Here is a 127,910-nt window from a genome sequence, read left to right as displayed (position 1 = left end):
CAGCCTGGGAGCACGCATGGTGTGAGAGGGCCCTGGCTTGGAGTCTAGCCCATCATCGGCCACCAGGATACTATGGCATCTAGGCCAAGGCACTGGTCTTCTCTGGTCTGGTTTCCTTGTCTGTGAAGTCAAGCGCCTGCAGAAGAGGGGATCTCACCTGGGAACCTTCCAATCAGTAGTAGAGATTTGCATTCCGGATAGACCATGTGTGCAGGGACCGAAAGAGGAGGGGAGGAGGCACACAGCAGTGAGACTGGTCAGGATGTGGGGGATGCTGTCGTGGGGGGAGGAAGAGCTGCATCTGGGAACGGTTGAGATGGTCTTCAGGGGCTGCCAGGACATGACAAGAGGAACTGAGAAGGATTCCTGCTTGGGCACCGGGTTGGAGGGGCGGGACAGGCTGGATCACGGCTCCTGGGCCTGCAAGGCAGGAGATTCATGCAGGGGGGCGAGCAGAGCAGACCATCACCTCCCTTCTCACCTGAGCCCCTGGTGGGTCCCCAGCTTGGTGGGACCGTCGCTCTCTAGCCGAGGTGAGTAGGTGGGCTCTGAAGAGCCTTGTTGGGATGGGTTCTCATGCTGATCTTGATCTTGGGGGGGGTCCCCTCTTTTTCAGGACCTGTTCAGCAGGCAGAAGGGCTATCTGGAGGAGGAGCTGGACTACAGGAAGGAAGCCCTCGACCAGGCTTACCTGGTAGGACCGGAAGTGGGTTGGTCGCTTTGGCTTATTAGACTCAGCCTCAGAGGCTGTGTTTTCTTCGGGGTTGACACCACGTCTAGGGGCCCCACCAGTGCACGTGGGTGCCATCAAAATGCCCTGTGTTCTGACCGGAATGACTGTACAGAGCAATTGTCCCTTTTTTCCAAATCAGTCATGATTTTCCAAAATACTCACTTAGCCAGATGGTTTCTTTAGGTGTGCGTATTCCATTCTAGCAGTCGTTTGAGATGAGTGGGAAGAAACTGTCTTTCTTATGTGTTTGTTACACTTGAATATTTATTTATGCGTAAAACCCCAAAGCAAGTTTTCCTGCGAACAGGGACGGGGCGGGGGGGGGGCAGTCACCAAGGAGCACAGAGGCAGAGCAAAGAGAGCACAGGCCGGTGATCATCAGCACAAAAATCACTTGGTGCCCTATTGTGTTTGGGTCACAGATTTTGTCCCGGGCTTCCTGCTGATTAGCTTAAAATGGGATCCCGTCCAGGTTCACATGGCATGTGGTTTTGAGGACGTGCCCAGCAGCGAGTGAGACAGGGAGATAATACGGGCCCCACCAGGTGTCCCCACAGCACAGAGAAGGGGGAGTTCAGTGTCCCTTCTTGCAGGAAGAAACAGTGGGGTACCCAGAGTCTCGGGTAAGTCTTTGCCCCAGTCATTTGTAGTTAAGATCATTTTACGACATGGTGTATTCCCAAGAAATGCAGAGTCCACAACTGAAAAATGACTTTCAAGCCCTCATTTCCATGAGCATGTCCAGGAAGACGGAGAGCCAGTAGCCCAGGCTTGAGGGCTGGCCCACCTCCCTGAGACCCTTGCCCCTGGTGTCGGGGCTCTGAGGCCTGAATGCCGAGGANNGCTGGAGAGGTCGTAGTCCAGGGATTGAGCCTCCCTGGGATGGGGCATTTCCCTCCTAGAGCTTACTTTTGGGCACACGATATTATCACGGTGTGGAGGACAGTTGAAAATAGAAATATCTCCTCCTTCTCAGGGAGGGATGCTCACACTCAACCGTTCCCTTGCTGGTTTTGCCTCAACTCTGCCCCCTGCCTTGGTCCTTTTGAGAGCGGCTTTCCCACACCACACACCATCTGTCGCGTGGCACTGCCTCCCTAGCATTTCCTAGAAAGCTCCAAGGAACAGGATTTCAGGAGATTGATAGCCACTGAAGCCAATGGAACAAGTTTGGAAAACTCTGATGGGCTTCTTGGGCCCTTAATGTGTTGAAAGTGGAAGGGTGGGCCGGGGCTCTGAGAGGAACATAATAAGCAAGCACTTGGCCAAGCTCACTGGATCACGGGCCGACTTTTCAAGGGTCCTGCAGCAAGACTAGTGATTTCCAACACAATTAGGAAAAGCTCGGTGTCCAGGCTTTGCTGTCTAAGTACTGTCCGCAGGAAGGCCCCCAGGGGTCCCTCTGAGTCCTGGTTCTGCAGAGGAGGCCCCTGGACGTGCTGATCCTGCCACCCTGTAGAAACTACGGTCTTTCCCAAAGACCGTTCCAGAACCTCTGGGGGGATTTCAGGCCCATGACGGGGTTGCATTCTGAGGCCGCGCTGGATGGAGGGACTTCAACAGTCAGGAGCAGTGCCTCGTGCCTGGGCAGGAGTGAGGATGGCAGGTGCCACATATGGGCCTGCGTTCCTTTGTCATTGTGCGGAGTGAGATGGGGGCAGGTCTACAGTGGAGCTTCCGGAATTGGGTGGTGGGGTCCTGGCTGGAAGCTGGGGACCTGCGGTCTTCTAGAAGCTCAGCGGCTGCATGGGGAGAGGGTGAACCAGCAGGCACAGGCAAGCTCTGGCTCCATGTGTAGCCCACATTAGGGCCCCTGGGCTGTGCCAGTGGACAGCCTTCCACCTTCGGATTTCCCATGGGGGACCTTTGGGGTCGGGAGAGGGGAAGGTGATGACGCCTGTTGGTTAAGATTGGCTCTGGCCTGATGGGTCCGGCATCCCCCCAGGGAGTCAGCACAGCCATGCGAACACTGACGAGAGCAGCTGGGAGAGCGGGGGGCCAGACGGCTGCAGAGGCTTGTCCGTGGAACCCCCCCCCCGCCCAGTCACCTCTCGCCTCTTGTTGGCAGTTTCCATCCAAACTGAAGATCAGTCTGGTGGGTCTTAGGAAGACAAGGAGCAGTTCCTTAGTTCCTTCGATCCCTTGGCTGGAACCTCTGTGGTGGGGAAGTTGCTGGTGTAGGACAGGCTGTGGAGGGTGGAGACCAAGAATGTGCAATGACAGTGACCAGAGCGATGGTCAGCCTGGCCCAGGATGGGGTTTGCGCTCGAGGATGATGTGGCTGGGGATTTAGGGAAGCAGAAAAGGAGCTAATTCTCTCTTTTGTCCCTAGATATTCCCATGAGGTAACTATATTTAAGTGTCTTGGGGTGAAGTGCAAAAGAAATAACTTCCTCTAATGATGAAAACTCTTGCCTTTCACAAGGAGCCTTCGATTGGCCACTAATCTCTCATCCGCTTTGCTAACAAATGGCATCCCGCGTTTTTAGCCGGGAAGGCCCGGTTAGAACACCGTCACTGTTTGCTTTAGGTTAAAATCACATTCCCAACTAGCTGGCTGAAAACCACGTGTGTGCAATTTGAGACATATTTTCCCACCGCCACCCAGGCTCAAAGGGGAGATTTGCTCCCAAGCTGAAGGGAATCCACGGGCCGCCAAGAATGAAATAGAAACTGGTCAAACCAAGCCTCCCTTTGAGTCACACATTTGTCCTCTCCTGTACACAGGAGGGCTGCTCTTGATTGACTAGAATAAGACGTGTTCTCAAAAAGGTGTGCCCGGGGCTGCAAGGGGCTCCCTCCCCCCACCCCCGCCCATGCCTGCTGGCTGCTCTGCGAGGCCCCCCGCACGCCTCCCCTCCCCGCCTGAGACCCCAGCTCTGCCTCCCTCGGCCGCAGTGCCCCGGCCCTTACTGTGCACCTCTTTGTGATCGTCCACTGTCTGTGTGATTTGGGCCACTCAGAAAATCCAGGAGCTGGAGGCCACGCTCTACAACGCGCTGCAGCCGGAGCCGGGGCGGAGGGCCAGCGAGGCGCTGAGCGAGGGCCAGCGGGAGGACCTGCAGGCCGCCGTGGAGAAGGTGCGCCGGCAGATCCTGAGGCAGAGCCGGGAGTTCGACAGCCAGGTCCTGCGGGAGCGCATGGAGCTGCTGCAGCAGGCCCAGCAGGTGAGGGGCAGGTGGCGGGCGCCAGGTGCCTCTCGCCCTCCTCCCGGCCTCTGAGCCCTCCGACGGGCACCTGGTGTTCCAGGCATGTCTGATGGACGGCTGGCAGCCAAGCGGGTTTCCCCGTGAAGCAAGGCAGGTCTTCTCACGGCACAGCAGGTGCACGGCCCGCAAAGGGGAGTGGTGTGCGGAGACGCCTTCCAACCACACGGCCCAGCCCCTGCTGAGTCCTCCTGCAAACCAGAGCCAGCTGTCCCCTGGGCCTCTCTCCCCGGCAGGTGTCTTCTATTTGAAAGTCAGGTTCTTAAAACCAGGAGGCATTGCGGAACGGTTTGCCTTTTTTTGCTGTCTTTTGTGATGACGGCCGGCTAATTTGAGGACTGGACCTGGCGGCCGTATTCGTTGTTAACTCTGGAAACCTCAGAGTATTCCAAGGTTTGGAGTCCTGGGTGAGCGTCACGTGCTGCCGCGCACACAGGGAGCCAGGCCTCGAGGACTGTAGGGTGATGACGGGGGCGAAGGGGCCGCAGCAGCACCCTCCGCTCGCTGGCGGAGACCCTCGATGGCAGCCCCGCGACAGGGTGGGGACGATGATGTCCATTCTCCTGATGAGAACCCTGGGGCTCAAGAAGGTTAAGTCATGTGCTGAAGGTCACATAGCTGGTAAGGGAGTCCCATCAGTGAGGAAGGACCTGAGTGACCGGGGGAGGCGACATCGCAGAAGGCAAGCAAGCACGCCGTCAGGAAGCGGCAGGGGAGGGTCGTGTCTGAAGACAGCACAGGGTTCCGGTGGATTTGAGGAGGGGGCATAGGGGGCACAGCCAGATGCCATGCAGGGCAAGAGCGAAAGAAGGTGGTGAGGGGGAAGGGGGAACTGGCAGGCTGGGAGGGCTGTTCATTCAAGACTTGGTTTGGTTGAGAGGACACGCAGGCAGCCCCAGTGACCCCAGCCTGGCTGTCGCCTCCGTCCCCATGCTGCCCGCTCTGTGCTGATGGCACCTGGTCCTCTGCTCCCAGCGCGCGGGCTCTGATGTGTGTGCAGAGCCGGAGGGCACAGGCGTGCATGCACACACCCTGTGCAGAGGGAGGGAGAGCTTTCATTGCCAGGGAGGTTCCTGACCAGGCTGGCACAGCGAGCGGCAAAGCGGAGGGAGAGGCTGGAGATGGGGGGAGGAGAAGGGAAAGGCATCCATCCACTGACTGAGAAGGTCTGATGTGTGCAAGGGGTGAGGGGGGCCCAGGGTGCGGAGCAGCAGGTGAGGCTCAGGCTTCTGAGCAGAGGGGGAGGGGCAGGGGTGGGGAAGGAGGGGACAGTGGTGAAACTGCCGCTTTGTGTCCACACACCGGGCTACCTCGCGTCCTGAGGGAAGAAGAAAGGCAGGCCACGTTGTTCACGTGAGGACACACAGCAGAAGCTGGGGAGGGGTGGAAGGGGGCCCAGGGTGCGGAGCAGCAGGTGAGGCTCAGGCTTCTGAGCAGAGGGGGAGGGGCAGGGGTGGGGAAGGAGGGGACAGTGGTGAAACTGCCGCTTTGTGTCCACACACCGGGCTACCTCGCGTCCTGAGGGAAGAAGAAAGGCAGGCCACGTTGTTCACGTGAGGACACACAGCAGAAGCGGGGGAGGGGTGGAAGGGGGAAGGGAGGACTTGGAATTCCCGGCCCAGGTGGGTGGGGAAGTTGCTGGTGCAGGGGGGGGGACACTGAGGATGGAGACCAAGAATTTGCGGTGACAATGACCAGAGTGATGGTCGGCCTTGCCGGGCGGGGCACTGCAGGATGGACGGTGGAGGGAAAGGGAGGCAAGAGAGGGAGGGGGAGGAGGGGCTTATGGCCAGTACCATCAAGGGGAACTTGGCACAGGGATGTTGGGACGGGCATTTGCATTCAAGGACACTGCCACTGAGCCACCTCTGTTATGGTCACGTGGATAGTGAAAAGTGGCCTGGGGCACCCCCAGCTCAGTGGGAAACCCAAACACAGCACAGATCCTCACCGATTCGCGTGGCTGAGGCTTCTGTGCTGGGATGCGCCTGCCCAGGACATGCGGGGGAGGGACTCCATCCAGGAGGCTGGGGAGGCTCCCAGTGGAGGGCCCAGCTGTGCCAGCTTTTGAAGATAAATAGGAAGATGCCAGGTGGCCACCAAGGGGGAAAGAGCATTTCAGACAGCAGCGCAGCATGGCGTGGGCAGTCTGGGGTGGCAGAGTGGTTGAGAAACACAAACACTGGGACCAGACGGTGTGGCTTTGAACCCTTTTCTCCTAGGTATTAGCTGTGTGGCCTTGGCCAAATGACTTGACCTCTCTGGGCCTCAGTTCCCTTGTGAGGATGGAAATAATGTTTACTCATTGGGATGTTGTAAAGTTGAAACAAACTCTTGTGTGTGAAGTGCTCCCAGCCAGTGTCGGCAGCTATTGTAACTGCCAAGGGTAGACCGTGAGCCTGTGTAGCAGGAGCTGGACCAGGCCTGGGAGCTGGGTGCCGGCCTGTCCGATGTGCAGCGCCGTGCCTCCTTTGTGAGGCTTCCTGACGGAGCGTGCAGCGGGTGGAAAGGTTGTTCAGAAAACCCAGCTTAAAGCAGAATGGCATTTGCCTATTTAAATCAAAAGGTCATTACCTGACTCGAGGGCTCAAATCTCGTGAAGGTGCTCCTCACGGTCTAAGTCTGGATGTATGATGAGCTAGTGAGTGTACCCCAAAGGCTCAGGGCAGTCAGCATTCGGCTGTGACTCCTGGGGAAGCACCGTGGCCCACGTGCTAAGAAAGGAAGGGAGCCAGGTGATTTAAAAAAGAAAAAAAGAAAGGGAGGGAGGGAGGGAAGGGAGAGAGAGAGACAGAGAGGAAGGAAGGAAGGGAGGAAGGGAGGGAGGAGCCAAGCTGCCTGCTTGGGAAGATCAAGGACAAATATCCCTTCAAGAGAGAAAAATCTTTTAAAATGCGAGGGTTTTAGAGTGTCAGTGAAGACCACATGGATAAATCGCTTCCTTTTCCGTTGCTCACCTACCTAAGCATGGAGAAAGTTAACGGCTTGACCCAAAGCCGAAAACTGCTTCTCCTTTATCTCTAGATCATTTCCAAATTAGTTGAAAGTTCCGCTGAAGATAAATGGTAGGGACCCTTCCTCCCCCTGAGGATGAGAACTGCCCTCACTTCTACGAAGATACACCGAGATGCGTGTATCGCCAACACTGACCAAGTCACTGAATGAAATGCCCCTTGGAGGCTTTGGTGAGATAAGACGTGCAAACCGAGTAGCTAGTGCCTGGAGCATGGTGGGCGTTCAGGGAAAGGAGGACTCTCTTCATATAATGACCTCTGTGGGTGTCCACCCCTGCTCTCAGTGTGGGGTCCGTGGGCCAGCAGCTGCAGCGGCACCTGGCAGCTGTTAGAAATGCAGACTCTCGGGCCCCACCCCAGACCTACTGCATAGCGTTCTGTGTTTTACAGGATTCAAAGGTGATTCTGTGCAGATGACGGTTGCTTAGTTTTGGTTAGTCGTAAATAGAGATCTGTGAGTTCCAGAGGGGAGTAAGGGCCCATCTCCATCTGCTCAGACGTCAGAACAAGTGCCACAGGGGAGATTTCGACAACAGACGTCTGTGGCTTGCAGCCCTGGAGGCCGGAAGTCCAGGAGCAAGGCGCTGGCTGATCTGGGTGCCGGTGAGGACTCTTCCTGGCTCCCAGACGGCCTCCTTCTTTCTGGGGGGGATGAAAGGAGAAGGAAGAGGGGGAGGGGGAGAGATTGTTCTCTTCTCATAAGGCCATCAACCCTAGCAGATCAGGGACCCACCCTATGACCTTACTTAACTTAATATCTTCCAAAGGCCCTGTGTCCAAATACACTCACACTGGGGGTTAGGGCTCCAACCTAGGAATTTGGGGGGCGCAGTTCAGTCCATAGCAGGGTCTCATTGCTTTTTTGGTTCTGGAAGGGAGTGAACACTCATTCCTTCTTGTGCTCCTTCCCTCACCCTGTCGCCCTGACTCAGGCCAGGTGAGCCCGTCCTCTGTTGCATTGGGCCATAGAATTCAGAGGACCGAGCCCACCTACTCCCTGCTCTGGGCCCGGTGCCCGAATCAGTGGCAAGGCTTAACAACCGGCCTTCAGTGTCTTCCTCTGTAGTCTGGGCAGTCTGGAGCAGCTCCACCCCAGGCTTTGCCTCGAGAGCCCTGTGTCACCCTGCAGGTGGAAATGCTTGGCCAGACTCTCCTGGTGTGGCTGCTCCTTGCTCCCCGTCCCTGCCGAGCACCACACGTGTGACAGCAGCCGGCATGGGGGCCCCAGCCGGCATCTCGGTGGCTTCATAAAAGGCTCACACTTCAAAGCACATCTGTTCCCTGTAACAGAATTTCCTGGAGTTGGTCGTGCGAGGGTGATGCCCAAGCAGAGGGGAGGATTCTTTCCAGCAGCCCTGAGACAACGGGCACAGCAAAAGTGAGGTTTTGTGGCTTCTGCTTGCCTCCGATGGTTATTTACCGGTCGAGCACCTGTCATGTGCCAGGCTCGGGTCTGGCCACTGGGGCTGGGGCAGTGAGCCAAGGCTCTGCTCGCGTGGAGAACATGCTCTTATAACCCAGTGAGGAAACTCACAACTCAAATAAACACCAAGAATGTCAGAAAGGCTGAGAGGACACGGGAGAGGATGTGAGGCAGTAAATCCCTGGGCTCTGTGCAGAGAGCAGCAGGTCCAAAGGCCCTGAGGTAGGAATGGATTTACTGTGCTTGGCGAAAGGTGTACATTGTCTGTAAGCTGTAATTTGCAAAAGTAGCAGCTGCTGATACAGGATTTTTAAGAACCAGAGGCCACAAGAGCTGGGTAAAAGCCAGCTCCCCGGGGAGCAGTGGCCCTTCGTGACCACCTGAGTTCATGGCCAGTGGAAGGCTATGGGGTGGCATTAGGAGCACAGGCTCTTGGGTCACACAAGTTTGGATTCAAATCCTGCTCCGACTTACAGTGTAACCTGAGTCAGTTTCCTGACCTGTAGAATGGGGACAGTCACAGCAGCATCTCCAGCCGGGGTCAGTGAAGAATTGATATTAAGTGCTGGAAACAGTATCTGCCACATGCTAAGCCCTGGACACGTCTAAGTTCATATCTGCCCCACTTGACCTTCCCCACCCAGCATGACCTTTACTCTACACTCTGTCACGTTGTCACAATAATCCTCGCCAGTCACTCATTCGACACATGCTGACCGGGCAGGTGTCGGGTGCCAGGCCCTGTTCAAGAACAGGGAGAAGGGAGAATGCAGCAAAGTCTCAGCCTTGTGGAGTCACACCTGGCAATGATAAATAGGGAGACGTGACAGTGGGCGGCCGGGGACCCCCCGGTGAGCTGTCCTGGGGAGGGGACCCTGCCCCCAACACCTGAAGAGTGGGAAGGAGCCCTTTCCTACTTGAACCCTGCCACCCCGCCAGTCATCCCCTCATCCTTGGAATAGAATCCAAGGCCATGTATGGTCTGGTTCTCATTACGGTGTCCCCTCCCCGCCGTGACCCACCCTGGCACCTGCTGGGCCCCTGCTTGGGACAGGCTCCTTCTGTCCTCAGGCTTCCATTCAGATGTAGCCTGGGGAGCCACCTGCCCCACAGCCCTGTAGACCTAGCTGCTCTCCCCCCCACCAGAATGTAAGCTCTGTGAGGGCAGCAACCTCTTCCTAGAAGCGCAGAAGTTGTTCCTGGGGGATTTTTGCAAGTTCTTTGAAAGCTATAAAGTGTCACCCTCCCTCCACGTGATACTGTAGTGTACAAGGTCCTCCCTCCCAACCCCTGGGGCCCCCATTTCACCCTCAGGGCATGGGGTCACAGAAGAGGGGTTCAGATGTAAGAAATTATGTGATTCCCCAACACCCACCAGCTGGAAAACTTGGGGCACAAGACCCAGGCCAGGGTCCAGCTGAGTGTTCTTTTTTCTGTTTAAAGATTTTATTTATTTATTTGTCAGAGAATGAGAGAGAGAGAGCACAAGCAGGGGAGGCAGAGAGAGAAGCAGGCAGAGAAATAAGCAGGCTCCCTGCTCAGCAGGGAGCCCAACGTGGGGTTCGATCCCAGGACCCTGGGATCATGACCTGAGCTGAAGGCAGAGCTTCACCGACTGAGCCGCCCATGTGCCCCCCAGCTGAGTTCTGTGCAAATTCCTTAGGGCCCCAGGCATATTGACCTGTATCTGTTGAGCGGATGAATGTGTCATTAGAGGTGGTTCTCAAAGTGGGTCCCCAGACAAGCAGCATCTGCATCACTCAAGAACTTGCTGGAATGTAGCTGCTCACGCTCCACCCCCCAAACTGAGTCAGAAAGTGCTGGGGGGCCCAGTGATTTGCAAGCCCTCCAAGTAACACTGATCTGGATTTGAGAACCACTGTCCTACAGGATACACGGAAGACTTCTCCAGGCCTGGCGAAGGGCCCACGGAGGCCACGTGCCTATTGGGCCTGACCTGGATCGCCTGCCCTGCAGCCCGAGCACTCTCTGCAGGAGTGAACTCCCCATCTGCATTCAGGCCTGGCAGGGCTGCAGCCGGCTGGGCAGTGGTGGTGGTGGGGTACCAGCACTTGAGCGGTGACTCTTGGGCATGTGACTGTCTGGAAAAGGTCGCACTTGCTGGCCCCCCTGGGTGGGATGCCATGTGGAACTGGAAGGAGTGGGCTGGTAAATCCCGGAGGGAGGGTGAGTGCCCCAGGGGCATTCTGCAGATGTAGCCTCAAGCAGGGTGACCAGCCGGTCCCATTTCCTGGGGCTGAGGGGTTTCTGGGGACCCCAGACTTCCAGTGGCAAAACCAGGAATGTCCTGAGCAAACTGGGACAGTTGGACATCCTCGATCCTGTGCTGAGCAGGCTTCTAAGGGGTTGGGGTGCATGTGGCTGTGATGGCCACTGCCAGGCCTCGCTTCCCCTGCCCCGGCGCCCCGGCTGCAGCGAGGTCAGTCTGGCGCAAGTCCAGCATCTGATGCCACTTCCAGTCCATGCTCTTCATTAGCCCGCACCGGGCGCCCCCCCGCACCGGGCTCTTGGTCCAGGCGGGATGCTTCTGTTTTAAAGAGATCCTGTCCTAAGAGTCCATACACCGTGTGATTCTGTTTCCGTGCGCTTCAAGAACAGGCGAAATCGACCCTCTGTGGTGGAGGGTGGGGGGTCTGGGGAGCTTCCTGGTGGGGCCCTCTATCTGGATGCGGGCGGTGGAGATACGGGCCTGCAGGCGCATAAAAGCCAGGCACGCTGCCCACCCGTGTGTGCCTGCTTCTCTGCTTGCGTGCTACACCACGATGAAGAGTAAAGACTAAGTTTTCAACCTGGAAATTTTACCTTTTCTGATGCATGAGGTCGTGTGTTTCAGAGAGTCCGAGAATTGGAGGCTAAGCTGGAGATCCAGAAGAGACATCTGAAGGAGCTGGAGGAAAAGGTAGGTGGGGAGCCCAGGGCCTCCCTGCCTCCGCCCCCCCCCCCCGGGCTTCTTGCTGGGACAGGTCACCATGGGGTCTGGTCCTTCTGCGCGGCCAGCTTTGTAACACCAAGAACAGGCTCTGCCCCTCGCCTCCCTTCTCTGCCCCCGTCCCCCCACAATGGGCACATCCATGAAATAAGTAGCTTCTTCAGTTGCCTTTCTAGGGAAGAAAAGTGCAGTTTGGGACCAACTTTGTATGTGGGTGGAGTGGGGGTGATATGCCCTTCCCCCCCCACAGAAGACCTTTTGGGGTCACTGTGACCCTCTCTGGAGTGATAAGCCAGGCTTGGTTGTGTCCCATGGACCCCTTCAGCTTAGATGACTTCTCTGTGCCAAAACCCAGTTGTGTGTTCTAGGGAGTCTCTCCCCTCCCGGCGGGAAGCGAGGCTGACCTGCCCCATGTTGACACCTGGCCCCATTTGTCTCTCTGCGTGAACATCATTTTATGGGTGGGGGGACGGCCTGAGATCGGTTCAGACACTGGACCCTGATCCCACAGCTGGGAAGGTGTAGCAGGGCTCCTGGCTGCTGCAGCCACCCGCTCAGCCCCTCCAGCACATCCCGTTGGTCTAGGCAGACAGACGAATGCCACTCAGAACCACGTGTGTGGCATCTCTGTGCCCCCTTACCACCTCCCGCGCATCCACCCGGTGGCCATGGAGTCCTTGAGCTCAGGGACCAGCTTGTATGCGTTGCTATATCCAAGACAGTTCTCACCATGGAATAGGGCACCTCCCATGTTTGCCAAACGAGTCGTAGACAAGTAGAGCAGAGCCTCTCATTGCACGTTCTGTGTCACAGGGGTAAGCTCACGTGTGGGAGCCACATGAGGCTCCAGCCCCATCCAGGGGTCATCAGGGATGATGTGCCCGAGGAGGGGCTCCCAGTCTGAACCTCGAAGCCGATATGCAGTCACCCCAGGGAGGAAGAAGGAGAAAGAACATTTGTGGGGTTCAGTGGCCTGAGGCAGGTCTTAGGAGAGAGGAAGCCAGCTCCCCCCAAGGGCAAAGTGGGGCCAAAGTCATGGAAGTCTCCCGAGGGCAGATTTTGGAGCAGATATCTAAAAATGGGAAAACAGCCCCTCCCCGTTCTGGAGGCAATCAAACAATGTGGGCCCAAAGAGACAGGACAGCTCTTCAGATGATGCTAAGCCAGTTTTAGAAGTTTCCTCTCCTTTCTCTCCCAAGAGGATGCAGAAGTCACCTTCCTGCATCTTCCCTTCATCACCAGCCGCTGTGCCTCCGGCCCGCACAACTGGAGGTGTCCTCCAGGGGGCAGCAGAGGGTTGCAGCTGGCGGCTCAGCACAGGGGTTTCAGCGGGTTCTCCCGCTAGAGCCCTGGGAACCCCTGTGGGATTCTGGTTTAAGCGGATGCCTAGTGTCTCCATCTGCCACATGCCCACCCTGCAACCTTCTGGGGTTGTGTTGAGGTCCCGAGGGAATCTCAAGTATAATTCGCCCAAGAATCCCTGGGGATGACCTGACTTTGCAGGCAGGTGTGTTTGGGCTCTGCCCCAGGCCGGCCCTGGAACCCTGGAGGGTTTATCCCTCCACCCTGGCCTGGGGGCCTGCAGCTCTCCCCGTCTTCTGGGGTGGTTGTGAGGATTGCATGAGCTTGGGGTGTGAAGTTCTGAGCCCCAGGTCCAGACGAGGTTGGTGGGCTGCAAACATTGGTTCTGGGTCTCAGCCCCCCATCTGCACTTTAGGACTTGAGTGGGCAAATTGGGTCCACAGAGTAGGAAAGGACAGCAAAGGGACTTCAAACACACCACAGCTGTCTGGCGGATAGAATTTTAAAAGGTGGTCTAGGCCCACGCATAAAATAAGGCAGGGGGCGTTTTTAGTGAGGAGGCCTCCCGGGCAATGTGTGAAGCCCCCTTCTGCCTCTTGCCTCAAAGCAAGTGTGTGTGGGTTGGTCAGTCTCCTTTTGTCACAAAGGACTTGCCGAGGAGGGCAAACAGCAGGCAGACTCCTGGTCGGGCCAGTAGGACGAGAAACACCCAAACATCATTTCCCTGGGGCCACTAGTGGAAAATGGCTGCAGCCACATTATCCGTGGTTCATGTCTGTGGACAGGAGCCCTTTCCTGCCACACCCCACCGGGTGCTCTTGGCAAGTCCTTCCCCTCCCTGGGCCTCAGTTTCCCCACGTAGAAAATGACAGCTGGGAGACTCCACATAAGCCCCGCCCAGCTCCAGCCTTCAGTGATTCTAAAACTTGTGTAAATGGTGGGGGCTCTCTGTTTGGATTTTAATTTTTCAACAAATAATTAAGGGGAGTTATTACCTCATTTTTGGCGGAGGGGAGAATGATTTTCGAAAGCCCCAGGTGATGCTCCAATAGGTTCAGATGGAAGAAAGCGAGTCGTGAATTCAGAAAGAGAAACCTACTTTCAAACTGATCTGTATAATTTTTCCTTCCTTTAAGGCCATTTTTCTTCCTGCTTTTTTTTTTTTCTTCTTAAAGCAGATGAATTGAATGGCACAACAGATTTTAAATAATGGTCTCTTGGGAGAGCAGGTCCTGGTGGGGATGGTGCTGGGGGGAGGGCTTCTGCTCATGGTCAGGTGGGTCTGGGGGGACCCCACCTGGTCCTTAGGTGCAGGCCTGGCCTTTGGTGGGAGCCACCAGCCGTGACCACGGGAGGGTCCTTCCTCTGTTTGTAACATGTCCTGCCATGGTCTGCAGGAAAGCCAGGTCTCCGCACCGAAAGCATCCTGGTCTGTCTGAGTCGGCCGGGTGTTTGGGAAGAGCAGTGGGGGCGTGGAGGAACTCCAGAGGGTGGGTTTTCCGGTGAGGTCAGCTGCTGAGGCCCACTCACTTCCCCGACCTCCTGAACCCGACCCTAGTGTGGTAGTTCTTGTGGAATGTGTCACTGAATCCCATACTACATATCTTACATCTTTTTTCTTTTCTTTTTCTCCCCCCTCGTTTTCTTTTGGTCTTATTTTATAGTTTTTGTTCCTTTTTTTGTTTTTCTCACTAGCATTCATTCTGTGGCCTTGATGACTTCAGTGAGCAAAGAACTCGGGTTGGTATCCTTTCAATTTTGCAGATAAAAATGATGATTTTCTGAAAAGGAGGATTTTTCCCACTTCTGACCATAACATTCCTTGAGCCATGAGGCTCCGTGGAAGGGGGTGGCCTGTGGCAGATTCCTCAGCTCCCTGGCTCCCTGGGTGGAGGGTGGGGCCATCAGGGCTCCATGGCGAGTCCCACCCCCCCGAGGGAGGTTGGGAGAGCTCTTCGTGAGGAAGGGACAGTGGGGGCCTGGTTGCTGCCCTGTTGTGGCACATCTTCAAAAGGGGGGGGGTTCTGGTTTTTCCAAAGTTTCTTCCATATTTTGGCTTTAGTTTCTGGTGCTATTGCCCGTGGACCAGACCATAGCAGGTTTCTGGGGTCAGGGGTCTTCAGGAGCGGGAAGCTGATGGGCAAGTCCATGACCTGCGTATAAAATACCCAGGAAGGCTGTGTGAAGAGCCCCCAGCTGCCTGCCCATCCCCCACCCTTAACCCTACACCTGGTTCTGATGCTCAGGGACCTTGGCAGAAGCCATGGGGCAGCTGGTCCTGCTCTGCCTTGCAGGCCCCCAGGATGCAGCTCTCACCTAAGTTTCTGCTTGGGCACCCACATCCTTCCCCATTCTTTTTGCTGAGTATCCCCCTTGGGGCTGGAGGGGGTGTCTGCCAAGGCCCCTAGGATCTACAGTTCTCACCCCGGAATCTAGCCCAGGCTTAGAGCCCTGTGAGCTCTGGGGATGCCCACAGTGCCCGCTACCTGTCCTGACCCCCAGGCCGAGCTCTGCTGCTGGTCCCTCCCCTGCCTGATGTTCTTATGGGAGCCCTGAGCCTGGCCCCATGACGCAAGGGCTTTGCCTTGTACCTTCTGTGTCCCAAGGCCTAGGTCATTGCTCAGCACATTCATGCTGTGTTTGTGTAGTGAGTAAAGGGATGGTCCCAGGTTTAATCAGATGGGAAGTAGGGGTGGCCATGGGGGGTGGAGGTAGTCCTGGAGGACAGGCCATCGAGTCCCATTTCCTCTTACCCTACATTGTCAGGGAAGGTCACTCAGTGGGCTCAGCTAGAGAGTTTGGGACAGCAGAGGGGCAGGTGGGGGCAGATAAACCAGGGGCTTCCCCAACCATTTTAACCCTTGATTCTTACGGCACTTCAAATTATTTTTTAATCCTACAGGATAGAAAAAGAGCTTATGGAATAAATTGAGTCCCTACAGCAACCCCAACCCCACTCAAACCAAAATTCAACAGCAAAACAAGCTACTTCAAGCCAGAGACTGAAAACAGAATTCACGTGTAGTTGATGAGGAGGCCTTTTGGATCCATGGCTGGGTCCTGGCTGGCCGAGCTGTAGGAGCCCTGAAGACGATGGGGATTTTGTCAAGGTCGGGGCCACATCTGAGTCCCCACTCTGGCACCTTCAAAGCCCGAGGGGCAGAGACCTGAATACAAGGAAACTAAGTGCAATTACTAGAAACTGAGTCACTGGAGGGCTACTGCACTGTCAGGGGTGAGGCCAGAGTCCTTGTCCCTGCACTGCATGCCTCCCCTGGCCACGGGGGTGTGTCCAGATGGACGCAGACCTGTGTACATACGTCTCCGTGAACTGTGCTCCGTGTACCCTGGGATCTGTCAGCCAGAGTGACTTGCAAATGTCCCTGTGATCTGAACCCAAATTCAAACCCTGGTCAGCAAGTCCCTTCAGATCCCTGTGCAGCTGATTCAGTAGGTGGTGACCAGGGAGGGAGGGAGGGAGAGAGAGAGAACGCACAGGACTCTGACGAGGGGCTGGAGGCTCACCCACTGTGGAGGGCGGATCCAAGGGCCTCAGATTTCCAAGAAAGAGGCCACAGGCTCCGTTGCTCTTGGTGTGACACAGCGACAGTCCCTGGGGCCATGTGGAGTGAGGACTGAGAAGGTGGACACAGACTACACCATTCCCAGGCTGTCTTTCATCTTGGTTGTAATCTGCAAGGTGCTGCTGAGGGAAAATGCTGGAAGGTGAAATGTTCTGTGGAGCATCCGTGGAGAAGGAGCCTCCCTCTGACACCAGGGCCGCTCGCTCTCAGTCGTGGAGGAGAGAGCCCTTCCTGACCTCAGGAGACTGGCCCCTGAATGGAACCTTCTAGAAGATGGAGTGGGGTAGCCAAGAAAGGCAGGCAGGACCTGGTGAGGTTTGGCCCTGGAGGGAGCCCCTGAGAAGGGAAGTGACTTGGGGATGTTGCTCTGTTGTCATTCTAGGGTGAGTAGGGTAGGGGGGCGAGTGTCTCCAGGAGAAGCCCCTGCTCATATTACCGTTCTCTCCTAAACTTCTGGAAGAAGAAGTGTGGAATCAGGAGGGATGAAGTGAAACAGAAGGTGGTGGATATGAAAGAGAGGACAACCACCCTGGGAGAACAAGCAGGGGTGGGCTGATCCCAAGGACCGGAAGATTCACTGCTCTGTGTTTGAGAGCAATCCCAGGATTTCTAGTAAAGAGAACCTTTGGAGAAAACCCAGTGACTGAGATTGAGGCCGCTGAGGGTACCCGCTGGAGATGGGAGCCAGCACAGGAGCTGGAAGTTCTCAGAAGGGCAAGCCCAAGGATGGAGAATGCGCCTGCAGTGGGCACAGAAGGGGCGCCCCAGCCAGGTGGGGCAGGATGCCCAAACCAAATCAAAGAATTGGGGGGCAGGGGCTCTAAGCAAACACACAGCAGGACAGCTGAGAAGTGACTGTTCTCTGCTGAAATCTAGTACCAACATTTGGCATCCAAATGTGAATGAACCGATGTCTTTGCTTGAAGACAGGCATCTGAGCATCCGGGGTGGTGATGGGAGTGTGGAACCACGCAGCGAGTGAACACGAATGCCCGTCTGCTTCCCCCGGGGCCCAGGCATCGCACAGAGCCATTGCTTTGCTAACTCGGTGACAGAAGTCCCGGAGGTGCGCAGAGGTGTCTGGGAAGCATTTCCGTGGCACCGAGTGTCTGTCTTCTCCCTGTTGCAGGAGCATCTGGGAGTGCGGTCCTCATGCCCTCCCGTCCCCATTCTGTCTGCTCAGCCCTCCCACTCAGACAACAGGTCAGGAATGCTGTTGGCTTTGAAGTCACCCCCAGCTGGGCCCCTTTCCCCCAGAAGACACTGGCAAAGTATTCGCTGCTGAGTCTTAGCTTCTCCTCCGTGGGATGGCGGCGATGTCCCATGCAACACCTCGCCTCTTGTCTCTGTGGGGCATGACTAGACAGTTGGACCGGCAGGACTCCCGGATCCTGGCAGGAGATGTGGCCGGCAGCATCCACGGCTCCCTCAGGGGGACTTGTCCGCAGAGGAGACCATTCAACCCCTGGGGGACCAGGAGCCATTCTCTGAGACAGCGCAGGTGCGAGGACGTGAGACCCACAGCAGCAGGTATGGGAGCCGCCCTGGCTAGAAACCCAAAGTCCCCAGAAGGAGCCAGTGTTTCTTGTGACTGTCCCGGGCATTGCTTCCAAGGTCCCCGCCAGGGACAGGCCCAGTTCCAAGAGCCATTGTAGTCAGTTGACCCCAGAGCTCTGGTGGCCCAGCAGACGTGTACCTGGACTTCATCACAGCCCTCCACTCCCAGGACGGGTGTGCACGCCTCACGGCTGCCTCCTAGCACAGCCAAAGGCCCCTGTGGGTGTGGTTCCCAGGGCAGGTGAGCTATGAGGTCAGCCGAGCCCCGGGTCACTGTCTCATGCGGGAAGAAGAAGGGTTGGGTCCACCCTTTCCCACCACCCTCCTCACAAATCTGCTGGGGGCTGAAGGGAGAGCCCTGCCAAATTCCCGGCACATGGTGCCGCCCCTCACCCTCATTCCTGGCTCCTCTATGGCCAGCAGCAACCCATGAGGAGCAGGACAGGGAAGTCCAGGGGTCACCGCTGTGTCCCGTCCCTGCTGTTCTGGCAGCGCTCTGGGCCGGGAGACCAGCAGTGCAGCCTGACAAGCCATCCCTGTTTGTCTGGGATGCGGGACTTCCAGTTTGAAAGTGGGGTAAGTCCCAGTCCAGCCGGGATGAGGGGGCCCACCTGCAGCACCAGGACTTGGCTGCTGGCCCTATTCACTTTGGCTCCCGATGCTCACGGATGTGTTTGCCCTCCGTGGCACGGCCTGAGCTGGACTTCTGTGAAAGGCAAAAGGTGGGGCGCGTGTGCTGCATGATGCTTAGCTCATCCGAAAGGCTCAAGATTTACTGACGGCTCGGGCACGGTTTGAGGGCCTGTGGGGGGAGCTAGCTGCGGGGGCACTGGGCACCTTGTCAGGGTGCCCTGGTTACCTTGGAGAGATGAACACTGTGCTTTAGGGAGGGCTCCACACCTGTCTGAGCAAGTGCATCAGCTTTCCTCCCACCGGCCACTCCTTCCCCCTTCTTCCCCATCCTTCCGTCCTACGGGCTGAAAGTCCCCGGGTCTGTGGCTCCAGCTTTTCCCTCACCTTCCATAGCCGGTTTGTGACCCATGGAATCCTGCCCAATGGTTCCAGTACAAGCAATGACATATTTATTTTCGCCTGTTTTCTCACATTGAACCAGAACCTGTTAGAGGCCTGCCAGTGTGGGGTGCTCCTCCCTGAACTTGTCTAAGAGCTCTGGGGGGCTTCTGCAGACCCCAGACTATGCCCCCCCAACTATTTCCAGCAGTTAAGTAATTTTCCCAGGATTCTGAGAATAGAGATGAGATTCAACCCCAGGCAGTCTCGTCCTGGTGCCTGGCTACATCCCCTCTCAGCTGACACCCCACCCCGCCGTCTCTGGCCACTCTGTCTGTCACAAGCCCTGTGGGTCGCCCCAGCACACTGGCTGCTGCTGGAGCAGGATGATTAAAAACAAAATCTCCCAAGCCAGAAGACCTCTCCTTCGAGGTCGGCAAGAAGGGAAGCATGTGTATTCTTGAAGGAGCGTCAAACCACACGTGATGTTCATCCCGGGTGCTCTGCTCAGAGATGTGCAGAGAGAGAGAACTCTCACCTGTTCAGTAGCCAAGCAGATACAGTCCACCCCGCACATGTCCTCAGGGTAATGGTGATCCGTTCTTCAGCAAGAGGACTTGAGGGTACCATCTGTTCCGCATGACCTTAGATTGACCTCGCCATTGGGGTGACCCTCTGTGTTAATTCGTTTTTTTTTTTTGTTCTTGTTAGTTTCAGAGGTAGAATTTAGTAATTCACCAGTCGTGTATTACACCCAGTGCTCATCACACCACATGCCCTCATTAATGCCCGTCACCCAGTTACCCCATCCCCCCCATCGCCCCTCCAGCAGCCCTCAGTATGTTTCCTAGAGTTAACAGTGTCTCTTACGGTTTGCCTTCCTCTCAATTTTCATCTTATTTTATTTTTTTATACAAAGGAGAACGAAACTTTTCTCGTCTTTATGGCAAGGTGGCTTTGGGGCTTGGAGCTAGGCACCCACTGAAGTTGGGCTCCTCGCCTCCCACAGGACCTGGGAGATGGGGTTCTATTTTCCTTGGATATTTACATTCCGAAGAGATGGTCCCCAGGTCCTTTAGAAAGACATGCCTGCGTCAGAAAGCTGGCAAGAGGCTGACCTTCTCACCCCCTGCATGACCCAGAGGGCTCCATCCTCAGAGCAACATTTGACCAGGTCCTCCCTGCCTCTAAACATTCCCAGGAGCTCCCCCCACCCAGTGCTCCCAGAAAGACGCCAAAGACTTTGCCCTGGAGCTCAAGGTCTGCACAGACATAGCCCCAAGCCACCTTCTGTCCTTCCTCATTTCCCCTCCGAAAGCCCGCAGGGCCGGCCACTCCCTTCATCTGTCCTGATGCTGCCACAGGGCCAGGACTCTCAGGCGGCCTCCACCTGGCAGAATCCCATGCCCACCTCTGCCAGCTGGAGTCCACCATCCCTCCAGCCCCTGGCTGCCTCCCACAGGACAGGGTTGCTCCTGTCGGGGTCATGGTGCATTCATTTCTCAGCTCCCGAGTTTGGATTCAGAGCTGGGTTTGAATCCTGACTCTGGGACTTTCCGTATGTGAGGACTGGACAAGCTCCTGCACCTTCTGGAGCCCCTGTCTCACCATCTACAAAATGGGTATGATAATGCCCCCCTCCTAGGGTTACGGCACAGTTGAACCAGCTAGGGTGACGTGACCGAGATCTCGGGCGATATGTGGAGTGCAGCACTAGCTCTAGGTCCCTGATTAACATTTCCTGTCCTCAGGAGGCATAGAGCTTCATTCACTCATAGAGGAGGGTAGAACTTGAGGTGCCCCACCGAAAATTTGTATTTCTGATGGTCCTGCCTGGAAATTTCATTTTGCCTCTCTGTGCGCATCATTAAGCATTTAATTCCAAGGGACTTCTCTGCAATGTTTTCTTGCTTTGGGTGCGTTCCGGCATGCCGGCTTGTAAACCGAGAGGCGTTCGTTCATATTGTATGACGCGTGTGAATGAAACCCAAGGCCCACTCATAAATAATTCACCTGTTCTTGCCCTCCTTAAAGGGTATTCTCCTGCACAATCTGAAGGCCCTGCAGCCATCTCGAAATCTCTAGAAAGTCAGTGTTGCAAATCCACTTAATGTTACTAAGTCTTGACCTGTGACCTTTGTACGGGATGGAGCCCACAGCCACAGGACGGACTGAGAAGAGTTTCAGCTACGTTGTCAGAGCCCCCAGCAGTGATGGGTTTGACGTAATGAACGTTGATGTGAAGATCGACACGTGCTGGGTATTCCAGGACACAGAGGACAGTGGTGAGGAGCGGGGCCGTCCTGCGGACGGAGCAGCTGGAAGCCCAGACGTGGATACGGACATGCTCAGGAAGCAGCTGGAATCCTCCGAGCAGAAGCTGTGGGCAGCTGTGGACAAGTACATGATGTCCGAGTCCGGGCTGAGGAGCAGGTAAATATGGCGTTTGGATCTCCTCTTGGTGTATTTAATGCATCCTGGGCGTCCTAATGGGGTTAGATCCGTGTGTTGATTGTTTCTGCGGCTGGGAACACAGATGCCCGGGGCAGCCCCAGCTCTGGTTTCTCCTCTGTCCCGTCCTCTGCTCGGCATGTCAGGGGCTAAGCCTGCTTCCTTGGGGGTCCGGTTGACGGGAGGCACCGAAGGGAGGAGGAAGGGAGAGGCCGGGGTGCGTTCCCCTCTCCTGCTGTGGGTGACTCAGCCAGGATTTCAGGCTCCTCTCTGGTCCTCTTCTGCCTGGTGGCCAGTTCCTGGACCCAGTATCACTGCCCCCTCCCCACATGTCCCTCCAGCCGCAAGGGCAGGAGGGGCGCCTGGCAGTGGCTCATCTCTGGGTTGCCCATCCTCTCTGGCCTTTAGCTCTTCCGTCATCTTTATAGCAGACTCTCTGCAGTTGTTTCTCACCACTGACATTCCTGGCCTGGGCTGTTTTCCTGTGGAGGCAACAGGGTCCAGAGGTTGAGATGTGAGCCCAGGTCCTCCTCCAAGCCCGTGCTCTTTCCTGACCGTTATCTGATACCGAGGCCAGCAGAGTGAGGTGGGGTCCTGCGTGAGTGTCAGCGGAGAAACCCAGCATGGAAATGAGGGACAGTAATGGCTGGGATCCATCCTGAAAGGTTTACCATGATCCCAGCAGCCAAGCGTCTTGGATTTGCCTGGGACTTCACCGTTTTCTTGTATTTTCCTTCATTTTAATAAAGGCAAGTCACTAAATGTGTATTTACATGTGCTTTTTATCTTTTTTCCTCTTTGTAAGACTTTTTACAGGAAGAAATTTGCATATCAGAATAGTTGTTTTGTTACTTTATGTGATTGTGCATTCATTCATTCTCACTCATTCTCCCGCCTGTGCTGGCCCACCCCAGAGCGACGTGCTGAGTTATGTTAGTTTGCTCAGGCTGCTTTAACAGAGTGCCACAGATTGAAGGGCTTAACAGAACTGTACTGTCTCACAGTCCTGGAGGCTGGAAGTCCACGTTCACGGTGTGGCCACCTGGTTCCTTCAGAGGCCTCTCTCTGTGGTGTGTAGACAGCCACCTTCTCCCTGTGTCCTCATGCGGTGGTCCTTCTGTGCGTGCCTGTGTCTAATCCCTTCTTGTAAGGACCGCCATCAGATTGGATCAGGGCCCACCCAGATGAGCTCATTTTAACTCAACTACCTTTGTAAAGGCCCGGTCTCCAAATACAGTCACATCCTGAGGTTCTGGGGGGCAGGATTTCAACCAACGATTTGAGGGGACACAAATCAGCCCATAACATAAATCCTGGGGGTTGAGACCCAGGGAAGGTCCCAGCCCTGGAGAGAGCTGCAGTGTAACCCCACATGGTTGTGGATTCAAATCTTTCTCTGAAAAGTTTGGCAGTGAAAACCAGAAAGTCATCGGGCCTGGGGAAAATGGTAGGAAACCCTTACTGAAGGAGACCCCTCCATGCAAGGAGAGCCCTGGGGGCACCATAAGCAATGGAGTGGAGGGGGCTTCTGGGGCTGGGGCCCAGGGTGAGGCTGCTCTTGAGGGGGCATCCTGGACCCGCCTGTGGGGAATGTGGGCTGTGTCCTCCATTTTCAGAAGGTGGGCCACACCATCCTGCATGAGGGGAGCTGGGGCGGGGAGGATGGACTGCATTATCTAGGGTAACTAAGAGCGGAAGCCAGAGTTCGAATGCACAATGGGTTAATTCCATCATGGGTGCCGTCTTGCTGGGGTGTGGTAAGGTTGGTAGTGTACATTGGGCTTCACTTTGATGAAAGGGTTAAAGTTCTAAAGTATTTATTGTAGGGGCGCCTGGATGGTGCAATTGGTTAAGCGCCTGACTCTCAGTTTCAGCTCAGGTTGTGATCTCAGGGTCGTGAGATCGAGCCCCATGTGGGGCTCTATGATCAGCGCAGTGTCTGCTTGAGTTTCTCTCTCCCTCTTCCCCCCTCCCCGAAATAAATAAATAAAAATCTTTAAAGAAATATTTATAATAAAAAGAATAAACAGTGTAGTTAGAAATTTGGGAAGGAAAACCCACTCCCATCTTCACTACCCTATCAATCATGCATATTCATTTCCAACCTAAGTGCCACAAAATTATCAGTAGCTATACACTCATTGAGTGTTTACTCGGTTCCAGGCACTGTTCACATGTTTGTTTAAATTTTCACATATTTAATCCTTAAAAAATACCAAAAATCAGGTGATAACCTTACCCTCAATCTATAGATGGGGAAATGAAGGCACAGGGCAGTTAAGTGATCTCTCCACAGTCACCCACATGTCCAGCCACGTCGGCGGGCTGGGACTTGAACCCAGGTGGCTCGTCCAGGGTGGTAATGGTAGCCACCCATTTCTCCTGCTGCCCTGGTGGGGTCTCCCGGCTTCATAGCACTTTGTAGCCCTGCGTATTAATATTTGCTTAACTGGTCGTTAATCCATGAAAAATGGTACTTCATCATCTATTTCCTATTTGTGAGTCTATCAGTTCCCGAGGGCTGTGAAAACAAAATACTATAAACTTGGTGGCTTAAAGCAACAGACCTGCATCATCTTGTAGGGCTGGAGGCCAAGTCCTAAAGTGGCATCCCGGGACAAACGTCAAGTTTGTTGGGGGGCCCATGCTCTCTCCTGAGGTTGTAGCAGAATGTTTTCTCCTCTTTTCCAGCAAGAGGCTGCATCCCTTGGCTTCTGGCCCCTCCCTCCACCTGCAAAACCAGCAGGGTAGCACCTGGCTTCAGGGTTCACTTGGCCTTCACCTTCCTTGTCAAACCTCCCCCTGCCTCCCTATCATAAGGACACCTGTCACGGCAGGCAGGGCCCACCCAGGCCGTCGGGTTCATTCCCCTCCCCCCATCTTCAGGTCTCTAACTAAATGACATCTACAGTCTCTTGCATTTCAAGCAACATTCGTGGGTGTGAGAGATTAGAGCCTGGATATATTTAGGGGCCGATATTCAATCTGCCACAGTGATGAGTCATTTTCTGCTTCCAATATAGGGATAGTATCAGGGTTAAATATTGTTTCCTATATAGTGTTGCAGGTTGATCTCAAAAACTGAAAAGAGAGGCTTTTCTTATCCCTTTCAGAGATCACCAAGTTTTATAAGCAAGCAGGTGCTCAGTTTGCTTGTACACCTGGGGTTTATAACCTGGGGCTACTCCTGGGTTCAGTTTGGAAGGAACTTGATCACAAGAGGCACACTCTCTTCTGCCACTTACACGAGCCTTCCCCAGGCCTCAGAACTAGAGCAGGCGAGGGGACTCTTGGCCTTATTATTGCTTATCATGCAACGTTTCATTCAATCTCCACAATAATGCTCGGAGCTAGGTACAATGACCTCTATTTTACAGATAAGGAGACTATGGGTCAGGGTAGGGAGCGAAGACCTCATGGCTGATCGGCAGCAGAGTCAGGAAGCAAAGCTAGGGCCTCACCCAGGGAGGCACAGCATGTCTTGAAGGAGCAGGCCACCCTGCATGGGCTTGGGCAGAGGAGTGAAGGCGTGCTCACCATTTCCCCAGCATAAGGAGAAAAGACCTCATGTGGTTTAACCGTCCCTAACTATGAGGCTGTTTCCCCGTTCACTCTTCTGTAATACAAAAATTAAGGATTTTAATCACAGAAAATTTTTTTCTGAATTTCGATCATTTCCTTAGAAGAGATTTGGAAGAGTGTAGCTCTGATGGGAGGCAATGAAGTGTAGGGTTAAAAGTATGAGTTCAGGAATCAGACAGTCTGGGCTCTAGAATGCTGTGTGACCTCAGGCAAGTTGCCTGGCCACTCTGAGCTTCAGTTTTCTGGTGTGTGAAGGAGGGGTAAGGGAATTCACCTGCAGGCTGGCAATGTGAGGATTGATTGAAACAACACAGGTAAAGCTCTTCGTCCACGTGTCTCTGGCTCAGTTCTTTGTTGGTATCACCTGAACCTGGGATTACCGGCTTAGGGAGAACAGTCTTAAGATTCCTGATGCATGGTGAATTATTATTCCACAGATACCTCTGAAGTATTCTAAATCATCTTAAATATGTATGAATGTTTCACAAAATGTGATTTTGTCAGAATTTCAAATTGGCCAAATGACCCCCCCAAAAAAGATTGGCCTCAGTGTGGGTGAGAATCCCGGGCCATGTTTACTGCCTCCTGAGTAAGCATCGTCCTGCTTCAATGTTGCAGAATCCAGGAGCTGGAGTTGTCGGAGAGACACCTCCTCCAGACGGTGAAGCAGCTGAGCGCCCGCGTGATGCAGGAAAGGAGCGCTGCTGTCCAAGCCCAGGAGAAGCTGGAAGCCTTGCAGGGGGAGCTGGCCAGCCAGGTACCATGTCCCCTCTTCTTTCCAGAACTTGTTTCTTGACCCAGCAGGGTGGCCCCGTGTGCTTGGAGCTGAGCAAAGACAGTGGTGGGTAGAGCGGGGGGCGGGGGGGGCGGGATGCTGGGAGAGCCCAGCCAGGGGGCTTAGAGGGGTCCTAATTCCAATGGTGCAGCAGGGGCTGCGGGGCCTGGGGCAAGGTCACAGGGCCTCTCTGGTCCTCAGCTGCCCCATCTGTAAACTGGGATCCGCATCCCACCCTGCCTGCCTCACCAGGGTTCTGGCTGGGATCCGCTGGGGGGAGGGGGTTGGTGAGAGCATTGGGTGCCCTGTGCACTCACTGGGAGCTTCAGTCAGACGTTCATTTCTGTGGCCCTTGTGCCTAACCCCAGGGACGCCAGCTCTGGCCTAGGGACAAGCTGATGACTAACGGAGGGGCCCTGCTCTTGGGAGCTGGCATGCAGGTGGGGACATGGATAGGAGACAAGTAAATCCCAAATGGGAGGCCAGGTGCCAGGGGGGAGGCTGAAGGCACAGTGTGTGTGTGTGTGTGTGGAGTCGGGGGGTTAAGGGGAGCTACAGAGAACTGAGCCAGCTGAGTTGGCCTTGCGGGAAAGGCATGTCGGGTGTGAGTCACAGCCTGTGCGTAGGCACAGAAGCGTGGGAGAACACACTGGAGCCAGGGCAGAGGGCGCGGGTGCAGAGAGAGCGTCGGCGAGACAGGAGGCTTCCAGAGTGGCCAGGTTGCCAGGACCATGGTGTGCACCAAATACCGACTGCAGTGAGGAGCAGGCTTTAGGGGACTTGAGCAGGAGGGCTCAGGACAGGCTTTGGGGGAAATTATTCTGATTGCATGGGAGAGAGAGAGGTGGTGGAGGCACAGGGACAAATTGGTGCTTTGGACAAACGGTGGGTGGTTAAGGGGGTAGAGTCCAAAGGCAGACACCTGGTGCCAAACCCTGGCTCTGCCGCTCCCTGGCTGTGTGACCTGGGACAAGTGATTTAACCTCTCTGGGTCTCAGCCTCCTCCTCTGTGAAATGAGAACGGGGTTATTGTATGGGCTAAGTGAGTTAGTACGCGTAAAACACTCACAACTGTAACAGTAAATAACGCCCACTGCTTTGGTAAATATTAGCTTTTATTGCAAGATGCCAGGGCCGATGAGGAAGGCTGGAGGTAGGGCACACTTTGGGAGTACTGCAGAGGCAGAAATAACAGGCTCTAGGACAGCTGCATGTGGCTCTCAGAGCCCCCCCCTCCCCCCGGCCTCCTGGACAGCCCAGCAACGACCGTCAGACTGCAGGTAGACGCCCGCCTGTGGGGTGTGACCAGTTCCGTGTCACAACCAGCATTTTAGAAATAGAATCAACTAGGAAATAAGAGAGGACATTAGTGTACGAGCAGTGCTGTTTCGTGAAACTTCTGTTTCAGCAGCACACGTGTGCACGTCATGGGACATGGGGTGACAATGTGTTTCTCAGAGTGGGGAGCAGTCAGAACAGCTGGAAAAGGCCTGACTCAGGCATGAACGGAGACAGACGTGAAGCGTGGAAACATAAGGAGCACATTTAAATTGAAATTCGTCTTCGAGACACCAGGGAGACATGCAAGTGCATTTTCCCTTCTGCATCGAACTCCGGTGCAGGAAGTACAGTTAATTGTCCCCCTCTGCGCCCCCAGCAGGCCCTCATCAGTGTCCTGCGAGGAACCGCCCCGTGAAATACTGTAGTGGCATTGTGTGGGATCCTACCGCGAAGAATGTAATCTCTCCATGGAAAATACTTCAATAAACATGTCTTGGTCCATGGCCTGTGTCCATGTAGGATTTCCAAGGGGCCTCAGCCACAGGCCCACAGTCACGAGATGTTCCCAGTGTGACGGGGAGACAGAAGCCGAGGGTGCAAGCAGGGACAGTGGGGGCTCAGAGGCACGGCGGGACCAGCTCCTCTGTGGGATACTATGGCCTGTTCCATACGCATGTCTTTATTTGAAAAGGCCTTGAGTCAGATACACAGCGGTTCGAATGCTGGCCGTGGTGACTTGTAGTGCAGTGATACTGCGCTAGCTGCTTCCGAGTGCCCCAAGGGGACAGGGACAGTCCCCAGGGCTCGGGGGTACGCACAGTAAGGAACAGCTGTGTGCGGTGTCTCACGAGCCAGAAGCCAGCGCCGACCTTTGCAGGGCCAGGCATTAGCACTTTAGGGTTAGGGAAATGGAGACATCTGGGAGGTCCTGGGTGGATGTGGGGAATCTCAGGCGTGTCCAGGCGGCAGCCCTTTACAAACTGGTGTGGAGGTATTCAGCATTGGAACCACATCCTCTCTGTGCGCACCGGCTGATGCCTATCCGGCCCAGTGCAGTTTCCTTCCAAGGACCCAGGGAGCTCCAGGTGTGCAGGGCTCCTACAGGGGTGAGGTGAGGGGGGCACTCCTCCCCTGCAAATTCTGTGTGGGCACCAAAAAACTCAGGAATGAAATAAATAATATTTGATGCAAAATCTTAGTGCAAAAATTTATGCACGAAAAAACCCCGATGCACAACATAGGGAAGTTTAAAATAAAGACAGTAGGAGCGACGGTGTGTCCCGGGGCTGGCTTCCTGACGCCCTCATCCACCACCAACTTGTAGGTTCTGGAGCAGGAGCGCGTGGCCCGGCGGCAGCGGTGGCGGCTCCGGCGGCTGCGGGAGCGGCTGCGGCGCAAGGACGAGGCGCTGGGGCGGCAGGCGGCGGCCCTGGAGCGCTGCCGGCGGACCCAGCGACTCCAGCTGGGCCTGGTGCGCGAGCAGGAGCGCGGCCTGCGGGAGCAGGTGCAGCGGCTGGAGCTGGACGTGGGATGCCTCTGTCGCGCCGCTGGCCTCTTGCTGGCCGAGCTGGACGCCCCGGCCCTGGGCAGCCCCCACCCCCTCGGCCCGGCCGGCCCCCAGGGCGACCCCGGGGAGGCCGGGGAGCTGCGCGCCCTGCAGGCGCGGGCCCAGCGTGGCGAGCGCGAGCGGGACGAGGCGGCGCGCCGGCTTCAGGAGCAGCGCGCCACCGAGCGCCGGCTCCGCGGGCAGCTGGAGGACCTGCGCTGCTGCATCTACGCGCTCAAGCTGTCGGAGATCGGCCTGCAGGGACAGGTGGAGGACCTCGCCCAGCAAAACCAGAACCTGCGAGAGGTGCTGGCAGCCCGGGCCCCGGCAGAGGGAGCGCGCAGCACCGCCATTACTGGTCACTGCAGCCCGGTAAGTGGCCGCAACCCAGGGCACGAGTGATTTTCTCTAACTTTATCCTACAGCCACGTATTATCACCAGCTCCTTCATTTCCGTCTTCCTCGTCATCCACTCATCCAACCGCAGCAGCCCCATCTGTCCATCCTGGTTCCGTCACCTACCACATAAATGCACAGCCAGTCCTACACCTTCACCTACCTGCCCTTCAGCACAGCCACCCCGCTGCCCATCTGTCCACCTCCTCATCCACCCACCCACCTGTCTGCCCACAGACCACCCACTTGTTTGCACATCCATCCATCCGCTTGTCTGCCTGCCCTCCACCATCGCATTCACCCTACCCCCTGCCCGTCCATCCCTCCATCCGGCCGTTCTTGCAGAGAGCGAAGCAGCTACCCTTTATCCCTCACCACCTGCTCCCTCTTGTCCATCCATCTACCCAGCAGTTAATGAGGCCCCGCTGTGTGCCAGGCCCTGTGATAGATGAGCCCCTTTGGGTGTGCGGGATTACATAACTGCCATGTGCCCGTGAAGTCTTACTGATCGATCCCCTCCTTCCGAAGACCCGTCTTCCACCTCCCACATAGCTCCAAAGGTGGGGATGCTCCCTGCCAGCAGTGCTGTACGTCATCTTCAGTTCTCCTCCATTAGACTGTGAGCTCCTTGAGGGCAGGGTCCGGGTCTGATGCGTCTTTGTAGCCCCGGTCCAGCGTCAGCACACAGAAGAAGGTTCCAAGGACTAGCAACGGAAAACACACAGGCTTGGGTCCTCCTTTGGTTCTCTTATTTACTAGCTGTGTGATCTTGGGCAAGTTTCTTAAGGTCTGCAAGCAAGGGCAGATTGGACATTTATTTATTCATTTGACTGACGGAAGAGTAAAAACTTATGTTTCATATATTCCTGCCCTGTGCTCAGCCCCCTCCTGGGAGTTTTCAAAGACATTATTTCATTTAATGCTCAAGAAGATTGTGAGGTGGGCACTATTGGTATCCCTACCCCACATATAAGGGCATTGAGGCTCAGAGAGGTAGTGCATTGGTCCGTTGTCACACAGCTAGTAGGGAGCAGAACTGGAACTTGATCCAGATTTGATGGGAGTCCAGAGGGCTCTGATTCTCCTGCCCCAGCCTGCCTTCCTGAAAAGAGAGAGTTAACTCAGCCCCTCCCGAGAGATCAAGATCCTGCTTCTCTCCACCAGGTCAATCTACATTTAAGGAGAAATCAGTGCGCAGCCTTACCCAAAGAAGACTGCTCGTTAAACAAACTAACAACAACAGCAATAACAAATCAAAATTTTCTTTGGATGAAATCTGTATCAAGTTAACTAGAACTTTAAATTCTCCACGGTGTCTTTCTGCTTAGATCATTTTAATAATGAGTTTCCCTGTGGCCATTTAAAAAAAAATTACTACTTTCAGCTCTGGTTGTCTCTCTCCTGTGTGATCTAGTCATTCGTCCTCCGTTCTGTCCATCAGATGAAAGGAATCCAGTGTGCATTTAATATTGGCACCTTACTGTAATTCTGGAAAATAAATCATGTGTAGATGGAAATTGTCATTTATTGGGGCTGCCGTAACAAAGGACCATGAACCGAGTGGTTTGAACAGCAGTTCTAGAACTTGAGGTCCAAAGTCAGGGTGTCAGCAGGGTTGGTTCTCTCTGAGGCTGTGAGGGAGGGTCTGTTCCAGCCCCTGTCCTGGGCTGGTGGATGCCATCTCTTTCTGTGCCTTCCCAGCGTCTTCCTTATCTGCATGTCTGTCTCTGTGCCCAAATGTCCCCTTTTCATAAGTACACTGGTCACACGAGTGGACCTCGTTGTAACTAATTGCACCTGCAAAGACCCCATTTCCAAATCAGGTCATATTCTGAGATTCTGGAGATTAAGGCTTTAACTCGGGAATTCTGGGGGACACCATCCAACCGGTCATGGGAGTCCCTCTGGACGAACAGTTTGGAAGACCTGCGAGGTGGTAAAACTGGGGGTTCCCGTTCCTTGATGGTAGGAACATGTGCTCCTTCGACAGCTCTGCGTGGGTGGATGTCGTCGATCCCTGGCACTCACCAGAGCATCTTTGTTCCAGAGGCTGTCTTCTGTGCTCTGTATCTGCCACTCATTTCGTCCATCCATGATCTTTGGAGGGAGGCACTATTTTATCCCCATTTCACAGATGAGGACGTGGAGGCACAGAGAGGCTCGTGACCTGCCCAGGGTCCCAGAGACATGAGGTGATGGGGCAGGAGTTGTGCCCCCATGGGCTCCGGGGGCTTGTGGATGCCCTGCTCTGTCCCCCGAGCGCATCCTGGTCAGTGGCTTAGTAATGAGCATGTCACGGGTACCCACTTGGTCCCTACGCTCGGCCTGGGCCTTAGCTCAGTACAGGGGCTGGAAAGTGCCTAAGACAGACCCTTGCTTGCACAGGATGACAAAAGTATCTGAGAGAAGGGCGTGGGGCTGTGGAAGGGGCCTGACGGTGGGTCGCTGCTGGGGACCCTGGCATTTAGAATGGGTGCTGGACCCAGGGCCACGGGGTGTGACAGTCTGCCAGGCTCTGTCTTACTCCCAGAGGACAGGGACAGCCTGGACTCGGGACATTTTGGAGTTGAAAAGGGCCATCTTGAGAGCAAGAAGTCCTCCCGAGAGGGCGACCAGGGAGACATAAAGTGTCCGTCAGTTACTAGCTCTCAGGGAGTGTAGCTGAGATTAAATGCTAGAGCCTATTGATAACAAAACTGCTGGAGCCCTTCAGGGTGTTGGTGTAGAATTGAACACCTGTGAAATTGGAGGCAGAGCTCTGAAAACACTGCACGGGTGTGTGATTTCGCCAAGCTGACAGTGCACTTCCAAAGGGACCCAGAGAGGTTAAGAGCTATAGGCAGGTGTTCAGCGCCTTTCTCTGGATAGCTGTGGTGACCCCCAAGTGATCTCCTTTTGTAAACCTCCTGGCAGCTGTCACTCTGGGATCAAGTTCAACCTCCTGCCCATGGCATTCAAGGCCCCTGCTGCTCTAGGCTGGGCTCCTTCTCCAGGCTCACTGCCCACTCCTTCCCCCCACCCTGCCCTGGCCACATTGAGCTTTCCACAGGCCCCTGAATAATGCAGGCTCTTCCGCCTGGCAGCCTTCCCTGTGTTTAGAAGCTTCTACTACTTGCTCCCCTCGGCTGCTCAATAAATCCCTGTTATTCTTTCTCCATTCAGTGGGGATACCGCTTCCTCTAAGACTTTCCCAGTCTCATGCCCGCTCGTTCCCTCCTCGTGCCCCTGTGGTGGCATGACCCGCCTCTGGAGGCCCTGATTCTCACAGTGCAGGGTCTGGCTCCTGTTTGCTCCTCGTTTAAGTCAGCCTTGAACCCCAGGCTTTGGCCATGCCTGCAAGGCTCTTGGTAAGCTAGTGACTCAGTGGGGAAGTGACCTGGGAAGATATTTGCTCCACTGCCAATGGCAAATGGAAACTTCCAGCTAAGGGACCGCCTCACAATGGCAGTGCAGGGAGGGAGGTATAGAAACTGGGAAACCTGGAGCAGTGTCTACCTGGGAAGTGTGCATGAGATAGAAAACCATTACACATCATCAGGGAGCCCCCGCCTCCCCCCAGCAGCCCATTGGTTACGTCTGATGTGCTCTGAGCATCGAGGTGTGAGTTATGGTGATGTTAATCATCATGGAAAGATGTTTTACTTGCTTCACGTTTACAAACACTTTTCAAAACAAGATTTCGTCAGTGCTGAGAGGTAGCCAGGCAGGGGTCTGTGTCCTTGTACCCAACCCCACAGTCCAGAGGAGGCGCAGGACTTGCCTGGGATCTCACACTTGCTAGTTTCCAGAAAAAAATCACTTGGGACCCAGGTTCCTGAAGGAATGGGTCATGGCAAGGTCAGACCCTGGCTGGGGAGGTGTTTGGGGAGGGGGTTTCTGCTCAGGGTGTGGGTGAAAGGCAATTTAAAGAGACTGTGGTTTGCAAGACAAGAAAGGCCTACCTGCAGATGTGCCCGCTTTTTAGCGAGCGTGCCCTGAGTACCTGCCATGTCCCAGGCACTGTGAGGGCATTGGGGCTGGAAAGATGATCCCGCTCTTTGAAAGCTTATAGGGGAGACAGACATAGGGGCAGGCAGTGGAGACTTTGTCTGTAGACTCCTACAGCAGGGGACAGCCCAGGGGCTGTGGCCTGGCCTGGAGGGAGGCTTGTGCAGGGAGATGGAAAATCACGCACTTAAAAACGTCAGTGTCAGGCTGTCACGCCAGAGCAGAGATCCTACTCCTTGTGACATCAGGAATGCTAACGGTCCTCCAGCCTCTCTGCCCCGGCAGTATGGAAAGAGCGACCCCTGGTGGCGATTTTGAGAATCGTTTCCTTGTTCAGCAAGCCCCGGCGGCCCCCTCCTTGCTCACCATTTGCACTTGTGCAGAAGTCCCTATTGCGTATTGGTATTCAAGGGCTTTCAAACACAGGCCGGTAATGTCAAAAAAATAAAATGTAGAAAATCCACGAAGATACAAGGAATGTAAAAGGAAATACTAATGGTTAGTGGTCTTAGGCAAAGATACCAAGTCCCTTAGTTACAAAATAAATACAAATACACAGAACCTCAAGCTCGAGATTCCATTCTATTCTGAATCTTTGTTAGATATTAACAGCACCTCAGCCCCGTTTATAGTGGGTGAATATTGGAAACAACCTAAGTATCTGATAAGAAGGAACTGCCTTGGTAAGTGAAGGCTTTCCTTCTGTAAGAGTGTATTAGGTGGCTATAACTTGTGGGGAGATGATCCTTCGATGTCATCAAATGAGACTTGCACAAAGCAAAAATGGACATTCTGTAGGAACAGACTCCTGGACGAATTTAAATGTCTGCATAGGAGCAAGCCCGGAAGGAGGTATTCTAGCACATGGATCACATTTGCGTCTGGATAGCTCTGTATTCCTCCTATTCTTCTGTTTGCTTATCTTTCAAAGTAAGTGCACATGAAACCTAAATTCCCATGAAATTGGACGTCACTGCTCCCGTGAGTAAAAAGGGAAGGAGGGGTTGACCAGACTGAGCAGAGAGCGGTGGGGAGGGGGAGAGAAAGCCCAGATCCAGTTCAAGGCCTGAGCTCTGGTTCTCTTCTCCCATCCTGTGTGCTGTGTGATCTTGGGCAAGTCACTCTCCCTCTCTGAGCAGTGATATTGTCACTTGTGAAATGAAGTGGTGATAGCATTGTCTTCTAGAATGCCCTCTCCTCTCTGTCAAGTCACCTCCCCGAGGCAGGGGTCTGTGAATTTTATCCACGGTGACGTCCCCAGCTCCAGAACAGGGCCTGTCTCTTAGCCGATACTCAGGAAGAATTTGTGGAACCAAGCTGAAGTCCCCTTGGGTATCGGAAGGAAATCTGAACAGAATGGAACGGTGCAGCAGTGCTGGTCTTCGACGCTGCCCTCCCAGCTCTCCTTGGCCCGTTCCTTTCTCCTCCTTACTGTCGCGCTCCTGCTGGCTCCCACGTGGAGTTCTGTCTCTCCCATTCTCCATCCCTTCCCTCCTCTTCTTCTCGTCCCTTTCTCTCGCTCCCTTTCCCTTCTGCCCTCTCTCTCCTCCACTTGCCCTTCTCCGCCTGTTTCCAGCGGTGCCCGTAAGCTGCTGACAGAAGCGCTTCATTCTGATCACGCGGGAAGCAGGTGGCTCAATGCAAGAGGCCACACCAGGTGCCGCGGGTCAGCAGGTCCGGCGCCCACAGCACGATGCTGGTGCCCAGGCCCCTCTGGCTTCAGCTGCTCTGGGCGGAGGCCCTGCTTTGTGACCGTTAAAAGCTTCTGGGTGGTTCTAAGGTGTGGCCAGGGTTGAGATTCCTGGTCTGTGAGGATGCTGGGTGTGACACAGACAATGGGAAGGTCCCAAACTCAGAGCATTAGGAGAGATTCTTGAGGGAGGGAGCGGACTTAATTTGGGGGAGGACCAGGGAAGGGCCTCATTGAGGATTTGGCCTTTAAGCTGAGCTCAGCAGGGAGCCCGTTGGCTGGGCAGAGGGGCAGAAAGAGAGGGGGGCAACAGGCAATAAGGGTGCAGGGCTCTGAGGCAGGGGGGACCAGGGTCCCTTTAAGGAGCGGAATGAGGGTGGGCGCAGTGCAGCGGGGCAGGGCTTTTCTCTTTCCCCGCAGTGAGAAGCATCGAAGGTTGGAAACAGGAGAAGCACCTGCTCCTGTCTCCGTTTCAGTGGGATTGCTCTGGTGCTGAGTGGGGTGAGGAAGGGAGGGGCAGGGACCGAGGTGCAGGCAGCCCACATCCTTCCTAGGAAGATGTGCCAGCCAGGCAGAAGGAACAGCGTATGCGGAGGTGCAGAGGCAGGCAAGAACCAGGGTGGGGAGAGGCAGGGAGGCCTCCGTGAGCAGAAACTTGAGTGAGGAGCATCAGGGGCACCCCTAACAGCCCATGGATGGCCTGCAGTGCCCCACTGCAGCATTGCACTCATCCCAGATGGGGGGAGCCAAGGGAGGCCTTGTAGGTGGGAGAATGCATGCTGGGGGGCTCCCTGGCACTGCGAGCAGGATGGGGGGAGCAGGAGGCCTAGCTGGGAGTCGATGCAGGGTGCTACCAAGAGCAGGTGAGGACCGGCAGGGGGCAGGTGGGAAGGGGACAGGTGTTACCTGTTCACTTCTGTTTCCCCCTCGCGTAGAAGAGCACATGACACACAGTCGGAGCCTAATAAGTGCTTGCTGAATAAGTGCTGAGCACCTGTCTTTCTGTAGGTTCTGCCTACCCATCTAAGTAGCAAACATCTATTAAGCACCTAATGTGCTTCAGGCTGAGGTGGGGTGCAGACCGGGTGAAGCCAAGTTGACGGCCTGAAGGCTCACGGTCTGGTGGGGGAGGCAGCGGGGAAGCAAATAGCACCCGTTAGAACCTGGCTAGAAGTAGTGGGGGGGGGGGCGTGGGAAGCTGGAGGGGGGCTCGGCCCCAGCACCTCGTGGACGGTGCGTCAGAGCTGAGCTGTCTCTAAATAATGTACGTGGCTTGCCTTTGGGGGGAGGCCGAGGGGAGGGGGTGCCGCCCGGAGACCCCCCTGGCTGCAGCACTGGGGACGTGCTGGTGGTTGAGGGACAGGTTGGCCCCGAGCCCCTGGGCAGGCTCCTGCCTCTGCCGTGTGGGACACACAGGAAGGAGAGGGGCCTGGGAGCCGGGGGTGCCCATCTGGGGAGCCCAGAGGCACCTTGGCTGGAGAGACAAGCCCCTCAGAGAGCCGGCTGCCGCGCCTCATTGTCTGCCCAAGGGAGAGGTGCTAACACGAGGGAGTTTGGCCCTCAGGACCAGGAGCACAGGCCAGGGTCCGGGCCATGTGTCCTCTGCTCATCTCAGCGGGGGCGGGGACTGGCTCCCTCCTGGGGTCGTTGGGGCTGGGCTGGGCTCAGAGAGAAGCCTTCCGCTGTGAGAACACTGATGGCTCTCTTCCTGTTTCTTCCTCAAGGGCGCTCTGAGCCGTATTCAGGACGAACCACTGTCCCCGCCCAGGGAGGACGCACAGGATGCCTGCAGAAGACAAGGCCCGAAAGCCACCCTCGGCTCTGCCGGGGCCCCTGGACCGGAAGGCTCTGCAGGTGTGTGGGGTGCCTGCACAGACACCTGCGGACAGGCTAGCTCACCTAGGACACGATAATGTGCGGGGGAGGGGAGAATGACTGCCCTGCTCTATAGACAGGAAGCTGAGGCTCAGAGAGGTAGTGCGGCTTGCTTGGTGTCACACAGCAAGGTGGGATCCGAGTCTGCGATGCCATGACGAGGTCCTTGACTTGGGCTCAACTAGACATTTAGGCTCACTCCTTCGGCCCTCAGGAGGGTGCCGGCCTGGCGACGCCCCTGCCAGCATGGGGCAGCAGGTGTCTCAGGAGGAGGGGTCTTTGCAGAAGGCCACGGGATGACTACCCGATCCTCACCCCACCCTTGGTAACTCAGGTGTGAGACAGGTGTGAGGTCTGGGAGCTGCTGGGGCTGGGGAGCCCCTTGTCCCTAACTTGTCCCTAGTGGGAACCAATGTCTCACAGTCTCAGGCACGGCTTCCGGATTTCCTGCTGCAAAAGCCACTATACTCGGGGAGCCCCAAAGCCACGATGTCCCACTGGGTGTCTGTGGTTTAATCACAGTCTTCTGAGGCCAAGTGCAGTCACAGATGCAGGGGTCATTTATAGCCAGTGGTGCCGCTGACCCACGCAGCTGCCATCCCCCTCTGTCCTATTTCTGGGGAACTGGCAAGTCAAATGGTCAAATTTGTCCTTGGAGAAGGAGGGGCCGGTCTGGCGGTGAAGCCTTGCACCAGCTCCTTCATCTGCACAACCGCCGTGTGGGCGGGGCCGGAGGCCGGGGAGGAAGACCCTGTGTGACCATGAGGGCGCCCGGGTGGAGGGAGGTGCCATGGGATTTGTCACCTGTGTGAGCTTCGTGGTCAGCAAAGGTGGCTTCCAGACCCAATCCGCTGCGTGTCAGCGGACGGTCATTCCCCAACTCCGAGCCTTGGTCTCCTTTCCTGACCAGGTGTGGTGATCGTCAGGCCACCTCCGGGCCTCGAAGGCCTTGAGTCGTTGAGAAGTGCCAGGTCCTCCCAAGAGCAGGTGGCTCAGTCGCTAGTGGCAGTTGTGACAAAACTCCTAGAAGGGTCTCTAGGAGTTTTGACAGAGTTGTGACAGAGTTGTGACAAAACTCCTGGGGTCCTCTTGCCTCCCAGGACAGTCTTCTGAGAGCCGCTGCTCCTGGTTCTGTGTCAGGGCTGGACAAGGCCCCTCTGTTTTGGTGCCAGGCCTGGAGACCACGGATGAGTCCCTGGAAGATGTCAAAGGATCTGACTGTGGACGGGTAAGGCCAGAGGCTTCCTGTGTGCCCCAGGTGCCAGCTGGGTCCATCAGCCCTACTGCCTGTGGGAGGTGGGAGAAGGGGCTAAAGAAGTGTTTGGAGGAACATTCTGGAAATAATTGAGAAGGAGGTTTGAGGAAACGGAATGGATACATGCATTGAAGTGTAGATTAAAATATAGTTTGAAATATCTATGAAATGTATCTTGTGGGACTGGCAGTGCTCTAGACCCAGGGCCCCAGCCCTCAGAGCAGGTGGTCTACGCGGCCGTCCACTAAAGCCTTCCATGACAATGGAATGTGCTATGCCTGAGCCGTCCAGTAGGGGAGCCATGAACCCCAAGCTTCTGAGCTCTGGGAACGTGGCTGGTGGCCTGTGGCTACTGTGTTGGACATGCAGGGATAAAGGGGGTAGACGACGCACGCATAGATATACAGGAGGGTGGGGGGCGCAGGAAAGGGGAACATACACAGTGTGGTGAAATGGCCAGGGGGCTGCGGGAGGAAGTAACATCTGAGTGGAGAAGTGAATGGATCAAGAGTGAGCCATGAGGGGATGTGGGGAAGGATATTCTGGGCAGAGAGAAGAGCAGGTGCAAAGGCCTTGGGGTGGTATTGGGCTCGGTGCGTTAGGGAGGCCTATATGGCCGGGTGAGGGAGCACTGAGAGCATCGGGAGATGAGTCACAGAGGTGGGGGGGGCTAAACAGATGAAGAGGCTGCTTCATACCTTCTCTTCTTGTCCCTAGCAGACTCCGGCTGAGCCCAGCTTGGATGAACAGGCCCTCCTTCTCATCTGTGGCTGCCCCCCCGGGCAGTGCAGGGACGGCTCACCCCTCCCTGTGGAGCTTGCCTGGATTTCGGAGCGGAGACTAGCAGCTGCTCAGGCCCAGGGGTCCTTTCTCCTGGTGCAGACGTCCACACCCCCTCCCTGGGGGCCAGCCAGGGACCCCTCTTCCCTGCTGCCACTGCTATTGCTCCAGAAGGCTTCTCCACAGGACTCCCAAATGCAACAGGTGCTGGATGCCAGGTCATCGCCTGCTCCCAGAGCCATAGGACAGCCCTGTCGGGATCATCACTGGGCACAGAGCCCCAAAGCCTCCCTCTGCCAGGAGTCCCCACGGACTTCAAGCCACCAGTTTCCCAGGAGAGGGTCCAGAGATCTGAAAGACCCTTGGAAGGAGGGAGGAGGACCCCCAGAGTGGAGAACCGAGGAGCAGGGGGCGAGGAGGGCTTGGGGCAGGAAGGAGGAAGACCTCGGTGACGAGAGCAAGCTAAGTCAGGAGAGCAGAGAGAACCCGAGCTTGCAGGGTGACGTCGGAGCCCTAGAGGGCAGGCAGATCGAGAACAGGGCTTCAGAAACCCAGGCCTCTGTCTCCTGCCCCTGGCCCAGGCCAAAGCTCCCACTGCCTCTTCTGCAGGGGGAGGCCTCAGTGTCTACTGAGGGGCCCAAACCTCTGAGTAGAAGGGGGAGGGAGGGGGGGCTTTCATCAGAGGAGGAGGAAGAGCACCCCACAGCCAGGGCCCGGGGCGCCCAGAGGCCGTCTCCGGCAGGAGCTCAGCTCCTTGCAGGGCAGGGCAAGGAGGAAACTCTTGTGTGGTCTGCAAAGGCTCTGCATCTGCAAGAGGAAAGCCCTGGGGACGAAGGGCAAGAAGAGAAGGAGGAGGAGGCATCGCTTCTAGAAGGGTCCAGTCTGGGCCATGGGGATGTCCCAGAGGAGCCTGGCCCCTCGGAATGTGTGGGCCAGGATATGCTCTTCTCAGTGGCAGAGGAAGGTCTGATGCTGTGTCCCAGGTTGGCCTTTCCACCCAAGGGGACCGAACCTAGCAGCGACCCGTGGGCTCTGAGCAAAGGACCTGGCAGTTCTGAGCTCAGACTAGACGAATTTGAAAAGGAGATGGAAGCTTGTTTCCAGCAACTCTCCATCCTGGAGCTTGGGTGTGGGGGGCGGTGGCCGCAAGCGTCCACACTGGTGGGAGAGAGCAGGAGCTTGGCTTGGAAATGGCCCAGCTGCCAGGGGAAGGCTTATTCTCGGCAGGCTTTGGGAAACGAGGGCTTAGATATTTGTTCAGCCAGGGAAGTCAAACCCAGGGAGACCAGTGAAGAGGTTAAACCAGGAGAGATGGAGGCCTTGGGAACCAGTGCGGTTCTTCCTGGGACGGTGCCTGATCTGGATGATGTGAGTCTGGGCCCAGAGTGGCCCGCTGAGCTGGGTCAGAATCAGCCACTGAGAGCCCTTGAAAGACAGAGGAGAAGGTTCCACCAGCTCATTTCTGGACTGAAAAAAGAGAGAAGCCAGGTTTTACACGACAACGCTGAGCTTCGGGGTGACCGAGAGAAATATCTTAGAAAACTGCACATCCTCGAAAAAGAGAGGGGCAGAAACGGGACAAAGATCGCCACACTCCAGCGGGAAAACAGCATGCTGTTAGGGGACATCTCTCACTTAAAGGGGGAGCTGGACCAATGCAGGCAGGTCATTTCTGACCTTGAAGACTGCAATGGGAAAAGTTATAGCAAAATTTCTGAGCTCGAAGAGGAGAACGAGAAGCTGAAAAGGCACGTGGCCCAACTTCAGAGAGCCACGTGGGAGAGCCTCAGAAAATCCAAAGGTGTGATGGAGCGCGTCACCCTGGGAAACCAGGAGCTCAAGGCTCTGATCTCGGAGCTCGGGGTTGGTTACAAAGAGCTGATGAAGGGCGTAGCGCTGGGGATAGAAGACATGGTCCGGGCCTTCAGGGGGGAGAATGCCCACCTTCTGCACAGGATCCATGTCCTGGAGACAGAAGTCGAGTTGGAGGCGAGCACCACGGTGGGCCGTGTGGTGAGAGCAGAGGAGGGTCCACAGGGGGAAAGCAAGATGCGGGGGGACAAGGGGAACGCTGTGGAAAGGGGGGTGCAGGTGACTCATCTCTCAGGGCAACCGACCTCAAGAGCCCACGGGCCGCCCTTGGAGGAGAAATCAGGTCCGACGGGCACATGGATGGGACCTTCCTTAGGTATGGAGAATTCCAGATACGATGCCAATTCTGCCGCTCCGTCCTTTGTCGGGGGAAGTGCCGAAGTGTTCAGTGCCTGGCAAGGAAATATCAATGCAGCAGGAGTAAAAGAATCACATTTGGAAGAGGCAGAGGAAAGACCAGGGTGTTCTGCGGACCCAGGGCGAGCTCTGATGACTGTGAGCAATGGCCCCCAGGTAGGTTGATCACACACAGTTGCTTCCTCGGCATCTTGCTAGCTTCTAGACTGCTGACCACCCCCTTTCCTCAGGTGAGGGGTAGGTACCTCACCATCCCCACTTAGCAGATGTGAGAGCAAGGGCACAGGGAAGTGAAGTAACGGGCAGTCAGGCGGCAGGAGGGGTGGGGCTGGGCCTGCCATCTGGGCAGTGGCTTCCTGCACACAACCTGAGACGCAAGCTTGCCCCTCTGCTTAGGCTGTTCCCATGGGTGTCGGGTGGGACAGGGGAGGGAGCGGTGTTGGCACTTCAAAATCAGAGCTCGTGTTTTCAGATCCAAGAATTTATCAAGCAGTCCAAGTCCTAATTCTGCACGTTGGGTCTCTCTGTCTCTCCCTCGCCCTTTTTAAAGATATATTTGACATATAACATTGTATAAGCTTAAGGTGCACGATGTGTTGACGTGGTACTTTTATGTATTTCAATATGATTACCACCATAGGTTGGCCAGCACCTCAGTCATGCTCCGCATTGGGTCTTGAAAGGGACAATGGAAAGAGTAGGGACTTTAGGCCTTAACTGGAGGTCAAACCCACTTAACGCTTCTGTGATTTGGCCAAGACACAGGCTTCCCTGAGTCATGGTCCACATGCGTGGAGGGTACTCCCTGTTCAGGAATCCCAGGAAGAAATGCTCATGAGGTTCTCACAGCGGTCTTGCATGTCTGTAAGACATTCAGTGTTGAGCCCTTTGTACCCACTCATTCATTTTCTCTCTCTCTCCCCCCCCTTTTCGGTTTCCCCCTTTCCCCACACTCCATGGCAGTTTTATCAGTCATTTCAGAGGATCCATTTGGGTTTTATCGATTTTCTTCATTGTATGTCTGTATTTTATTTACCTGGATTCTGTTTATACCTTCATTCTTCCCTTTCTTTCACTTTCTTTTGATTGAGTTGGCTGTTCTTTTTTGCTTCTTGTGTCGAAAGCTTAGATCATTGATTTTCAGCTGTTCTTCTTCTGTGATCTATGCACTTACACCTCTGCGTCTCTGAGCACTGTTTCAGCTACGTCCCACACATGTTGATCAGTTGGGCTTTCATGTCCGTTCACTTCAAAGTACTTTCCAGTTTCCATTTGTGACGTTTCTCTTCACCCATGGGTGATTTAGAAGTGTGTTGGTGGATTTCCAAGCACCTGCTGAATTTTTTAGTTACGTTTTTGTTCCTAATTTGTAGTTTATTTCACTATTGTCAGAAAACATACACTATATTATTTTAATTTTTTTTAATTTGAGATTTGTTCTACTGACCAGGTTAAGGTCTATTTGGGTAAGTATGCTGGGAGTTCTTGTAAAGAATGAAGAGTCTCCCGTTGTTGAGTATTGTGATGAGGCCAAGCTGGTTAGTTGTGCTGATCAGATCTTCTGTATCTTTAACGACGGGCTGTCTATTCACTTTGTTATTTACCCAGATATGTTTGCAATCTCTAAGTGTGCATTGGTGTATTTCTTCTTCTGGTTCTGTTGGTTTCGATTTCATATATCTGGAAATTATTTATGAGATACATGCAGACTTACAATTATGTTTTGCTGCTGACGTGACTCTTTGATCATGATGAAATGTCCCTCATTACCTCCCACACTTCTTGCCCAAATTGTACTTCGTCTAGTATGGAAGTAGTCACATCAGTTTCTTTCCCTTAGTGTTTTCATGGAATCCAACTTCTTTTAGACCATCCACCCTTCTGTGTTCAGCCTGTGGGCATCTTTATGTTTAAAGTGCATTTCTTTGAAACAGCATGTGGCTGCTTTGTCTTTGCTTGGCCCAGTTTTGCAACCTCTGCTTTTCAGTTGGGGTGTTTGGTCCACATACATTTCATACGTGTGATGCTAGAATTGGGTGTTTGTTTCCCTTCTTACCATGTGTTTTCTTTGTTCTGTTCTGTTCTAGTTCTCCTTTCTTGCCTTCATTTTTGCTATTAATGAGTATTTTCTCTTATTCCTTTCTCTTCTCCATGAGCTCATTCTGCTATACATTTTAGTATCATTCCTTCACTGCTTACCCTAGAGATTTCAGAATGTATCTATTAATTATTTAAATGTACCTTCAATTAGTACTTTTACCATGTGATACAGAAATCCCCAATAAATTAATAATTAGTAATAAATACTGCAAAATTGTTAATAGTTTATTTCCATTTACTCTTTCTTCTTTTCCTCATTTTTGTCATATGCATTACGCCCGTGGATGATAAACTTCATAAGGCATTGTTACTATTGTTATTCCAGACAAGCAATAATTTTCTACATTTACTGGATCTCCACACGGTCCTGTGCTGTCCATTCTTGCTCCCACTCCTAGGGATCTGTTTTCCTTCTGCCTGAAGAGCTTTGTCATTTCTCAGAGTGGGGATCTGCTGGTGATGAATTCTCTCCCATCTCTTTTTATGAAAACGAACTTCAACTTCCACTTTTAAGAGATTTCTTCCCCCCTGCTGGATTCAGAATTTTAGGTAGGCAGAGATTTCCCCCTCTTTTGACACTGAAGATTTCATTGCATTGCCTTCTGGCTCCCATAGTTTCTGTTCAGAAATTGGTTGTTATTGTTATGGTGTTTTTGTTTGGTTGGTTGGTTTTGTTTTTCTGAAATAAGTGTGTTATTTTTTGTCTTTGACTGCTTTTAAGATTTCCTTCTTATCTTTGGGTTTTGGCTACTTGACTGTGATGGGCCTGCTGTGGTTTTCTTTGTATTTATCCTGCTTGGATTTTTCTTAGCATCTTAAAATCATAGATTCAAATCTTTTATCACATTTGGAGAATTTCTGGTCATTATTTATTCAGATATTTATTTTGTCCTATTTTCTCTTGTTTCCTAGAATCCAGATTTTTTAGATTATATCCCATATCTTTTGAAACTGTTCAATTTTTTCCGTTTTTTTTAAAGCTTTGTGCATTAGTTTGAATTTTCTATTGACCTGTTGTTTAGTTCACCAATTCTGTGTTCTGCTGTATCCTATCTTTGATAATTCCATCCAAGGAGTTCTTAATTTCATTTGTTATATTTTATAACTCTAGGATATACATTTTATCCTTTTTAAGAGTTCCTCATTCTCTGTTGAAATACTCCCATATTTTCATTCATTCATAGCTTATTTATGCATTTATGCATCTATCTTTCCTATATTTTGAAAATATATAATCATTGTTATTTTGAAAGTCATATCTGCTAATGCCAATGTCTGGATTATCTCTGGGTCTGTTTTTATCGACTATTTTATTTCTTGCTTAAATCCCATTTTCCAGCTTCTTCACATGTCTAGTGATTTTTTTAAAAAAAATTTGTGTTGGACATCATGTAGGATATCCTGTAGAGATCCCTGGTTGTTATCCCCTGGTGGTCAATGTTGAGTGCCTTTTGCTCTGGTGAGCAGTGGAATGATCAGTAGACCAGATCATTCCTATGGAGGTGTATATTAGTTTCGACCCAGCCCTAGGGCCTGATTTTCCTTCTACAGTCTGGACCTTGCTCCTTGGGCATGGCCTTTCGGTGGCAGCAGCTGAGTCCCCTGAACATTCACGAAGGACACCAATTTGGGCTCATCCAGAGCTCTGCCAACCTGGCAGTAGTGTGAGACCTCGGAAGTCTCTTTAGCAATTGGCTACCAGCTTCTCTTCTCTGCTAGGCCTCCGAGGCCCACACTGTGCTGCCCAGCTTAGGATTCAGCTAAGGATCTGATGGGCATTTCCAGGGAGGTACCTGGCTCTCTCCTTTCTGTTACTTTGCTCCACACACCCAGCTATCAAAGCACCTCTGAGCTCCAGCCTCTGAGTCCCCCATTGAGCAGGACCAGCCCTCTCAGCTTGGGTTCCACTCCTGACCATGGGTTTGAAAATGCTGCAGAGAGAAATCCAGGGAGAATACAGAGCTTGCCCTGATGTGCATCCTTTTCCTCAAGGACTGTAGCCCTGCATTGGCTGCCAGCCACTCAGTGCTTGCAAAGAACTGCTTTATGCATTTCCCCAGATTTTGCAGTTGTCCGATCTCAGCTGGTCAGACCTGGTAGAAACTGGACTCTGAGGAGAGGAATATTGAGCTGAGGGTTTCAAGGTGGGAAAGCAGCAGCAGATGAAGAGCTTTTCATGCAGAGGGAGAAGCAAGTGGTCAGGTCTCGAGGCAGGAATGAACCTGGCTCATAGAAAAAAACAGAAAGTAGCCAACATGGCAGGATCACATGGGCAAGGATGGGGTGTAGGGTGAGATGAGGCGAGCTCAGATGGCCTGCAGGCCCCAGTTATGACCCTTTCAAAAGGCAGTGGGAAGCCGCTGGGGGCTTTTAAGCAGGAGAACAATGGGGTTCAATTTCTTTTGTAAAATGATCATTGTCTGCTGTGAGGAAAAGGGCCAGGGGGATGCGGGGGAGCAGTCAAGACAACTTTGCAGTCAAGAAATGATGCCAGGAGATGATGCCAGAGTGGAGGAATTTGGAACTAAAAGAAGGGAGGATTCCAGACAAAAACCAGAGTTGAGGGAAATGAGGTCTGTTGACACACAGGAGGCGGGGGACAGGAAAGCTTCCCCGTTTCATCGTCCCAAGTCACAGACTTGATCATGTTGCTATTTTGCTTAAAATCCTTCTGTCTCTTCCTCTTGTACTTGGTGTGAAATCCCAGTTCCTTCTGGTGAATTCTAATCCAGGCCTATCGCTGTTGGCATCCCACCCTCTGGCCTCTGGCATCCTTTCTCGGCTGTCCTCTACCCCAGCCTCCTCCTGGGAATTGCCGCCCATCCCCGGGGTCTCCTTTTGGTGGGTCAGCACCTCCCAGGGCTGCGGGTTGGGCTCTGTGCAGAGGTGTGCCACCATCTTCATAGCTTGTCGTTGGTCCTGGTGGGAACGTCTACGCCATGGAATCAGCAGATGCTGCCGATGCGCGTGCCCCTCGACCAGCCCAGAGAGCAGTGGTTGTATTTCCACCACTACCCCCCTGGATAGCAGTGGGTGCCTCTGGCTTAGTGCCTCCCGAAGTCACCTGGCCATGCTGTGTCGAATGGCCTATTTCTGTGTCGGTCTCCCCCACCAGAGCACCCCGAGGGCTGCGGGCACTGTGCTCTCAGCCCCAGGAGAACCATGCCGATCATGCCTGTTTGGAGCAAGTGGGTCATGGGGCAATTCACAAGGTGGTATTGTCCCATGTGGCAGGCAGGGCTGACCCCCACTCCACACGTCCATTCTCTTTAGAACGTACTGGGGGATCCAGTAGAAGGTACTCTTAGGATCCTTGGGGCAAACCCCTCGCCCAAGTCATTGGGGAGGGGATGCAGTGAAGGCACCAGACTTCCCAGAAAGGCCAAGTTGTTTTGCAAGTCTTAGAGCTGGATTTCATGAAACCATCCGGAGCACCCATCTGTTCTTGACAGGACCCAGCCTGTGCATCTCAGGCCCACACTCTGTGCATTTCTATTAATTAGAAGAAAATCACATTCTGCACTCCGATTTCTTTACTAATGAGGGGGAGGCCTCATCAGCTGTGAGGCACGTTGATTCTGTCCTCACATCGGCCTCTCTCTGCTCTCCCAGCAGAATGGCTCGGGCCCCTCCTCCCTGTTCACACCCAGGCCAAGAGCACAAGGCAGAGATGATCTTTGCAGGCCTCAAATGCCCAGGGTGACTGCTTTAAATGAAGGGCAGACTGTCACAGCCAAGGAAGGGAGTGTGAGAAGCCTCTGAGCTTCTGGGCCCCTGCAAACAGAGCCGATGATTGGAGCGCTGTACCTTCATAGACCACCGTAGCATGTGGATAGGTTGCTTAGTGATGCTCAGGGCCTGGGCCCAGAAAATCCCCCTCTGATGGACGATCTCAGGGAAGGACTCTGAGGTCCGTCCAGGAGTTATGTGTAAGGGCATTTGTGGCAGCCTCAATTACAGCAGCAAAGTTTTAGAATGCCCTGAGCATTCAGCATGCCATAGAATGTGTGCTAACAACAGTGTTTTCAACACTATTTCATAATATGGAAAAATGCTCCTGACATGATATTGAGGGAGAAAAGCAGGATACCCAAGGTATAGATGGTCTGTTAAATGTTATATAGAGAAAATGTAGGTGTGTGTCTGTATGTGTATATTAGGTGTCTATGTGTGTATGTGTCTATGGAAGTTAGTAAAAAATAAGACTCTAGAATCCAGAACCACTGGGAGCAGTAGCATCCCTACTATTTCACCACCCCTCCCAGAGCACTAAATCACTTCTCCTTCCCACCTTCCTGCCTCCCAGAAATTCCCCATGACATCCATATGAACACTGCTCATGTCTGACCCCAAAAGAGTGAGAGACCATTTTGTACTGATTTAAGAAAAAGTATTTAGGGGAAAAGGCAGTATCCTCTGTTTTATATAAACGGAGGATGCTTTAATGTAATAAGCATCTCATAATTGGATCTGAACCTTAAATTCCATTCATTATACTTTTTTTTAGCAGAGTGGTGACCGAAATCGATTGAAATAGATCCTGGAATGCCGTGCCATTTTGCATATTTTTGAAAAGATGTGCAAAAGATATATGTATATATATCTGAATATATATATCTCTGAAAATCACATTCTAGAATGTTATTCTATGATTCCCCAGACTCTCCCCAACACCCCCCCCCCACTCAGAAACCCCAGCATGGGCCACATGCTCACATGTGCACAGCCATAAAGGCATAGCAAAAAGACTGGGAAAGAATATATGGATAATAACAATGATTATTCTGGCTAATAGGATTTGGGGTGATTTCTCTTCCTTTATTTTCCAAAATTTTTGACTTGAGAAAAAATGAGGGCTGGAAAAAAAATTAAGAAGGAAAACGGGTCGTTTTGTTGGCTAAGACAAATTACCTGGAAGCTAAGCTAAGCTAAGCATTTCAATCGGATGGGTGATTTCCACAGCTGCGGGAGCCCGAGGCGAACCCCCCCACGGAGGACCTGAGGCTGCGCGTGGGGCAGCTCCAGCACCGCGTGCTGACCCTGCGGTGCCAGCTCAGAGACCAGGTGGCCGCCCACCGCCAGCTACAGGCAGCACTTGGGGAAGCCGCCCGCCTCCGGGACCAGCTCCAGGGCGAGGTAGACTCCAGCCACACTTCCTTTCCGGCCTGTAAACGAAATGTGCCCACACTCCAGGAAGGGTTTTTTTTAAGATTTTATTTATTTATTTATTTATTTATTTATTTATTTATTTATTTATTTATTTATTTATTTATTTATTTATTTATTTATTTATTTATTTATTTATTTATTTATTTATTTATTTATTTATTTATTTATTTATTTATTTATTTATTTATTTATTTATTTATTTATTTATTTATTTATTTATTTATTTATTTATTTATTTATTTATTTATTTATTTATTTATTTATTTATTTATTTGAGAGAGAGTGACCATGAGTGGGGGATAGGGAAGCAGACTCTCTGCTGAGCAGGGAGCCCAATGTGGGGCTCAGTCCTAGGACCCTGAGATCATGACCTGAGCAGAAGGCAGAGGCGTCACTGGCTGAGCCACCCAGGCGCCCCTGCAGGAAGTTTTGAGGATGGAAAAGAGACTCAGGCAAGATCTCACCATTCCCAGCAGTTTGGCAGTATTTTTGAGATTTCCAGAGTAAAGAGTGGTATGGGGAAAGAAGCGAGACCTGTAGTCCCTCTGCCAGCTAACTTCTGTTCCGTCTGAAACTAGTATACATGAGTTTTTCTAGAAGTCTAACTAGTTTTCAAATGTTACATAAATAAAAGCCCTTCCTCTGTAGGAGTGAAGTGAGAGTGATTTTATAAAAGGGCAGAGAGATCCTTGTCGATGTGAAAGTGTTCCTTATCTTATCTGTGATGATGGAGATATGAAGTTTTGTGGGTGATAAACTTGCACAGAATTTAGTACACACACCCCCACGGGACAAGCAGAACTAGAGAAATCCGAGTAGGATTGGTAGATTGTTACCGATGTAATTGACATTATAGGGTTGTAATATACTATAGTTTTGCAAAATGTTCCCCTTGGGGGAAACAGGAAAAAGATACAAGGGGTTTCTTTGTACTATTTCTTACAATTTCATGTAGATCTATAGTTACCTCATTTTTTTAATGCAAAAAAAAAAATAGTCCTTCTTCCCTTTGACCCCAACCCCTTCTGAACTCCAGCATTTTTTTTTCAACATCTACTCCTGTTCGTGTGGATGTGTATACATTTATGAAACTATACCATACAAAAATATTCTGTGTCTTGATTTTCTCATTTAAAATTTTTTTTAAAGATTTTATTTATTTATTTGACAGAGAAAGAGATAGCGGGAGAGAGCATGAGTGGAGAGGAGAGGGAGAAGCAGGCTCCTTGCTGAGCAGGGAGCATGACATGGGCTCGATCCCAGGACCCTGAGATCATGATCTGAGCTGAAGGCAGATGCCTAACTGACTGAGCCACCCAGGTGCCCTGCTGACTCCCTCATTTAATAGAGAATCTTGGTGATGTTTCCATATCAACACATACAAACTGACCTCATTTAAAAAAAAATCTCCATGTTATTTTTTCATAAGACCAAACTACAGCTTAATCAGTTCTTTGTTTATGGAAATCCAAATCTGTTTCTTTGCTTTACAAACAAAGCTTAGTGAACATTCCTGTATCTCTTTCTTGGGATATGTTTCTGCTACATATTCAAAGGGTAAAACTCTAACAAAATACTTACTGGGTCACAGGATATGTATGTAATTAACTTTGATACGTAACAGCAACTAACCCTCCGAAGTGGCTGCATCATTTATGCTCCTGCCAGGAATAAATGAGTGTATGTGTTTGCCTGCACTTGTTACCCCGAATGTTATCACATTTTACATGTTTTTGACAAGCTGATGGATGAAAAACACACCATCAACATTGTGATGTAATCCCTGGCTCCTTTCCCGTGCATTCTTTGTATAATCAGATGCACTATATTTAGAGTTTCATGTCTGTGTTACTTCTTAGACTTTATGCCATATATATATATTTTTTTCACATATATATTTCCCTGTGCAGTAATCTATTGGGTAGATGTGATTTTCACTCACCTGTTGTTGGAGCTATGGTTATTTCTTTCCATTAATTTATATCTTCCTGTTTATATGCAGAGTTCAGAGAACTGGGATTACTGGTCCAGAGTGAGGGTAATGTTGGTTCTCCATACATACTGCAGAGAGCCTTCCCAGTGCTGCACCCACTTCCGAAGCCCAGGCAGTAAACAGGGAATGTTCCTCACTGTGCCCTCAGCCAGCAAGGGAGCTATTACGACTTTTTCCTCCTGTCTATCACTGATCTGTGAAGACTATAATTCCATTTGCACATGTTGTGGTTTTTATTGGATACCATATCCAGTATCTTTTGAAGTCTGTTTTTCATAATTTTCAATGTTTTTTTTCTTTCTGCTCTTCAGTTTGGGTATTTTTTTCTAACCCATCTTCCAGTGAATACTCTCCAGCGGAGTCAGATTTACTCATAAACTCATTTTTGTTCTTAATTCCAGGTATTGTGTTTTGCAGTCCTAGAATTTCCATTTGGTTCTCTCTTTTTTTTTTAAGATTTTATTTATTTGAGAGAAAGTGAGCGAGAGAGAGAGAGAGAGCGTGCACGCGCACTCAAGCTGGGGGAGCAGCAGACTTCCCACTGAGCAGGGAGCCTGATGCAGGGATCAATTCCAGGACCCTGGGATCGTGACCTGAGCCAAAGGCAAATGCTTAACCAACTAAGCCACCCAGGTGCCCCTCCATTTTGTTCTTCTTAATTTTTATTTTATTTTAGCTCTTTTCCTTTTTGGGGGAGGCAGCGAAAGAGCACAAGCAGGAGGAGGGACAGAGGGAGAGAGAGAATCTCAAGCGGACTTTTTGTTGAGCACAGAGCCCAACATGGGGCTCGGTCTCATAACCCCGAGATCAGGACCTGAGCCAAAATCAAGAGCCAGATGCTTAATTGACTGAACCACCCAGGCATCCCCCTCCCCCGGCCATTTGGTTCTTTTTTTTTTTTTTTTTTTGGTAGCTTTCCATGCTCTGATGAAATTCTTGTAATATAACAATGGGGCATTTCAACCACAGTTACCTGAAGGTTGGTCTCCGACAGCTCTATTCCCCACCCCCGGCAGCACGGACAGAGGCCCCAGCCTCTCCACGACTCACCGATGCTCACTGCCACGTGTTTGGTGATGACCGTCTCAGTGGGCATCAGGTGTTAGCTCCGTGTGCTTTGGTTTGTCTTTCCCCGGTGGCCGATGGTGATGAGCCTTTTCACGTGTTTACTGGCCGCTCATCTATCTTCCACTGGAGAAACCACCCTTCAGTTCTTTTGTCCATTTTGCAACTGGGTGGTTTTTGTCTTTGTTGTTGAGACGGAAGAGTTTGTGTATGTTCTGGATCCGAGTCCCGTATTAGATATGTGGTTGGCAAATATCTCCTCCCATCTGTTGTCTTTTCACTTTCTTCTCTTTCACTATTTCATTGCAAATGCCCCAGCACACAGTGCACAGCAGTGCATTCACACTGTTTCCTAAACCGAAGCCGAGGGGAGGTTGAATCCGAGCCTGCAAATATTATTGAGTGCCTTTTGAATAGAAGACAGTCTGCTGGGAGTTGGCATTTTACACTTTGAGTACACTCAGAAAGGTATGCCAGAAGAGCTGTATAGGAACGTTCGTTGAAGCCTCGTTTGTAAAGCAGAGAAACAATATACATTTTCATAAGGAATCGGCTCAAAAGATGATATTTCAGCCTCATGCTGAAATAATATGCAAGATTGTAAAAGGATATGATCTGTTTGTATGTATTGACATAGAAATAACCCCCCGATTGTAAATTAAATGACAAAACCGAGATATAAACCATTTGCAGAGTGTAGCTTCGTATGTGTATATACTGACGTAGAGCCATTTTGGATGTGAAGAGGCAGGGTTGAGGCCTGCGTGAGAGGTCAGAAGAGGTTGGGAAGAGGAAGGAGGATTTTGTTTGTGTAGCTTTCTCGTTCTGACTATGGAGGGAACAAGAGGGGGATGGAGAAGAACTTCTAGAACAGCTGTCTTACTCTGTCTTAGGATTTTGTGGGTCAGCAGTTCAGACAGGACTTGGCTGGGCAATTGTGCTCCACAAAGCATCAGAGGGGATGACTCGCTGGTTTTCAGCTGGGTGTGGGGCTCGGCCAGAAGGTCCAAAGTGGCTTTACTCACGTGTGCGTGCCAGTCATAATGGTTTATATTCAGTGAGCGTTAACTGGATGTTCCAAGCACTTTACAGGAAAACAATTCATGGAGTCCTCGCTCTAGTCCTCCCTAATTGGGTAGGTGCTAATATTACCCCCACTTTACAGATGAGAAGGCTGAGGCAGAAAGAGAAGTGATGTGTACAGGGTCACAGTTCTAGTGAGTGCCTGAGCCAGGATTGGGACCCAGGGCATCTGGCTCAGATACCCGGAGGTTTAACATGACACCCCAAAACTCTGGCATTTCTTCAAGGGGAATGCGGGGACGCCTCCTTCCTGAAGGAAGATGCAACCAAGCTGGTCCCACAGCTGCAGTCTGGCAGAGCTCAGAGCATCCTTCCTCATCTGATCTTGCAGAGCTGGAGTGGGAAAGGTCCCTGTGCCTCACTGAGAAGCCCCTGTGGGAAAAGAGGGGACTAGAGCCAACCTCTCTGAGCCCAGCTCGCCTGGGGAGACGCTGGCTGTTCAACGGAGGCACAGCATTCTCACACCTGTCGGTTCTCTTTCAGCTTAATGAGCTTCAGAAAAAGCAACACGAGGCAAATTTCGCTGTGGCTCCTTTGAAGGTAATATGCCTATGAGATCAATATGAAATGTCTCTTTCAAACAAATAGAGCTCGTATTTTCCCCATTCTAGATGTTTAGTCCATCTTTATTATTAAAAGAAAAAACTGGAGAGAAGAGACTTATCACCCCCAAATTCCCATTTGAATCTAGTGTTTTCGTGTATTTTCTACAGTATACTTTACATGTGTCTGAGATCCCACCACACCTACATGTCTGTGTCCTGCTTTTCCTGCCTGAGAATAATCCAGAAGGGCTATCCTTGTCTGTCCTGAGCCCCGAGTTTGCTGTTCATGCTGGAGAACAAAGCATGAGATGCCGCGGTTCGTAAAGCCGCCGGGCCCTTGCTCCGTGGTCAGGTCCGTCTGTCCATCCTCCCTGCTCCCACCGTCTTTTGCATTGTTGTAGATACTGTGATGCACATGTTTTATTAGAAAGGTTTTCCCCACATAGCCAGACGTGTCTTTAGGACAGAGTCCCAGAAGTGGCCTTACTGGCCCAAATGGTCTTTGCCATTCAGACATGTCGTTTGTTAGAGATGACACATTTCACCTCCAATATGGCAGCTGGATTTGGGAAGCGGACCTGGAGGGTCAGCCCTTTCTGTCCAGTCTCTGGGCAGGGTGCAGAGCACACTGACTCACTAGCCCTACCCATGCTGGGGCCTCGGTTTCCTTAGATGTTAACTCAGAAATGTGAGTTATGCAATCCCTCAGACCCTTCTCCCTCTCAGCGTTCCCAAGTCTGTCGGAGGCTCAGGTCTACAGCTGTGATGGTCATTCCCACTCACAGCTTGTTTGGACACCCCGTGGATGTCAGCGGTGGAAATGTCCACTCTAACGCCCTATGACAACGTGAAGCTTCCATGCTCTGCCCTCTTGTTTTTATCATTTCCTTATACCTTTTACTTAAACGAGGACCGTAATCCCTTGTAAACTATGAAGGCTGACATATGCCAGGGACTCCACAGTTTGTTCTAAGGTCCACAAGCAACATGTCAGGAAAGGGGAGCATTAGCCCCACTTTACAGATGGGGAACACTGAGGCTCACAGAGGAGGTGACCTGCCGATAGTCGCACAGAGCTGCTTGGTAGCAGAGCCATGATTTGAACCCAGCTCTGTCTGATGCCAAAGGCTCCCCTCAGCCACATGGTCCCTCCAGCAGGTCAGGTTCATGAAGAGCCCAGTAGAGTCACCGTCACCATCAACAAGGCGTCCTTTCTCTGGGGGGAGCTGCACATACGATGTTCAGCTGACGCTGGCCGAATGCACGAGGCCAGATGTTTTGGGGTGGTGAGATCCAGGGGACCCAGGGAGCCCCACCAGGTGCTCTGAGAGCCCCAGCCTCCAAGTCAGACCCTCCCCCTCCTGCCCTGCCTGCCTGCCGGTACTGGGCACCCAAGTACTGCTGCCTAGGGGATGTGCCCAAGCATCTGGGCAGGAAGTCCTGGCAAGAAAGGACCCTCACCTCCTCCTCTGACAGAGCAAAGGGCACACCAGGAGAGAAGGAGACTCACCCAGGGCCACCCTTGAATGATGAGAGTCTGTCACCCCCTCCAGACATGCACAGATGCAGAGGTCATTTCATGGTGGGAGGGTCACTCACTCATACCATTCGTGTAACAAATCCCTCCCAAGGGCCATGCTGTGCCCAGCAATGGCCCAGTGATGGTGCAGGGATCCAGGGCGATGTAGTCCTTGACCTTGAGGAGCTCCCAGGCTATGTGGGAGACAGACCCACAAATATAAAAATCAACTGTCGGGATAGGAGGAGGCTGGGAGCCAGGCACAGAGGGACACAAGCCCCTTTTATCCTGGTGCCCTTAATGATGCCCGTTGTACAGATGAGCAAGTCAGGGTGTAGAGATGAGCTTGGTCACAGAGCTGGTCAGTGGAGGCATCCACACTCTTGACTCCCTGATCCTCAACCCCATATCCAGAGGGCAGTGGGGAGCCTCTGAGGGAGGGGTACAGCAGTGTGCCCTTGTTTTCAAAGCAGGTTCGGCTTCTGGGCACAAGGAGGAATTGCAGTGAGGGGGCTGAGTGAAGGCAGTGCTGGGGGTGCAGAGCGGGAACCTGATGCCCCAAGCCCAGCTCAGCCGACCAGCCCCCGAGCGTGCCCTGCATCCACAGACCCACCTGGCTGTGCCTCCGCTCCCACCCTTCCAGGCCAAGCTGGCTTCCCTGGTCCAGAAGTGCCGCGAGAGGAACCTCCTGATTGAGCACCTACTGCAGGAGCTGCACAGACACGGGGTGGAGAATCGGCGGCTGTCCGAGACGGCGCACGGCATGGTGGCCGACGTGGCACTGGCCCAGTACGCGGCCGCCTTCCTGGCTCCGGAGCTCCCAGAGGTAGTTTCCACAGACAGCACCGTCCCTCTTCCGGCAGGAGCTGTGGACATGAGCTTTCTGTCCACCTGCCTGACCTGAACTGTCCCTCCCTCCCTCTGTCCACTGACCTGACCCAGAACGTGCCCGAGACTCGTGCTCTGTGCTTGCACCTGTGCCCCCCCGCCGGTGCAGGAAGGTGACCTGGGCGTCCTTACCCTTCAAGTGCTTACAACCCAGTGCCGGAGTCAGACATGCAAACAGCATCAGTTTAGTATCCTGCAAGCACCGGGTGTTTCTTTCCTCAGGTGGTTCTTTCACATGTGCCCCAGGGCCTTAGCACTCACCTCGTCCCCTGCCAGGATTCTTGTCTGTCCCGAAGCCTCCTACCCATCCTTCAAGACGCAGTTCAAGTGTGACCTTGGTCCGGGGAGCCTTCCCTGAGTCCCACAGACCACAGAGTTAGCCAGATCCTCTGTCCTCCATGGCACGTCGGAGGGATTTTCCCCTGCTATTGTGGGAGCTTTGTCAGCACCCCTCTGTTGGGGCCGGAGCAGCTCCATAACCATCTCTGTCTCCCTAGTGCCTGGCACAGAGAAGCTGCTCAGGGAATACTTGTTGAATGAATGGAATCAGGAATTAATTGAATGAGGATCTCCTCTCCTAACAGTCATCCAAAGAGGAAACTGAGGCCCAGAGTGGTTGGAAGGCTCACTCAAGGTCACATAGCCCCCAGGCAGTGTGGATGGTCATGGATACCAGTTCTCACCCAGGTCTGGCCCTGAACAGTGGCACCCGGGGTCTGTGTGCATGGTACGGTGGGTGCTCAGGCCAGGCCGCCTCCCACCGTCCTCACACACAGGCAGGCACACAGCCTCATTCCTGGGGACCAGCCAGCAACACCCGCACCAAACACAGCTCCTGATGGTGTGAGGGCAAAAAGCAGCTCCTGCTATAGACACAGCCGGCCCTGTTTCAAACACTCCCGCTCTGCAGCTTAGCTCCAGCTCTGCTCCTCCACTCCTCAGCCCTTCCCAGCCCAGCTCTGCAAGGCCCGCCTTCTCTGTCCCTTCCATTTCCCCACAGCCATCAGAGGCCATCTTGTCCCAGTCACCACACAGCCCAGGAGGCGGAGGCCTGGAGGCCAAGGGGTCTGCTCAGGGCTGCATGGTGACTTGGTTCAGAGACAGAATTTGAATCCAGAGTCCTAGACTCCCAGTCCAGTGCTAATCTCTTTGCGTGAATGGTACAAGGCTCTTCAGAGCCAACAAAGGGCCGAGGAAAGAAGTTAGCAGCTTGTTGAGGTGCTTGGCACAGTCTCTGTGTTGACTGAGGCAGGAGGGAAAGCAAAGTTCCAGGGTGTGGGATGCAGTAGGTATCAGGTGGGAGGGCCAGCTGGCTGTGTGCTGAGGGGGCATCATAGCAGTGAGAGCCCCATCCTCCAAGGGCTGCTCTGAAGCTAGAACTGAAATGTTCGCTGGGATTGGATAAGCTGACTTATAATGACCAAATTCACAGAGACTGATGTATAAACCTGAACGCTCATTTATCAATTTCCTGAGAGAACTAGAGAACTAGAGCAGGCTGATGTACTGGATGGATGGATGAAAAAATGCCAGCATGAATTCTTCCCCTAAATGGTGGAGTTGTCTGGAAAGTCAAGTTCATTCATTCATTCCTTATTCATTTGTTAGTCACTGAATGTTTATAATCAGAAGGTCCTTCTGGACACTGGGATGAGAACAGGGAGAATTAATGGTATTGTCAGCCTGATTCATTCATTTCCTGTAAGGATGTGCTCCTGGGCCTGGATGTGCCTCCAGCTGGGCCAGGGCGTCTCCCCGAGACCTGTTGAAAGCCATGGCCAGTTATAAGCTCCTACTAGTCTAAGGTGGCTTTGAATCTACCCTGACTTGTTTTGCATTATTTTACAATTTTGGTCTCCAAGAACACCCCCCTTTTCATAATGGGGGGCTCACTGTTCCCCTTGCAAACCACAAAATCCACAGATGCTTCCTGAGCACCTACTGCTCCACCAGGCCTGGTGCCGAGCACTGGGCAGAAATGGTGATGCAGACAGAACATGGGCAAGACTCTTACATGCTCGGAGCTTCAGTTTTCCCATCTGTAAAATGGGAACAGTACAACCTATGTGGCAGAGTTGACCTGAAGACAGATAATCTGTTAAGCACCCCGTAGAGGGAGTCCCACTGGGTAGGAACCTGGTCCTAGTGTGGGCAGTTGTCAAGAGGGTGTGCCCTGGCATCAGGGAGCGCCACGGCTGTCTAGCTGTATGGCCTCGGGGGCGACATTTTTATATATGTGTAAGTGTCACCCTCACAGTGCGGGTACTTTCCCATGTGCTTCATGGAGCTCACTCAGGAGGTCCCCCGCCCCGGGGAAGGTGCCTCATTATCCCTTCCCCAGCTGGGAAACCTGAGGCTCAGAGTTTCTAAGTCTGGCTCAAATATACACATCTCTGAGTAGCTTTCTAGCTCGGCCTTCTCTGTGTGAAGCTGCTTGGCTGAGCTGAGCTGGGATTTGACCCCGGCAGGGGGCTTCTGGGCCCAGCCACGGCAGTCACGAGCCTGTAGGATGCGGGGTGCAGTGGGTGCATGTGCGCTTTTGGGAGTCTGGGCAGCAGCGCAGGGTCTGGCACATTCCACGTCCTCAGTGATTCGGTCCCTCGTGTGGCTGGAAGACCGACCCTCAGCGTGCAGCCATAGGCAGTGATGTGTCTGAGAAACCAAGAGTGTTGCAGCAGGCTGGCTGTGGGGGTGGGTGCTGAGGGCAGCAGGGGTGGGAGACTGGAGTGTGTGGGAGGTCACCGGTGCTTCACTCTGAGTGGGTGGGGAGCCAGTGCTGGTGTTGGAGCGGGGTCCCTGTGCTTCGGGAAGGCAGATCCAGCAGGTGTACAGCTAGGCCGGGCTGCAGGGGCCACGCAGGCCATGTATGTGGCAGCTCGTCTAGTTCGCCAGCCAGTGGCTTGGGCTGTGAGGACCGAGGGCCAGGCAGCCAAGCAGAGCCTTGGGGTCACCAAGGCCCTCATGGTGGTGGTGGCAGCTCCTCCTGCTGGCTGCTGGGCACTGACTCTCATTGCAGAGAGCACAGATGGTTCCCAATGGACGCTGTGGGCCTGGCTTGTAGCCTGGGGGCCCTACCCAGCTGGCTGGGGAGACACGGGTGGGCTTGGGTGGGACGTACCAGAGCTGGGGGAGCACCGAGGCCGGGCAGCTGGCCTGGCCTACGTGCCAGGTGAGGCCTTGCACAAACATCCCTGGGAGGGCCTGGACCCTGGAGGCTCAGGTCGTCTGGCCTCTGCTCTTGGGAGGAGACCCACGCTGACCACAGATGTCCGAGGGGGGACAGGCCACCGCTTGTTTATTCCCTGGGCGTGGTGATGATGGCCGAGACTCAGTCTTCCCCTGTGCCAGCACGTTCCATGGTTAGCTCACCTCGTCCTCCCAAAGCCCGCTTTATCGGGGAGGAACCGAGGCTCAGAGCAGTCCAACATCTGGCCAAGGTCCCACCTGGGCTGGCAGGAGGGGTTCAGGGCTGTGTCGTCCACACTCCCGCCCTTGGAGGAGGGCACTCACGCCTGCAGCAGCTCACTCGGGTCAGAAGCACCTCCCGCCAAGCTGCTTTTCTCGCCCTGGTGGGGCGGGTGATAGACGACAAGCCTCGGTTCTCTGAGCACCTGTGCCTTCCCCTCGGGGCCGTGTCTGAGTTTCTTAGTCGGCTCAGGCAGCTGTAACAGAACCCCGCAGGTGGGGGCTTAAACCACAGGCATTCGTTTCTCACAGCTCTGGAGCCTGGAAGTCAGAGATGAGGGTGCAGGCGTGGACGGGGCTGGTCGGGGGGTCACCTGGACCGCAGCCTTGGGAAGATGGAGGCGACTGGCAGGGTGCTCATTTCCCTTTCTCCTGCCCTTCTCATTCCTCTTCCCTCTGCCTTCTGGAAAAAGCTTGCATTCCTGTGGGTATTGTCCACGAGATCTATATATATGGGCCTTCAGAAACGGGTCTCACCTTAAAAAGAAGCAATGAGTCTCAGAGCCCTAAACTCCCCTAATTCATTAAGTCGACCCCAAGCCTGGGCCTCCAAGGATCCAGGCAATTATTTTCTCTTTAGCTGTTGCCTTTTATGAAGTTTAGAATATTCCTCCAGAAGTTTATACACAGAGAGAGCCAGGGGAGCAGAGCTTGTAGGGCAAATCTTTGTCCGCCACCCTGTGTGGAACATCTAGTAGACATCCATTCTCGTTGTATTCCACAAAACCCCGTGGAGAGCATAGTAGGGTGCCCATTCTACAGATGGACAGGGCGAGGCTCGGGGAGTTCCACTAACTTGGCCAGGACGTGGAGTTGGTAAGCGGCAGAACCAGGATCCAGCCCGTGAGTGCCTGGCTCTGAGCCCCTCCAGGCTGGTGGGATACACCAGGAGCAGGAAGCAGAAGAGGACCCCTAGAACCCCAATCACATGCCCAAGGCAGTGCCACCTGGAAGCCAGTTGAATGGATCTGAGGCTGCCCTGGATACGAAGGTCAAGGAAACCTCATTTTCCTGCTGAAGGCGTCTACATCGAATGAGACACACTCTAAAGCCTGGTGCAAGGGGAATCATGCATTTGGGGCACTGGCAGTGAGCAGAGGAGAGAGACTTGATGGGAAGAGGCTTCCTGGAGGAGGAGGCACACATGCCAGACCTGGAAGGATATAGACGGGTTGTGATAGTTGGAAGGATGGAGAGAATGTGCTCTGAGCCCAGAGACCTGCATGCAGGAGGGCACGGGGGTGTGAACAGTGAAGGTGCTGGAAGACTCGAGGTGTCCCCGGGGATTTAAGCACCGAGCGCTAAGAAGAGGCAGTGAGCGTGCCACGTGCAGAAGGTCCAGTAAGCGTGCTGTAGATTATGGTGGAGCCAGAGTCTGTGCCCTTGTGCATTAGTTTCTGGATTCGTCCATCCCCTTTGCAGGGGACAAACAGCCCGGGTGTCACAGCACAGCACAGGGAGGGGTTTTGGGAGAGGCAGGTGGCTGAACTCTGCCAGGTGGAGTCAGGCAAGACTTCACACAGCCAGGGGCACTTGAATGAGGTCATGACATACACACAGATGTTCACCAAAGCAAGAGAGAGAACAAGAGAGAGCGCCAGGGTCTTCAGGCAAGGGGCCAGTTGATGTGAATGCTTGGTGGACATGGTGATGGGGAAGGAGGTATCCCAGTGACATGGCACGCAGGGCCCCGACCCCACCAGAAACACCCACCAGGAAGCACACTCCGGGCCGCTGGTCTGGAATCGGACTTGCCTTAAAGGCCAGCACTGATCTTGTGGATTCAGCCAGGTTGCCATTGCCACACCACCTCTTCCAGACCCTGTGTGGTCGTGGGATCCAGGAGGACCACCACCCAGTCGATGGGGCACGGGGGATGCGGGTTCAAGCCCGACCTGAATTCCTGGGCAACTGAGCCAGGGATCCCAGGGGCAGCTCAGCGATTAGCTGTTGCAAGGTGTTGGCAGGACCTCCGTGGAGAAAGAATATTTCTCTTGGAAACTCTGCCATCCAGCCGCCCTTAGTTTTTCCACTTTTAACAGCAGTTTCTAAAACACATTAATCACAGGCTCCGTTTGGAGAATTAATTTGGGTAAAGGAAATGTAATCATTTTCCTGCACCTGTATTCCCTCAGAGGAAATCCTCCTCCTTTGTGGGTCGTGGGCAGAGGAAGGACGGGTGGATCTGGCCAGGGAATGTGCTTTCTGCAGGGAGGGGTGAGTTGCCTGCTTCGTTCCAGTTGCGGCCGCCTGCGTGAGGCTTTTTCTCCTGTGCCATGCAGAGTAACTGCTGAGATGTCTTTTCTTCCAGACCAGCCACCATCTGGATGTCGAGTCTGAGAAGGCAGCCGTTGAAAGAGGTCAGTACGGTATTCAATTAGGAATATCTGTGTGCTCAGACACGGTCCAAGCCAGCAGGACGATCTGAGAGGTGGGCCAGGGTCAAGTGCAGGTGGTGAGGAACAGGACCCCGCTTTCTCCCTCCTCCTTCCTGACTTGGCCCTGCCTTCTCACTCCCAACATAAGCAGAACACAGTAGGGAAAAATTCGGTCTCTGCAGAAGTGGCCGAACTCCTCAGCCCTGTAGTTTCACTCCTGGAAATTCATCCTAAGTAAATAATTCTCTGTGTGGTGTATTCATGTCAGAGCATTTCTAATAATGAAAAACTGGTGGGGGGGGCATCCAGCATTGTTAATTAACTCATAGACTCAATGAAGTATTGGTCACTAAAATCATGCTGCTGAGCACCATGTAATACCGTAGAAATGGTGATATTCTCCTAAATGTGTAAAGGGAATGGACTGTACTGGATGATTACAGTGATGATGGTATCTAAGCATGTCTGGATAATTAAAACTTACACTAGCAGATAAACTCAAGTTCTGACAGTGGTTACTTAGGAAGATGGTAGGGGGTGATTGCTTGTGTTCTGCTATTTTTATCATGAAAAAGGAAATTAAGATGCCCCCCGGGCAGGCAGAATTTCCCTGGTTAAGTGCAACGTGCTCTCAGCATGGGGGAAGGGAGACCTCTAAGGATTTGTTTAGGGTTATGTTCATAACAGGGGTTCAATAGAAACTTGGAGAAAGTATAGATGATGTTGACTTTAGGTGCCTGAGCTGCTCTTGAGATCTGCTCATCTAGCAATTCTTATTACGGGAGTCTGTACTTACCAGCTGTGTAATCTTGGATAAGTTAATTAACCTCTCTGAGCCCCCGAGTCTTCTAAAGGAGGATGATAGGACCTTTCTCAGGAGTGTCTAGTGCCTGAGCCAGAAGGAGAGATCTTTTCTGTCTTTGTCTGCTCAGGCTGGGCCTGTCCTCCTGTACCTTCCTCTCCTATCCTTGCAGTCTGTGTGGGCGTCCGTTTTCACAGTTGGAAGGGCGTAAAGTCCACTTGGTCCTGCATCGCCAGTAATTTGTGCCAGTGTCCGTCCTTCTCTGGGCTCAGCATCCTCACCTTTAAAAGAAAGAAATGTGCTAGATTGATTGAGTTACTTGTGCATTCAACATTTCTGGGAGGCTGCTATGTACCAGACCCCAGGTAGGTGGGTAGGGCTTACAAAGATGGGTCGGCTTGTTGAGGTGGTGGTCCCTGTGTTGTATGAGCTGGCAGCTGGGAGGGAAAGCTGAGGCAGGCAGGCAGTCTTCTAGGATACCCATGACCATGGCAGGACCATCAGAGGGGTATGGATAATGTACTTGAGCGTTCAAGGGCACCCGAGAGGGCCCCTGTCATGGGATGTGGAGATCATGGAATGACAGAGACTGGAAAAGGTTATTCCAAGGCTTAGAGACTTGTTGATTTTTAGAATAGATTTCTGGGTTGAGGCTTGACTGAGAATACTCTCTTCTAGCTCAAAAATGCCTCCTGAATCCCAAAATGGACAGTGTCATCATCCAAAGATCTTTGTATTCAGAGTCCTGGCCTGTTCCCGAGGCTGAATGGCCAGCACAGATGGCTCGACTGGATTCTCTGAAGGTGAGAGGACATCAGTCATCTAATTTCTTAGATGAACTTTTAATTAAAAGTATAGCGTGAATATGGAAAAGGACCCAACTTGTAAGCATACAGATCAATGGTTTATCATGGAGTGATGTCCCAAAAGCCATCACCGGGTCAAGAACTGGAAAATGCCCAGCCCCACAGAGAGAGACTCCTTTGTTTCCCCTCCTGGTCTCTGTCTATTATCTCTTTTTTAATTTGTGGGTTTGATCAAGTTGTGTGTTCTGTGTCTGGGTATTTTCATGGAGTACTGGACATCGTGTGTGAAAACAAAGACATCATTGCTGGTGGATAGTGTCTTCATCAGAAAGGGCTTCCTTTTGCTTTTGACAGTTGGCAAGGCCAGCACAGAGACCATGCCTCACATCTGAGGAATAACTGGTTCAGAGAGGAGTTTCAGTAACTGCGAGGTCTGATTTCCTTCCTGTTCACTCTTACTTGTCGGGCAGGGCCTTTAGGGTCCCAACCAGAAGCCTGTAGAATGTTTATCAGCATCTTTCGTCCTTGGTCCTTGTCCATCCCATGAAGCTCTCAGAAGCTCCGCTTAGCCTTCTGCCTCTCAGCCGCCACTATCTCTGACCCCACCTGGAGGGAAACACGGCCTCCCCGGCCATGCCAGCTACTCCGGCTTGTCTCCTGTTTTCTGTTTTAGTCCCACAGATCCCGACCATCTTGGTAGCTTTTGGATGGTTTAAATAGACGCTGTGTTATGTTCTGTCCAGCTTTTCCAGTACTTACTGGAAGTTCGGTCCAAAATGTCCTAACCAGTTGGAGCCAGAGCAGCCCTCTCTTTTCCCAGAGAAAACATATTTTACTTATGAGCTGTGGAGTCTGACAGGCCTGAGTTCAAATCCCAGCTGTAGTTGGGTGTGATGGTAGGCAGATTACTTAATGTGTCTGTGTCTCTGCCTCCTCGTCTGTCACATGGGGTAACACCTCCTACTGCTGATATGAGCACAAAATCCGCGAAGCAGGGCTGAACATGTGTCTGAACGAGGGAGATGCTCAAGAGGAAAAAAAAAGCAGCTGTGACTTAGGAGACAACTGATCTTATTCTTAGCATTTTATCTCAGCCTATTATCGGTTTCCTTCTACTGGCATTCCTGTCGGTTTCCTTCTACTGGCATTCCTGTGGCTTCTCTCCTGCCTCCATGATTCTATTAATTTTTCATCTAAAACCTGGAGACAGGGACTCCTGGGCGGCTCAGTCAGTTCACCGTCTGCTTTCAGCTCAGGTCACGATCTCAGGGTCCTGGGATCGAGTCCCCCATCGGGCTCCCTGCTCCTCGGGGAGCCTGCTTCTCCCTCTGCCTCTGCCCCTGCCCGCCTCAGTAGTGCCTTCTGTCTCTTAAATAAATAAATAAAATAAATAAATAAATAAATAAATAAATAAATAAATAAATAATTTAATGCTTTAAAAAATAAAAATAAAACCTGGAGACAACATTTATCTCTTAGAATTGTTGAGACAGTTAGGTGAAATCACTCACATACTTGCTTGCTATTCCGCTGGGTGCAAGGAAGGCGTTTCATAAATGCTAGCCATTGCTACCGACCTTCTTAAATCTTTTTTTTTTTTCTTTCCTGACTAGTGACTTTCATTTTAAATTCCTTGTCTACAGGTTTATTACCTAGGAATGAGAACTTTCTTTCCAGCTCTGGTCTTTCTCTAGGAAAATTACCTCTGACTTTTGATCTTTGTGATAAGCCTGGCTTATCACAAGCAGGTGGGAGGCATTCTAGACAAAGGGAACAATGCCCTCCAGGACAGAGGGGTGAGTGCTGCTCAGGTGTTGGGGGAACTGCGAGCTGTTGAACGTGGCTGCAGCATGAAGTGAGAAGGTGTAGCAAGGAGTCTAGGAGATCCCAGTGATGGATGTGGATGAGAACACGATGGGAAAGAACCCCCCCCCCCTGCTTGCTTACTATGTCCGATGCACTGGCTTTTCCAGTCCTCAAGAGGGGCCGACAAAATAGGAATCGGCATTAGCCCCCTTTCCCTATGAGAAAAGGTGGGGTTCAGAGGGAGTAAACAGCAACCCCAGGTCACACAGTTAGTAAGTGGCCGAGCTCACCCCCAGCACTGCGTTGTCACCCCCCTGCTCAGTCATGGTTCTGCTCAGTTGCAAAGGGCACCAAGGAACAGAGCCCTCTGCCTTGCAGAGAAACAGCTTGCAAGCCGTGGATCCAGGCTGGCTCGGGGTAAGAGCTTCCTACGGGGAAAATGAGTTTGTTAGGTAATTGCACCAGGGGATCAGTGACCCATCAGGAAAATGAGGTCATTTTTTGAAGGACAGTAACTAAATTTGTCACATGTCACAATTCTATTATGGTTGAGCTTAGACAAAAAAAAAAAAAAAAAAAAAAAAAAAAGCAGAAAGGAGCCTAAAAATAGGCCAAAAAAAAAAAAAAAATCCTGAGAAGGCTGGTAAACGTTTGGTGATTGGAGAAATATTTGCCCCTATGTCACATCACCGTGATCTTGTCACTCGGTCACTGAAGACCCATCATCTATCCTGTGTTTAACTGTAGTGTGAACGGTGCGGGGTTGGGGGGCCCTGTGGCCTAGGCTCGAATCCTGACTTTGCCTCCTATTAGCTGTGTGGCCACAGGCAAGTCATTAACCTCTTTGGGCCTCTGTTTCTTCATCTGTGTAATGGGATAATGACATTAGTTACCTCTTTGGGTTCAAGACTGAATGAATCAATATGTGTACATTGCTTAGCATGATACCTGGCCCATCATGGGAGCTCAATAAATGTTCACTGTTGAAGGTTGAACCATATGAAATAGTACATACCCCCTTCCTACAAAATCTGCAGTTTCATAAGGTTTGAACTATTCTTAATATGATGACAAGTCCAGATTCCTTAAGTCGCTGTTCACATTCTGGGTGTGCATTGCACTACATGGAATGACATTCTGTTTTTAATGCCGCAGAATCCTGCGCCTTCCCAAAAGTCTGGCTCAGACACCGCCTCCTCCAGGAGGCCTTCCTCAGTGTGCAGGGGGTGCTTCCCTCCTGGGTGCTCCCCTGGCGGCTGCGTGGGCCTCTCTCCCGGCTCCGTCTCGGCAGTGGAGCTATGCGTGTGTCTGCCTGCCTGCACCGCTCGGTGGGCAGCATCCTGGGCGAAGGCCTGGTCCAGGCGGGGCCCGAGGGGCAGTGCTCGGTGACCCTCACTCCCTCTCCTTTCTTGCTCTGTCTTTCTCCGCCATCTTCCACTGGTGCTGAGAGGCACTGAGGGTGCACCATTGCCCACTGGTCACTGCTCCCCTGGGGTCACCGGAGAAGTTTGCTCCTTTCTACCTGTCTGACTGGTGAGGCACAGACCCGCCAGTCAGTCTGCCAGAGGACTGAGCAGGCACGGAAGTAGGACTCACACTGCTGAGCACGGGCGTCCTTCCTTCCCGTCACTGGCAGGGAAGGCATGTGATAAGTGGGGGATGCTGGGCATGAAGGGCTGAGACCGTATAGTAGATGCTGGGGGAGCTCTAGGAAGAGTGGGGTTTTGAGGTCGGGTGGTTGGGTTTGGGCATTGAGCCAGGCACGTCAGAGCTACATAGATGTAGGAAAGCTATTTAGAGTCTGTGAAACAGGCACAGGGTTCCTCATCCATCGTGCGGGCCTGATAACTGCTGGGTGGGAGGATTCCGTGGAGACAGGTGAACCAGCTTGTTGAGAAGGGCTGTGGGCAGTGCTGGGCATGAGGTCGGCATCCCGTTGATGCTGATTTCCTTCTGATGAGATGGTCACCATCTCTCGACCCTGCGAACAAGCAACCTGCCGTATGGGGACAGCCATCTACGATTGTCTTGGCAGACACCTTCTGGGTGATGTGGTGGGAGCTGCCCCCCGGCCCCGGCTCTTGCCCGTGTCACCATGATGGCGTGTGTGCCTCATTGACCTGGCATAGAAGGAAGTGAGTGATGCAGGAGGAGCGCTGGTGGGAGGCACGGAAAATGCTCAGTAAATGCCCCCTGTGATTGCTGTCTCTTCCCTGGATAAAGGTGGGGTCGGGGGCTTTTACGAACATGTAGAAGCGGAGACCATTTCATTCTGCTCTTGCCTCCAGCTTGCCCTGCCCTCAGGGCAGACGCCCGCTCCTGGAGCAGGTCCGGCTGCAGCCGCCACGGAGCCAGTGCTCCCCGCACAGTGCCTGAGAGAAGGTGGACCATCCTGTCCCGTCCTCCCAGCTGATGGCCTCCAGCCACCCTCTGAGGTCCTGAGTCCCGTGAGGATCCTGGCTTTCCACAAAGAGCTTCGACAAAGCATTTGCAGCAATTCCCAGGTCAATAAATCACCACTGGAGTTATAAATTTAATAGAACCACTCACGCTCTGGGGCCATTTCGTAGACTCCATAAATATTTGAAGCAGAACCTTCAGACACTGCTTTAAGAAATTGGTAGCAATCAAAGGCCTCATTCAGAGGCAAGTGGTTTTGCCTTTGGCTCGGGGGTGGGGGGTCTGTGTTGGTTGTCAGGTCTTGGGAAAAATACTGGACTCTGCTCGCACATTCTGAGGGCTTCGGCTTTGGCTAATGTCAAGGCAGCAAAGAGAATATTTACTGTCCCAAAACCTACTGAATGACAGGTCCGATGGTTCTCCACTGGGCATGATTTTTCGCAAGCAGGTAAAATTTGGCAATGTCCAGAGACGTTTTTTGTCGTCCCAACGGGGAAGTGCTCCTGGCTTCTAGTGGGCAGAGGCCAGGCTGCGGTTACACCACCCACGCTGCACGAGACCGCGTCCTGCAACAGAGATTGTCCAGCCCCAGTGTTGACAGTGCCGGGGTGGGAAGCCCCAGACTAGTCCGATAGCTCCTAACATTGCCAGGCGCAGAGAACAGTTTAGTTACATTCCTGCCCTCAGGGCCTCTCCCGGTGTTTTAAAAGATTTTCATCTATTAACAGAAACACTTGATTTAAGTAATTACATATTTGACATTTTAAAACATTGAAACCAACCAGAACTTTCTAATAAGCCCAATCATTCAACAGACACGTGTTGACATCCAACAAATGCCAGGAAATATAATGTGAGGGTGAGGGGGCGAGCCAGCTTTGGTCCCCGCCCTGGGGCTCACAGGACAACGGGACGCATGGACGAGCAAAGCTCCATGTAGCACATTAAGTGTGCCCTAAGACGTGAGACGAAGGGAAGGGCCCTTTCTGCCTGGCTTCGGAGAATGGAGGTCATTCTGGAGGGAAGGGCTGAAAGAGGCCCTAGGCCCATTGAGGTGTTCTACACATGGATGAGATAGGGAAGGGTGTCACAGTCAAAGGGAACAGCATGTGCAAGGCTCTGAGGCATGAAATTGAACTTTGGGTGTATCATCGAAGCAGAAGTGTGCGAAGCAACCCCTTGCCAAGCCAGGTGCAGGGGGTGACTGCCTCATCTCATCCAGCACCTCTCCCTTTCCCTGAGAACAGGACTCATGCCCTGATGTGGGTGTAGGACTCGGGGGTAGGCTACCTGCCATCCCGAGGGCAGGCTACCCAACGAGAGAATCAAGGTTAGCTTGGACCACATATACTCAGATCCTGTCCCCAGGCTCAATCAGAGACATCATCTCTGTCTTTAGAAAGGGACTGGTGAGCAGTTTGAGGGAAAGGTCAGGTTACCTTCCCAGGGCTGTTCTCTCCTGGAAGCTCTGGTCACTGAGGGACAGGGAACTACTGGGACAAGACACTTAGGACTCCCGGGGTAGCAGTCAAAGCATGAAGATTTTATTTTAATGTTGTTTAACTTTTACATTGAAAAGTACAGACAGTTCCTACATACCCTTGACCTAGCTTTCCGTAATGTTGACATCTTGTACACCTAACCACACTGCAGTGACAAAGACAAATGGATTTATTTTGAGGGAAACTGGGGGGAGCCATTGATTTGTAAGAAAAGCCAGGCGATCAAGCAAGTGTCAGCACACAGCACTGCTACCATCTTGGTTTGCCCAAGGGGCTGTGAGATGGGTCATTGCAGCCATGCACCTATCCTTGGACGGATTTGTCAATAGACCCACCCATCCATTTGTTCAGTTAGCGTTTAGGAGGAACGGCCCTGTGAGGGTCCTTGGGGAGGCCCTGGGAAGCAGAAACAAAGAAGATGCGGTCCGTCTCTGTCCTCCAGGGCCTCCTGGCAGCCCTGTGGTCCCCACACCAGCGCTCAAGGAACCCCAGTGTGGGAAAACACTGTTGTCATCCCTGCATGGTCTGGTTTACACCCGGGACTTCCAGCGGTGTGGCGTCCTGCAGAGGGATCCCTAACATCCGTGTGTGACCTCCTCCTCTGGCACCTTTCCCACCTTTATTCTGGGACAACGCCATCAGCTTTGAGCATCGGGAATGTGATGAAGAGAGTACCTAACCAGTGAAGTCAGCGCCCAGCCAGCTGCCCCGCCCTGCTAAGCCGGCCGGATGCCCGCGAGACCACCCCCGGTCTCCAGGTTCGGGTGCCCTGCGTCCTGTCACGGAAGTGCTCCCCACCCCCCATTTCGGCTCATATTCGTGGCCTCAGTGGAGAGGCAGCTGGGGGAGCCCATGACCGGAAGCCAAGGCGATCTTTGCAGCCTAACGTGGTGATTCCATGATAAATGATGTTTCGAAGCCAGAAACCACTTATTAACCCAGCGACGAGTTCCCACCTGGGGCTGACACTTCGCGTCACCTCAAGCTGGGTCATTGCTTTATGCCGTGATCCCCTGGGGGCACTTTTGTGATGGTGGATGGAGGACTCTGGCATTTTCTTCGCCTCAACCACAGACCCCAGCCCTTGGACAGGGCCACCCCCTCAGCGGGCCCAGTGTGGCCAGGGTGCAGTCCGGTCAGACGCCCCTGGGCGTGAAGGCTGTACCTGCCTGGGAGGCTGAGCGGGGTTGGGCAGGAATTCGGCCTGCGGGAAGCCGGTGCCTGGCCGACCCCCGCACCAGAACGCCACTGTGAAGGACCTGACACCGCTGGAGAGCAGCCAGAGGGGCCAGCCCAGGCTGCCGCGGCAGAAAACAATCTGTCAGACGGGCTGTCAGCGAGCGACAATGGTGGCCTTCTATGGGATCGTCTGGCCAGGCTCTGCAGCACGGAAGCCGCGAACCCAAGCGAGGTAATGCATATCCCCCACCCCTCACTACGGCAAAAGGGCCCCACCTGGGCTTTTAAGTAAATCAGATGAGAGGGTTGGCCTGGCCCGTGGCCAAGCAGCAGAAAATGTTAAGTGCAGTGTGTCTCCCTGCTGCCTGATTCATTGTCCTGCTCTCCTGGGAGGCATTTTGCTGGAGTGGCAGAGGTTCCTCTCAGCAGAGACTTCCCTGGGCAACTCCTGGGGCAGGTGAAGGGCTGGGAGCTGGGTCACGGGGTCACATCCCAGGTTCCCATCTTCCAGGCTCCTGGCGGACAGATGTACAGATCATCTGAGACTGCATGGCATGGGCTGGTGCAGGAGGGAGGGCCCAGGGCCTGGGGGCACAAAGCTGTGGCCAACCAGTGAAGGGTCAGTGAGGACTTCCTGGAAGAGGTGTCAACTGTGAAGGGTCCTGGAGATGAGCAGGGGTCAGCCAAGGAAGAAGGATTGCAGACCTGGGCAGCCACATGTGCCAAGGTCTGGGGTGGGGTCAGGGGTAGGAAATGGGGTGGACATACTCGTCTTTCTGTAATCTGGAATGGAAGGTGCCAGAAGGAAGGTGCTACCTTTTTGCAATCCTACTGTGTCTGGTTTACTTATGCGTGTTAGTATGAGTAAGACATTTTCATTCTTCAGAATTTGGAAGGCGCGGAAGTGTGCACAGTGCAGATTTCGTCCTTGTCCCCAGTTCCCTTCTGCAGAGGTGAACAGGTCCCAGCTTTTTAGGAACCCTTCCAGAGACGCTGATATACTGTCAGCAGTAGCACTCAGGCAGATGCGTAGGTGCCGTTTCATATATCTTGGTCATCATTCTGCATCAAAACATACATCTCTCATTCATTTTTTGAACGGTCGCGTTGTTTCCCATCGTGTGGTTCCTACCAGTCCTCTTGATGGACGTTTGCGTTGTTTCTGATCTTTTGCTGTTAAAACCGGTACAGTTGTGAAAATGCATGTATGTGCACCTCTTTGCACACGTGTGAGTCTATCTGAGGCTAAATTCCTGGAGGAGGAATTGCTGCCTCAAAGCTTTGAGAGCCCTGGCCAGCCCCGCTCCCTACATCACCCAGAGGTCCCACTTGCAATGCTGGGGGTGGGGGGGTTCCTGGTTGCCCACAGCCCTGCGCTCACTCTAAAATGTGTTCTTTCAGCTCAGCGTCTACCTCTGAGCCCTTACGATGTGCCAGGCATGGTTGGAGATGGCGAACTAGACAGAGGGGAGCCCTGTCCTTACTGGGGAACTCCGGAGTGAAGAGATGGGAGCCCTCAAGCAGGTGTTTGCTTCCTGACCCCAATGAGGGACTGTCCAGGTTTCCATCTCACAGACGCTCACAGCCTGGTTGGGATGTGATGTGTGGCGTGAGTGACCGCAGTGAGGCAGAGCTAGGATCTGGCCACCAGGGCCAGATGACGATAGGGCCCCAGGGAGTTGGAGGCCAAGGGGGAGCAGAGAAGGTGGCATTTGGGCTGCGCCATGAAGGGTGATAGGGTCCCGAGGGCAGAGGTGGTGGCCCAGGTGGGGCCAGCAGGAAGGGACCTAGAGCTTCTGAGCTATGCTCTGTGCTGGATACTGTGCTTGGTGGCTAACACCGCAGCTCCCCGGGTAGAAGCCCCTGGCTGGGGCCTAGGAAGCCAGAGGTGGCTCGTGTGGCGGCGCCTGCATTCACTACCCAGCTCCACCCCTCCCTGCCCCTAAAGGCATCATCTCACCTCACTGGAGCCTCGCTAGGTGTCTGGCCTGTCTGTGATGCGTGCCTGGCCCGATTACTCCCTGTCCCTGGGTGTCCCTCTTTCCCTCCTTCTAATGCTGGCAGGCAGGAGGCCCAGGAGCCCGGCACACACCCTGCCACAGCTTACTTCTTTGTGCCTCAGTTTTCTGATCTGTCAAATAGGATGCCTGCCCCCAGGGAGCGTCTGAGAGACGAGTGGGGTCATTTACAGAAAGCATTGAAAACAGGCTCTGGAACACAGTGGGGGCCGTGGAAACACTGCCGCTGTCTCGGTGCACGTGATGTTTGAAAACCAGACTGGAAGCAGAGTCCCCTCGGGCGGGATGATAGGGAGACAGAGCAGGAGAGAGGGCAGCCTGGTGACATGGATCAGCTGGGGGGTTGGTGGGCAGGTGGCAAGAGCGACTGGAATAAAGTCACTGTGCCGCTCGGTCCCTGCAGTGGTGACGCAGCAGAGCTTCTCCAGGAGCCGCAGAAAACCCGCTCACAAATTTAGTCCCGAAAGCAGCAGCCCGGTCCCGCAGGCTGAGGCCTCGCACTGGCCCTCGCCACCTCCCCAGCTCAGAGCTGTGCACTCCCTCAGGGTCTCTGGTCCTTTCTAGTGTTCTCCCTCCTCCGCAGAGTCTCCTTGCCAGGGCTGGCCGACTTCCCTTGCCTAAAGTCCCGGTTTTTTATCGGGAAGAATGCTCATTTCTGCTGTTCAGTGTGTCCCCCTTCTTTTTTTCTTCTTTTTTTTCTTTTTGACCCTTTTAAAACTAAGAAATCTAACATGGGCAGCAGACACTAAGCAGCTAAGAGAGAGAGCTCTGCAGCTCGTCTACCTGGGCCAGAACCCCAGCTCCGCTCCCCAGCAGCTGTGTGACCTTGAGCAATCTCTTAACTTCTCTGTGCCTCTGTCTCCTTTCCTGGAAAATGATTCAAATAACAGGTTCCACCTCACAAAGTGTATTCCAGAAGGATTAAGTAGAGGCTAAGAGCCTGAACCTTAGCTGTTCCTGGTATTGATGTTATTTTAAAGTGCAGCTTGCTACCACTCTTCCAGTGGAAAGCCGGCCTCCACCACTGAACAGAGGAAGCACTTCAAAAACAAAGAAATTACCGTGTAGGCCATAAAATGATTTCCCACGCTGCTCCTTCCTCCTCTGAGCCCAGGTCTGGGGGAGGCAGCCCAGCCCCAGCCACGGGGCCCGCGGGCCCTCAGGGATCTGACCCACGACCCCTCCGGCTTGCGTCCCTCTACAGCAGCCCCAGGGTCTCCGAGCAGCCCATGGGTCCTGCCTCCCAGCGTTTGCCCTCTGATCCACTGTGCCCGCTAGCTGACCTTGGGAGCATTTACCTGGAGGATCAGGGTCGGCTCCAGCCGCCTGCATTTGCTGTCTATATGGCCTCGGGCAAGTTTAGCCCTTCTGGGCCTCAGTGTTCATATCTGTAAAATGGGGACACTTAAAGGAGGCAGTTCAGTGAGGCATAAAGCCCAGAGCCCCCTCACTGTGTAAACTGGTTATTTCTGTTGTTGTTAAATTCTTCACCAGCAAAAGTCAGGGGACAGCATCAACCTTCCCATTGCTGGAGGTCCGACCGGACACAGAGCTGCACCCACGGCTCCAGGCCGGCGCTGTGTCTCCGAACTTCTTCACTGTCCAGCCTGCGAGGGAGGGGCTTTATGCCCATTTTGCGGCTGAGAAAACTGAGGCTGTCAGAGGCCCAAACTGCTAGAGCCAGGATTTGAGTCCCAGTCTGTAGGGCTCTGACTCTGAAATCGGTTTTCCTTGCACCTGGCACTCAGGTCCTCACGTCTATACCCCTGTAATCCACACACACCCCCTTCCCCGTGCATGTCACACATGTTCCTATCCACTTCCAGGAAGGAGCTCGAGAGACCTAAAATAAAAGCACAGATACAGGGGCACCTGGGTGGCTCAGTCGTTAAGCGTCTGCCTTCGGCTCGAGGCGTGATCCCAGGGTCCTGAGATCGAGCCCCCCATCGGGCTCCCTCCTCTGCTGGGAGCCTGCTTCTTCCTCTCCCTCTCCCCCTGCTTGTGTTCCCTCTCTCACTGGCTCTCTCTCTGTGTCAAATAAATAAACAAAATCTTAAAAAAAAAAAAAGCACAGATACAATAGAAAGAATCTGTATTACAGAAGAGTGAAAACTTAGGGTCAGATAATAGTCGAAGAGGGAGAGTCAGAGAGAATAACCATACTGGGCACCGAGGCCATGGGCGCCTGTGACAACTGAATGGAAAAGTGAGTTCTGAGCTTCCTGGTAGTCAAGGCAAAAAAGGGGAATAGCATGGGTTTCTTGGTGCTGACTTTCCAATGAAAAGAAACAGGTCTGAAGAATCTTTCTTCCAGCTCTGAGCCCTGAAGGAAATCATCCTGAGGGTCTGTGTACAGTGAACAGGACAAATGGTGACTCATGTCCCTGGTAACACACTTCCACATCCTCAGGAGAGGGAAGGCACATCTGTTTGAAGCTGCGCTCCTCCTCTCCCTTTGCCAGGGGCCCAGGCCAGGCTTTGTGGGCTTCTCATGGCTTCTTGGGCTGAGCCATATTCCTTGTTCTTTAAGGATGAGACCCATGGAGAAGCCTCGGCTCTGTCCCAAGTCGATCTGCTTTGGGGCACAGAGCTCCCAGCACCAGTGCTGGCCTGCAGTGCTCCTCTGCAGCACTGCTTGGCTCAGGGAGCTCCTGCCAGGAGCTGATCCCCCCTCCCCTCCTCCTTCCAGCCTCTTCCTTCTCCTCCTCCCTCTCCCCTCCACACACACACACACACACACACACACACACACACACACACAGACACTCCCTCAGCTATAAATCTCAGCTAAGTACTCCCCTAGGCTCACAAGCCCTCTGGGGCCCAGCTCCAGGACTGGCAGCTCTGTCTGCTGGGGCCGGGCCGCAGGTGCGAGGCTGGGGGCTGGGGAGAGTGGTGTGCAGAGGGGGGAGCTGGACTCTCGCTGCCTCCAGATGCTGCTGCTTCCCTCATCCCTATCCCCGGGAGCGGGGTGTCCTGCGGTTTGCCTCACACTGGACCAGACCCAAGAATCGCTCTCCTCCACCACACACACGCAAGGGGAAGCCGGCAGACAGAAGCTGATGGGTTGTGTCCCAGTGGCCCTAAGTAACTAACTCCCCGTCGTTAACCATGGTTCACTATTGGGTATGCGCCATTTTTGTGGGTCTGTGGTGTTGGCGCTGTCCTGGATTCGAGGTGGGCAGAGCTGGATCAGAGAATACTTACTGGGGGTGGAGGTTGGGGTTCACTGTCAGGTAGCAAGAACCAGCCAGCCAGCTACCCTCCCCACTCTTCCAGGGCTGCTGTGTTTGGTTGTTCAGGTTGTATACTGAACAAAGCATCTGGCCCAGGGGCAAAGGGGATGAAATCCAGCCCTCCTGTCCTTGCCAAAAGTCTGTGTCTGTCTGGAGGGGGTGGGGCCTTTTACAAGGTCACACAGAGGTCTGCAGGCTGCGGCCCCCTAGAAGGGGTATCTTTTTGTGATTCTACACAAAGGGTCTGCTGAGCCTCTGTGCCACGTGTTGCTGACCCAGACCCAGAGGTGCCATGTCAGCAGGCAGAGGCCAGTGGGTCTTGGAGGACACACGATGCCTCCCCAGGGCAGCCCTCCAGCTTGTGAATCACTAGGGGGGCGTGTTCTGCCCCCTTGCACCTTTGGGCTTGGCTCAGGAGCCCGGAGCTCTTCCAGGGCCTGGCCTGGCGGCAGTCCTGAGAGAGGACAGTGTTCTCTGCCCACAGGCATAATTAGGATTCTGTGGCCCACTAAAGCCACCAATTCCTCCCTTCTACCCCCAAGTAGTCTGAGCCCTGCATCCTCGCTCCTGTGCTAGGAACTTACTGCTACCCCACGCCAGCACCAGGCTGAGGGGGGAGAAGGAGCTCTGGACCAGGAGCCCATGGACCTGGGCCTCCTCACAGGGCTGCTGCTTAATACCTGTGTGTCCCTAGGTGAGTCGCTTGACTTCTCTGTGTTAATTGGCTGTATGCTTCGATATGAGTGTGTAATAAACCAGCCCAAAGCCAGCCACCCCAACCAGCTATCCTCACACACTTGGGGCTGTGGTTTGACTCGGGTTGGGCCAGCCAGGCTGGGTTTGGGCCAAGCGCCAGGTTCAGGCTGGCTCCACCTGTCACCATGTTCTGCTTGTAATTCTTGAGATTCCTTCCCTGGGCCCCCAGCCAGGTCGTCGGTGGGTCTCAGGAGGGCGAACAGAGCGTGCAGCGCCACTTACCGCCTCTCCGCTCAGGACAGTCAGAGTCAGTCTTGCGAACAGGTGGACATCGACAGCGCGAGGAAAGACCCTCCCGAGTCAGGAACTCACGCGCGGGAAGAGGAACGGGTCAGAACAACCCGACCTCCTACACCCTCCCAGCGGGACAGCGGTCAGGGTGCAAAGTGACCACATCCCCAGAGTTCCTATCACAGAGGACGTGGTGGCTTTGTGTCCCCCTGCCGTCCTCCTTTGCCGTTGTTTAAAGATCTTTACGTTGACATAAAGTATTTCAAGCAATCCAAAGTTCACCAGAGAAAATCCAGGCACCGAAGGTGGAACGAGGGGTGGAGGGTCATGCTTAAGGGCAAGAGCGCCCCGCTCCAGGGTCCTGCCCCTTTGTTATCCCCTCTGACGGTGTCCCTCCTCCCCGCTCTGCCTCCTGGCAGCACTTGGCTTTCCTTCCAGCTTTTCCAGACGGGTCTGATCCAAGACATTCAGAAGGGAATAACTGATTCCAGTCCTTGGGGGCAGGCGGTTTTATTGTCAGCCCTTGAACTTCCAGGAGGCTTGGAATATTTTCCCCACGGTCTCTTCAAGGATGGGAGGTGGGATGGGAAGGGCTGTCCGTCCCCATGTCCCAGGGCCGGGACCTCCCCGCAGCGGGGGTGGGGTCACCTGGCTGAAGCAGCCTGGAAGCAGGGACCCCAGGCCCTGCTGCATCCTGGGCAGGTGTCGGCCAGGCTGTGACCCCCTCTGCCTCCGGCTGTCAGTGGGTATTCTGGTGGCCCCAGCCATCACCAGCTTTGCCAGGGTTCTGAGATGTGAGTTTGCCAGCTTCCTGTGGCTTTCTGCAGGAATTCGGGAGAGCACAGAAAGCTGAAAAGCTTAACTTCTGTTCCCTTTCTCTCTCCTTCTTTTTGCTCCTGTGTGTGTGTGCATGTGTGTACATGTGTGTGCATGTGCGTGGATCCCCAGGTATTCAGAATGCATCCGGAAACTAACCGTGGTCGTCCCACAGACGTATACCCAGCATCTAGAACAGTGGCTGGTGTTTGTTGAATGAATGCATGAACTAGTTGCTCGATGTTGTTTGAACGGCACTCCCAAGCACACATGTCACTGCCTCTGGTGGTCTGTGGGGCAAATTCTGTTGGATGAGAAACTATTAGTTTTGTTTTCATTTTTGCTCTGAGGGTGGGAAGGCCAGGAAGGAAAGGACTCAGAGAAGAGCAGGAGGAGCTGGAGTCTCACCAGCAGCCCCTCCCCACGCCCATGCCTCCTACACCCGGACACTCTGCCAGTAGCTGCGGAAGGAGTAAAGGGCCTGGGATTGCAGGGGTCTGGAGTAGGAGGAGCAGCGGGAAGGTGTTACAGGGAAGGCTGGTGGAGGGGGCAGAGGTGGGGAGGACGGTGGGGCAGGGAAACCTCCGACCTGCTCTTCATCTTGGAACTTTTCCTTTGGAAGGACTGGTATTCACCACACGCGGTCTGCCTTGGTGCATTTAACACAGACGCTTTCTCTGTGCCGTTGTTATGGGGACCATACGTTTCCCCTTCTAGATCCAGTGACATCTTCTCTTAGCTTCATGTTGGTATTTCCGGTATCATGATGATTATTCTCCTAGTGTTGGTTTGTAGGGTCATGGACAGCGACTTGGAATGGGACAGACTGGAATGCCTTTTCTAGATCTGTGGTCACGTGCTGTGGGATCCCAGGTGACGTGACCTCTCTGAGCCTCAGTTTCCCATTGCTGTTTGCCTTACTTACTTCCCTCGCCCTCCCCTCTCACGAGAGCAGTCATTCCCTCAGTGCAGCTGTCTCTACTGTACCATGACTAGGACAGTCCTCGCGTGTAACTATTTCATACTATGTGGTGAAAGGCTGATAGTTTCTAGGGACATTTATTTGTATTTTGTGAAGAAGATACTCATCTGCACAGAGAAATTCATTGGTACCATTTTGGAAAACATTTTTTTATGAGAAAATACAAACATTTACAAAAATAGACAGACTATTAAAAGCAGCCCCCATGTACATGTCACTCAGCTTCAACACTGGTTCATTCAAGATCAATCTCGTTTCATCTGTACATCGCCCACTCCCCCCCCAGATATTCTTTTGAAGTAAAACTAGACAGTTTATCACTGAATTCATAAATATTTTAAAAAGCCATCATACCTCAAATAAACAATTCCTTGATTTTGTCAAACATCCAGTCTTCAAGTTTCTAATTGTCTTATGAATTAATAGTTAAATTTTTTTGGTAGTTTGTTTCAATCAGACTCTAAATAAGGTCTCTACACTGTGATTGACTGATTCGTCTCTCTTTGTGGTAAAATTCAGCATTTTAACCAATAGGTATTAATATTGTGCAACCGTCCCCACCCCACCTCCAGAAATTTCTCATCTTCCCGAACTGAAGCTCTGTCCCCGTTGAACACTCACTCCCCACGTCCCCCTTCCCCCAGCCCCCAGCACCCACCATCTGCTTCCTGTCCCTGAATCTGACTACCCGGGGGACCTCATACAAATGGACTCATACAGCGTTTGTGCTTGTGACCGCGTCTGCAAGGGTCATCCGTGTGGTAGTGTGTGGCCAAACGCCCTTCCTGTATAAGGTTGAATCGTGTTCCACTGTGTCCGTTCATCCATCGATGGACACCTGTGGTATGTTTTGTTGACTCTGCTCATCTTTCTTGTCCTGGAATATTCTGTTGGTGGAAGCCGCTGGCTGGCCCTGCAATTGCCCACGCAGGCTCTTACTGGTTGCGTCCCCACAGTGATGTCGTCCACATTGCTCTGTCCTGTGTGTCCGTGAATCTCCCCTGGACCTAGAGCTTTGGTAGGATCCAGGCCAGCTGGGGTTTCTCCTAGACTCTTCAGGGTAGCATTATGTCCTTCAGGGTACGTCTTCAGGGTAGTGTTACGTGGGTCTGGCTGCTCCTTCTTTTGTGATGTTGGCATCTGCTGCTGCCCAGGACGCAGATTCATGGATTCACTACTGGGTACAAACTGGCAGGACGTGGGTACAAACTGGCAGGTGACGTCCTTCCTTTCTGTGTGAGCTGGGACCCTTCTACAGCGAAGAACTCCCCTTGCCTGCTATCTAGCTATTCTGTTTATTTGCTTTTTATCTGCCTCCAAAGTTTGCATGCTGGAGGAGTGCTCACTCATTCACTCACTCACTCATTTATTCACTCATTCACACATTCATTCACTCATCACTCATTCATTCGTTAACTCATTCACTCATTCATTAACTCACTCACTCACTGACTCATCACTCACTCATTCACTCATTCATTAACTCACTCATTCACTTACGGACTTTATCACTCACTCATTCACTCATTCATTAACTCACTCATTCACTTATGGACTTATCACTCACTCATTCACTCATTCATTAACTCACTTCCTCATTCACTCACTCCCTCATTCACTCACTCCCTCATTCACTCACTCCCTCATTCACTCATTCATTCACTCACTCATTCACTCATTCATTTTTTTTTAAGATTTTATTTATTTATTTGACAGAGAGAGACAGCCAGCGAGAGAGGGAACACAAGCAGGGGGAGTGGGAGAGGACGAAGCAGGCTCTTAGTGGAGGAGCCTGATGTGGGGCTCAATCCCGGAATGCTGGGATCACGCCCTGAGCCGAAGGCAGACGCTTAACCACTGCGCTACCCAGGCACCCCATACTCACTCATTCATTAACTCACTACTCATTTATTCATTCATTCACCCATCATTCATTAACTCACTCATTCATAACTCATTCATTCACTCATTCATTCATTTGCTCACTCATTCATTCACTCACTCATTTCTCACCCTCTCGTTCATTAACTCATTCATTCATTCACTCACTCACTCACCAACTCACTCAATCACTTCCCGACTCACTGACTGACTGTTCTGGATGCTCACTGAGGTGAGAAAGAGGAAACACTGGGAGGTCATGCACCTGGAGGAGAGACTGGTGACCTAGATAATAGAAGTATTATGGTCCCACGGGTGCACAGAGGAGGGGGAGCCTGGAAGACGTGATTTAATGGCAACATCTGGCTCCATGTCATCTTGTGCAGCGACTAGCGGACAGTGAAGGTCAGCTGGCTGACGTGGTCCCTGCTGGCCTGGCTGACAGCTCACACTTCTAGACTTTCTAAGTTTGGGTTTTTAAAGTTGGGATGCCCATAGAGCAGTCCTGACATTATTGGGTTCCCAGAGGGACAGATCCAGCTGGCATTCCCTGGGGTGTTTCTCATCCCCTGGAACCAGAGGAGTGGTAAGTTAGAGTCTGGGCTTCAGTGGGAGTGACCAGGACCTTGGGGGCACAGGAGGGACCTGCTTTGCTGCAGGAGCCAGAGGCTGTCAGACGTGAGAGGCCCCAGGGCTGGGTTGCCGGGGGGCTGGGCCTCTGTAGACCCAGCTGCCCCACCTCTCTGCAGTCACATGGCTCCTTGGGTCTTTTCCTCCAGAGAACTGCTTGTTCCATCCATGTGTCTTTCCTGGCTGCACTCACCCATGTCTGGGAGTGGGAGGTGGTGGCGTTGAGTCCTCCCCCCATCTCCACACCCCTAAAGGGGGCTTGACCACAGAACTGCCTGGCTGGTAGAATTTGGGCCGACAGGAAAAGAAGGCCAAGTCTTGGAGGTTATACAGTTCAGCTTCTTCATCTCCCACCCCTGTTCTGGCAGGAAAGAGGCCACCTCCCCAAGTAGGTGATTGAAGGGGACATATTTGCTGTTGGGGTGCAGAGTGAGGGGGCAGAGGAGGGCAAGAGCAGGAAGCCAATACCACCCAAGGGCTGCAGAAAGGAGAGAGCACTGCTACCCCAGAAGTTGGTGAGAACTGGCTAGAGGAGCCCGCCCTGCATCTGCCCAACTTTTGATGGGCTGGAGAATAAATTCTGGAACCTTCTTTTTTTCCTGTCTCCAGGCTCCTGCCTGCATCTGTTATTGGCAGGAAGCTAGAGACCAAGGGAAGCATTATTCTTGAGTCCACCTCATCGGGCTCATCCTTAGGAGTTGGCCTCTTAGGGCCCAGAGAAAGTGACCAGGAAGGCAGAATAACCAGCAGAAAACATGACAACACAGGCAGGAGATCCAGCTGACCAAGGTCAATCACAGCCTAAGCTCCTAGAAGATATTCAACAAAAATCTGAATTTCCCTCCATGATTAAGAAGAGCCACTGAGATGGAGAGGAGGAGGCTGGTAAGGAGTCAGAAGGCCAGGGCAAGGCTGGGCTGGGCCTCCTTGGGCAGGCTGCTCCAGAACATTCCGGGACTCTCTTTGCTCATCGGGCCACTCTGTGAGTCATCGAGTGTACAGACGCTCAGCGCTCGCGGCCATGAAACACATCCGCAAATGCACTGTGGGGTTTTCCCTTCCCCGGAGCTCTGTCTGGAGGCTAATCGAATGCAGGGGAAGAGGACGTGGAGGAAGGCGACGTGTGTCTTCAGGGTTTGGCCTTAGCTGGGACCTGGGGACTAGCAGCCAGCTCAGCCCCTGGGGAATCCGTGTGATGAGCTCAATCACAAACTGCACTGGAAGGAAGATAGGGAGGTCATGCCATTACCAGGCTGTCTCCTCAGAATGTTGCTTACTAAGGGAACCTTCCACTCTCTGCTTTGGTTCCCTTCTGCAGTGGGGGCTGGGGGCTCCAACGACCCAGCACCTCATATTGCAGACTCAGGCGATGGAGCCACTTGTCTTTTATCAAGATTAATTGTATAAACCTGAGAACGGGATATGGGGCCAGATGTGCCCGGGTGTGAATTCCAGCCACACCGTGTACCAGCCGTGAGGCTTGGGCAGGTGTGTCAGGTTCCCTCCTGGTAAACTAGGTTTTCCTAAGGAGGAAGTGAATTCGAGCAGACCCTGCCACCCCATGCATTCAGCTCCCCAGCCCCTGCTCCCCACTGCGCCGACGAGCCTTGCTCCAGCCACCTCGGTCTGCTGCCTGTCACCGGTCTGTTTCCCTGCCAGGCTGTGTGCTCTCCAAGGGCGTGGACCCACCCTGCTCATCTCTTCATCCTCCACCCCTGCATGCCCTAGGAGGGCGGAGGTCCTTCCTCCACTGGGGGCTTCCAGGACATTCTCCCCGGTATTAACTAGGCTGCGGCCTTTACTCACCAGTCAGAGCGGAGGGTGTGCCAAGCGGCTCTGGGTCACATTTTCTGTCTCGATGTTCACTCCATCTGTCACTCCCGTTTGTTCACTCCCTCGTCCATTCCCCAAACCTTCACTTAGTGCCTCCAAGGTGCCAGGGAGCAGAGAAGAGGAAGAGAGGACCTCTGGGGGAGAGATGGCCCTATAAGCTGGGCAGCCGCCTGCCATGGGCTGTGGGACAACAGGGGCAGCCCTGGACAGTTTGAGAACCCAGGAACTCAGAGACTGTCCACTGTAATTGTCCAGGGGACAGATGAGGGACCTGGAGGCCAGGGACATGTGGTGACTCTGGCACGGGGCTTGTGGCTTCCTGTCCAGGGCTGTGTCCCATTGGCTAGGGACACGGGTGCCAGAGGGTCCTGCAGGAGGGATAGCAGGGGACCTCTGGGGTTGTTAGAGGGGTCTCCTGAAGAGACAGCTCTCAGGGCCGCTGGGGGGAGCGCAGGGGGCTTTAACCCCCACGGTCTAACCATGCCCTCCTAGAACCCATCCCGGCATTCCGGCAGCTAGAGCGTGCTGACCTTCTCTCCAAAGGAACTTGCCATTTGAGAAATAAAATGAACTTCAGATGAGTGTACGATATAGGGAAGTGTTTCCTAATGGAATGTACTTTTCTGACTTGAAAAGGTATTAATGCCGGGTTCTCAATTTCCAGCCCATTTTCCAAGCCCTGTGTTGTTTCAGTGCACTGGGGCTGTTGTAACAGAATCCCATGGATCGGGGCCTTATAAACAGAAGAAGTGTATCTCTCATCATTCTGGAAGTCTGAGATCAGGGTGCCAACAGGGTTGGGCTCTGGGGGTTGCTGACTTCTGGTCATGTCTGCACACAGTGGAAGGGCTGAGGAAGTGCTGTGTGGTTCTTTTCTAAGGGTACGAATCCCATCATGGGGCTCCACCCTCAAGACCCAAGCACCTCCTGGAGACCCCACCTCTAAATACCATCACATTGGGCATTAGGATTTCAACATGCGAATTTGGGGGGCCACAAACATCCAGACAAATGGTAGATGTCTTGGTGGTTGCATGCCTGCGATCCTCAAAAGTATTTCCCACCTCTAGTGTCTGGATGGGACGTTACAGTTTGTAAAGTGCTCCCCTGCGTGTGCTCTTCTTTGAGCTTCCCAGCAATACCCAGCGACCATACAGAGCCGGAAACTGAAGCTCAGCGAGGTTTATGTCTGCCCAAGACCACACAGCGCAGTGAGAGGTAGAGGTCCGCTTTAGTCTGACTCCCCACGAGGGATCTGGAAAGGACGCCACATATCTCCGCGTTATCCCAGGTTCCACCTGCTGGTGCTTGGACAGCAGCCCAAAGGGGCACCCCTAGTAAGAATCAAAAGTTAACTGTGGGGACCCTAAAATGAGAACCCCTGGGGAAACTTATCTTCAGAGTGAATGTAAAGAAACAAAATCACTGAGATACTGTTAGGTTCTGTTGTGTTCAGAACAGTTTTAGGGAGGATGTGACCACTTTAAGAAGAAGCCTACCAGGGCTGCCTCGTGGGGGCCAGAGAGCACAGAATAGCTTCTGCTGCTGTGAGAAGGGTGGTAAGCATTACTGAGCATCTATTCTGGGTCAGGCTAGAAGCCTTCCAGATACTGCCTGAAAAACCAGGGTAATATCATGGCCTTCAAAATAAACTCAGTGCCTAACTAAGCCCGGCAGAGCAGATATTAAGAAATATTTTATTTTATTTTATTTTATTTTATTTTATTTTATTTTTCTTATCTATCTTATTTTATTATTTTTTTGAGGGGGGAGAGGGAGAAAGAGAGTCTTAAGCAGGCTCCACGCTGAACACGGATCCCGACGTGGGGCTTGATCTCACAACCCTGAGATCGTGACCTGAACCGAAATCAAGAGTCCGACACTTAACCAATGGAGCCATCCCAGTGCCCTAAGAAACATATTTTAAATAACAATTTTTCCTGCTCATAAAAATTAATAAATATTTATTTGAGTAAATTTGGAAAATACAAGAAATAAGCAAAACTCATGAAATCCCACCGAGAGATGTTCGCTTTCAACATTCTGACATTTATCCTTATTCAGCCAGACTTTCTACAACTCGTGATCCTACTGGGTATATGGTATTTAGTAGTATTTCCCATTCTACAATGTGTTCTTGTACGATCTCATAGAGGCTGGAGAGCCTGCTGGTTAAAGTAATGGATTCTGGGGCCAGTCTCAGCCATTTGCTAGCTGTGAGCAAGTTTACTTAATTCCCCTGGGCCTTCATTTCCTCAGATAAAGTAGAGATGAGCCCAGTATCTATCTCACCTGCTCTGGGAGCAATGAACTGAGTGTGCCTAGAACAGGCCTGACATATAGCGAGTTCTAAGTATTTGATCGCATTCTTATTCTTGACAAAATGAGTTAAGACACTGCAGCTACTTACTTTATTCATTTAGGCAATGACATTTCCTCACACCTGCTGTGTGCCCAGTACTCTTCTAAAGATGAAGGATACCTGCATCTAGGATGCAGCAGACAAGACCTCTGTTCTTAAGGGTCCACATGTGTCCAGCACGTGCAGCCACTCTGAGCGCGCTCCCTGTGTTACTGCGTCAATGCTGGGCATCTTCCAGGGCCTTCTCACACAGGGTGCCGCATTTCTTTATTTTTTCTTCCAAGTCTGTATTTAAATTCCAGTTAGTGTAGTTTAGTCTCAGGTGTAGAATTTAGTGACTCAGCACGTCCGCACATCGGCCGGCGCTCATCACGACACGTGCCCTCCTTCATCCCATCATCTGTTTCCCCCAGCCCCCACCCACCTCCCCTCTGGTAACATCAGTGTGTTCTCGAGTTCAGAATCTGTTTCTTCGTTTGCCTCTCTCCCTCTTCTTTTCCCTTTGCTTGTTTGTTTTGTTTCCTAAATTCCACATACGAGTGAAATCCTATGGTATTTGTCCTTCTCTGACTTATTTCACTTAACATTATACTCTCTAGTTCTATCCATGTTGTTGCAAGCGGCAAGATTTCATTCTTGTTGATGGCTGAGTATAGTCCAGTGTGTGTGTGTGTGTGTGTGTGTGTGTGTGTGTGTGTATACACCGTATCTTCTTTATCCATTCATGAGCTGACTCTTGGGCTGCTTCCATAATTTGGCTATTGTTTAAACATCGGGGTGCATGTACCCCTTCAAATTAGTATGTTTGAATCCTTTGGATAAATATCTAGTAGTGCAATTGCTGGCTCGTAGGGTAGCTCTATTTTTAACTTTTTGAGGAGCCTCCATACTGTTTTCCCGAGTGGCTGCACCAGCTTGCATTCCCACCAACAGTGCAAGAGGGATCCCCTTTCTCCACAGCCTCGCCAACACCTATTGTTTCGTATGTGGTTGATTTTAGCCATTCTGAGGCGATGTTTCATTGCGGATTTGATTTCCCTCATTCCGGGTGATGTTGAGAATCTTTTCATGTGTCTTGGCCATCTGGTTGTCTTCTTTGGGAAAATGTCTATTCATATCTTCTACCCATTTTTTAACTGGATTATTTGTTTTCGGGGTGTTGAGTTTAATAAGTTCTTTATGGATTTTGGATACTAACCCTTTATCAGATATGTCTTTTACAAATATCTTCTCCCATTCCGTAGGCTGCCTTTTTAGTTTTGTTGATCATGTTGTCACGTTTAATTTCTGTAATGATGCCAGGAAGTCGGCCTTGTCTCCCGTTTCACACATGTTGGCACTTAGACTTGGAGCAGGCCATGTCAGGTAGTGATGGGTGCAGTCTGACCCCCAAGCCCCTGGCCTGCTCGCAGACCACCCTGCTGTCCATCTTAGCTCTGAGCGAACCCAATTGGCACTGCAGATGCTACTGTAGATTTGTCTGGCATTGATTGTTGCTGCTTCCTGACACAGTGTGTGCACGAAGGGAGGCCTTTTCATTCCATTTGTCACCCACCCCTCCCCCCTGTGATTTCAAGCCGGCCACCACCTTGCCTGCACTCTTCTTAGGCAGCTGAGACTGGGTTCTCCCTGAGAGCCAGCCCATTCCCCAGGGCCTGGAAGATGTCAAGTGCTCCATAAATGTGTGCACAATTCAGCTGAAAACCACTCTTTAAACATAAACATTGATAAACAAAAGGTTCTTGGGACTGAAGACCTAAGAAGGACAAAGAAAGGAAATGGGGCCTATAGTTTGGAGAAGGCTTGGGACATCCATTCCCAAGGAGCTGTGGGGTAAGGAGGATCGAGTGGTAAATTGGGGAAGGCTTAGGTCTGGGGTCAGGTCAACCTGGGTTCTGTCCCTGAGTGACCTTGAGCGAGTGTCCTTATTTTCCTTGGCCCCATCTCTAAGATGGGGCTGTTGCTCCCTAGCCCACAAGCTGCAGCATGGAGGACCATGTGAGTGAACGTGCTCAGAGTGGCTGTGTGTGCGGGGCATGCATTTAGACCCTTAAGAGCAGAGGCCTTGTCTGCTTTGCCCTAGAAATGAATATTTTTAATTTAAAAATATGTGATAACATGTTATTGCATAAATGAATGCTCATTCCGTATGAGTCCTGGGGGAAGTTACAGGGAGGTGGGGTCAGGGGACGGGGAGGGAGGGAGAGGATGGCTGGATGAGGGAGAAACATGAGAGCAGAGGTGAGGTGCCAGAACTGGGGCCAGCAGTCCAGCCCCTGCTCTGCCCCCTGCTGGCCATGGAGCTTTAGGCAAAGTACCTCATCTTGGGTCCATGGTCTCCTCATTAGCAATAATGGTCCTTAACTAACAGGGTTGTTGTAAAAATTATATAGAGCCTGGCACAAAGGAAGCACCTACTTAATATAAATCATCATCATTATCCAGACAGTCTACTCATTGGCAAAAAGAAAAGTGTATTAGTCAGCTATTGTTGGGTAATGAACCTTCCCAAAGCTTACTGGCTTAAAACCACCGCCATTTTATGTATTCACTCATCTGGGTTAGCAGGTTGGATTGGCTCTACAGGGTGGTTTTTTGTTGGTCTCACCTGGGTCATTTATGTGGTCATGCTCATCAGACAGCTCGACTGGGGCTGGGTCATCAGATGGCCCCACATCTGGCAGTTGGTGTCAGCTGTTAGGTGGCTGGTCTGTTCTGATCTGTTCTGAGGATGTTCAGTTCTACTTCATGGACACTCATTCTGCACCTTCTGGTTTAAAGACAGTGTTCCAAGAGAGTAGGACCTTGAAGGTCCCTGTGGCCCACACTCAGAATGCCCACAATGTCACTTCTGCCCCCTTTCTACTGATCCAAGTCTGTTACAAGGCCATCCCAAGGAGTGGGGAGCCAGACTCTCTTGATGGGAGGAGTAGGGGAGCCATTTTGCAAATGCATGTGCACACAGAGATGGGAGGAATTCTTGTGATCAGCTTTGCAAACAATCCTCTACAGACAGAGCTAACATTTTTGAGGCCCTGCTGACTTGCCAGACACACTGACTTTCATAGCCATTATTTACACAACAAAATTGTGTCCCTGGTGATGCAAGGACTTTGCTGTACTAGGAATATCCAAGCCAAGTCTGCAGCACCATTAAAATGACAGAGATGCTGGGATACAGGCTGCAGACAAAGGACTAGGAGAAGGGCACTAGGGTTCTTTCTGTTAGCAAGAATTACAGGGTTTGAAGAAAATGCACAATAACAAACTGAATAATGGATGAGAGGTAGGATTTCTGTTGAACAGTAGGATTGCTAAGTCATGTTGATTTTGCTGGTGAGAAACGTGCATATCAGCGGAAGTATGTAGTTCTCATCAGGCATTAAGGAAGAGACAGGAACATGATTCTTGAAGGGCCTTAACTGACAAGGGAGAATAGAATGATCTAGTCAGTCTTGTAGGAGCTCTTGGTGAAGTCACTGTAATGTCCTGACCACATAAAGCAAGGTGTGTATGGACACATCACTTTTTCATCCATGTGCTTATTGCTCTTGCCTCTGGATTTTTGAAGCCAGTGAGTTTTTGGCTAGAAAGTGAGATGTGATTCTGGGTAGGATGATTTGTTGGCAGGAGACAACCACTCTTGCCAAGAATAATGAGAAAGTCTATGTTGTATAAAATATAAAAATTATCCATTTAAATCCTCAGGGAGCAGCTGAAGTGGTGAGAGCTGGAGGAGTCTGGTTCTGGGGAGGAGAGAACCTTGGAGAGCCAACTATAGCTTTTTCTCTGGGGTCTTTTGTTACCTGGGGGCAGGCTGTGAGTCCAGGCCTGGTCCAGTAGATGACACTGCTGAGGACAGGGAGATGCCCTCTCTTGGGGCCAAAGAGACAAAATTAGAGATTGGGATGTTGGGGAGAGTCTTCAAACACCTGGTTGATTTCCTCCTCCAGATATTTGCCAGATTCTAAAGCTTGCAGGATGGAGCATAGCTAAACCAACAAGAAAATCTTTGCATAGCAAAGCAGAGTTTTCCTAGTCTAGATGTTAAGAAGCAGAAGACCAGTGTTTAGGCTCTACCATGGACAGGACCCAGTGAGCTAGCTGGACCCTCACCTGGCTACTGTAGGTGTTTGAACCCAGGGTCCCTTACAGCCACAGAGGTGCTTCCAGCAGGGGAATGGCTGTGTGCTTTAGGAAGGCCATTCTGGACTCAGTGTGGAGAAGAGATGGGAGAGGTTAGGAGAAGGCTGTGAGAGGATGCTGCCTGGTTGTGGACAATGACTGAGGGGCTGCATGATGATTGATTTGTTCCATTTATTTCATAAATCAAAGGAACAGATAAACATGAGCAGACAGAGGAAGGCACACCACTTGATGAATGGGCCATCTGTCTCAACAGCAAACTTGGGAAGATGAGGGTGAAGCCAAGAGAGAAAAGAAGCATCATTCGTCTTAAGTGATAAGAATGAAAAGAAAACTGACATTATATTATGAAAGGGGTTTGACAGGTTTTTACAATGTGAGAGAAGAATTTGTCTTGATCCGTGTGATATTAAGCAGAATTGAAAGTAGGGATGGATCAAAATTATGTTGAAAAAACAATAAAGCAGTTCTCTGAGACATGCAGATGAATCAGCTCAATTACTTCATTTGAAGAAACCAAGGTCCAGGCAGGAAAATGGCATCACTTTGTTTAAGGGACCCAGTAAACTGATTACACCCCCCATGTCTTTTTTACTTGTGTGGACTTGCTCTATTTCCGAGATGATGACCCAATTCTTGCAAATATCCCATGTGTGTTTGAAAATAATACACATTCAGTTATTCTTGGTTTCAGACTTCTGTAGGTATGTCATTATATCAAGCTTGCTAATTATGTTCTTCAAATTTTATTTTTCCAGACTGGCGTTTTTATATGTTCAATCTGTTGCGTTCTGAAGAAGATGAGTTTAATCATCCAACTATGGTGGGAGATTTAGAATTTTCTCTTTCTAATTTTCTTAATTTTCTTTTGTGTATTTTGAGGCTGTATTATTCAGTCATGCAAGTCTAGTATTTTTCTGTTCTATGAATTTTTGTTTTACAGAGAGGTAGTGACCTTCTTTCTGCTTTTGAGTCTATTTTGTTTAATGTTAATATAGTGATATTGAGTTTGTTTTGGTTAGTGTTTATTTGGTACAACCTTTCCTATTCTTTTAAAGTCAACCTTTCTCTGCCCTTGTACTTTAGGTATGGATTTTGGAAATCCACTAGGAAGATCTCTGTCTTTTTAATGGAGAGTTTAGTCCATTTATAATTATTATGATAACTGATATATTTATTTCCATCATCTTATTTTGTGCCTGTTATCTACCTTGCCTTTGCTATGCTTCTTGTTTTTCTCTTTTCCACCTCTCTATAAAATGGATTAAGTTTTCTTATTCCACCTTTTACCCTAGGCATGTTTCCATTCTTTTAGTGGCAGCTCTTTAAAGTTTCAGCGTACATTCTCAGCTTAATTTCTCTACCTCCCTCCTGTACGCAAGATCCTAAATGGCTTTAATTCTGATAACTCCTTCTGTGTCTTTCATATTGCCCAGAAGCATATCTCTACTCTATACTTTTATACTTTACAAATTAGTCATTATCTTATATTTTACCAATTTCTTTGCTTACCATTCCTTCTTATATTTGGGGGGGGGGGTTAATTTAGTTCTCCCTGGAACACATTCTTTGCTAGTATCTTATCAGCAAGGCATTTTATCAGTAAGCTTCTTACTCTTTGCCTGAAAATGTGTTTTTTTATTTTCATTACTGAGTGATCATTCAGGTAGACATAGAATTCTAGATCCCCAGTTATTTCTTCTTGGCAATATGACAATGTTATTCCATTGTCTTCTGGTTTCCATCAAGATGCTTGTTATTTGTTAATTACACCAATAATTACCATATATTTTTAGGTAATGTGTCTTTCTTTCTGGTTGCTTTTAGGATCTTCTCTTTGTCTTTGGGATTCTGGACCTCTGCTACAAGACATGTTTCTTTGTATTTATCCTACTTGAAACTTGTGATTCCAGACTCTGAGGATTTACATCTTTCAGCATTTCTGGAACATTCTGTCATTATGTATTTGAATATTATCCTCTGCCCTTTGCCTTCCTTTCCTTCTGAAACTCATAGTAATATTGTTGGAGTGTCCCATGTTTTCCTCAGTTGCTCATAATCACTTTCATGTTTTCTAATGTTCTTTCCAAGTAACACTCTATGTCATCTCTTCAGATCAATCTTTAAGTTCGCTATTTTTATTTATTTATTTTTTTGCAGTGTGAAGACTCTGTAGCTAGACTGTTAGGGTTCAAATTAAGGCAGTGAGACCTTTCTGTGCCTCAGTTTTATCATCTTTAAATTGAAGTTACAGTAATACCTACTATTAGTTTGAGGTTAAATGAATCAATATATATCAAACACTTAGAGTAGAGCCTGGCCCTTAGTAAGTCCTGTATATAAATTAGAACTTATTTTAATGATTTTAAGAATCTACCCTCTTTATCCAGTAATTCTGTTATTTGGTATTCTTGGGGAATGCAACCCTGCTGATTATATGCTTTGTGTCTTCATTCATGAAATACTATTCTCTTGAGTATTCTGCAATCTTGGCCCCTGGGGCTTTATCTGTAGGAATCCTATGTGACTTAGCTTTAAGCCCAAGGGTACTACAGGCTCAAGGATATCAGGGATATTACAGCCCAGGTGGATCAGGAATATCCCTGGAAGTCAGGGATATTAGGAGTATCACCGACCAGCAGTTTCACTGGCTTGGGGCACCTTTTTCTGTTCATTCACTGATTGGAGGTTTGTGGGCCATTGGGATGATACAAGTTCAACCCCAAATTCCCATGGGATGTAGGCCTATAGTCACATATTCTCAAGGGAGATTTTTCTTCCCCCCCACCTAAAGCTCAGGCTAAGAAAGACAGCCTTCTTGTGATCTCTTGTGCTAAAGTGGAGTTTTCCTACCCAACCTACTCTGTGGAGGGAATAGCCCTTCCAGGGTGCTGGCTTTCTCTGGTGGTCTTAGTTCCAGGTCCCTGATTCTCTCTGTGTATGTGTACGATCCCACTTCCCTCATTCTCAGAGACCAGCATGGCCTTCCAGGGGCAGCTGTGTCATTGTCTCTCACGCAGATCTCCCTTACTGGCGTGTGAGTTCAACCCTTCATGTAGAAGACACTTTAAGTGCTTTATCCAGCCACGTGGAAGGTATCCATATTGTGGGAGGCTGAAGCCTTCCTTGGTCTTCTTCACAACCCACGCCTTGCATGGAGCCCTGTGCAAGGTCTCAGGAAATAGTTGTTGAAGGACAGACTGGATGGCAGGACATATAAGAGCTCAGGCCTCCAGTTCAGAGCCTTGACCAGCACTTGGGGTCACATCTGTACCTTGTCAGGGGTCCTGTCCTAAGCACAGTAGACTATGGCTGGAAGGAGGACAACAGGAATTTAACTGGAGACTGTAATCTTCCCTCCCTAGATCAGCTAACAGTGTTTCTTACAGACTTCCCCTGTGCCTGATGCTGTCTGAGCCCTGAGCAGAGCAGGGACTGAGGCAGACCGGGGCCCAGCCCTTCTGGAGCTGACCGCATCATGAGTGGGGCAGTGCTTCTCAAAGGTCAAAGCATGTAGGACCCCCTGGGGGTCTTGTCAACAGGCAGATAGAGCAGGAGGACTGGATCCATGATTCTGTGTTTCCAATGATCCCACACTGATTCTGAGAACATGCCAGAGCTAGAACTCAGTCAGTACCTGCAGTGCAGAGAAGAGTTACGGAAGCTCAGTCTTTGGCCGTGAGCAACCGGGGCTAGTCCTGCAGGGTGCCCGTCCCACCTGGGGCCTCCATCAAGTCTCTCACCCCTGAGCCTTTGTTGCCTCATGTGTAAGATGCTTTCCTCATGGAGCCACTGTGAGGAAATCACAAGACAGGCTTCCACAACAGCGACATGCGCCCAGAGCTTCCCGCGTGCCAACCACCCTTCCCAGCATTTGCGGCTGCTCAGAGCCCTGCCGGCAGCTCTATGGGCACACATTTGCCAACCCTGTCCACAGGTGGGACAGTGGAGGCACAGAGCTGTTATGTAACTGGCCTGCGATCACCCAGCCAGAAAGTGGGAGCTGGGATTTGAACCCACAGGGGCAGTTCACCTCCAGATCCGTGCTGGTAAGCCAGCATGGTGCTGCCCCCCAGCCTACGGGAAGACACTCTGCATGGTCTCTGGCCCATAAAAAGGAGTACAGGGTGTTGGCCATTAGCATTCTTATAGTAAATGTCATTATTGTTGTTCCTGCTGTGATGACTACTGCTATTATTTACAAGTAAATCCTGGTCCCGGACCTCGGGGGCCCAGAGATGCATATTGAGGGAAGTGCCACATAGATCTGCCTTAGAGGACCCCTTGGAGCTGGAGCGGCAGGGTCGCAGGGGTGGGGGCAGGCAATGGGGAAACTGAGGCACCACAAGCAAGTGCCAGGGGTCAGTGTGGCTGGAGGAGGACACAGAGGGGCAGCAGGTCACCAAGAAAGGGCAGCTGGGGCCGGACAGCAGGGGACGCTGGAGGCCAGACCAGGGAGCGTGGAATGCCTCCTGCAGGGACTAGGAGCTGTGAGGCGTTCGTGTGTAGCAGTGGCGATTGATTTGTTTAAAAAGCTCAGTTCTGTGTTGTTTTTCCTTAAAAGGAAACTCATAGAGAAACGTACTGGTGATTTTTGAGCAGAAACATAATGGAGGCAGGGGGTCATGGGAAGGATCCACGTGTTTGACGATAACGACGCTTGAGGGTCACAGAGGTTAAGACCGGCACCTGACATTTCGGGGTGCAGGTGCTGCTCCGGGCACTCGCGACAGTGGAGTCACCTCGTGGTCATACTATCCAGTGGGTTCTTCACTTTGATCATCCCTTTCTACAGATGAGGAAACTGAGGCACAGAGGGGCTAAGAAAATTATGTTGGGGGGGCCCCGGTGGAGAGGGCTTGGTTCTGGAGAGCATTCTCAACCCCTATGCCAGGTCCCTCTCTAGCTTTAGAGGGAAAAGCAGGGAGGCGGCCTCAGTCCCTCCCGGTCATCCCCTTCCCTCCTCTCCTCCCCCTTCTTTCCTCCCCTCACTTCCCCACCCCTCCCCACTGCAAGCCCGTAACTAGGATCCCAGGGTTTTGGCTGTTTTCGGGCCTCAGGGGGGCTTTCTCCTACCTCTGGCTCACTCCCAGCCCTCCCAGGCCTGCCTGAGCACCAGCCTCGAGAATGGTGTCCTCTGTGGGCCCAGGCCAGAGACGACATCGTTGGTGTTCCGGCCCATTTCCCACGAGGGCCTGAGTCCTCAGGGAGGAGCCAGTCTGGACAGGATAGAAACAGCTCTGCCTGAGATGCCCCCCCCCCACCACCACCCTGTCCGTTCTTGCATCAGACACTGAGCGAGTCTGGGCTGGCCGAGTGCTGGCGTGGGGGACGCGGGGATGAACAAGACGGTGCCAGGCCTCAGGGACTCCCGTCACATAAGCAAGTCACTGGAGTGTAGCCTGATATGACGGATGGGTGTTGGGAGAAGCCCCCCACCCCCACCCGCCCGCCACCGCCGCACATGGAGCGTGTGGGGGTTGGGTGGGAGGGGGCAGGCAGACTGCCATTCAAGGAGGCTGGAGGAGCAGAGAAAGGCCCCGTCACACGAAGTTCTGTGAACGGTGCCCTGGGAATTTGGATCTTCTCCCAGAATCTGTAGGGAGCCATCCGGAGATTTTAAGCAGGGCAGTAACAGCATGTATTTTTATTCTGTGAGGCGTATTTAAGGGGGGGAAAAAGGCGTTTTCATGCGCATGGCTGCATCTGGGGGAGAGGAGGGCAGGTAAGACCATCCTCATGTTTCAGATGAGAAAACTGAGCTGCAGAAGCACGAAGGGACCGGCTGGGTTGCTCCCAATGATGCTGCAGAACCAAGGTCCCATGTGGGGCTACTTGCCCCGGGGCTCCTGCTGATGCCCTGTCTTGAGGGTAGCTCTTCTAGAAGAAAACTGAGTGACAAAAGCTGTGGAGCAGAGATCAGGATGAAAACTTGTAACAGTAATGAGAGTAATATTTGTGCCATATGGAAGTGCCTGCTTCCAGCCAGTAGCTGTGCTCCGTGCCCTAAGCGCAGCCTGCAGAATGACCTATGAACTGGTGATACTCTCACGTTGCAGTCAGGGAAACTGAAGCTCCAAAGAAGCTACTTTCTCTTTGGTGCCAGATCTGGCCTTTCAGGGCCCCTCTTTGATGGCTGGGTTCTCAAAAGGAGCCCAGCCTAGCTGTTCATGTGGGTGCCCTGTAAACAGACCAAAGAAGGAAGGTGCTAGAGTGGAAATGAAATGTTCTTCAGCTCTTGGGGGCATTCAGCCAAGAACTGTGGTCCATCTGCCTGTGAAGACAGGTGGCTGCTGGGCCCGTACCTGGCAGGCTACTGAGTTACACCTGCCATCCTGACCCTGATGGGAAGCATTCCAAACACCGTGCAGAAGTGAGCCCCCATGAAGGGGGGTGTTGGAAAGAGCTTAGCATTTGGGCGTCCTGTGGCAACTCTCTCTAAATATTCACTGAGCGAATATGCTGCTGCCTGGCTTCTAATCTAGCTTTCTGTGTGGACTTGCACAATTCGACCCACTTCCCAGACTCTATCTCCCCTTCTTGAGGTGCTCTATAAATTTTCTAGAATAAATCACCTGAGGGAGGAAATGACATTGAGGAGACAATGACCACCCAGGGTGGTGAATTCTGTTAAAGCCCACAGGAGTAGCGTGGATCCAGCCAGTATGGGTGCATGGAGGGAGCCTGAGTAATCTGAGAAGACTTCCTGGAGGAGGTGGCATGAGGACTCCTCCTGGAGAGAGAGTGGAGCAGGGCCCTTCCAGAAGCAGGGGAGGGCTTCTGTGTTAGAAGGGTGGATGGAGAGCATCAGAGCCAAGCCAGAGCACGGTGTCTGGAGGGTGGAGCCCTGGGGATCTCAGGGGGCAGGGGTTTAGTTGTTCGTGGCCTCACAAGAGCTGTACAACCTCCGGGAAAATGGCTCTTTGTTTCGAAGCCTTTTTTTTTCTCTTCTGTGAAATGAGATGATAAATTATTTCATCTTCCCCAAAGGGAGTTTGACAGAGAAAAGTCTTTGCCCAAAGTGAGGATGTATTTCTCTGTGCAAGAAACTGAGCACCGCTCCTTGTAGCCTGGTGCAGACCCCCGAAGAGAGACCCCGGCCTGGGGTGTTCGGAGGCTGCCTCTGTGTCTCCTTCCTCTGCCCTGCATACAAACCGAGGTCATGGGAACACAGCAGCCACGTGACCAGGATGGTGAGGCCCTGGGGGCTCGTTCCCCGGCATGTTTTTGGCTCAGTCTGGTTTCTGGCATTGTCTTTGCAGCTGGACTGACAGAGATGGATTCCAGCCACCTTGGGACCTGGGGATGGCACTTTAATTCTGGGCTCGTTGGAAGGGAGCCAGGCACTGTTGCTCTCATCGCCAGTGTGCCAGGCGGGCCTGAATTGTTTACTCACTTATGCATAGGGCATCGATTCAGTCTTTCCGGGGCTTTCCCTCCCTCCTTTCTTTCCTTGTCTCCTTTCCACCCCTCTCCTTCCATTTATGCCTCTCAACATTGTTTTGAGCACCTACTAGGCCCGGGGCAGGCATCAGGGATAGCAAAGTTGAATCTAAACCTGGTCCCTGCCCCCAGGGGCTCACATGCTCCCAGGGGAGAGACGAGAGTCCATTGCAGCCCCTCAAACTGTGAACACATTTGCACAGCCTTATGGGAGGGTGACCCAGCTTCTGGCGGGGGCGATCAGACCCCCCCATATGGGATGGGTGTCAGGGGTCTTGTTCCGTGCGCCCTGGATACAAAGTTGCTGCGCCTGTCCCCATAGTGTGATGCTGGGGGGGGGGGGTGCCCAGATATGTTGATTAAAATTGTTAAAATTGTCTAGTATTTCAAAGTTTACAAAATCTCAACAGTGAGGTGGCCAACAGAGGGGAAAAAAATCAGAAAAGTTTGATGAGGGTTTCAACTGATACCTGAAGCCACAGTCACTCTGAAGCCCAGGGCAGGCTCGGGGTATGGGGAGTTGTCCCCATACAGCTTTTGAAATGGCACCTGACATGTAATTAACACCCAATCCCGTTGACTCTTATCGCCAGTGGAAATGGGAGGTGCACAGAGACCATCCAATCTAACGTCCTCACTCAAAGGAGGGTGAATCTGAGACTCAGGGAGAGGCAGTGCCTGGAACAGGGCTTGGAAGCGTGTCAGTGGTGGAGCTCTGGCCGCCACGGAGCCCAGCTCCCGATTCTCAGTCCTGTACCCGCAACACAGGGCAGCCTCTGCCGGAGACCCAGCGATTTCCATATCCACACCTGGCCACCATCGTGCCTGGAGGTGTCATCTGAGTCCTATAAACACAGGAGCAAAATTTAAAGGCCATAAACATTCATGAGTTTATAAACCTCTCATGGGAAAGCCATCTGAAACCTCACTTCTCTGGTAGGGCCCAATCAAGGTCGCTCTGTGGGGTGGCTAGTATTTAAAGCCACTTATTGTCACAACGGTCCTTAATGATCTAGCAACTTCAATACTTAATTACCTTTTATTAGATTATAGCAGAATTAGGTAATTGGATCAAACACTTGAACTCTTAGCTCTTTCCCATTTATATGGTGGTATATACAGACTGAGAATTTCTTGAGTACCTTTGGGTTTGGTTCAAGCAGAGCTGTGGGCAGAGTATACTCAAGATGTGTTTAATATACGGATGCTTCATCTCCCTGAGTTTCTCAATTTCATTTTTCTGTATATAAGAAGTAAATTGTAAATTTCCTCCCCCCTCTTACCTTCTGTCCTTTTGTTTCCAATACGAGTCACTGCTGTTCAAATACAGTTCACGTCAGAGTCAGTTCTCTGGGGCTGCTCAAAGGTGTATATTTCATATTGCGCATAAATGTCAAGATTTAATGATATTCCTAAAGGAGAATGCACTCACTTTAGCAAAACAAAATGTGAATTCTAGCTGCCTTGGCTGTTGGGTTTGGGATAAAGGAATATTTACATAACCTCCAGGTTTTGAAAGGAGGCAGATATTGGCTTAAACCAACCAACCAACCAACCAAGCAACCACACCTGTTGGCAGAGGAATCGGCAGCCTGGAAAATGTTCACCCCCTTGGACTGGGTAATAGCCCCTTTTGGGGATTCTTTACTTGCCTGGTCACTGAGACGCAGATAGAACTAAATGCACAATTTATCGCGGTATGATTTCTAATACTGGCTATTAGGAACAACGCACAGGTCCCACTGCAGGACACGATCAAGTAGATAATGATATAGCCCCTCAGTGAAATATCGGCCATTTAACATTCATGCAACGCGCATTTACTGAATGCCTGCCTGTCCCCAGGACACGTGGTAGGAGGCGGGCATACAATGAAGCGGCCGATCACGCAGCTGTTAGCAATGGCTGCTCCGAACACGGTGCTTTGAGGATATCTTACAATGCTGAGTAAAAACCCCTGTGAAATGTTACGATCTCAATTCTGTTAAACACACACACATCTGCGGTTTCTGGGAAACTTATTTTTTCGCTTTTATCTGTTTCTCCAAATATCTTTAAGAGGTGCATAAAGCTTCCATAATGGGGAAAAAAACCAAGTTTTTGAAAAGCATGTTGACATGAATTTGGAGTTGCCACTGTTAGGAGCTGGGTCTGTGTGTCGGAAGTCACTACCCCTCTGGAAGTGACATGAGAAGGTGTCCTCCCCGGTAAGAATGGCTCCTGGCCCCGGGGAGATGTTACGTCACAGGGAAGTGTGCGGGGCGTCTGTGCCTCCGGCTCAGGATTGCGCCCACCCCTCTTCCTCCAGCAGCTCCCAGGGAGTCTGGCCTTCTCCCTCCCTGTCCATGAGCACGCAGACCAGCCTGCACAGCACTTGGTCAGAGCAAACAAAGGTAATTCATCATCTGCTCCGCATACTCCCTGGTGACCAGCACTCCCGGCTGCTGCTGTAACCCTGTGTGTGTGTGTGTGTGTGTGTGTGTGTGTGTGTGTGTGAGAGAGAGAGAGAGAGAGAGAGAGAGAGAAGGAGAGCCAGCCCACCAAAGGGCTTTGTGTACTGATTTCGCCTTTGACCTTGTACGACGAAGTACCTTCCAGCATGTATTCTAGGACCCTGCATATGATAGACACTCCCTGAATATAAAATGAACTAAAACATATTATTCAGGAGAGTTTTGTGGAAGATTTTTATTTCTATTTTTGACTCAATGAGTTCTACCTCAATTAAATTATCAGGTGTATTATGAACGTTTAACATTTATAGAAGACTATAAACTTTATGTTCCTTAATATTGCAAGTTCCTGTGTTAATTTCAGCTCCTCATTTCAGACCCCTCCAGCGAGCTGTAACTGGGACTCCGAGGTGACCGAGGCAGTCTCCTGTCCTGATGGCTCAGGGTCCACTGGCAACGCTTACCTGACTCAGACATTTGGTGACGTTGTGTGGCCAGTGCTGAGATGCGCAGAGGAGGCAGCTGGCCCCAGGAAGGGATCCGCAGGGTAGTTGAGGAAAGGTTTCTAGAGAAAGCCACATCTAAGCTTAAAACCTGGAGATTGGGTAGGAATTATCAGGCAGCGGGCAGGGGTAGAGAGTGAGAAAGTTCCAGGCAGTGGGGACATGATGAACAAGGGCCAGAGGCTAGAAAGACTGGGATGGGGTTGCATGTGGTTGGAGAGGGAGTGACCAGTGATCAGCGGCGGGCTGGAGAAGGGGCAGGGTCTGGAGAACTGCTCCCAAGGCGTGGGGGTCCCAATGGTGGCCCTAGACACATGTGGACATCATATCTGCCACCATGACATCCATTCCTGAGCCCCGATGACTGAGCCGCCTCTGGATGACCAGTCCTTTGGCTCCCGGCATAGCTGGCTTCAGGGGCAGACAGCACAGCCAAGCCTCTACCTGCCCCACATCCTATTCTGTGGTTTCTCACAGCGCCTATGGCCATCTGGCAAGTGTGCGTCTGCTGCTTGTCTGCCTTCCCCTTCCAGAGTGGAGAGCCGAGAGAGCAGGACCTCCGTGCATTTCATAGCACCCATAAAATATTTATTGGATGAATGAATGAATGATATGATACGAATGGGCTATGGGGACACTATGGTTCTCCCCAAGGCCAGAAAGCGGGTGTCCTTGTTGCTAGACGAATGCGTGGGGTGGGGGGAGGGGTGTTTTTTCTCCTTATGAACTAGTTGATTTCCGTCAGTTTATTTAGCTCTTCCTCCGGCACAAAAATGTGGTCTACAGGTCAGAGGGCACAGGTGCTCTGCTCTCTCATCCATTTTTGTAAAAAACTGAGGTCAAATTCACATACCATCAAATTCACCATTCTACCCATTTTAAAGTTTAAAATCCTGTGGCTTTTAATACTTAGATCACCGCTAACTAGTTTCGGAATATTTTCATCATCCTAGAAAGAAACCCTCGTGCCCATGGAGCATTGGGGGCCCATTCCCTCCTCCCCCTGCTCCGGGAAGCCACTAATCTTATTTCTGTCACTGTGGATATGCCTCTTCTGGACGTTTCATACAAATGGAATCATACAGCATGTGGCCTTTTGTGTCTGGCTTCTTTCTCTTAGTGCAGGGTTTCAAGGGTCGGCCGCGTAGCAGCACGTGGCCGTGGTTCATTCCCTTTTATGGTCACATAATTGTCCCTTGTATGGAGAGGCCACCTTCTGTTTATCCATCCATCAACTGATGGACATTTGGGTTGTTGCCATTATTGGGCTATTGCGAGAATTTAAGTTGCCAAAGGAATAGCGTTCGTGATAAAAATTTAAACCTTACAGAAATACACATCCGCAGTGAAGGGAAGATTCCCTGGAGCCCCGCCTCGACGCGGTCACTGCCGGTGACCTGTCAGCAGCTCTGCTTCGCGATCTTCCCATCTGCCCTGGGCCTTTCCTCCCTGTTACTCACAACATCCCTGAGGCCACCGCTCTTCCCAGCCCCTTGGGCAGCTCCCAGCGGAGCGGCTGCCATCCCTGGGAGTCATCCCTGCTTCCCACAGATGAGTCCCGAGTGTCCCAGCCCCGTCGTCACCCCAAACCCTGGTGTGGGTGTGTCTCCCTTCAGTCTTCCCCACGAGACCGTGGGCTCCCCGGGCCCAGGACCACGCCGGGCCGGTGCTCAGAAGCTACTTTGCTGAAGCTAAACATTTGTGGGCAATGCGGGTCAGAGGCAGTTGCCATAGAGACCCAACTTCTCCCCTCCCCTGGGTTTGTCCTGGCCTGGCCTCTGCCCTACCCCCTTGCGGGGGCCTCTCAAACATGCACAGCCCCTCCACCCCACACTACAGTTTCTAGAAAGGCCTGACGGTAGGGTTTAGGCTCATGGAAGCCTGTCTGGGGAGGTGTCAGGGAAGATGGGCTTTGCTGGGGCTTGGTTGCTGTCTGGAGTGGGGGCATCTCAGCCCATCTTGCCTCACAGGAGGGAAGACTCGGAGCGCTGTGGGGGTGGTCATGTGCTGGAGCAGCTGTAGGGAATGGATGCAGCCCGGGTGGGGGTGCTGGCCAGCTCTGTTTGCACCTGTTTGCTCTGTAACCTTGTCTTAGCCCATGAAAATGATGAAATGGCCTTGCTTTGGGTCTCGCTTCCTCCCTGGCTCAGAGGAGGCTGATCTGATATCGGCGTTCTGGGAAATCATTTGTGTTTGCAGGAGAACCCCTTGGTTCTAACTCAGCCCCTGACCACACCCAGACCGGCTCCAGCTCTCAGAGCTGCTCTTCTCCTCCCTGCTACCCCGTAAAGATTTACCTTCTTGACTTTCTTGCTTCGGTGGTCTTTTTTTTCTGAGGAGAGACCCACCCACAAGCACAGAACCACTACATCCTGGGTGTTGAGCGTTCTGTCCCTTTAATCTGCACATCTGGGGACAGGGAGCTCACTATTGCCTCGAGCAGCACAGCCCATTTCCAAAGACCTTGCACTCTTGGGAAAATCTTTGTTCTTCAGAGCTGAAGTCACCCTTCTGAGGATCTATGAGAATAAGCATAATGAAAACAAAACTCAGATAGTATCAGGTCTGGAGATACAGTTCATTTATGCCTCTTGGGAGGATGTCTCCCTGTGTCTGGTTCATTTCTACTTCCCAGCATGGCCACGATGCTGGGTGCTGAGCCCTACGCTGGTGGCACAGAGTGCTCAACCCGGAGCTGCCTAATGCTTGGGAAGCATCTGGTACTAGCCCCCTATCGCCTCCCCACACACCAGCCCCTGACTGCGTGTGGCCCACCACGGTGAGTACCAATAGTAGCAACCCTATGGGATTGTCAGCAGTATTAAATTAGTATTAGATGAGTACTAGGTTAATATTATTTTTTTTATTTTATTTAATTCAACTAATTAACATATAGTGTATTATTAGTTTCAGGGGTAGAGTTCAGTGATTCATCAGTTGCATATAACACCCAGTGCTCATTACATCACATGCCCTCCTTAATTCCTGCCACCCAGTTACCCCATCCCCTCACCCCTCCCCTCCAGCAACCCTCAGTTTGTTTCCTATGGTTAAGAGTATCTTATGGTTTGTCTCCCTGTCTGATTACATCTTGTTTTATTTATCCCTCCCTTCCTCTATGCTCCTTTGTTTTGTTTCTTAAATTCCACATATGAGTGAAATCATATGATAACTGTCTTTCTCTGATTGACTTATTTCACTTAGCATAATACCTTCTAGTTCCATCCACGTAGTTGCAAATGGTAAGGTTTCATTTTTGATGGCTGAGTAATATTCCGGTGTGTGCGCGTGCCCCTTCGGATCACTACATTTGTATCTTTGGGGTAAATACCCAGTAGTGCAATTGCTGGGTCGTAGGGTAGCTCTATTTTTAACTTTTTGAGGAACCTCCATACTGTTTTCCAGGACGGCTGCCTCAGTTTGCATTTATTAGGTTAATATTAAATCAGTATTGAATTAACAAAACTCGTGGAATGCCAGCTCAGTGCTTGGCCCAGAGTTAGCCCTCAACAAGTACTTACCACCACCGCCATCATCATTGCTCGCTTCATTGTCATGATAACTAGCCTGGGAGTGAGACAGACCGAGGTTCGAATCCCACTTCACTAGCTGTGTGTCCTTGGGCAAGATGCTCGACCTCTCTGAATATCCGTTTGTCATGTAAAATAGGAATGGTAATAATTTCTTGGGAGATAATTTAATTATCTGAGATAATTTTAAAAATTGCATGTAAATGAACAAAACAACAGCATGTGTAAAACACCCGGCACATGGGGGCCCGCGTAACAGCCCAGTGCCCCTCCCTCCTAACAGGGAAAATCGTGAACACCCTCAGTAAAGCCGATCATCTGTCCCTCCTTACGGAGTCATGTGATCCCAGGGAGATAATGTGTGCAAAGTGGTTTGTAAACGCTAAAGTGCTATAAACATGTTTATAACGATTGTGACTAATTAAAATTTAGGGCAGCTGGGAGGGAAGCCCGGCGTGAGAGGAAGCTCTATGCTCCTGCCTTTGGAGGGTCTTTGAGAGACACGGAGCGAGAAAATGTAACCAATGAAGAGACGGTGGGCTGTGTGTCACTTAGAGCATGGGGGCGGGGGGCGCAGTCCCACAAACGCCGGGGGTCCTTCCCAGCTTCAGCTCCTGTGCGTCCGTCCCTGGAATGCGTGGAGTGTTTGTTCTGTGCCCAGCACCGCTGAAGACTGACAGTCCTCGGGCAAGACAGAAAAACAGTTCGTAAGGAACCTGCCCCCAAAGACCTCTTCTGCAGAGTCACCCATCACGTGCAGTGCTGGCCCGTTTTGAGGGGATCAGCCCCTGCTGGGGCCCCCAGAGTCCAAGTTCCTTGAGGCTAAGGACTCTGTCTTGCTCCCAATCCCTGGCACAGGGCCCGGTACCTGGAAGGCATGGAAAGGTGGGTGTGGAGAGGAACTGAGCCATGGGAGCTGGTGTCTGAGCTGCCAGGGACCAGGCATGTGCACCCCGACCCACAAGGTACTCATTTGTCTTCCCTCTGAGCCGGATCTGAGCTGGACAACCACCCTGAGCTCTTTCAAGTCTGCTTTTTTTCTCTGGGTTCCCATCACTTCCCCACTTTGGCAGGAGACCAGCTTGCTGGGGCAGAACCCTGGGCTGTTGTTATTTCTGGTTACTTGGTTCCTGTGGGGACTTTGCAAGTGGCATCAGAGAGCTGTTCAGTGGCCTTTTGTGTCTGAGGGAGGAGCTGACCCCTCTCTGCCATCCCCCCACCCCACCCCCGCCTGCCCTGTGTCTACACTCTCAGACCAGCTCTCCTGTCTGCATTTTCTCACCTCCCAGCACCGGCCATCAGACCGGTCATTCTTAGAAAACATCACTCCTGTGCAAAAGTACTTCTCGCACCTGCCTCCCTGTTATCTCAGGGGAAAGTCCATTCAAAGCCTCTCTCCAGTTCCTCCTCCATCTCCAGCCCTGCTTGCCAACACACCCAGCCCAGTGGCTCTTCCCAACACCCATCCTGCTTTTCCCCATCCCATGACTTTCTCACAGCTTCCCTGTGGCTAAGCCCTCCTGCCCTGGATGCTGCCTCAAAGCCACTTCTTTAATAATCTCCAGCGGTTTCCACCTGCTGGAAGCAGTTTCTGACTCTGCATTCTCCTGCCTTACCTGCACTGTCTTATGGCATGCATCCCGTTCCCTGTGTGTGCCCGGAAAGACATGTGTCATCATGTAACACACAGACACACGTGTAGGTACACGACCCCCTGTCATTTGTCCCAGGGCCTTCCATTCCTGTCACCTGAGTCATATCTCTTTTCCCGCATCACCATCCAACTGGGATGCAGCCTTTGGCTTCTCTTTGAACCCCCAAAAGAATGCATCACCCAAGCTGTACAGAGCAAGGGACAATTGGCTGAAGAGTATGTGGAGACTGGGAGCAGCACCAACCCCAGAATCCACGTGTTGAAGCCCTAATGCCCAGTGTGATGGTGTTAGGAGGTGGGGCCCAGGGAGGTACTTAGGTCATGAGGGTGGAGTCCCCATGATGGGATTTGTGCCTTTATAAAGGACCCCATGGACCTCCCTTGCCCCCATTTGGCTACGTGAGGACACAGCCTGATAGCGGGCTTTCACCAGACCTTGACCTTGATCAGGATTGATCTTGGACGTCCGGCCTCCAGAATTGGGAAAAATACATTTCCATTGCTTATTTTTTAAATTGGGGTATAACTGACAGAGAAGATGATACTAGTTTCAGGTGTACAATATATCTGTGTATATGGCACAAATGCGGTACCTGCATATATTGCAAGATGGTCACCACACCAGGTGTAACTGCCACGCGCTGCCACACAATTGCACATCTTTTCTTGTGATGAGAACTTTTAAGATCTACTCTCTTAGCAACTTTCAAATATACAATACAGCGTTTTCAATGAGAGTCACTACGCTGTACAGTACATCCCCATGACTTATTTATCTCGTAACTGGACGTTTGTACATTTTGCCTCCCTTCACCCATCTCTCTCACCCCACCCCTGCAACCACCCATCTGCTCTCTGTAACTATGAGTTTATTCTGTAAAATTCTTCTTTTTTCAGATTCCACATATAAGTGCGGTCATACGGTATTTGTCTTTCTCTGACGGACTTATTTCAGTTAGCGTAATGCCCTCAAGTTCTATTCGTGTTGTTGCAAATGGCAGGATTTCTCTCTTTATGGCTGAGTAGTATCCATCGTGTAGACATACCGCTTCTTCTTTCTCCTCTCATCCACTGATGGACACTTGGGTTATTTCCATGTCGTGGCTGTTGTAAATATGCTGCAGTAAACACAGGGTGCAGATATCCTTTCAAGTAAATGTTTTCATTTTCTTCAAAAATACCCACGAGTAGAATTGCTAGATCAAATGGTAATTCTATTTTTTAATTTTTAAAAAATATTTTATTTATTTATTTGACACACAGAGAGAGTACAAGCAGGGGCAGTGGCAGGGAGAGGGAGAAGCAGGCTCCCACTGAGCAGAGAGTCCGACGCCGGACTCAATCCCAGGACCCCGGGATCATGACCTGAGCCAGAGACGGATGCTTAACTGACTGAGCCACCCAGGCGCCCCTATTTTTAATTTTTTAAGGAATCTCCATACTGTTTCCCAGAGTGGCTGCACCAGTTTGCATTCCCACGAACAGTGCACGCCGGTTCCCCTTTCTCCGCATCCTCCCCCACACTTGCTGTTTCTTGTCTTTTTGGTAAAAGTCAATATGAGAGGTGTAAGGTGGTATCTCATTGCGGTCTGGATTTGCATTTCCCTGATGATGAGTGATGTTGAGCATCTTTTCGTGTGTCTGCCGGCCATCTGGATATCTTCTTTGGAAAAACATCTAGTCAGATCTTCTGCCCATTTTTTAATTGGATCCTTTGGTTTTTTGCCATTGGGTTGTGTGAATTCTTTATGTATTTTGGATATTAGCCCCTTAACAGATATATGATTTGAAAATATTTTCTCCCATTTGGTAATTTGCTTTTTCATGTTGTTGATAATGTCCTTTGCTGTGCAGAACCTTTTTAGCTTGATGTAGCCCCGCTTGTTTAGTTTTGCTTTTGTTGCCTTACATTTCTGTTGTTTCCGAGCTACCCAGTCTATGGTGCTTTGTGCTAACAGCTGGAATGGCCTAAGACAACAAACAGCTAGCATGTAGTAAGCGGTCGTCATGTCCCAGGCCCTGTTTTAAGCACTTTGCACACATCAATCCACTTAATCATTACAACTAACACTGTGAAGTAGATATTACTATCTGCCTCTTTATAGATGCAGAAACAGAGAGGTTAATTAACTTGCCCAGGATCACACAGCAAATGAAAGGCAGAGATGAGATTTGAACCCTGGCAGTCTGATTCCAGAGCCCCAGCTCGTGATTGCCATGCAATAAATAATAATGACTCCACCATAAGAAATCTTGAATCCAGAGCTGACTCAGGTAAAGCGTCCTACATCATGTGCTTTGTTGAAGCTCAGGGAGCGGGCACTTCCTTCACTATCCACCTCTACTCCAGCAGCAATTTCATCTGGCGTGGTCGTTCCAGAGCCTCCTGGGCGCCAGCCTGTGTCGCACTTGCTGGCCGCGGCGGACCCTGCAAAGGCACTCCCGGTCAGCATGGTGTTCGCTGATCCTGGTTTCACGACAGGACCCCGTCAGGGTGGTGGCATTAGAAAGGAGGCTTTTGGAGACAGAGCAGCAGCCCTTGTCATCCCTGCTTCTGTCGCTAGTTGCTCGGAGAAGCCTTCCCAGGGCATCCTCAGCTCCGCCTCCCTGCAGGGGCTGAGAAGGGCTGCTTTAGGCACTGAGGCCCATGAGTCCCCAGGAACAGGTGTGTGCCCCCTTGCTACCACACCCACCTGCACCTGCCTCAGCCCCTGCTTCCGAGCAGTGAGTGAAGCACACCTGGTGTGTCACCCCAGGTTAGCCCACCCAGGCTTCCGGAACCTTCCCCAACTATAGTATCCATGGGAACTAGGGCTGGATCTGCCAGCTTGCAAACCTGGGGCTTTCTCTGAGCTGGAAACAGGTCCCTGAGTCAGCGGCAATACATCCAGCTCTGAAAATGACACAGCCAAGAGACCCTGAAGGAGAAGAAGGGGTCCTATGATGGCAGCCCCCACCCTGCCACTCCTGACAATGATGTCATCATCTGGAGGAGACAGAGTAATATCTGTTCTGACTAGGGGGTCGTATCGGCAAATTCTCTGAAACTCACCAAGCCTCATGGGACCTCGAGTCTCAGCCTGGAGAGGAACGTGGCCTGGACCAGTGACACTCAGCCCTGGCCACACATTAGAACCCACAGGAGAGCTTTAAACGCTGTGGTGCCCCAGCCCCAGGCCCCCAGACTCCACCCGCTCGGCCCAGGGGCATCCAGGGATGAATACTTCTGAAAGGTTCCCAGGTGGCTTTGACAGAAGCCGGGGCCCAGGTGACCTCCGGCCAAGGTGGGGGCGTCCTCAGCCAATGGGGAGCCTGGCTGCGGCTTGCCGGGAGGCGAACGTGAATGCGGAGGGGCCACAGAGGCTGTCTGGTTTCCTCATGGGCTGTTGAGATGTGGAAGCGGTCAAAGTTGACTTACCAGCCACCAGCTAAGACGTGATTCGCTCTATCCTTGCCCTTACAACTTCCTTCTGAAATCACACGGCACAGCCCTGAGCTCTTCTCTCTGTGGCATCAGCCGTGGGGGCCCAACATAGTTAGTTCATTACCCATGAGCCGAAGCCTGCTTGAACCGCTTGCAAAGACCTCACTGTGGGAAGAGATTGGCCGTTTCCATTTTTCCCTCTGAAGGTGCTGGTGGGAGCCGACTATGAGAGTGGCTCAGGAGCAAAACTACCCAGCTTTGAACTCCGGCAACACCACGTTCTCGATGGGGGTAACGTCGAGCAAGGCACTCAGCACCCCGTGAGTCCGTGTGCTCGTCTGTGGGGGCAGCCCGACCTCCCAGGGCGGTTGGGAGGATTAACGAGGTACAGCACCCCTCACACATGCCGTAAATACCAGCGATCATTACAAGCTTATGACTTGATTATTCTTACATCATTTCCTACAAGAGAGATAAACATTGGTGCTTCTTGTCAGTGAAAGATGCAAAATTCTTTCTTTTATTTTGTTTTTTGTTGTTTCTTTGAAAAGAAAGACGGTAATACATTAAAATCCAAATATTGGGGTGCCTGGGGGGCTCAGTTGGTGAAGCATCTGCGTTCGGCTCAGGTCCTGATCCCAGAGTCCCGGGATCGAGTTCCGCATCGGGCTCCTTACTCAGCGGAGAGTCTGCTTCTCCCTCTGCATGCCGCTCCCCCTGCTTGTGCTCTCTCTCTCCCTCTCTCTCTGACAAATAAAGAAAATCTTTAAAAATAAAATAAAATCCAAATATGAATGAAGAATAGAGAATCAGTTTGAAGGGCTTTTAATCAGGATGGTATCAGTCCAGGATAAGTGCCATTCACTTATTTATCAAATGTTTTATTTATCAAGTATTATCCAATGCCTCCTGTGTACCAGGCCGGGGCGGAGTGCAGGAGCTCCAGGACTGAGTGACAGAGACACAGCCGTGCTGTCCACACAGAACTAACAGCCATCTCAGACGGGACATAAATCCCAGTCTTTGTCATTGCTATGAAGAGGAACGTGAGAGTCTGTAACAAGGGGTCTGGAGGGGGAAGCTTCCAGAAGAAGTGACAACTAAGCTAAGATCTGAAGGTTGAGCAGAAGGTCTCTGAGTGTTGAGGGGTGGAGCATTCCAGCAGAAGGAAGAGCCCACGCATGTCCCCAGGGCAGGACAGAACCTGGCTGCTCAGGGGACAGTGAAGAGCCCCGAGTCCTAGGAGGGCAGCGAGCGCGGGAGGGAGCGTTGGGAGGTGTGATCCGAGAGGCAGACGTGAGCTGCTCATCCGGACCCCGTGGGCCGGGCTGGGAGCCTGCATTAGCAGCTGCAGGAGGAAGCTACTGGAGATTCTGAAAGCAGGGATGTGTGTTCACTGTGCCTGCTGTTCGGAGACTGATAGCAGGGTCACAAGTGGATGTGAGAAAGGGAAGGACGAGCTAAGAAGGCCCAGGGTGCTGTGAGTGTCACGGAGGAGCTCAAAAGGCCAAATGACGAAGTCATTGCATTCAGCCAAAATTGGGGCCTGGGGTGATGGTTGGGGAAGGAGGGAAGAGAAAGGAGCCCACACTGTTGGACATGTGTGGTGTGTCCGGGTCGCCTGTAGTGCGTCGTCTGAATTTTCACTCGAGTCATGAAGAGGGGCTAAACCCAGAGCCAACCTCCCTTTCTGTTACTGATGCTTACATCCCTGCTGCAGGGGAGGTGGTCATGCCGGGGAACCTCTCCTCTTTTGCTTCTTGCAGTGGACTTTTGGGGATCTCCTGTCTCTGGGGGCTTCTCGGAGCTTCGTGATGACAGAAGTGACAGTGTGGTTTCTTTTTCAAATGTTGCCCTTTCATTATATGCCTCTCACTCTGGGCCCTGGAATCATTCTTCTCAGTCATCATTTGCGTCCATCTGGTCCCTGGGCTCTGTGATGAATGACCGGCCACCTGTCATTGTACTCTGAGCTGATTGCACCGCCTTGCCCTGGGCCCCTGCTTCGTGTGCAGTGATTTACGGATGTCATAGGCTGGATGTCTCCGGATGACCTATGCAAACAGAGACCTGCAATTCTCGGTAATGAAACACCTTCTGGGCTTGGGCATGTGATTCAAGACTCAAGGAGGAGATGTGCTATGGCTCTCAGTAGAAATCAAGGAATAGAAACCCTCCAACTCCCCTGCACGATTAGCCCAATGCTATTGTTTTTTTAAAGAAAGTTCAGGGGTATGTTTAGGTTACAATTTCCTGCATGTTTTATTTTCTTTTAGGTAAATGTTAGAAATGCCTAGCTTTTGCAGTCTCAGGCTGGCTGATCAGGGCTGTGTGAACGAGGCCACATTCTCAGAGGCTCTCAGGGACTGGCTGTCATCCAGCTGTCCCTTTGTGCTGAAACTCTGGGGGCAGTGGGATGCTCTGTGGGAGTCTCAACCTAGGAGTGAGTCAGATCTGAATTTGAATACCAGCTTTGCCCACTTTCCAGCTGGGTGACTTTGAGCAAGTTACTTGGCATCTCTGAGCCATCTGTAACACGGGGATGAATACAGTAGATACAGGATTAGAGAATTACATTGAAAAAGAGTGTTGTGGGGTATCTGATGGGGAGACTCGATGTAGGTGGTCTAGCCACACCCTTATTTAGGTCAGCCAAATTTTTTTCTTTTCTTTTAAGATTTTATTTATTTATTTTGACAGAGCAGAGGGGGAGGGGCAGAGGCAGAGGGAGAGAGAGAATCTCACGCAAACTCCTCATTGAGCACAGAGCCTGGGGGTTCAGTCCCACGACCCTGAGATCATGACCTGGGTTGAAATTAAGAGTGGGACGCTTAATCGACTGAGCCACCCAGGCGCCCCTAGGTCAGGCTAATTTCATATGGAAACAGGGCTTCTTCCAAGTTTGAAGAAAAGGCCACAGTGGAAACCATACCCCTCTTGGTCTGAGCAGTGGATGGGTTTAGGGCATGATGCCCATCCCCCAAGCCTGCCTCTGCACTCAGCAGCAGTGACTGGTTCCCAGGGAGCTCACACCACCTTGCGCCCACTCAGGCATGGGCTCCCATCCTAAGCAGAAAAGGGTCTTCTGTGCACTTCTCTGAAGTCTCAGGCTCTGCTTTTAAGGGCACCCAAACCAAGACAGTATTTGTGAACATGCAGAGTAATGGCTTTTGCCCTTGCAAGTACCCAGCTCTAAGGGCGACTGGGTTGTGTGTACTCGGGAGGGTGGGTAGGGCTGTGGCATGAGGGAAACCTACTAAGCACTGAGGGTCCAGCTGGCCACAGACCTCTCGCCACACCTGTTCTGCAGGGGGCTGAACCCCTGGGGCTCTGCTCCGCCCCCTTGTTGTTGATTGGCCCACAGCTGGCCAATCGGGATTCTAGGGTTCTTCACTCTGGAACCCCGAAAAATTCTCTCTGGTTGGGGTCCCCTAATAACTTCAGGAGCTGTCAATGCGTCTGTTCCCTGTCACAGTGAAGGAAGCCTGTGCAGAGTAGGAAAGAAACAAGTATCAGCCAAGGAGAAACAGAAAGGTGGCGAGAGATTCCGGTGGTGTTTTGTCATTGGTCACAGCTGTGTGTGGAGCTAGTTTACCCCCGGGGACGGCTGCTCATCCTTCCTTTCAGTTATGGGAGATATCCTTGCCATAAAGTCTCATTTTTGCCTGAGCCACTTCAATTTGGTTGCTGTCACAGACAGTCGTGTTGTAAACCAGATTGTGTGCCAGACAGCCTAGTATATCTCAGTAAAATATATAGTTCTGGGTACAGAGTATTCCTAGCAGGTAAGTAAGTTTGGCCCAAAAAGAATGCTTAGGAAGAAAAAGAAAAGGAACGAGCATGGATTGAACATCTGGAATGTTCCAGCCACTGAACTCATTATTTTGCATACATTGCTTAATATGCAGGAAGAAGTGAGTCCAGTACAAGACTAGCAATAGAACACCTCATCTTAGTAAGAAGATAGAGCTGCATGGCCTCAAGGCTGTCTGTCATTTCACTGATGACCATTGACCACTAAGCTGCTTTCCATCTTTCAGATCCATTGTCTTCAGCTTATTTGTCTTTATCCCTGGTGATTACTGCCTTATGGTCACAATGGGGTTGCTGAAGCCTCAGACTTCACATCTGTGTCCCAAGAGGAAAGAAAGAGGAAAACCTTTCCCAGATACCTTTGGCCAACTTTGCTTTGTATTACATTGGCCAGATTTGCCCAACAAATATGTCCCATGACCATTTCTACTTGAAAGCCAATTTTCACCTTCCCAATCGCTGGGCGGGGAGGTGACAAGGGAGAAAAGGATTGGGAATAGCTGTGGATTGGGCAACAGCTTGTGTCTTTCTATAGCTGAGCACACATAATGGGATGAAGAATATGCTGTGTCTGGGAATGGTAGGAACTGGGTATGAGGGGACCTTGGGGTACAGGAGCTGGGCAGGAAAAAATGACAGTCAAGATGAAGGAGGGCCTGATGTGGCCATGGGAGCCCCTGAAGGCTCTTAAGCCTGGTGGAGGAATGTCAGGATGAAATTTATATCCTAGAAAGACCACTCTGGCTACTACCTGGAGACTGGTTTGGAGTGAAGTTGGGCTGGAAGGAGGTGGGAGGTGTTTGCTGTGCCCTTCCCATGAACTCAAGCTAACACACGCAAGCAAAGAATTTAGAATAACTCAGCACCTTTCTGAGCTGCTTATTGGATCAAGGAAGTGACCAGACAAAAAATGAGATTAACGCTTGGGAGAAAATATAGGAAAATGCATCCTCCTGGGGAAATAGACCATATATGGGGCCTACATTCCGCGTTTGATCTGACGGAGTGGCTTTTCTCTGCATGTTTGTGTGCATGGAAAATTCCAGGCCACACGGAGTTACTGACTCAGCCATGTTAAAGCCAGCTCAAGAGTACATACAAGGGAGACTGAGTACAAATGACTTTATAGAATAGGACATGAGACTCCCTAAGTATTTCTAGCAAGTGAAAAATGCAGAGCGTCGTTACGCATGGTCTCTCACCATAGACCTGCTGGCTTTGTAGGACGCCACCGTCCTCGTCTATACCTACTGAAAAATGCAAGTTACGAAAATTAACCGCAGTTAAGAAGAAGACATTGAAAACCATGGACAGCAAATCACTTAACATTTGGCACATGTCCCTTTTCATCCCTATGGGTAGGTTTCCCTATAATATTCATAATCATAATCCATGTACAATCTTATACACCACTTTCCATCTCATCTCATCTTGTAGACATCTCCCCCGTGCTAACAGTCTACAGAAACTTCCCTTTCCATGGTTTATATAACAAAAAAAACGTTCCCAACCCATTAGTGAACATTTGAGTGGCTTTTTTTTTTTTTGGCAATAAATAGTGTGGTGATTATCATTTTGTACAAATTTTAGTCTTCACAGAAGACAATTTTCTGGAGATCGAGTCTCAGAAATGGAATTACTGTCTCAGAGGGAATAAGCATTTTGAAAGCCCTTGGTACCTGTCACCGATTCAGAAATCCACACTTGTGCTTTCTGGATTCTCTCCCTCGTCAGCCTGTGGGTTTGGTCATTACGTCTGTGGACGATTTATTGCCTTATTTCTAAATAGGATCGATACACCCAGGAGCCCCAGTGTAATGAGATTCAGAGGGCCCTCCGCTCATGAATGCATCCGTCAATTAGACCAGAATGTTAAGAACAGTGGAAGTGAAAATGGCCCCCATGAATCTTGATACTGAAACACAGATTAGGGCATGTTGGGGGGGGGAAGCATTTTATCTTTATCCATATTTTCTGTATTGCATACGATTAGGAAGCTCGCGGAAACTGAATAGAGGCTCATCTGTTTCCTGGTATATGTTCTTTCTGCATTACCCACGAGGAGGCTGACCCCCACTGCCCTTACTCAAAATGTGTTTCCAGGATAACCGTTGCATGTCTGCCGTGCTCCAGGAACTGCGCCAGGCCCTGGGGACACGGTCATCCTCAAGGAGCCGCAGTCTGGCGTCCCCGTGATTAGCCAAAGCTCAGATGCTAGTTCTGCCATTTGCTGAGGCCTCCAAGTCCTGCCCTCTGCACACTAGTGAAGTGGGTGTTCTCACCCTCGTGTTTCCGACGAGGAAACAGAAGAGATTAGCTAACATGCCCAGTGTCGCAAAGGTAGGAAGTTATGAAGCCGGGCCGTTTGTCATCGTTCCTCTTTATAAAAAGGCAGAGGCAGGGCTCTGAAAGCAATGTGAAGAAGCTGCTTCAAATGCTTTCACACCGACTCTGGCCTGTTCTACTTGTAAAGTTGTATCTCCTGCAGTTATAAACACATTCTGCTCAGTCTCCTTCTCTCCTATTGCTTTTACAGAACTGCAGTCCCTCCCTCACTCATTTACGTGCGCAGCTAGTCTTCCCAAACACACGCGCGCTCACACACGCACACCCACACACGCGCGCGGACATACGCACGCACGCGCGCGCACACGCGCACACATACTGGGGTGCTGGAGATGGCTCCTCCTGGCTCACGAGAGCTGATAATGAGCATCACTTACCAGCTCTTCAGCGACATCAGCCACGGTTGGGATATTGATAGCACAGAAACTGGCAAATGCCAAACAATCAGCAGCCCCCCCTGCCCCGAGCCCCAGTTATGAACATTTACGAGCTCAGCACCATGGGTGTCGTTCTCGGGACACTCCCGCGGTGGCCGCAGGCACTTCCAGGAAGTCTTATTTTAACTCCACTCGTGGACGAATTTCTGTGATACTGTGATTTATAAAAAGGAATATCTTCTCCCGCTGTTCCCGGCAGAAAAGCCCACACGTTCAGAAGGCACAAAGGGGGAAGAAACCCATCAGCTCTGGAGAAACATCTGTTATAGACATAAGGACACGGTACCACTTTCCAGTTCATGAAGAAGTCACCTCCGTTTGCCCCAAATGTGAGCGGCTTGAGGGCGGGGACTTCATGCCTATTTCACCTGAACAACAGACAGCTTTTTGCCCAGTGCTGGAAAAAGCTGGGTTCCTGAATGCTGGCAGGGGTGAGGCCGAGAGGGCATTGGTTGGAGGACTGAGGAGCTCTTCCAAGCTACGCCATTATCAAGCTGGGTGATGACTGGGGGGCCACTTTCTCTCTGGAGATCTGTTTTCTCAACTAATTCTATGAGGACTTATTTTAGATGGCTTCTTTGAAATAACTAATATTCTAATTAAAACACCGCGATTCACACCAAACCTGTTTATAGCATAATGTGGATCACAGTCATCATATAAAATATAAAAATTAGTGGCCAGATGGAGCCCACTGAACAGCTTCTTAGATTTTGAAGGCTTTTGTTTGAAACGCACTCATACACACACAATCATGAATTTTGCATTTGATTCCCTTTACCTGCAAGAAAATGCCGAATATTCCCCGAGGAAATATGTTGGAACGGGTTGCATTCAATGAGAATCACATTAAGTTGATCCACGTTTAATCTGCCCTTTGTCAGCATCCCCCTTCAGAGGCTGTTCCTCCTCTGCTCGGGGGCGTTTTCTCGTGAGTTTTTTTCTGTGGGTCCGTCCTGGAATCTGACCGGTCTCCTTTAAAAATCCCAGCTGCACCACTCACTGGCTGTGGGACCTTGGGGAAATTTCTTGCTAAGCCTCAGTGTCCTCCTCTGTAAACAGGGAAAATGATAAATACGCCTCGTTGGGAGTCGTGAGGATTCGGTGTGACCAAACCTGCAAGGGCTCAGGACAGTGGCTGACACATAGCAGGTGTGGTTCAGGATTGCTGTCCCTGTAACTCTTGAATTATCAGATTCTGTCCCTGCTGACCCTCCCACTTGGAGCACTAGGTCTCCCAGGACAGGTGCTCCCATGTAAAGCTCCTCACCGCCATTTACCCGGGTTCTCCTACTCGGGGTCCCAGTCACCCCATGGAGACTGCTGGTCCTTCTGTCCTGTCCTGCAAGCTCCTGACAGCACAAACCTTGCGTTGGAGCAAATCCTGAGCACTCAGCCCAGTGTCCAGCATGCAGGGAGCCAAGCACCTGCTTTACTGCCTGAGCTGGACTTCGTGTTTAAATGAAAGACACATGAAAAGGGGATCTATTTCTGGCTCAGGAACTGCTCCTGATAAAGTGTTGTTGGAAAGAATGCCATAACCCCCAAATACCAAGAAGAGAATAAAAATGAAAAGAAAACCCACTGCATGCGTCTCTCAGTGCCAGGAGCATTTGCCATCAAGCACGGACTCTCTCATTCCACCCCTAGACACCTAGCACTGCTATGTGACCATGGCAAGCACGCTCAGTGTGCATGGAGTTCACGTGGCCGCTGTGTGAGGTGGAAGGGCTGGAATTTCAAGTGATGAGATAAGAGAGGTGGGCGGGGCTAGACATTGCAGGGTCCTGGAAGTCTTGCTAAGGAACTTGGCTTTATTCTAAGAGCAGAGAAAGACAAGGAGTGGAGGCAGGAGAGTGATCCACTCAGCTTTCCAGTAATTCTGGCTGCTGTGTGGATTGGGGTGGGGCCCATCTGGAAGCAGGTAGCCAGGTTAGGAAGCTGTCCCAGGGATCCAGGTAATAGATGGTGATGGTCTGGCTGGGACTATGGCAGAGCAGAGGAAGGAGGAAACGGAGCAGAGAATATCAGTTCTGTACTTTCTGAGCATTTTTAGTCTATGAAGTAGGTCAGGTCTGCACTGCTTTGATTTACACATCAGAGTGAGAGCAAGGGCAATGATGAAGTGGTCCCCAAGTATGACCTTCTCATCTCCATTCTGTGTCCCCACAGAAGGCTGCCTGACCCTGGGGATTGAGTGAATGGTGTCAAGGACAGTCACATCTGTATGGGCCCCTCTTGTCAGAGCACTTTATCTCATAGAGAGATCTTGTCTTCACAAAGGTCTGAAACTAAGTAGGGCATGGACTAGTGTCCCCATTTTTGCCCTCATTTTCTGATCCCCAAGGGCTTCCCCCCCTCCCCATCATGTGGTTATCTCCCTGCCTGGGATCTCCACTGTTATTTGCTCATGCATTTGCTTCCCCCATTGGGCCAGGAAGGGAGGCTGGAGCTTAGACCTCTCCCAGTCCCTGGGGCTTGTGAACCCCTGCCATGGTTATATAGAAACATTGAGTCACATGGTGGGAAGGACCTTACAGTCCACTGGTTAAATTTTCCTCCAAATGTAGGAGTCCAGTTCAATATTCCCAATATCCTCCCATATGTCTGGCATGTAGGAGGTACTTGATAATGCGTAAATGAGCAATGAATGAACAAATGAGTGAGTGAGTGAATGAGTTAATGAATGAATGAGTGAATGAGTTAATGAATGAGTGAATTAATGAGTGAATGAGTGAATGAGCAAGTGAGTGAGTTAGTGAATGGATGAATGTGTGAGTGAGTGAGTGAATGGTTGGCTCTCATTGTTAGCAAGTTCTTTACCTTCAACTAAAACATGCCTTCTGCTAACCACCACTTTCTGGGCAGAAGTCCACTCACTGACTCGGCAAGGATTCACAGGATCACACTCTCCTCCTCCCCATGTGGCTTCTCACATAGTGGAGCCACAGGACCTGCTTTCTGTTCTTCAAACGTGTCAACCTGGCCCTGCCAAGTTTGTTTCCACCTTAAGACTTTTGCATGCCTGCCCCTTCTGCCCAGACACCTGACTCACATTTCTTTTCATGGCTGAATGTTCCTTGTCATTTCAATCTTAGCTCAAACATCACTTCTTTAGAAAAGGCATTTCTAACCACTCAATCTAGAGTAACCTTCCCTGTCCCTTCCCCTCTCTATTTATCTGTGCTGAATCCTGGGTGATTTCTTCAAATCTGTCTTCTAGTTCACAAATCTTTCTTTGTCTGTGTCTAGTTAGTGTTTAACCTGTCTGTTGAGGTCTTATATCAGTTACTCTACTTTTTATTCATAAAGTATATTTGTGAATATTGTAAACATTCTTATATTTAAAGTTCTTTAAAAAAACTAAGTTCTTTTTAGAGGCCCTGTTACATGTGATCCCCCATAGAGATGTCTCCTCTTTATTGTATCTGCTAGCCATCTCTCAGGAATTGAATATCTTTGTATTGTTGTAATGTTTAAATGTAACTTTATCAGGAATTATATCATATAGGCAGGAGATGATGATTTCTTATGTTTGGTATCACTCACCTGATTCTGATAAAGAAGACATTACCCTGAAAGACTCAAACAAAAGCATCTCCCGGTGCAGCAGTGCCCAGATGCTTGGCACTTAATGCATGAGCCTAATGCATAAAAATCACCCATATTAATGCATGAACATGGAACTCATAGATTTCTGAGATTACCTCCTGGATACTGATTCCCTAAGTCTGGGGTTGAGCCCAGGAATCTGAATTCCTATGAAGTTCTCCAAGTGATTCTGATGTATAATGAAGTTTGGGTACCAATGGTCCAATAGGCTTTGAGGATTGGAATTGGAATTATTTTGGTCTTATTTCCTTCAAATGAAAAGATTTAAAGCAGCTTATAAGATCTATGCAAATACATTTGAAAAGCAGACAGAAGACACCTGCACAAACAGATCACCTAAGTGGTGAGATCTGACTTTATTTGCTCCAATCCTGTGGGGCCACACGGGATGCTATGCTTGGCATCCTCACCAACATCATATCATGGATGTGGCCGTGAGCTGTGCTTCCCCCTCCTTTCTCTGCTCTCTCCACGCTGGCTTCTTGTGCTCCCTCTCCCTCTCCGCAGGACCTTTGCACAGAGTGCACCCTTCTCTGCCTGGTAAGTTTCTCCCCCAACATCCTGCTCTTCCCACCTTGACTGTTACCTCTGGGACCCCCGCAGTTGTCTCACTCTGCCTTCCTTCTTCACTTCTGCCATTTTGTGATTCCTAGATTACCCTCTGTCTCCTCAACCACACTGTAACCTCACAAGGGCAAGCCGTGTAACCTCAGTGCCTTGCACTGCCTTTGACATATATAGCAGGTGCCCAGTGATGAGCCAATGAATGAAGACAGCCTTGAGAACCTCCATCTCTCTCCTCCTTTGGATCCATTCTTAACCTTCTTTTGACCATTGGCCCCTTTGGGAGCCTTGAAAGCTGAAAACCCTCTCTGCACAAATACACATGAACGCTTCTTCCATATTATTTCAAAATTGAAAACCACCCCAAATAAGGAGGCCATTGTCTATTAATTCCAAGCAAAGATTCTTTTCTTGAGAGAGCAGCTGGTGAATTGCGTATAGATATCATGATCTAAGCCCACCACATTTAGAGATGAAAATGGGCCTCCTAGCATCCTAAAGGCTTGTGCATTCAGACAGCTTCACATAGGTGCCATGCTGGCTGGTATGTCCCCTTTAAGAGCTCATCTCCCTGCTTTTGTTGTTGCAGGAAAGAAGACAGCACAGAGGCAGGCCAGGGGAAATATTTATATCCCCCCGACTGATCAACAGAGCAGTGGCAACCCCAGGATATGCAGTCCCTTCCAGGGAGCCGAGTTACAAGCCAAAGGACTGTCTTCCTATTCCAAGTCATTCATGGGAATATGTCTCTTTTGTATAATACCAACCAGGACACCAAAGGATGGCTCTTGACTGTCAGAAGCCCGTATGTATTGGCACGGGGTGGTGGAAGGAATCTGGGGTCTGGAGTCCCAAGATCTTGGCTTGCTTTGCCACCCCTAAGCTGTGTCACCTTGCACAGATTTCTACGAACTTCTATTTCTTAATCTGTTTGAGGGTCTTAACACCTACTTGACAATTTTTTTTTTCTGATGACCAAATGATCTAATGGCTATGAATGTGTTCTGGACACTGTAAGATGCTTCCCGCATGTCCAGGATCGCTGTTGTCTGTAAACGTGTTTCTGTCTTCTCTCATTCATGGCGCTGACGGCTGCTCACTGTGTCACAGCTCGGCATTACACGCACAGTTCTGTGTCGCTGCCGCCCAAGGGGGCTGTGGTGGTGCTACGGCAGTGTAATGGTTTAAAAAAACCTTAGTAGTCATCTTGATATTATAAAGCCCCTGCAGAAGCTTGGGCCCAAGGTGGAGGTTCTAACCTGTGTGAAAAATTGTATGCCTGGGAGCACTTCCCTAGGAAGAGGGGCTGTGGATTTCATTGGATTCTCAAATGCAATGACACTGGAACCCCCTAAGGCCAAGCACCCCTCGTCTAGGGGGCAAGGACTCCATTAGGGAACCCAGAGACCCAGCTCTGCCTCTAGCCAGCTGGTGACTTTGAGGCCTCAGTTCCTGATCTGTTAAATGGGTGACAGCGGATGAGTCTGTCGCCCCTCCCTATGTGTCCCCCATCAGAGAGGAGACTGTTCCTGCTGCAGCAAGCACTTGCTGGGGACCTGCTCTGTGACAAGCTCTGGCTGGCTGGAAGATCCCGTTCCCAGTCTTCCTGTTTCCTGAGTAAGTAGAGTGTTCTTCTGGTTTAACCGTATGTCACTTCAGGCACATGTATCTACGGATTGTCCCCCCAGGTAACCACAGCACCTCACTGCAGCGCCACTCAGCTCATTTGCCAGACAACTAATGAAAGAGCATCGTGGCCTAGCCACTGTGTGCAGCCCGACGGGTTGGCTCCCCCTGCAAACACTTCCCTGTAAATTGCAGGACTGGGAGGCTGCCTTCCTTGGGCAGGCAGGCGGGTGACAGGGACACTGAAATCTCAGCGTCCCCCAGGAAGGCAGAATAAAAAGCAGGCTGCAGCGTTGCACAATCTCAGTGAGCCGAATTCCTTCCTGCCCTGCTGCCGCTGTTGGACAGGATCTGCCCCCAGAGCCTTTGGCCTCCGCAGAACCTGGGCTGGCTCAGTGAGGGCTCAGCCCCAGGCAGGCCCCAAGACCACGGCGCAGTGGTGGTCTCAGAGAGCTCCTCGTCTGCAGCAGGTGGGGCAGAGCTGGCTCACAAGCACATCTCGTTGGGCTTTGGTTTGTTTTTAAAAAACGGTGATAAAATACATACATTGTAAAATTTACCGTCTTAACCATTTTTAAATGCCCCATTGAGTACATTCCCATGTTGGGCAACCATCACCACCACCCAGTTCCAGAACTTTTCTACTTTTCCAAACTGAAACTCTGTCCCCATTAAACACTAGCCCCCTCTTCTCCCCTGCCTCAGCCCTCAGCCGCTGGCGACTCCCACTGCACTTTCTGTCTTGATGAGTATGCCTGCCCTGGAAACTTCACATAAATGGAGTCAGACAAGATTCGTCCCTTGGGAACTGGCTTGTTTGAGCATAATGTTCTCAAGGTTCATCCATGTTGTAGCAGGTGTCGGACGCCCTTCCTGTTCAAGGCTGAGTAATATTCCAGTGGATGGACATATCTAATTTTGTTTGCCCACCTCCCTGTTGACAGACATTTGGGTGGCCTTCACCTTTTGGCTAATGTGAATAATACTGCTATGAACATGGGGGGTACAAATACCTGCATTGTATTTGTTAATATTGGAATTAGCAAATGACATTTACAAACAAGAAAATTTCTCGTAAAAATCTGAATTTCTGGCTACTTTTAAAAGAATAGTGGTCTGGCTACTCAAGGCTTCTATCTTCATGGCCGCACTCAGAGATGAATGAGGCCGGCACACTCCGTCCCCAGGTGACAGGCACACCCAGCCTGGTGGGCTTCAGGCACCCACTCGCTCCTCTTCTGCTGACCACCTAACCTGCCCGGTCTGCCCAGCACTCTCAGGGGATGGCTGAAAATAGAGACCCAGAGAGGCACCGCCACCTGGGCCGTGGTCTCACGGGTGGGATGGTGAGTGGCTGGGAACCCTGCCCTGTGTTCGAGTTCCAGCTCTGCTGCTTGCCTGCCCCACGACTTTCGCCTTTCAGAACCCATTTCTTCCTTTGGAAGAAAATGAGAGATACGGTACCTTCTGCCGTGGCTGCGCAGAATTATTGTCAAGACAGGAGAAGAAGGTGTGTGGTGACTGGAACATGGTGGGACATTATTAACAGCACAGGCCGAGTCTGGCAACCTGGAGTTTGGGGGTCCATCTCCTCGCCTGCAAAGTTGGAAGAAGAACCGTGCCTGCCCATGGGATTGTTCTGAGGACTAAGGCAGGGAAGGTGAAGCATCCAGCCGAGGGCTCGGGCTCAGCTGGTTCATCACACGTGTTACTTTGTAACAAGAGAGGGCTGCGTGGGAGGGTCCCAGACCCCACTTGGCAGCAGAGCACAGTCCAGCAAGAGACCTGATGTCCTGATGTTGCGGGGACGGTCTGGCTGTAGTCTGCCCGCCTGATTTTAAAGCTCACCCTTGCCTTTTACCTGCTGGGGCCCGAGCAGGTCAGCTGCTTCCCTGAGCTGCAGACTCTCCACTGTTGGAGCGGGGCACAATCACTGTCCCTGCCAGCACGAGGGGAAATGACAAGCATCAGGTGCTTGGCATGTACTCGATGCTCGACAAAATTCAATTCCTCTCCTCCCCTTCCCAAGCAGAAGTCTGCCTCTGAGGTTAAAAGGATGGCATGTTTTCCAAATGAATACTAAGAGAAGGACGAGGAGGGGAGGAGGGGAGGAGGAGGAGGAGGAGGAGGAGGAGGAGGAGGAGGAGGAAAATGTGGTTTCTAGCCTCCCACTGGAGTGCTTCACGGCTCACATGTTCTCGGGGTTGAGGTTTGTCATTCACTGGGATTCATTCATTCATCCAACCAGCAAGCATTTACTGAGCACCACTGAATGCCAAGCACCACTACAGGCTGGCCTGGGGTTACAGGAGCGAAAAAAAACAGACCAAATCCCTGTTTTTTGGGGTCGGTTCCTATCAGTCAATGGGTCAGTTGATTGATAAGTGCTCTGTTGAGCCGGCTTTATGTGGGACCTTAGCTTCACGTCCAAGGCTCATCTCTGTTGCTGGCTGTGGGCTACCTCTGTACCTGGGCCCCGCCGGCTCCTCTGGCAGCCCCAGATGGCAGGCTTGTCCTGGGCCCTTGATCACCCACCACTGGTCTTTCTGCCCACTTGTGTGCTTCAGTACCTCTGTCCTTTCCAGATTCTCCAGGAGAAGTCTCTGAGCCACTTTGTGGGATGAGCCAGTCCATCCCACTGCCCACAGGAGATCCGTAGAGGCCAGGTGGGGAACCTCTTTACCTTTGGGTAAAGCCCTGCCTCTCTACCTTTAGGCTTTGAGTGAAATGGAAATGTGACCAGAAAAAGAACTTCGTAAACTCTTGAGCTCTCCATAAATACAAGGATTTGACTTTCATATGCTTGAGCGACGAGAGAGACCACCTGGTGTAGGAGAAAGAGATGAGGGCTTAAACCAGAATCACTGGGCTGGAGTACAGGTTCTGCAATTTCTTGGTTCCGAGACCAGGGGAAAGGCCCTTCTCCTCCCCAGCTTGCTTACCTGTCAAATGGGATAACACAAACCTGCGTCAGCACCTGCTCTGAGCATTAACAGGTAAACGAGATGGGAAAGCACTTTGCACACTTCGGTGTTGTGCGTACGCCTTTTTCACGTCCTTAATTCAATGCGTATCTATGAGACACCTACTGTGTGCCATGATGAACAAGGTGGTCTGTCTTATGACAGTTTGGAAAAGGTCCGCAGCTAAGGAAGAAAGGACTTGCTGTCAGATGGTTGTGCTGTGTCCTCCTAGATTATGATTAGCAACAGCTAGGGAGTTGGCATGGCAACGTCTCCCCACACACTGCTAGGCAGTGTTCTCAAAATAGGTTTGCCAGAGGTGTGGCAGCGGCGGGGACACACAGCGCCGGTGTGGTCTGATGGCTCTGCAGACCAACGAAGGCAGCACTGCTACCTGTGTGCTCCGAGTGGCTGTGCCACTCCCCTTCCCAAGCAGACCAGTGGCGCAGTAATCAGATCCGGAAGCATCCATTGTGAGAACTGGAGACTTACTTTGGTACGAATACTGTTGGCTTTCCCCCATTTCACAGGGGAGGTAAGGAAACTAGAGTGCAGAGGGGTTAAATGACATGCCCATAGTGACAGTCACCTGCTTGCTGATGTGACTGGAGCCGGCTCTGACATCTCTGTGGAGGGTTCTCCAACACGCTAGGATGCATGCTTTTCTGATTCGGAATTCTAGATGTGGGTCTCATGCAATTCTTTCCCTAGTGGGTTACAATCCATATGGCATCTCTTAGCAACATGTTCAGGTCAAGGGATTCTCTCCTTTCGTGTAGAATCCATGCCCATGTTTCTCCCTGGGGAAGCATTGAATCCCAAGATGTTAGGGAAGCTTACCTACTTCTCGGTCAGCTGAGATGATTGTGGTTGAAGTCCCTCCCTCCACAGTCTTCCCTAACCTAGTTTCCCAGTGTGAAAATCAAGCAGCAGAGCTGATCAAAAGTATATGAGCTGCTTTGCAAGGGGATTACTGCGTGAGTTAGTGACCCCTCGTTGCAGAGGACGAGGAAGCCAAATCCTTTAAAAGATGAGTTCCTTGTTTCTGTTACTCAGCAATTTAGTGAGTAAACTTCATAAACTTGAGAAGGGCTTTTTTTTTTTTTTTTTTTTTAACCTTCAGGCTGGTGAGCTGCTTTTGAGAGATTCACAACTCTTGTTTAATTCCAGGGTGAAATTCCAGGACTGGAATGTGAAACTTTTGAGCAATGTCAACTTCTGAGAATAGGGTGCTAGACATTTGTGACATATCTTAGATAGTCAACCTTTCTTTCTCTATGCAGACAGTGCCTTGCAGTGGAAAGGGCTCTGGGCTGGGAGCAGAGAGGGTGGGAGGAGTGACTGTAGCATGAGCTCTGCCCCCCTCTCCCCAGGCTAGAAAGATGGCACTAGGTACTGTTAATCCTTTATCACTGCATGTTGGACTCCCCTGCAGGGCTCTTTAAAAACTCAATGCACAGGCCCCTCTCCAGGTCATGAAATCAGCCTGTCTTGGGTGGGGCCCAGGCAGGGATCTTTAAAGAGGCCTCTGGGGATTCTAATGAGCTGCTGGGGGGGGGGTGGTATTGGACCACCCCTTTCAGTTCTTCCATTGCCCCTGTGTTAATTAAATTCCAAGATGCCCCTGGAGATGTCTTCTGTGTTCGACTTATATTTATTTTTGCTCCTTGCTAGGAAAGAAATGTGTACTCAGAGTTGATAGGAAGAAACTTCTCATCCTTGGGATATTTTTGACCATGAGTTGGCTTTATAACTTCACCTTCAGAGGCCCTTTCAAGCAGCTAATGATCCTTTTGAAAATGAAATGCATGGCGCTGTGGCATTCAGCTCCGCTGAGGCAGAACCCGATGCTGAGCTCTTGGTGGCTGGTCACAGCCCACTCATGTGGGAGCTCAGATAACACGGTTGGTGATGCCATAGGCACCGGAAATGAACCTCGTATGTACAGTGGCTTGCATCTCAAAATCTTCCAGAAAGAGACACTCCAAATTCACCACTATATATAGATTTATCAGTGTGTAAGCAAGTAGGAGCTGATTTCTATTCAGCACTTGTGCCCGTGGCCAATTGCATTCCTACCTGGCTTTGAAATAAATTCTTTGGGAATTCTTGATGCCTTAAGGAGGTGGAAAAGGAAGACCCTCGGGAGCTGGTCATGTGTTTAGTCCTCTTTTCTGTTTTAGAAGAATTTCTAGAAAAAGATAGTGCGTGTCTTGGACTAGAACCTGTTTTTAAGAAGTCGGTAGGCTTAGGATAGAAGGATTGGGTTTTCTTTATCCCATTTGATCTTCCCTAAATCCTACTTTAGTTTCAGCAAGCATAGCTCCCATCCAAATCTGACTTCTGCATCCATAGCACAAACGTATTACACAGAGTCATGGAAAGATTAACAGGAGAATTCATACGATCAAAGTAAGGTTTGCTCCAACACTATATATATATATTTGTTTGTCTTTGAAAAGTATCATCAGGCTATGTCCAAAGGTGGATTGATGATGCCTTTATATGATGGTAGAACAAAGGAAGAGAAAGACAAATGAATGGGATTGTTAAAAATTCCTGACAACTTGATATCGACTCTGTAACAATATTTTCTTGTTTAAGGTAAGGTTATATAATACAATGTTTGTGAACATGACATTGAAAGTGATGGGGGGACTACTATGTATGCAGTGATGTTAGAACTACTAACTTAGACTTTTCACTGGGGTGAAGACAGGTTTGCCTCTAATAGAGATTAAGGAATGAGTTATGGGCCAGACACACTGGGCTTGGACTCGCACTCTGCCACCAACTGGTTGTGCAAGCATGGCTGGCGTACTTACCTCTCTCAATCCCAATGTCTTCCAGGGAAACGACAGGGAAGGTGTGATCCTTGATGAGATAGCACGTGTCTTCTAAAGCATCTGCACGTGTTAGTGCTCTGTCGATGCTGGGAACATTTCCTTGCCTCTTTGAAAATGTCCAGATGCATTTCAGTGCAATGGTTGGGCTTGTGCCATCAATCTGAGTTGGGTGACTCTGTTGGTCTCCCAGAGTTCAGGTTTGCACAACCAACTTTTGGTGATGAGGTAGGGAAGGGGCCTGGGTGTCCCTGGCAAAGATGATGAACAAGGCTGGTGAATTCATTTTGGCAGAACGCCCCGGTCTCCTCAGTCTTTCAGGTTGACTCCTGGGAGGGTATCATGGGAAAGCCATGAAACACAGACAGTAGTTTGGAAATTGCATACTTTCTCATGGGCCCCAAATGTATAATACTTCCCCACCTTGCCTTTGCTTGAACATCAAAGGGATTTTATATTATACAAGGGCCATTAATAAACACAAGGGCCAGAATTTCGGCAGAATTCTGCCCCTCCCCTCAGTAGAAGTATGGGTTCACATGGGAGTGATCTGGCAAGAGGAGCAGAGCCCCCTTCCTTTGGGATGCTCTTCAGCAGGACCCTCCCTTGGGTCCATGGGCAGTGGCTGCCCCCCAGCTCCCGCCTTCAGTGAATGACCAGAGTGCCCAGTCCCCGGAGACGCTCATCGGATTCCTGATCAGTTGTGAGTCAGGTTCAAAACTCCCTTCTGAGTTTTCAAGATTTGTAATGATTGCTCAATCTTGTGTAAACTAGGCTGGCATTTTCTCTTGTTACTGAGATGTATTTTTCTATGTTCATTAAATGTATAATTTGTGTAATTTTGTACATTAAAATGTATGCTTTTTCACAATTAAAGTTTTTTTTTTCCCTTTTGAATGTGTAACTTACTGATGGTTCCTTACAAAAAGTTGTAGACTTTGACACCATATGAAAAAGCAATGAATCCAAGAGTTTTGATTTTTGGTGGGGAATAGTGACCTTCTCAGAAGTCAGATCCACTTTGCGCAAATCATGAAAAGACTTCCTTTATGGCCCTTTATATGCATGTATCAGTTTACTGTCGTTGCTGTTACAAGTTACCACTAACCTAGGGGCTCAAAATAACACATTTATTATCTTACAGCTCTGGAGTTCAGAAGTCAGCGTTGGGTCTCATGGGGGTAAATTTAAAGTCTCAGCGGGTCTGTGTTCCTTTGGGAGGCTCTGGGGAGAATTTACTTCCTTGCCTTTTCCAGCGCCTAGACGCTGCCTGCGTTCCTTGGCGCATGCTCTCTTCCTCCACCTTGAAAGCCAACAGTGTAGCGTCTTCGAATCTCTCTGACTCTGACACCTGCTTCTGTTGTCGCATCTTCTCTGTCTCTCATCCTCCTGCCTCTCTCTTTCATTTATAAGGACACTTGTATTACTTTAGGCCAAACTGGATAATCCAGGATAATCCCCTCTTCTCAAGATCCCAAACTTGCCATGTCCGCAAATTCCCTTTTCCCTTTTGCCATGTGAAGTAACAAATACACGGGTCCCAGGGATTAGGAGATGGGCATCTTTGGGAGGGAGCTATTACTCTGCCTACCACAGTCCCCTGTGCACTGTTTTGGAGGCTGCCGGGGAAAAGCAGACATTTCAGAATCAAACAGGCCTGAAGTTGAACTGTGTCTCTGCCACTTGCCACATAACTTTAGGCAGCGTGCCGGACTTCTTGGAACCTCATTTCTTAGACACAAAACAACTGCAATAATCCATTACCCACCTTGCAGATTCACACCTAACAATAAACTACACTTCCCTTTCCCTCATCTTTTGTAAAGCATTCTTTTTACAACTGATGGTTTGTTTGTTTGTTTGTTTGTTTGTTTGTTTTTAAATATCTTTTTGTTTATTTGCCCAACAAGGGCTCTGATGGGGAGCATGCATTAGAACTGAGTAGCCTCTCCTGTTCTCTCCCTGCTGCCATGTGACCTGGCCCTCTCTCTTCTCTGCCACCATCCTGGAAGGCTTCCTGGCTTGTCCTTCACCAGATGTCATGGTTTAATTCACTTGGGAGCACTCCTTCCCTGGAGGACTGAAAGCGGTCAGAGGGCAGGATGGGGAAGGTCACAGCCATCCTCTGGCCCAAATGCTCAGGTTTTCTGGGCTTTCCTCTGCTGGCCTGGGCCAGATGCTGCTCGCTTGGCCTCCCTGCAGGCTGGCCAATGCATTTCCTAACTTCAGCCCCCTTTCTGGCTTCCCTTTCTCTGCTACACTTGGGTTACTGCCCTTGAATGAGGGGACATTGTAGGAAGCACTCAGACAAGCCAGCGCTGAACCCCTGCGTGATCACCTGCTGGTGGATAACTGGAGCTGTGAGTTCAAGGTATGTACCCCCAGCACTAGAGCCTGAATATGGAGATGGTGTTGTCTGCCGTGTGGGGCTGCTGAGAGAGCCAGTGGCACATAAAGTGACACATAAAGCAGAGTGTAGTG

The 127,910-nt window shown here is 51.4% G+C and overlaps 1 protein-coding gene across 1 annotated transcript; it reads left to right on the top strand.

Annotated features, from left to right (window-relative positions):
* Window positions 1–20,926: 20,926 nt before the first annotated feature.
* CUNH4orf50 (chromosome unknown C4orf50 homolog) lies at window positions 20,927–66,777 on the top strand. The gene is made up of 13 exons (XM_040624925.1): window positions 20,927–21,213; window positions 25,432–25,570; window positions 28,194–28,787; window positions 36,213–36,342; window positions 37,464–37,591; window positions 38,336–39,069; window positions 39,382–40,783; window positions 47,690–47,863; window positions 52,521–52,577; window positions 54,745–54,927; window positions 60,766–60,814; window positions 62,313–62,437; window positions 66,535–66,777. Exons 1-13 carry the CDS (start codon window positions 20,927–20,929, stop codon window positions 66,775–66,777), a joined length of 4,245 nt encoding a protein of 1,414 aa, XP_040480859.1.
* The last annotated feature ends 61,133 nt before the right edge of the window (window positions 66,778–127,910 follow it).

This window comes from Ursus maritimus, unplaced genomic scaffold (assembly GCF_017311325.1).
Source record: "Ursus maritimus isolate PB19 unplaced genomic scaffold, ASM1731132v1 scaffold_8, whole genome shotgun sequence".
NCBI lineage: Eukaryota > Metazoa > Chordata > Mammalia > Carnivora > Ursidae > Ursus > Ursus maritimus.
The sequence above is the reverse complement of the archived record's forward strand: the minus strand, read 5'-3'. Positions and strand labels throughout refer to the sequence as shown.

Excerpts from the sequence above, each read along its gene's own strand:
- CUNH4orf50 (XM_040624925.1), top strand. The coding sequence starts at position 20,927 with ATGGAGCCCACAGCCACAGGACGGACTGAGAAGAGTTTCAGCTACGTT. Across the intron at positions 25,571-28,193 it reads AGGGGGAGCTGGCCAGCCAG|GTTCTGGAGCAGGAGCGCGT; the intron begins GTACCATGTCCC and ends ACCAACTTGTAG. Across the intron at positions 37,592-38,335 it reads AAGGATCTGACTGTGGACGG|CAGACTCCGGCTGAGCCCAG; the intron begins GTAAGGCCAGAG and ends TCTTGTCCCTAG.